The sequence below is a fragment of the Oncorhynchus nerka genome, linkage group LG27 (assembly GCF_034236695.1).
Source record: "Oncorhynchus nerka isolate Pitt River linkage group LG27, Oner_Uvic_2.0, whole genome shotgun sequence".
NCBI classification, from domain to species: Eukaryota; Metazoa; Chordata; class Actinopteri; order Salmoniformes; family Salmonidae; genus Oncorhynchus; species Oncorhynchus nerka.
Genome location: NC_088422.1, coordinates 40,927,196 through 41,071,374, shown reverse-complemented (window position 1 = coordinate 41,071,374; position 144,179 = coordinate 40,927,196). Strand labels below are relative to the sequence as shown.

At 43.3% G+C, this 144,179-nt stretch overlaps 4 protein-coding genes across 10 annotated transcripts; 3 read left to right on the top strand and 1 right to left on the bottom strand.

Moving 5' to 3' along the window:
* The first annotated feature begins 52,100 nt into the window (after positions 1-52,100).
* Positions 52,101-57,337, top strand: LOC115111788 (caspase-3-like). Its single transcript, XM_029638218.2, has 7 exons — positions 52,101-52,209; positions 52,684-52,772; positions 54,370-54,518; positions 54,626-54,754; positions 54,985-55,160; positions 55,313-55,427; positions 55,954-57,337. Exons 2-7 carry the CDS (start codon positions 52,702-52,704, stop codon positions 56,181-56,183), a joined length of 870 nt encoding a protein of 289 aa, XP_029494078.1. The 5' UTR covers positions 52,101-52,209; positions 52,684-52,701; the 3' UTR covers positions 56,184-57,337.
* Positions 57,338-69,935: 12,598 nt separating this feature from the next.
* On the top strand, positions 69,936-94,070 carry LOC115111787 (condensin complex subunit 2-like). 3 transcript variants are annotated; one of them, XM_065011682.1, is made up of 19 exons: positions 69,937-70,086; positions 70,611-70,830; positions 70,943-71,033; positions 71,213-71,305; positions 71,810-71,927; positions 72,125-72,276; positions 72,789-72,978; positions 73,266-73,348; positions 73,624-73,844; positions 75,221-75,366; positions 75,505-75,611; positions 75,933-76,052; positions 76,518-76,625; positions 76,845-76,991; positions 77,207-77,317; positions 77,643-77,722; positions 78,006-78,081; positions 91,452-91,607; positions 91,940-94,070. In XM_065011682.1, exons 2-19 carry the CDS (start codon positions 70,616-70,618, stop codon positions 92,123-92,125), a joined length of 2,400 nt encoding a protein of 799 aa, XP_064867754.1. In that variant the 5' UTR covers positions 69,937-70,086; positions 70,611-70,615; the 3' UTR covers positions 92,126-94,070. The 3 variants fall into 3 exon arrangements, with proteins under 3 accessions (XP_029494076.1, XP_064867754.1, XP_029494077.1); XM_029638216.2 differs by lacking the exons at positions 91,452-91,607; positions 91,940-94,070 and adding an exon at positions 78,560-78,970 and having other exon boundaries at positions 69,936-70,086; XM_029638217.2 differs by lacking the exons at positions 91,452-91,607; positions 91,940-94,070 and adding an exon at positions 78,560-78,970 and having other exon boundaries at positions 77,646-77,722.
* Positions 94,071-95,517: 1,447 nt separating this feature from the next.
* Positions 95,518-105,026, top strand: LOC115111785 (vesicle-associated membrane protein 5-like). Of its 2 annotated transcripts, none has more exons than XM_029638213.2 (3): positions 95,518-95,635; positions 102,573-102,716; positions 103,772-105,026. In XM_029638213.2, the coding sequence occupies exons 1-3, from the start codon at positions 95,573-95,575 to the stop codon at positions 103,970-103,972; spliced, it is 408 nt and encodes a 135-aa protein (XP_029494073.1). In that variant the 5' UTR covers positions 95,518-95,572; the 3' UTR covers positions 103,973-105,026. The 2 variants fall into 2 exon arrangements, with proteins under 2 accessions (XP_029494073.1, XP_029494072.1); XM_029638212.1 differs by lacking the exon at positions 95,518-95,635 and adding an exon at positions 97,205-97,484.
* Positions 105,027-122,734: 17,708 nt separating this feature from the next.
* On the bottom strand, positions 122,735-140,109 carry LOC115111783 (transmembrane protein 150A-like). 4 transcript variants are annotated; one of them, XR_003860840.2, is made up of 9 exons: positions 139,907-140,090; positions 138,228-138,492; positions 138,066-138,113; positions 137,820-137,906; positions 136,867-136,934; positions 133,000-133,127; positions 132,453-132,630; positions 125,861-126,309; positions 122,735-125,778 (listed from the first exon to the last, which is right to left on the bottom strand). XR_003860840.2 is itself a non-coding variant. In XM_029638211.2 (8 exons), the coding sequence occupies exons 2-8, from the start codon at positions 138,407-138,409 to the stop codon at positions 126,011-126,013; spliced, it is 990 nt and encodes a 329-aa protein (XP_029494071.1). In that variant the 5' UTR covers positions 138,410-138,488; positions 139,907-140,109; the 3' UTR covers positions 122,735-126,010. The 4 variants fall into 4 exon arrangements, 2 of the variants coding, with proteins under 2 accessions (XP_029494071.1, XP_029494070.1); XR_003860841.2 differs by having other exon boundaries at positions 122,735-125,775; XM_029638211.2 differs by having other exon boundaries at positions 122,735-126,309; positions 138,228-138,488; positions 139,907-140,109.
* Positions 140,110-144,179: the final 4,070 nt, after the last annotated feature.

Below are 144,179 nucleotides of genomic sequence, written 5' to 3'. Positions count from 1 at the left end.
TGTCCTGTGCCTGCTCCTCACACTCTCCCTCAAGTGCGCTTTCCCAGTCAGGTATGTCCTGTGCCTGCTCCTCACACTCTCCTTGGAGTGCATGTTCCCAGTCAGGTACGTCCTGTGCCTGCTCCTCGCACTCTCCTTGGAGAGCGTGTTCCCAGTCAGGTATGTCCTGTGGCTGCTCCTCACACTCTCCTCAAGTGCGCTTTCCCAGTCAGGTATGTCCTGTGCCTGCTCCTCGCACTCTCCTTGGAGTGCGTGTTCCCAGTCAGGTATGTCCTGTGCCTGCCTCACACTCTCCCTCAAGTGCGCTTTCCCAGTCAGGTATGTCCTGTGCCTGCTCCTCGCACTCTCCTTGGAGTGCGTGTTCCCAGTCAGGTATGTCCTGTGCCTGCTCCTCACACTCTCCCTCAAGTGCACTTTCCCAGTCAGGTATGTCCTGTGCCTGCTCCTCGCACTCTCCTTGGAGTGCGTGTTCCCAGTCAGGTATGTCCTGTGCCTGCTCCTCACACTCTCCCTCAAGTGCGCTTTCCCAGTCAGGTATGTCCTGTGCCTGCTCCTCGCACTCTCCTTGGAGTGCGTGTTCCCAGTCAGGTATGTCCTGTGCCTGCTCCTCGCACTCTCCTCAAGTGCGTTTCCCAGTCAGGTATGTCCTGTGCCTGCTCCTCGCACTCTCCCTCAAGTGCGCTTTCCCAGTCAGGTATGTCCTGTGCCTGCTCCTCGCACTCTCCCTCAAGTGCGCTTTCCCAGTCAGGTATGTCCTGTGCCTGCTCCTCGCACTCTCCCTCAAGTGCGCTTTCCCAGTCAGGTATGTCCTGTGCCTGCTCCTCGCACTCTCCCTCAAGTGCGCTTTCCCAGTCAGGTATGTCCTGTGCCTGCTCCTCTCACTCTCCCTCAAGTTTCCCAGTCAGGTATGTCCTGTGCCTGCTCCTCGCACTCTCCCTCAAGTGCGCTTTCCCAGTCAGGTATGTCCTGTGCCTGCTCCTCGCACTCTCCTTGGAGTGCGTGTTCCCAGTCAGGTATGTCCTGTGCCTGCTCCTCGCACTCTCCCTCAAGTGCGCTTTCCCAGTCAGGTATGTCCTGTGCCTGCTCCTCGCACTCTCCCTCAAGTGCGCTTTCCCAGTCAGGTATGTCCTGTGCCTGCTCCTCGCACTCTCCCTCAAGTGCGCTTTCCCAGTCAGGTATGTCCTGTGCCTGCTCCTCGCACTCTCCCTCAAGTGCGCTTTCCCAGTCAGGTATGTCCTGTGCCTGCTCCTCACACTCTCCCTCAAGTGCGCTTTCCCAGTCAGGTATGTCCTGTGCCTGCTCCTCTCACTCTCCCTCAAGTGCGCTCTCCCAGTCAGGTATGTCCTGTGCCTGCTCCTCGCACTCTCCCTCAAGTGCGCTTTCCCAGTCAGGTATGTCCTGTGCCTGCTCCTCGCACTCTCCCTCAAGTGCGCTTTCCCAGTCAGGTATGTCCTGTGCCTGCTCCTCGCACTCTCCCTCAAGTGCGCTTTCCCAGTCAGGTATGTCCTGTGTCTGCTCCTCACACTCTCCCTCAAGTGCGCTTTCCCAGTCAGGTATGTCCTGTGCCTGCTCCTCACACTCTCCTTGGAGTGCATGTTCCCAGTCAGGTACGTCCTGTGCCTGCTCCTCGCACTCTCCTTGGAGAGCGTGTTCCCAGTCAGGTATGTCCTGTGGCTGCTCCTCACACTCTCCCTCAAGTGCGCTTTCCCAGTCAGGTATGTCCTGTGCCTGCTCCTCGCACTCTCCTTGGAGTGCGTGTTCCCAGTCAGGTGCGTCCTGTGCCTGCTCCTCACTCTCCCTCAAGTGCGCTTTCCCAGTCAGGTATGTCCTGTGCCTGCTCCTCGCACTCTCCTTGGAGTGCGTGTTCCCAGTCAGGTATGTCCTGTGCCTGCTCCTCACACTCTCCCTCAAGTGCACTTTCCCAGTCAGGTATGTCCTGTGCCTGCTCCTCGCACTCTCCTTGGAGTGCGTGTTCCCAGTCAGGTATGTCCTGTGCCTGCTCCTCGCACTCTCCCTCAAGTGCGCTTTCCCAGTCAGGTATGTCCTGTGCCTGCTCCTCGCACTCTCCCTCAAGTGCGCTTTCCCAGTCAGGTATGTCCTGTGCCTGCTCCTCGCACTCTCCCTCAAGTGCGCTTTCCCAGTCAGGTATGTCCTGTGCCTGCTCCTCTCACTCTCCCTCAAGTGCGCTTTCCCAGTCAGGTATGTCCTGTGCCTGCTCCTCACACTCTCCCTCAAGTGCGCTTTCCCAGTCAGGTATGTCCTGTGCCTGCTCCTCACACTCTCCTTGGAGTGTGTGTTCCCAGTCAGGTACGTCCTGTGCCTGCTCCTCGCACTCTCCTTGGAGTGCGTGTTCCCAGTCAGGTATGTCCTGTGGCTGCTCCTCACACTCTCCCTCAAGTGCGTGTTCCCAGTCAGGTACGTCCTGTGCCTGCCCCTTGCACTCTCCTTGGAGTGCGTGTTCCCAGTCAGGTATGTCCTGTGCCTGCTCCTCGCACTCTCCTTGGAGTGCGTGTTCCCAGTCAGGTATGTCCTGTGCCTGCTCCTCACACTCTCCCTCAAGTGCGCTTTCCCAGTCAGGTATGTCCTGTGCCTGCTCCTCGCACTCTCCTTGGAGTGCGTGTTCCCAGTCAGGTATGTCCTGTGCCTGCTCCTCACACTCTCCCTCAAGTGCGCTTTCCCAGTCAGGTATGTCCTGTGCCTGCTCCTCACACTCTCCTTGGAGTGCATGTTCCCAGTCAGGTCGTCCTGTGCCTGCTCCTCGCACTCTCCTTGGAGAGCGTGTTCCCAGTCAGGTATGTCCTGTGGCTGCTCCTCACACTCTCCGTCAAGTGCGCTTTCCCAGTCAGGTATGTCCTGTGCCTGCTCCTCGCACTCTCCTTGGAGTGCGTGTTCCCAGTCAGGTGCGTCCTGTGCCTGCTCCTCACACTCTCCCTCAAGTGCGCTTTCCCAGTCAGGTATGTCCTGTGCCTGCTCCTCGCACTCTCCTTGGAGTGCGTGTTCCCAGTCAGGTATGTCCTGTGCCTGCTCCTCACACTCTCCCTCAAGTGCACTTTCCCAGTCAGGTATGTCCTGTGCCTGCTCCTCGCACTCTCCTTGGAGTGCGTGTTCCCAGTCAGGTATGTCCTGTGCCTGCTCCTCACACTCTCCCTCAAGTGCGCTTTCCCAGTCAGGTATGTCCTGTGCCTGCTCCTCGCACTCTCCCTCAAGTGCGCTTTCCCAGTCAGGTATGTCCTGTGCCTGCTCCTCGCACTCTCCCTCAAGTGCGCTTTCCCAGTCAGGTATGTCCTGTGCCTGCTCCTCGCACTCTCCCTCAAGTGCGCTTTCCCAGTCAGGTATGTCCTGTGCCTGCTCCTCTCACTCTCCCTCAAGTGCGCTTCCCAGTCAGGTATGTCCTGTGCTGCTCCTCACACTCTCCCTCAAGTGCGCTTTCCCAGTCAGGTATGTCCTGTGCCTGCTCCTCGCACTCTCCTTGGAGTGCGTGTTCCCAGTCAGGTATGTCCTGTGCCTGCTCCTCACACTCTCCCCAGTGCGCTTTCCCAGTCAGGTATGTCCTGTGCCTGCTCCTCGCACTCTCCTTGGAGTGCGTGTTACCAGTCAGGTATGTCCTGTGCCTGCTCCTCACACTCTCCCTCAAGTGCGCTTTCCCAGTCAGGTATGTCCTGTGCCTGCTCCTCGCACTCTCCTTGGAGTGCGTGTTCCCAGTCAGGTATGTCCTGTGCCTGCTCCTCACACTCTCCCTCAAGTGCACTTTCCCAGTCAGGTATGTCCTGTGCCTGCTCCTCGCACTCTCCTTGGAGTGCGTGTTCCCAGTCAGGTATGTCCTGTGCCTGCTCCTCACACTCTCCCTCAAGTGCGCTTTCCCAGTCAGGTATGTCCTGTGCCTGCTCCTCACACTCTCCCTCAAGTGCGTGTTCCCAGTCAGGTATGTCCTGTGCCTGCTCCTCACACTCTCCAGTGCGTGTTCCCAGTCAGGTATGTCCTGTGCCTGCTCCTCGCACTCTCCTTGGAGTGCGTGTTCCCAGTCAGGTATGTCCTGTGGCTGCTCCTCACACTCTCCCTCTCTCCCTCAGGAGCGTCCTGTGCATGCTTGCTTTCCCAGTCATGGTCATGTCCTGTGCCTGCTCCTCACACTCTCCCTCAAGTGCGCTTTCCCAGTCAGCTATGTCCTGTGCCTGCTCCTCACACTCTCCCTCAAGTGCGCTTTCCCAGTCAGGTATGTCCTGTGCCTGCCCCTCGCACTCTCCTTGGAGTGCGTGTTCCCAGTCAGGTATGTCCTGTGCCTGCTCCTCACACTCTCCCTCAAGTGCGCTTTCCCAGTCAGGTATGTCCTGTGGCTGCTCCTCACACTCTCCCTCAAGTGCGCTTTCCCAGTCAGGTATGTCCTGTGCCTGCTCCTGCACTCTCCTTGGAGTGCGTGTTCCCAGTCAGGTATGTCCTGTGCCTGCTCCTCACACTCTCCCTCAAGTGCGCTTTCCCAGTCAGGTATGTCCTGTGCCTGCTCCTCGCACTCTCCTTGGAGTGCATGTTCCCAGTCAGGTGCGTCCTGTGCCTGCTCCTGCTCCTGGAGAGCGTGTTCCCAGTCAGGTATGTCCTGTGGCTGCACTCACACTCCCTCAAGTGCGCTTTCCCAGTCAGGTATGTCCTGTGCCTGCTCCTCGCACTCTCCTTGGAGTGCGTGTTCCCCAGTCAGGTATGTCCTGTGCCTGCTCCTCACACTCTCCCTCAAGTGCACTTTCCCAGTCAGGTATGTCCTGTGCCTGCTCCTCGCACTCTCCTTGGAGTGCGTGTTCCCAGTCAGGTATGTCCTGTGCCTGCTCCTCACACTCTCCCTCAAGTGCGCTTTCCCAGTCAGGTATGTCCTGTGCCTGCTCCTCGCACTCTCCCTCAAGTGCGCTTTCCCAGTCAGGTATGTCCTGTGCCTGCTCCTCGCACTCTCCCTCAAGTGCGCTTTCCCAGTCAGGTATGTCCTGTGCCTGCTCCTCGCACTCTCCCTCTGCGCTTTCCCAGTCAGGTATGTCCTGTGCCTGCTCCTCTCACTCTCCCTCAAGTGCGCTCTCCCAGTCAGGTATGTCCTGTGCCTGCTCCTCGCACTCTCCCTCAAGTGCGCTTTCCCAGTCAGGTATGTCCTGTGCCTGCTCCTCGCACTCTCCCTCAAGTGCGCTTTCCCAGTCAGGTATGTCCTGTGCCTGCTCCTCGCACTCTCCCTCAAGTGCGCTTTCCCAGTCAGGTATGTCCTGTGTCTGCTCCTCACACTCTCCCTCAAGTGCGCTTTCCCAGTCAGGTATGTCCTGTGCCTGCTCCTCACACTCTCCTTGGAGTGCATGTTCCCAGTCAGGTACGTCCTGTGCCTGCTCCTCGCACTCTCCTTGGAGAGCGTGTTCCCAGTCAGGTATGTCCTGTGGCTGCTCCTCACACTCTCCGTCAAGTGCGCTTTCCCAGTCAGGTATGTCCTGTGCCTGCTCCTCGCACTCTCCTTGGAGTGCGTGTTCCCAGTCAGGTGCGTCCTGTGCCTGCTCCTCACACTCTCCCTCAAGTGCGCTTTCCCAGTCAGGTATGTCCTGTGCCTGCTCCTCGCACTCTCCTTGGAGTGCGTGTTCCCAGTCAGGTATGTCCTGTGCCTGCTCCTCACACTCTCCCTCAAGTGCACTTTCCCAGTCAGGTATGTCCTGTGCCTGCTCCTCGCACTCTCCTTGGAGTGCGTGTTCCCAGTCAGGTATGTCCTGTGCCTGCTCCTCGCACTCTCCCTCAAGTGCGCTTTCCCAGTCAGGTATGTCCTGTGCCTGCTCCTCGCACTCTCCCTCAAGTGCGCTTTCCCAGTCAGGTATGTCCTGTGCCTGCTCCTCGCACTCTCCCTCAAGTGCGCTTTCCCAGTCAGGTATGTCCTGTGCCTGCTCCTCTCACTCTCCCTCAAGTGCGCTTTCCCAGTCAGGTATGTCCTGTGCCTGCTCCTCACACTCTCCCTCAAGTGCGCTTTCCCAGTCAGGTATGTCCTGTGCCTGCTCCTCACACTCTCCTTGGAGTGTGTGTTCCCAGTCAGGTACGTCCCGTGCCTGCTCCTCGCACTCTCCTTGGAGTGCGTGTTCCCAGTCAGGTATGTCCTGTGGCTGCTCCTCACACTCTCCCTCAAGTGCGTGTTCCCAGTCAGGTACGTCCTGTGCCTGCCCCTTGCACTCTCCTTGGAGTGCGTGTTCCCAGTCAGGTATGTCCTGTGCCTGCTCCTCGCACTCTCCTTGGAGTGCGTGTTCCCAGTCAGGTATGTCCTGTGCCTGCTCCTCACACTCTCCCTCAAGTGCGCTTTCCCAGTCAGGTATGTCCTGTGCCTGCTCCTCGCACTCTCCTTGGAGTGCGTGTTCCCAGTCAGGTATGTCCTGTGCCTGCTCCTCACACTCTCCCTCAAGTGCGCTTTCCCAGTCAGGTATGTCCTGTGCCTGCTCCTCACACTCTCCTTGGAGTGCATGTTCCCAGTCAGGTACGTCCTGTGCCTGCTCCTCGCACTCTCCTTGGAGAGCGTGTTCCCAGTCAGGTATGTCCTGTGGCTGCTCCTCACACTCTCCGTCAAGTGCGCTTTCCCAGTCAGGTATGTCCTGTGCCTGCTCCTCGCACTCTCCTTGGAGTGCGTGTTCCCAGTCAGGTGCGTCCTGTGCCTGCTCCTCACACTCTCCCTCAAGTGCGCTTTCCCAGTCAGGTATGTCCTGTGCCTGCTCCTCGCACTCTCCTTGGAGTGCGTGTTCCCAGTCAGGTATGTCCTGTGCCTGCTCCTCACACTCTCCCTCAAGTGCACTTTCCCAGTCAGGTATGTCCTGTGCCTGCTCCTCGCACTCTCCTTGGAGTGCGTGTTCCCAGTCAGGTATGTCCTGTGCCTGCTCCTCACACTCTCCCTCAAGTGCGCTTTCCCAGTCAGGTATGTCCTGTGCCTGCTCCTCGCACTCTCCCTCAAGTGCGCTTTCCCAGTCAGGTATGTCCTGTGCCTGCTCCTCGCACTCTCCCTCAAGTGCGCTTTCCCAGTCAGGTATGTCCTGTGCCTGCTCCTCGCACTCTCCCTCAAGTGCGCTTTCCCAGTCAGGTATGTCCTGTGCCTGCTCCTCTCACTCTCCCTCAAGTGCGCTCTCCCAGTCAGGTATGTCCTGTGCCTGCTCCTCGCACTCTCCCTCAAGTGCGCTTTCCCAGTCAGGTATGTCCTGTGCCTGCTCCTCGCACTCTCCCTCAAGTGCGCTTTCCCAGTCAGGTATGTCCTGTGCCTGCTCCTCGCACTCTCCCTCAAGTGCGCTTTCCCAGTCAGGTATGTCCTGTGTCTGCTCCTCACACTCTCCCTCAAGTGCGCTTTCCCAGTCAGGTATGTCCTGTGCCTGCTCCTCACACTCTCCTTGGAGTGCATGTTCCCAGTCAGGTCGTCCTGTGCCTGCTCCTCGCACTCTCCTTGGAGAGCGTGTTCCCAGTCAGGTATGTCCTGTGGCTGCTCCTCACACTCTCCGTCAAGTGCGCTTTCCCAGTCAGGTATGTCCTGTGCCTGCTCCTCGCACTCTCCTTGGAGTGCGTGTTCCCAGTCAGGTATGTCCTGTGCCTGCTCCTCACACTCTCCCTCAAGTGCACTTTCCCAGTCAGGTATGTCCTGTGCCTGCTCCTCGCACTCTCCTTGGAGTGCGTGTTCCCAGTCAGGTATGTCCTGTGCCTGCTCCTCACACTCTCCCTCAAGTGCGCTTTCCCAGTCAGGTATGTCCTGTGCCTGCTCCTCGCACTCTCCCTCAAGTGCGCTTTCCCAGTCAGGTATGTCCTGTGCCTGCTCCTCGCACTCTCCCTCAAGTGCGCTTTCCCAGTCAGGTATGTCCTGTGCCTGCTCCTCGCACTCTCCCTCAAGTGCGCTTTCCCAGTCAGGTATGTCCTGTGCCTGCTCCTCTCACTCTCCCTCCGCTCTCCCAGTCAGGTATGTCCTGTGCCTGCTGCGCTTTCCCAGTCAGGTATGTCCTGTGCCTGCTGCACTCTCCCTCAAGTGCGCTTTCCCAGTCAGGTATGTCCTGTGCCTGCTCCTCACTCTCCCTCAAGTGCGCTTTCCCAGTCAGGTATGTCCTGTGCCTGCTCCTCGCACTCTCCCTCAAGTGCGCTTTCCCAGTCAGGTATGTCCTGTGCCTGCTCCTCACACTCTCCTTGGAGTGCATGTTCCCAGTCAGGTACGTCCTGTGCCTGCTCCTCGCACTCTCCTTGGAGAGCGTGTTCCCAGTCAGGTATGTCCTGTGGCTGCTCCTCACACTCTCCGTCAAGTGCGCTTTCCCAGTCAGGTATGTCCTGTGCCTGCTCCTCGCACTCTCCTTGGAGTGCGTGTTCCCAGTCAGGTATGTCCTGTGCCTGCTCCTCACACTCTCCCTCAAGTGCGCTTTCCCAGTCAGGTATGTCCTGTGCCTGCTCCTCGCACTCTCCTTGGAGTGCGTGTTCCCAGTCAGGTATGTCCTGTGCCTGCTCCTCACACTCTCCCTCAAGTGCACTTTCCCAGTCAGGTATGTCCTGTGCCTGCTCCTCGCACTCTCCTTGGAGTGCGTGTTCCCAGTCAGGTATGTCCTGTGCCTGCTCCTCGCACTCTCCCTCAAGTGCGCTTTCCCAGTCAGGTATGTCCTGTGCCTGCTCCTCGCACTCTCCCTCAAGTGCGCTTTCCCAGTCAGGTATGTCCTGTGCCTGCTCCTCGCACTCTCCCTCAAGTGCGCTTTCCCAGTCAGGTATGTCCTGTGCCTGCTCCTCTCACTCTCCCTCAAGTGCGCTTTCCCAGTCAGGTATGTCCTGTGCCTGCTCCTCACACTCTCCCTCAAGTGCGCTTTCCCAGTCAGGTATGTCCTGTGCCTGCTCCTCACACTCTCCTTGGAGTGTGTGTTCCCAGTCAGGTATGTCCTGTGCCTGCTCCTCTCCACTCTCCCTGTCAAGTGCTGTGCCTGCCCTTTCCCAGTCAGGTATGTCCTGTGCCTGCTCCTCGCACTCTCCTTGGAGTGCGTGTTCCCAGTCAGGTATGTCCTGTGCCTTCCCCACTCTCCCTCAAGTGCGCTTTCCCAGTCAGGTATGTCCTGTGCCTGCTCCTCGCACTCTCCTCAAGTGCGCTGTTCCCAGTCAGGTATGTCCTGTGCCTGCTCCTCACACTCTCTCCCTCAAGTGCTGTGCCTGCTTGCATGTTCCCAGTCAGGTATGTCCTGTGCCTGCTCCTCGCACTCTCCTTGGAGTGCGTGTTCCCAGTCAGGTATGTCCTGTGCCTGCTCCTCACACTCTCCCTCAAGTGCGCTTTCCCAGTCAGGTATGTCCTGTGCCTGCTCCTCACACTCTCCTTGGAGTGCGTGTTCCCAGTCAGGTATGTCCTGCCTGCCTGCTCCTCAAGTGCGCTTTCCCAGTGGTATGTCCTGTGCCTGCTCCTGTTCCCGTGTTCCCAGTCAGGTATGTCCTGTGCCTGCTCCTCACACTCTCCCTCAAGTGCGCTTTCCCAGTCAGGTATGTCCTGTGCCTGCTCCTCGCACTCTCCTTGGAGTGCGTGTTCCCAGTCAGGTATGTCCTGTGCCTGCTCCTCACACTCTCCCTCAAGTGCGCTTTCCCAGTCAGGTATGTCCTGTGCCTGCTCCTCGCACTCTCCCTCAAGTGCGCTTTCCCAGTCAGGTATGTCCTGTGCCTGCTCCTCACACTCTCCCTCCTTTCCCAGTCAGGTATGTCCTGTGCCTGTTCCCTCCGCTTTCCCAGTCAGGTATGTCCTGTGCCTGCTCCTCGCACTCTCCCTCAAGTGCGCTTTCCCAGTCAGGTATGTCCTGTGCCTGCTCCTCGCACTCTCCCTCAAGTGCGCTTTCCCAGTCAGGTATGTCCTGTGCCTGCTCCTCGCACTCTCCCTCAAGTGCGCTTTCCCAGTCAGGTATGTCCTGTGCCTGCTCCTCTCACTCTCCCTCAAGTGCGCTTTCCCAGTCAGGTATGTCCTGTGCCTGCTCCTCACACTCTCCCTCAAGTCGCTTTCCCAGTCAGGTATGTCCTGTGCCTGCTCCTCACACTCTCCTTGGAGTGCATGTTCCCAGTCAGGTACGTCCTGTGCCTGCTCCTCGCACTCTCCTTGGAGTGCGTGTTCCCAGTCAGGTATGTCCTGTGGCTGCTCCTCACACTCTCCCTCAAGTGCGCTTTCCCAGTCAGGTATGTCCTGTGCCTGCTCCTCGCACTCTCCTTGGAGTGCGTGTTCCCAGTCAGGTGTCCTGTGCCTGCTCCTCACACTCTCCCTCAAGTGCGCTTTCCCAGTCAGGTATGTCCTGTGCCTGCTCCTCGCACTCTCCTTGGAGTGCGTGTTCCCAGTCAGGTATGTCCTGTGCCTGCTCCTCACACTCTCCCTCAAGTGCACTTTCCCAGTCAGGTATGTCCTGTGCCTGCTCCTCACACTCTCCTTGGAGTGCGTGTTCCCAGTCAGGTATGTCCTGTGCCTGCTCCTCGCACTCTCCCTCAAGTGCGCTTTCCCAGTCAGGTATGTCCTGTGCCTGCTCCTCGCACTCTCCCTCAAGTGCGCTTTCCCAGTCAGGTATGTCCTGTGCCTGCTCCTCGCACTCTCCCTCAAGTGCGCTTTCCCAGTCAGGTATGTCCTGTGCCTGCTCCTCACACTCTCCTGGAGTGCATGTTCCCAGTCAGGTGCGTCCTGTGCCTGCTCCTCGCACTCTCCTTGGAGTGCGTGTTCCCAGTCAGGTATGTCCTGTGGCTGCTCCTCACACTCTCCCTCAAGTGCGCTTTCCCAGTCAGGTATGTCCTGTGCCTGCTCCTCGCACTCTCCTTGGAGTGCGTGTTCCCAGTCAGGTATGTCCTGTGCCTGCTCCTCACACTCTCCCTCAAGTGCGCTTTCCCAGTCAGGTATGTCCTGTGCCTGCTCCTCGCACTCTCCTTGGAGTGCGTGTTCCCAGTCAGGTATGTCCTGTGCCTGCTCCTCACACTCTCCCTCAAGTGCACTTTCCCAGTCAGGTATGTCCTGTGCCTGCTCCTCGCACTCTCCTTGGGTGCGTGTTCCCAGTCAGGTATGTCCTGTGCCTGCTCCTCGCACTCTCCCTCAAGTGCGCTTTCCCAGTCAGGTATGTCCTGTGCCTGCTCCTCGCACTCTCCCTCAAGTGCGCTTTCCCAGTCAGGTATGTCCTGTGCCTGCTCCTCGCACTCTCCCTCAAGTGCGCTTTCCCAGTCAGGTATGTCCTGTGCCTGCTCCTCTCACTCTCCCTCAAGTGCGCTTTCCCAGTCAGGTATGTCCTGTGCCTGCTCCTCACACTCTCCCTCAAGTGCGCTTTCCCAGTCAGGTATGTCCTGTGCCTGCTCCTCACACTCTCCTTGGAGTGTGTGTTCCCAGTCAGGTCGTCCGTGCCTGCTCCTCGCACTCTCCTTGGAGTGCGTGTTCCCAGTCAGGTATGTCCTGTGGCTGCTCCTCACACTCTCCCTCAAGTGCGTGTTCCCAGTCAGGTACGTCCTGTGCCTGCCCCTTGCACTCTCCTTGGAGTGCGTGTTCCCAGTCAGGTATGTCCTGTGCCTGCTCCTCGCACTCTCCTTGGAGTGCGTGTTCCCAGTCAGGTATGTCCTGTGCCTGCTCCTCACACTCTCCCTCAAGTGCGCTTTCCCAGTCAGGTATGTCCTGTGCCTGCTCCTCGCACTCTCCTTGGAGTGCGTGTTCCCAGTCAGGTATGTCCTGTGCCTGCTCCTCACACTCTCCCTCAAGTGCGCTTTCCCAGTCAGGTATGTCCTGTGCCTGCTCCTCACACTCTCCTTGGAGTGCATGTTCCCAGTCAGGTATGTCCTGTGCCTGCTCCTCGCACTCTCCTTGGAGAGCGTGTTCCCAGTCAGGTATGTCCTGTGGCTGCTCCTCACACTCTCCGTCAAGTGCGCTTTCCCTCAGGTATGTCCTGTGCCTGCTTCGCCTCTCCTTGGAGTGCGTGTTCCCAGTCAGGTGTCCTGTGCCTGCTCCTCACACTCTCCCTCAAGTGCGCTTTCCCAGTCAGGTATGTCCTGTGCCTGCTCCTCGCACTCTCCTTGGAGTGCGTGTTCCCAGTCAGGTATGTCCTGTGCCTGCTCCTCACACTCTCCCTCAAGTGCACTTTCCCAGTCAGGTATGTCCTGTGCCTGCTCCTCGCACTCTCCTTGGAGTGCGTGTTCCCAGTCAGGTATGTCCTGTGCCTGCTCCTCACACTCTCCCTCAAGTGCGCTTTCCCAGTCAGGTATGTCCTGTGCCTGCTCCTCGCACTCTCCCTCAAGTGCGCTTTCCCAGTCAGGTATGTCCTGTGCCTGCTCCTCGCACTCTCCCTCAAGTGCGCTTTCCCAGTCAGGTATGTCCTGTGCCTGCTCCTCGCACTCTCCCTCAAGTGCGCTTTCCCAGTCAGGTATGTCCTGTGCCTGCTCCTCTCACTCTCCCTCAAGTGCGCTCTCCCAGTCAGGTATGTCCTGTGCCTGCTCCTCGCACTCTCCCTCAAGTGCGCTTTCCCAGTCAGGTATGTCCTGTGCCTGCTCCTCGCACTCTCCCTCAAGTGCGCTTTCCCAGTCAGGTATGTCCTGTGCCTGCTCCTCGCACTCTCCCTCAAGTGCGCTTTCCCAGTCAGGTATGTCCTGTGTCTGCTCCTCACACTCTCCCTCAAGTGCGCTTTCCCAGTCAGGTATGTCCTGTGCCTGCTCCTCACACTCTCCTTGGGTGCATGTTGCATGTTCCCAGTCAGGTACGTCCTGTGCCTGCTCCTCGCTTTCCCTCTCCTTGGAGAGCGTGTTCCCAGTCAGGTATGTCCTGTGGCTGCTCCTCACACTCTCCGTCAAGTGCGCTTTCCCAGTCAGGTATGTCCTGTGCCTGCTCCTCGCACTCTCCTTGGAGTGCGTGTTCCCAGTCAGGTGCGTCCTGTGCCTGCTCCTCCTCTCCCTCAAGTGCGCTTTCCCAGTCAGGTATGTCCTGTGCCTGCTCCTCGCACTCTCCTTGGAGTGCGTGTTCCCAGTCAGGTATGTCCTGTGCCTGCTCCTCACACTCTCCCTCAAGTGCACTTTCCCAGTCAGGTATGTCCTGTGCCTGCTCCTCGCACTCTCCTTGGAGTGCGTGTTCCCAGTCAGGTATGTCCTGTGCCTGCTCCTCACACTCTCCCTCAAGTGCGCTTTCCCAGTCAGGTATGTCCTGTGCCTGCTCCTCGCACTCTCCCTCAAGTGCGCTTTCCCAGTCAGGTATGTCCTGTGCCTGCTCCTCGCACTCTCCCTCAAGTGCGCTTTCCCAGTCAGGTATGTCCTGTGCCTGCTCCTCGCACTCTCCCCAAGTGCGCTTTCCCAGTCAGGTATGTCCTGTGCCTGCTCCTCTCACTCTCCCTCAAGTGCGCTCTCCCAGTCAGGTATGTCCTGTGCCTGCTCCTCGCACTCTCCCTCAAGTGCGCTTTCCCAGTCAGGTATGTCCTGTGCCTGCTCCTCGCACTCTCCCTCAAGTGCGCTTTCCCAGTCAGGTATGTCCTGTGCCTGCTCCTCGCACTCTCCCTCAAGTGCGCTTTCCCAGTCAGGTATGTCCTGTGTCTGCTCCTCACACTCTCCCTCAAGTGCGCTTTCCCAGTCAGGTATGTCCTGTGCCTGCTCCTCACACTCTCCTTGGAGTGCATGTTCCCAGTCAGGTGCACGTCCTGTGCCTGCTCCTCGCACTCTCCTTGGAGAGCGTGTTCCCAGTCAGGTATGTCCTGTGGCTGCTCCTCACACTCTCCGTCAAGTGCGCTTTCCCAGTCAGGTATGTCCTGTGCCTGCTCCTCGCACTCTCCTTGGAGTGCGTGTTCCCAGTCAGGTGCGTCCTGTGCCTGCTCCTCACACTCTCCCTCAAGTGCGCTTTCCCAGTCAGGTATGTCCTGTGCCTGCTCCTCGCACTCTCCTTGGAGTGCGTGTTCCCAGTCAGGTATGTCCTGTGCCTGCTCCTCACACTCTCCCTCAAGTGCACTTTCCCAGTCAGGTATGTCCTGTGCCTGCTCCTCACACTCTCCTTGGAGTGCGTGTTCCCAGTCAGGTATGTCCTGTGCCTGCTCCTCGCACTCTCCCTCAAGTGCGCTTTCCCAGTCAGGTATGTCCTGTGCCTGCTCCTCGCACTCTCCCTCAAGTGCGCTTTCCCAGTCAGGTATGTCCTGTGCCTGCTCCTCGCACTCTCCCTCAAGTGCGCTTTCCCAGTCAGGTATGTCCTGTGCCTGCTCCTCTCACTCTCCCTCAAGTGCGCTTTCCCAGTCAGGTATGTCCTGTGCCTGCTCCTCACACTCTCCCTCAAGTGCGCTTTCCCAGTCAGGTATGTCCTGTGCCTGCTCCTCACACTCTCCTTGGAGTGCGTGTTCCCAGTCAGGTACGTCCCGTGCCTGCTCCTCGCACTCTCCTTGGAGTGCGTGTTCCCAGTCAGGTATGTCCTGTGGCTGCTCCTCACACTCTCCCTCAAGTGCGTGTTCCCAGTCAGGTACGTCCTGTGCCTGCTCCTCGCACTCTCCCTCAAGTGCGCTTTCCCAGTCAGGTATGTCCTGTGCCTGCTCCTCGCACTCTCCCTCAAGTGCGCTTTCCCAGTCAGGTATGTCCTGTGCCTGCTCCTCTCACTCTCCCTCAAGTGCGCTTTCCCAGTCAGGTATGTCCTGTGCCTGCTCCTCGCACTCTCCCTCAGTGCTCTTTCCCAGTCAGGTATGTCCTGTGCCTGCTCCTCGCACTCTCCCTCAGGTGCGCTTTCCCAGTCAGGTATGTCCTGTGCCTGCTCCTCGCACTCTCCCTCAAGTGCGCTTTCCCAGTCAGGTATGTCCTGTGGCTGCTCCTCACACTCTCCCTCAAGTGCGCTTTCCCAGTCAGGTATGTCCTGTGCCTGCTCCTCGCACTCTCCTTGGAGTGCGTGTTCCCAGTCAGGTATGTCTTGTGCCTGCTCCTCACACTCTCCCTCAAGTGCGTGTTCCCAGTCAGGTATGTCCTGTGCCTGCTCCTCACACTCTCCTTGGAGTGCGTGTTCCCAGTCAGGTACGTCTTGTGCCTGCTCCTCGCACTCTCCTTGGAGTGCGTGTTCCCAGTCAGGTATGTCCTATGCCTGCTCCTCACACTCTCCCTCAAGTGCGCTTTCCCAGTCAGGTATGTCCTGTGCCTGCTCCTCACACTCTCCCTCAAGTGCGCTTTCCCAGTCAGGTGCGTCCTGTGCCTGCTCCTCGCACTCTCCTTGGAGTGCGTGTTCCCATTCAGGTACGTCCTGTGCCTGCTCCTCACACTCTCCCTCAAGTGCGCTTTCCCAGTCAGGTATGTCCTGTGCCTGCTCCTCGCACTCTCCTTGGAGTGCGTGTTCCCAGTCAGGTATGTCCTGTGCCTGCTCCTCACACTCTCCCTCAAGTGCGCTTTCCCAGTCAGGTGCGTCCTGTGCCTGCTCCTCACACTCTCCCTCAAGTGCGCTTTCCCAGTCAGGTATGTCCTGTGGCTGCTCCTCACACTCTCCCTCAAGTGCGCTTTCCCAGTCAGGTATGTCCTGTGCCTGCTCCTCGCACTCTCCTTGGAGTGCGTGTTCCCAGTCAGGTATGTCCTGTGCCTGCTCCTCACACTCTCCCTCAAGTGCGCTTTCCCAGTCAGGTGCGTCCTGTGCCTGCTCCTCGCACTCTCCTTGGAGTGCTTGTTCCCAGTCAGGTATGTCCTGTGCCTGCTCCTTGCACTCTCCTTGGAGTGCATGTTCCCAGTCAGGTGCGTCCTGTGCCTGCTCCTCACACTCTCCTTGGAGTGCGTGTTCCCAGTCAGGTATGTCCTGTGCCTGCTCCTCGCACTCTCCTTGGAGTGCGTGTTCCTAGTCAGGTATGTCCTGTGGCTGCTCCTCACACTCTCCCTCAAGTGCGCTTTCCCAGTCAGGTGCGTCCTGTGCCTGCTCCTCGCACTCTCCTTGGAGTGCGTGTTCCCAGTCAGGTATGTCCTGTGCCTGCTCCTCGCACTCTCCTTGGAGTGCGTGTTCCCAGTCAGGTATGTCCTGTGCCTGCTCCTCGCACTCTCCTTGGAGTGCGTGTTCCCAGTCAGGTATGTCCTGTGCCTGCTCCTCGCACTCTCCTTGGAGTGCGTGTTCCCAGTCAGGTACATCCTGTGCCTGCTCCTCGCACTCTCCCTCAAGTGCGCCTTCCCAGTCAGGTACGTCCTGTGCCTGCTCCTCGCATTCGCCCTGAGGTGCGTGTCACCAGTCCAGAGCTTCCAGTCTAGAGCTTCCAGTCCAGAGCTTCCAATCTAGAGCTTCCAGTCTAGAGCTTCCAGTCCAGAGCTTCCAGTCCAGAGCTTCCAGTCTAGAGCTTCCAGTCAGGTGCACCACCTGTGCCAGCCCCACGCAACAGGTCTCCAGTGGCCTCCCCATTCCAGAGCTTCCGGCGGCAGTTCCCAGTCCAGAGCTTCCGGTGACACTTCCCAGTCCAGAGCTTCCGGCGACAGTTCCCAGTCCAGAGCTTCCGGCGACACTTCCCAGTCCAGAGCTTCCCAGTTCAGAACTTCCCAGTTCCAGTCTGGAACCTCCTGATACAGTCCTCGGTCCAGAACCTCCTGAGACGGACCTCGGTCCGGAACCTCCTGTGACGGTCCCCGGTCCGGGAACCTCCTGTGATTGTCCCTGGTCCGGAACCTCCTGAGATGGTCCACGGTCCGGAATCTCCTGCGATGGTCCACGATCCGGAACCTCCAGCTCCATGGCCGGAACCTTCCCCTGCACCGATGCCCAGTCTAAGCACGGCGTCCAGTCCAGCTCCAAGGCCAGAGTCTTCTCTGGCGTTGGTGCCAAGTACTGTCATGTCCTGGGTACTGTCATGTCTTGATCATAGAAAGCCTGTATTTTCTATGGTAGAGTAGATCAGGGCATGACTGGGGGGTTGTTTTAGTTTATATTTTCTATGTGGGGTTCTAGGTTTGATTTTCTATTTTTGTGATTTGTATGATTCCCAATTAGAGGCAGCTGGTTATCGCTGTCTCTAATTGGGGATCATACTTAAATAGCATTTTTCCACCTGTGGGTGATGGGATATTGTTTATGTTTAGTTGCCTGTTAGCACTGCATTGTCGTCACGGTTCGTTGATTGTGTTAGTTTTTTCTAAGTTTCACTTTCTTTAATAAATAATTATGTGGAACTCAGCGTACGCTGCGCATTGGTCCGACCATTATTACGAACATTGTGACAATTATTTCATTTTCAAATCAAGATAAATAAAATATATTCTCTCAACTTAGTCAGACAGTCAAACACTACCAACCAGCACATGGAAACTTCCTTCTTACCTGCACCTTCCCCCGGGCAGCCGCGCCTCAAACAAAAAAGAGACCGTATTGAAAGAATCAGTCAGCCATTGAAATTACAGGATCAATCATTCAACCCAATGGGTTCTGGTCAAAGGTAGTGCACTATATAGGGAATAGGATGAAATTTGGGACGCAAATTGAATGTCATAGCAGCCCCAGTCATTATCCATTACTGGCCTCCGATTAATTGTCCCCGGCTCTGTGGGTTTCAGAATAATGACAGGCTCAACAGGCTCACAGGGAGAGCACGGTGGTTTAGGTGACCAGCAAGAGGAAGGCATCAACATCAGTCACCCAGCCAATTACACTCTGACGGGGAGTTGGGTTGGAACAACAGGATCGCATCAACCACGGGCTGAGCATATTTGTATTGAGGATGCATCCAAACAAAAACTATGAATTTGTGTATGAGTTAGTGTGATTGTTGTTGGACTAGTGTGAGCACAAAGAGGAGTCACGAGACGGAGAATGTTTCTATGCAGAAGAATGGTTGTGTGTGTTTGTGTCAGAGAGAGGGAAAGAGAGAGCTAAAAAAAATTAAGCGATAGGGAGAGAATGGGGATGTGGGAAAGAGAGAGAAGGGAGAGAGTGTGTGTTGGGTGGAGAGAGAGAGAGCATGTGTTGGGTGGAGAGAGAGAGAGAGAGAGAGAGAGAGAGAGAAAAGGGAGAGAGAGAGAGAGAGCATGTGTTGGGTGGAGAGAGAGAGAGAGAGAAAAGGGAGAGAGAGAGAGAGAGTGAGAGAGCAAGAGAGAGAGAGAGAGAGAGAGAGAGAGAGAAAAGGGAGAGAGCGAGAGAGACAAGGGAGAGAGAGTGTGTGGGTGGAGGGAGAGAGAGGCAGAAAGGGGAGAAAGGTCTTGATTGGCAGTGCAGATGTCAGGGAGCCGCAGGAGGTCTCTCACTCAATTCCTAGTAGGTTGGAAATTTCACACTAACCCTCCCTCCCTCCAACCCATATCTACCTGTGCCACTCACTCACCACCTCATAACACAACACTTATGGCACATAGTCATTTGCACAAGGATACAGATCACTGGTTTCATTCCAAATGGCACCCTATTCCCTACATACAGTCGTTTACTACTTTGACCAGGGCTTATAGTGCAATATAAATGGTGCCATCTACTGTCTTCGTAGTATGTATAGGAGACAGATTGGGAAGAGAAGCAGTTTGTGGGGGCAAAGGGGACAACGGGTTTTGGTAACTGCTGGTCCCTCACCATTTCTATACTCAGTGTACTGCTCTTAGACTGACAGGTGGTAAATTGGTATGTTGCCTGCTCAGTGGTCTAAGCAGCAGGTGTGAACTGGCGGAGCAGCACAGTGGGTGTCCTGGTGTCCTGTGCTGACGGCTGGGGGTGATTTGTACACAGTGTTCTCCTCCTAATTTCCAAATAATACACACCACCCCTGATGAAGTCGTTCTTATTTTAGATTAGATATATAGATTGGGCCGCAAAGAAAAGCTGCTAATCAGAGATGAAAGAGTCAGGTAAGGATTCAAGTGTTTGTAATAAATAAACAAATAATAATAATAATTCGGTGTGTGCTTATATTTATTCTACTTCACACATGTACAAGTGTGATTTATACGCATGTGTGAACCCCCCCTGAGACACCCTCAGAGAGTTGGGTCACAGCCAGGGTCTGCCATTATCAACTGCGACCATGGAGCAATAAGAGTTATGTCCCTTGCCCAAGGGCACATTGACCGATTTGTCACTTTGTCGGCTCGGAGATTCGAACTAGCGACTGTTACTGGCCCAATGCGCTAACCGCTAGGATATCTGCCACCCCTGTGTGTATGTCTCGCTGTCTGTGTGCTCTCTTATAGATATGAGGCGTAACACCCATGACAATGTTTTAGCTCTGACACAATGGTGCAGTGAAAATGGATTAAACAGATGTTGCTCAATTACTCTTCGGTTTAAAAGACTGCATTGTCAAAACCTCAACTGGATTACGTATTTGTATAATGTGTGGGTGTGTGTTTGTGTATGTCTATGTGGAGAGAGAGAGAGAGAGAGAGAGTGAGAGAGAGAGAGAGAGAGAGAGCTAGTGTGTGAGAGAGAGAGAGAGCTAGTGTGAGAGAGAGAGAGAGAGAGCTAGTGAGAGAGAGAGAGAGAGAGAGAGAGCTAGTGTGAGAGAGCGAGAGAGAGAGCTAGTGTGTGAGAGAGAGAGAGAGAGAGAGAGGGAGTGAGAGAGAGAGAGAGAGAGAGAGAGAGAGAGAGAGAGCGGGAGGGAGTGAGAGAGAGAGAGAGAGAGAGAGAGAGAGAGAGAGAGAGAGGGGAGAGAGAGAGAGAGAGAAATAAAAGATGAGTGATGAGGGGATAAAGTCAAAGTAGCTTGGAGCGGTGAATAAGAATGCAAATAGCCTCATAAAATGAATGTTCAAACAATCAAACAGAACTTTCAAATCATAACTTTGTCCTCTGTAGATCTATGCTGATCTATGTCCCAAATGGAACCCAATTCTCTACATAGTGCACTACTTCAGACCATAAGTAGTCAAAAGCTCAGACTTATCTCTTTTAAGCCTGGTCAAAGGACAAGGAGCACACAGGAGAACACAATGAACTATACAAACACATGTTCTGGTGCAGGGTCGACATGCAACATGTCATTAGTTAGTTTGAAAGTTACTGTTCACTGACACGACCAGGGCAACTCAACTGTAAAGAAAAATCCAACTGTCTCATAACAGAGCAACACAACTCCACAGATAAGAAGATACATAGCCTCTAGCCTATACGGAAATGAAGATGCAAGAGCCCAAAAAATGGACCTTTAGAATGGAATAAGTTAAAAGACTTCTATGATTCAGAAAAAGTGTTCTATTGAAAAAGTTTGGTTACTTTTACATTTGGATCATGTGACGCGGTGGGCATCAGTTGCTGGGACCGCTGCTATCTGTCCAGGGATGCTGTCGACCAAGGGTCTGATAAGCTTACAATCTGTAGGTCATTGAGAGAGGACATCAGTTCTGTATGTTAAACCATTATAGCAATGAAAAAGAAATCAAATTATCTTGAGGGACAATCAAGGCGGAACAACATTGCTGTGGACGGAATTGCAGAATCTCCACATGATACCTGGACGGAGTCTGAGGACAAAATTAGGGAAATGATCTCGGAAAAACTAAAGATGGACCACAGGAAGATTGAGGTGGAACGTGTCCACAAGACTGGAAAACAAACCACCAGGGCCAGGCCAATAGTGGTCAAGTTCCTGAGGTTCAAGAACAAGGTAGCTGTTCTGGAAAAAGCAAAGAACTTGAAAGGAACATATATTTTCCTCAACAAGGACTATCCTGAAGATGTGTGCCAGAAGAGAAAATAACTTATCCCGGCAATGAAACTGCCAGAGCGCATGGGGACATTGTTTACATCCACTATGCCAGGCTCATTGTCCACCCTCCCGCCCAAAAGCCTGGAAGGGATGAGCAAGCCAAGCCTATGGGTTCGTAGCTTCAACCCTGCAACACACTCACACACACCAACTGATTAATGGCCTGCTGAATGTTTTGTTTTTGCTTTGTTTGTTCTATTCCATATTACTGTATGTCTATCTCTGAGAAGCTACACAGGAAATGGCTGAAAATAGTTTATAATAATATATGTAGCCTTAGCAATAAGGTTTATGAAATCAATAACTTCCTAACATCAAATAACATGAACATACTGTATTAGCCATTTCTGATACTCACTTGGATATTTCCATTGATGATACAGTAGTGGCAATAAAAGGATATAACACCTATGGAAGAGACAGGACTGCTTATGGGAGATGTGTTGCTATAGATATTCACAGCCATGTCCCTGTAATGCTTAGAGAAGATCTCATGTCAAGTGTTATTGAAGTGCTGTGGTTCCAGGTTCACCTGCCTCATCTAAAGCCTATTATTTTGAGGTGTTGCTATAGGCCACCAAGTGCTAACAGTCATGTGATGTAAACAGAGTTATTCTTTCTTTGGGACCTGAATATTGACTGACTCTCATAAAGCTGTCCTCTCAAGAGGAATCATCTGTCACTACTTCAGCCGAAGCCGGTCCCTCTCCTTGTGCGGGCGACGTTCAGCGGTCGACGTCACCGGTGTCTTCTAGCCATCGCCGATCCACCTTTCATTTTCCATTTATTTTGTCTTGTTTTCCCACACACCTGGTATTCATTCCCTCATTACATGTTGTGTATTTAACCCTCTGTTCCCCCCATGTCTGTGTGTGTAATTGTTTATTGTCAGGTCGGCACTCTTCCGGCTGGTTTGCGTTGGGTTATATTTTACACCCGTGCTTTTTGACAGCCTGTACTTTGTACCTTGTTATTTTTGTACTTAGTGCTGCCTCACTTGTTCTGTGGGCATTTGTTTTTGTGACAAGAATGCGGTTGCGTTCTATTAATATATTGCCTCAGTAAAGTGCCTTGTCCACTCATCTATGCTCTCCTGCGCCTGACTTCCAATGCACCAGCTACACCCACACCTTGACAGCATCTCACTGTAACCAGTGCCTGTAATCTGGTTCAGGCTATTGATCAACCTACCAGGGTGTTTGCAAACATTACAGGAACAAGATCATACACATGTATTGATCACATTTTTACTCAAACTGTAGAACTTTGTTATAAAGCTGTATCCATTGGATGCAGTGATCACAATATAGTGGCTATATCCAGGAAAGCCAAAGTTCCAAAGACTGGGCCTAAAAATAGTGTATAAAAATATTTTGCTGTGACTCTTATGTTGATGATGTTTCAAATATTTGTTGGTCTGGTGTGATTAATAAGGAGCACCTAGATGCTACACTTGATGAATTCATGAAATTGCTTTTTCCAATTATTGATAAATATGCACCTGTTAAGAAACTGTGTTAGAATTGTTAAGGCTCAATAGATTGAGGAGGAATTGAACAACTGTATGGTTGAAAGAGATGTGGCAAAAGGAGTGGCTAATAAGTCTGGCTACACATCTGACTGGCTGACTTACTGCAAATTGAGAAATGATGTGACTAAACTCTACAAAAAGAAGAAGAAACTGTATTATGAAGCCAAGATCAATGATGTAAAGAATGTGGGGGGAAAAACTTTGTTGTACTTTAAATTAAATTATGGGCAGAAACACACATTCAACTCCATCTTTCATCGAATCAGATGGCTTATTCAATACAAAACCATTTGATGTAGCCATTTATTTTAAGGCCAGAAACCACATGCAACATTTTTGATTTTGCTTCCATCTGTCAATTTTTTTAATTTTGGGATATTTTGCAAAAATAACTTCCCTATTTTCATAAAATGTACAAATAAATCGTCAATAATGTATATAAATACTTGATTTGTATGGCTATTTGTAGATGTAGTGCTTCGTGCTGAATGATTAGTAATGTCCTGACATCTGATTGGTTACTGGCATTTAAAGGCCCTTTCCGGCAACCTGATTGGTTAAAATGCACTTCCTTGTTTGAAAATATCTCCTGTGAAGAATCCCCGTAATGAGAGACAAAATGAGAAATCTTGAAGAATATACCTACAGTATGTGAATAAAAATAAGCAAACTCAGTTAGCCAATGTGAGAAAAGCAGTGACTGAACGAAAAAAAAAATGCTTGTTCAACTGATCAAGGCAGCCAGTGGCAGTACAGGTTGAGGAGGAAAATGAGGTAGCTGGCAACAGCGCGTCGAGAAGCAAATTAGTTGAAATGAAGATGAGAGCTACCAGCGATCACCCAGACAGCAGACAGCCAACAGTTGCTTTTATTCCATGTCACAAATAAACCAACTTGTATATGATTTGATTTGCCCTAAGTATCTAAGCACTGGACTGAAAATCACCATAGACCCCACCAACTAGGGATTCTGGCATTCTGTCATGATAGAATGTGCATGCTGTGAAGATGATAGTGATGAATTTAGGAGGAGTGTTTACACTTCTTTCAGGCTCTAGGAGTGCTCCAGTGGAGATGTGCCATTTGATATGAATGTGAGGATGGTTCTTCTAGCCCAAAAACTCAGTTAGTCTCTGTGGATGGTTTGTCCTCTAACAAATCATTTGTATGTTTCGGCGTTCCACAAGGTTCTGTTTGAGGACCACTATTGTTTTCACTATATATACTCTACCTCTTCTTGGTGATGTCATTTGGAAACACAATGTCAACTTTCACTGCTATGCGGACGACACATCGCTGTACATTTAGATGAAACATAGTGAAGACCCAAAATTGCCTACCCTGGAAGCCTCTGTTTCAGACATAAGAATGTGGATGACGACATATTTTTTACTTTTAAACTCGGACAAAACAGAGATTCTAGTTCTAGGTTCCAAGAACCAAAGAGATCTACTGTTGGATCTGACAATTAATCTTGATGGTTGTACAGTCGTCTCAAATAAAACTGTGAAGGACCATCGGCGTTACTCTGGACCCCGATCTCTCTTTTAACAAACATATTAAGAATATTTCAAGGACAGCTTTTTACCATCTTCCTACCATTGCAGAAATCTGAAACTTTTGTATAAATAGGATGCAGAAAAGCTAATCTATGCTTTGTCACTTCTAGATTAGACTACTGCAATGCTCTACTCTCCGGCTACCCGGATGAAGCACTAAATAAACTTCAGTTAGTGCTAAACACGGCTGCTAGAATCCTGACTAGAACCAAAACATTTGATCTTATTCCTCCCGTGCTAGTCTCTTTACATTGACATTGCCTCATTGCCTTTTAGCTGTTCACTCACAAGGGTTTAAAGTATTTTTACCACGGTTGACAGCTTTGAGATTGGCCTATAATAATTTAAAATAATTGGATCTCCCCCTTTTAAAAGTGGTAGGACAAATGCTGATTTCCGGAATCAAACAGCCTACCAGATGATACAAAGTGCTCATTGAAACAATTCAGCATTTGAGTTTTGTCATACACAGCAACAAAGTCCTTCAATACACACAACGGTAATTCATTAACATTACTGTTTCCAGTCATAGACTTAATGGCCTTCCAAAACTTTCTAGGGTCATTCAGGTTATCAGTGGTACCAGACAAAATATTCAGACTCTGCCTTTCTGAGAAGAAAAAAACACTTGTTTCATAACTGCCTAAAAATAAGACAATCAGCGTCAGAACATGATTTCCTTGCTTTAGCCCAGGCTAGATTACGTTTGTTGTTAATACAAGACAGCTCAGAAGAAAACCATGGCTTATCCTGCCCTTTAACTCTGAACCTTCGGAATTGGGCATGTTTGTTTACTATTCGGGAAAAACATCATGAAAGAATTTCCAGGCAGTTTCTACATCCAGGAATAAGCTCAATCTTGCTCCAGTCAAAATAAAACAAATCATGAAAGAAAGCCTGCTCATCGAAACTCTTCAAATGTCTCTTACGAATCATATGTGGGTTTGTCTTAAGAACCTTAGTATTTCTAATAGCAACAACAGCACAATGGTCACTTAAATCATTACAAAAAACACCAACCACAGAATATTTATGTGGAAAATCTGTCAATATCAAATCAATCAGGGTAGATTTCTTTGGACATTTGAGATTTGGGCGAGTGGGTGAGTTAATCAACTGGGTAAGATTCATAGAATTACAAAACATTTTTAAATCATCAGACACCGGCTTTAACCAACACCAGTTGAGATCACCAATCAAGATCATTTCACTGTAAAGAAATGTAGATATATAAGGTGCATCAGAGAAGAAAATGCATCACCGAGAGCAGAGGGGGGTCTAAAGCAGCCAATCACAGTTATAGAACAGTTCCTGTTTGGCCCTGTCCGGGGGTATCATCGGATGGGGCCACAGTGTCTCCTGACCCCTCCTTTCTCAGCCTCCATTATTTATGCTGCAGTAGTTTATGTGTCGGGGGGTTAGGGTCCGTTTGTTATATCTGGAGTACTTCTCCTGTCTTATCCGGTGTCCTGTGTGAATTTAAGTATGCTCTCTCTAATTCTCTCTTTCTCTCTTTCTTTCTCTCGGAGGACCTGAGCCCTAGGCCCATGCCTCAGGACTACCTGGCATGATGACTCCTTGCTGTCCCCAGTCCACCTGGCCATGCTGCTGCTCCAGTTTCAACTTTTCTGCCTGTGATTATTATTATTTGACCATGCTGGTCATTAATGAACATTTGAACATCTTGGCCATGTTCTGTTATAATCTCCACCCGGCACAGCCAGAAGAGGACTGGCCACCCCTCATAGCCTGGTTCCTCTCTAGGTTTCTTCCTAGGTTTTGGCCTTTCTTGGGAGTTTTTCCTAGCCACCGTGCTTCTACACCTGCATTGCTTGCTGTTTTGGGTTTTAGGCTGGGTTTCTGTACAGCACTTTGAGATATCAGCTGATGTACGAAGGGCTATATAAATGAATTTGATTTGATTTGATTTGATAGAGAGACCATTTGAAACCTTAATATTCAAAGCAAGAAATTCCAACTGTTTACAAATAGTTTCAGACTTTGCCACACTTACAAGGAATTTAGTCTTTAAATATATAGCCACACCCCCATTCTTCTTAACACAATCAGTGCAATACATATTGTAACCATTTATACAAATATCCTTATCAAGATCAGACTTGCTGAGCCAGGTTTCAGAAAACACAATTACATCAGCATCAGTTGATTTAACCCAAATCCTAACCCCATCAATTTTTGACAACAGTACATTTAAATGAAAAATACCAAAACCAGATCTAGATTTAAAATCAGAGGGGGTTTGGAGACATTGCATATCGGGGCCACGGTTATGTTGTAAGTTACCAAAAAAGTGCTACTTAAGTAGTTTTTTTGGGTATCTGTACTTCACTATTTATATTTTTGACAACTTTTACTTCACTACATTCTTAAACAATATTATGCACTTTTTACTCCAATGAGGGAGCCACTGCTATATCAAATGTGATGGACAAATTGTGGCTTTGACAGCACTTTGGTGGCACTGGAAGCAATCAGAGAGGAGGATGCGAGGCGTGTTGTGAGACCTGATGCTGCTTCAATGGAGTGTGCCAAGTGTAGGCGCAGGTCCCATGACACAGCCAAAAGAAAGTAAAGCGGCACCAGCAACAACTCAGAGGGCCTTACATATGGGACAGGCATAGCTGATTAATGTTCTGCACATTTCAACAACATACAAAAGCCTTGTATGTGAAACATTTAGCAAAGTGATATGATAATTTGCCCAAAACAGCAGATTTGCCTAACAGACCAGTATATAAAGCATATGCTCTATTGCATGAAAAAATGTATTAAATGTGCTAATGTATTTGTAAAAGGTATATTTGATGTTTCTTTGTCAGTTTAGAAGTGATATGTGAATAAGATATTAATTAATGTGACATAAATGGTCATATTTATGGAAAATACATTTGAATTTCATTAGCCTGTCTTTAAAATGACGTTTCCCGTGCACCAATTAATTTTTCTCAGTCTTCAAAGGACGTACATTCACATTATTCCACACACAGGTTCTTAGGTGTTATAGTCAGACTTTTACAGATACTTTTTTGATATCTTGTGTTGTTTTGATTTTAAGTGTAATTATATCTGTAAATATATGCAAAATATGCATCCGTCATACATGAATGGTGTTTTTAAAATAATTCCATGAAATGACAATATTTTGATAAAGTGTTCTGCAAAAGTCTGACCATTGAGTGTCTTATCACAATAAAACACAAGAAATAATCCTGAAGCTGTCACAGCCTGCCTGCCATCCATTACTGTTGCCCCACCTCTGGTTTACTGACTCCTGCCTGCCTTGACCTGTGTATTGCCTGCCCCTGTTGGATTATTAAACCATTGTTAATTTGACATGTCTCTATCTGGGTCTTACCTTGATTCCCGATAGTACAAACTAGCCATGACTGACCCAGCAGACCCGGGCCAGCTGCGCAACGCCATCTCAACCCATGGAGCCACCATCAGTAGGCACGAGGAATTGCTTCGTGGCCATGTGGAGAGGGTCCAAACGTTTGCTGAATGCCATGACCGGATGTTTGACAGTTTGCTGGAGCAATTCCACGGGATGTCTGGGAGGCCGCCTACCATGGTGATAACCCCACAGCGACTCAGCTGCTAGCAGCGCCATCTCATCGGTCACTTCATCTTCTTGGGAGACCCACTTACCTCCTCCGGTACGCTTCAATGGAGAGCCGAGCACCTGTTGGACGTTCGCTCGAGTTTCAGCCCTCCTCCTTCCCGTCAGATTGCTCCAAGATGACCCTCACCTCATCACGCTGCTGTCCCGGAGGAGTTTCACCTGGGCTACTGCCGTGTGGGAACAACAGCTGACCATATGCTCTAGTCTGGAGGGGTTCGTGGGAGAAGTGAGGAAGATTTTTGATGCCCCATTCTCTGGGAGAGAGGCCGCCCGGAAGCTAATCCAGCTTTGGCAGGACTTCCGCAGTGTAGCTGATTATGCGGTGGATTTCCGCACGTTGGCAGCAGAGAGTGCTTGGAACCAAGATATGTTCCTGCACGACGTCTCGGAGGAAGTCAAGGACGAGCTCGCTGCCTGGGAGTTAGTTAAGGAGCTCGATTCTCTATTAGCTTTGACCATCTGTATCGATGGGCGATTACCGAAACGACAGCGGGAGAGGAAATTGGATTTCGCTCGCATGCCCAGAGATCCCACCTTGCCTCCGAGTCAGCTCCCGACGGTCACCCACAACACCACTCCCATCAACCTGCGTGTATCAGGAAACCACAGCGAGGCTATCCAGTTCCTGCTCATCAAGTCCCCTCAGATTCCCATGGTATTGGGATTCTCCTGGCTCCAGCGACACAATCCCCTCATTCACTGGTCTACTGGTGCCATCATGGGCTGGAGTCTGTTCTGCCATGCCCATTGCCTGAAGTCAGCACAACCTGCCCCAGGACTTCTTCCAGGGGTCTCAGAAGGTGCCCTGGACCGCTCAGCCATTCCTGCGGAGTACCAGGACCTCGGGGAGGTGTTCAGCAAGGCCCAGGGCACTTTGCTCCTGCAGCACTGACCTTATGCCTGCACGATAGACCTTCTCTCTAGCACGACTGTACACTCTGTCGGGACCAGAGACCAAGGCTGATGGATACCTACATTGGGGACTCCCTTCCTGCAGGATTCATCCATTCTTCTTCTTCTCTCACCGGCACAGGGTTGTTCTTTGTGGAGAAGAAGGACAAAACCCTGCACCCATGCATTGACTACTGGGGTTTCAACGGCATAATGGTGAAGAACAGCTATCTGCTACCACTCATCTCCTCGGACTTCAAGCCGCTCCAGGGGGCCACCGTGTTTTCCAAGCTTGATCTACAGGATGCCTACCACCTGGTGCGGATAAGGGAAGGGGACGAGTAGAAGACCGCCTTCATCATCACTACGAGTATCTGGTCATGCCATTTGGCCTTACCAATGCCCTGTTGTGTTCCAGGCTCTGGTCAATGATGTTCTCCGTGACATGTTGAACCGGTTCATCTTTGTCTACCGAGATGACATCCTCATCTTCTCCCATTCCACCCAAGAACATGTGTTCCACGTCCAACGCCAACGCATCCTGGCAGAGAAGCAGAGAAGTGTGAGTTACATTGTTCTACCATTCCTTTTCTGGGTTTCATCATCGCCGCAGGGAGTGAATGGATCCCGGGAAGGTGAGAGTGGTGGTGGATTGGCCCCAGCCTACTTCCAGTGTGCAGCTGTAATGCTTCCTGATGTTCGCCAACTTCTATCGCCACTTAATCCGGGGTTACAGCAAACTGGCTTCCCCCCATGTCCTCACTCACCTCGCCCAAGATTCCGTTGACGTGTTCTCCAGCTGCTGACCGGGCGTTCCGGGACCTCAAACGTCACTTCACCACAGCTCCCATCTTGGTTCATCTGGACCCTTCCCATCAGTTCGTGGTGGAGACCGATGCCTCGAATGTCGGAGTGGGGGCGGTCCTGTCCCAGCGTTCTGCCCTGGACCTCAAGCTACATCCCTGTGCCTTCTTCTCCCGCCTCAACCAGAAAATAACTATGAACATCCATTCATCGTGTGAACCAACCACGATAACCTGCAGTATCTCCCCCCCGCCAAGCGCCTCAACTCCAGGCAAGCCAGATGGGCCCTGCTGTTCACACGGTTCAACTTCCCCCTCTCGTACCGGCTGGGATCCAAGAATGTCAAGCCGGATGCACTGTCCTGACGCTATAGCCCAACGGGTACCACCCCGGAGCCCGAGACCATCCTTCCCAACTCGTGCCTGGTGACGACACTCAACCGGGGTATAGGGAAACAGCTCCAGAAGGCACAGCGGTCCCAGCAGAACCCTGGGGGGCCCTGATAATCGGATGTTTGTGCCTAACACTGTCAGCTCTACCGTCCTGTATTTGGCCCATTCCTCCAGACGTGCCTGCCACCCAGGCTCCCATTGTACCCAGACCTTTTGGTGGCCTACGATGGTTACAGATGTCGCCGCGTTTGTCTCCGCCTGCACGGTCTATGCTCAGAATAAGACTCCTCGGCAAGCTCCGGCTGGTCTTCTGCAACCACTGCCTGTCCGTCACCGTCCCACATATCCCAGGATTTTGTCACAGATCTTCCCCCGTCGGAGGGCAACACTGCCGTCCTGACTGTGGTCGACCGGTTTTCTAAGGCAGCTCACTTCATTCCTCTCCCCAAACTGCCCTCGGCCAAGGAGACGGCCCAGCTCATGGTGCAGCACATCTTCCTGATCCATGGACTGCCCGTGGACATGGTCTCCGACCAGGGACCTCAGTTCTCGTCCCGGTTCTAGAAGTCGTTCTGCGCCCTCATTGGGTCATCGGCCAGCCTGTCCTCTGGGTTCCAATGACCAGTCGAAGCAAGCCAACCAGGATCTTGAAACTACACTGCGCTGCCTGGTCTCTGACAACCCCACCTCCTGGAGCCAGCAGATGGTGTGGGTCGAATACGCCCGTAACACCCTTCCCTGCTCTGCCACGGGCCTATCTCCGTTTGAGTGTTCCCTGAGGCATCAGTCCCCGCTCTTCCCCGATCAGGAGGAAGAACTCGGCGTACCTACTGCCTAGATGTTTGTCTGCCAACATGGCATTTGTGGCATTGTGTTGTGTGACAAAACTGCACATTTTGAGTGGCTTTTTATTGTCCCCAGCACAGCCTGTGTTTTGATCATGCTGTTTAAATCAGCTTATTGATATTCCACACCTGTCAGGTGGGTGGATTATCTTGGCAAAAGACATATGCTCACTAACAGGGATGTTAACCAATTCGTGCACAAAAATTGTGAGAAATAAGCATTTTTGTGCATATGTAACATTTCTGGGATATTTTATTTCAGCTCATGAAACTTGGGACCAACACTTCACATGTTGTGGTCATATTTTCGTTCTGTGTAGATTCAATGGTTGTAAAGATGGGGAGAGTTCTGTCCATAATAAAGAGATGATCCATTTTTTTGACACCACACTCCAAAAAGCATGTCCTGCAGGCTCATGTTTTGTCTGATCTTGATTATTGTCCAGCCAAATCAAATCAAATTTTATTAGTCACATGCCCCGAATAGAACAGGTGTAGACCTTACAGTGAAATGCTTACTTACGAGCCCTTAACCAACAATGCAGTTCCCAAAAAATACGGATGAGAATAAGAGATAAAAGTAACAAGTAAAATAACAATAGCGAGACTATATCGATACAGAGTCAATGTGCGGGGGCACCGTTTAGTTGAGGTAGTATGTACATGTAGGTAGAGTTATTAAAGTGACTATGCATAGATGACAACAGAGAGTAGCAGTGGTGTAAAGAGAGAGAGGTGGGGCAATGCAAATAGTTCAGGAGTCTTATGGCTTGGGGGTAGAAGCTGTTTAGAAGCCTCTTGGATCTAGACTTGGCGCTCCGGTACCACTTGCCATGCGGTAGCAGAGAGAACAGTCTATGAATAGGGTGGCTGGAGTCTTTGACAATTTTTAGGGCCTTCCTCTGACACAGCCTGGAATAGAGGTTCTCGTGACAGTACCCGCTCCTTGTGCACCCTCCTTGCGCACCGACGCCGGCATCGAGGACGACCCGGAGGACAAGGTGCAGGGCGATCCAGATGGAGGCGGTGAAACTCCCTCAGCATCGATGCGTCCTCCACCGGTACCCAGAATCTCTCCTCTGGGCTGTACCCCTCCCAATCCATGAGGTACTGAAGGCCCTTCACCCGACGCCTCGAGTCCAGTACAGACCGAACTGCATATGCCGGGGCCCCCTCGATGTCCAGAGGGGGCAGAGGAAACTCCCGCACCTCAGCTTCTTGAAGCGTACCAGCCACCACCGGCCTGAGGAGAGACACATGGAACGAGGGGTTAATACGGTAATCAGGGGGAAGCTGTAACCTGTAACACACCTCGTTTACTCTCCTCAGGACTTTAAAATGGCCCCATAAACCGCGGACCCAGCTTCCGGCAGGGCAGGCGGAGGGGCAGGTTCCGGGTCGAGAGCCAGACCCGGTCCCCCGGTGCGAACACCGGGACCTCACTGTTGTGACGGTCAGCGCTCGCCTTCTGCCGCCCTTTCGGCCCGTTTAAGGTGCCCGTTGGCGGCCTCTCAGGTCTACTTCGAGCGCCTCACCCATTCGTCCACCACAGGAGCCTCGGTCTGGCTCTGATGCCACGGTACCAGAACCGGCTGATAACCCAACACACACTGGAAGGGTGATAGGTTAGTAGAGGAGTGGGGGAGTGAGTTCTGGGCCATCTCTGCCCATGGGATGAACGTCGCCCACTCCCCTGGCCGGTCCTGGCAATACGACCGCAGAAACCTACCCACATCCTGGTTTACTCTCTCCACCTGCCCATTACTCTCGGGGTGAAAACCTGAGGTAAGGCTGACCAAGACCCCCAGACGCTCCATGAACGCTTTCCAAACCCTGGACGTGAACTGGGGACCCCGATCAGACACTATACCCTCAGGCACCCCGTAGTGCCGGAACACATGTGTAAACAGGGCCTCTGTAGGACCGTAGGGAGACCGGGAAAGGGAGGAGATGACAGGACTTAGAAAACCGATCCACAACGACCAGGATTGTGGTGTTGCCCTGTGACGGAGGAAGATCGGTCAGGAAGTCCACCAACAGGTGTGACCAAGGCCGCTGAGGAACAGGAAGGGGTTGTAATTTCCCTCTGGGCAGGTGCCTAGGAGCCTTGCACTGAGCACACACCGAGCAGGAGGAAACATAAACCCTCACGTCCTTGGCCAAAGTGGACCACCAGTACTTCCCACGAAGACATCGCACTGTCCTACCGCTGCCCGGATGACCAGAGGAGGGTGACGTGTGAGCCCACCAGATCACCCTGTCGCAAACATCGAATAGAACGTACACCTGTCCAGCTGGACACTGTGGTGGAGTAGGCTCTGAACGTGACGCCCGCTCGATGTCCGTGTCCACCTCCCACACCACCAGTGAGTCCGGAAGTATGGAAGTGGGATCGATGGTGACAGTGCATCTGCCTTAGTGTTCTGGGAACCTGGTCTATATGACATGGTAAACCTAAACCGGGTGAAAAACATAGCCCACCTTGCCTGGCGTCGGTTAAGTCTCCTCGCCGCCCAGAAGTACTACAGATTATGGTGGTCAGTCCAGATGAGAAAAGGGTGTTTAGCCCCCTCAAAGCCAATGTCTCCACACCTTTAGAGCCTTGACGACAGCCAACAACTCCCGGTCTCCCACGTCATAGTTTCGCTCCGCCGGGCTGAGCTTCCTCGAAGAGAAAGCACAGAGGAGGAGCTTCGGTGGCGTACCCGAGTGCTGTGAGAGCACGGCTCCAATCCCAGCCTCGGACGCGTCCACCTCCACTGTGAATGCCAAAGAGGGATCCGGATGAGCTAGCACGGGAGCCGAGGTAAACAGAGCCTTCAGGCGACCAAAAGCTCTGTCCGCCTCAGCCGATCACCGCAGACGCACCGGTCCCCCCTTCAGCAGTGAGGTAATGGGAGCAGCCACCTGCCCAAAACCCCAGATAAACCTCCGGTAGTAGTTGGCAAACCCTAAAAACCGCTGCACTTCCTTTACCGTGGTGGGAGTCGGCCAATTACGCATGGCTGCAATGCGGTCCTACTCCATCACCAACCCTGATGTGGAAATGCAATATCCTAGGAAGGAGACTGCCTGTTGGAAGAACAAGCATTTCTCAGCCTTGACGTACAGGTCATGCTCCAACAGTCGCCCAAGCACTCTGCGCACCAGAGACACATGCGCGTGTAGCAGAATATATCAGAATGTCATCGATATAAACCACCACACCCTGCCCATGCAGGTCCCTGAGAATCGCGTCTACAAAGGATTGGAAGACTGCTGGAGCATTCTTCAACCCGTACGGCATGACGAGGTACTCATAATGGCCGGATGTGGTACTAAACGCTGTCTTCCACTCATCTCCCTTCCGGATACGTACCAAGTTATACGCGCTCCTGAGATCCAGTTTTGTGAAGAAGCGTGCCCCGTGAAATGACTCAATCGCCGTGGCGATGAGAGGTAGCGGGTAACTGTACCCCACCGTAATGGAATTTAGACCTCTATAGTCAGTGCATGGACGCAGACCTCCCTCCTTTAAAAAAATAAATAAGAAACTCAGGGAGGCAGGTGACGTGGAGGGCCGAATGTACCCCTGCACCAGAGATTCAGAGACATATGTCTCCATAGCCACCGTCTCCTCCTGTGACATGTACATACTACGCTCTCACGTCCCGAAGGAGCCGGATGAACGGTTGCCAGGTAGAGCTCCAGCTGGAGTATCGAGACTCCCTCGGGAGCGCGAGCCGAATACCACTGGAACCAGGCGACGAATGAGAGTGGGGCTGGTTGTAGTGTGGCTGGTGGAGGTGTAGGAAGGCCACCTCTCTCCCACCTTTCCATCGCTGTCCTCAGACATTGCAGTACTTCCGTGTGTTGTTGAACGTGCTGCTCCACTGATATCGGGAGAGCGTCTGCTCCTGCTGACTCCATAATCAATGGTGCGGGATTCTGTTGTGACTTTGTACTGAGGTAGCTAAGGTAGTCAAGCGCAGGAGAGCAGAGATGTCAAAGTAGCATCTTTAATAGGCAAGTCCAAAATGGGTCAGGTACAATATCAATAAACGCCCAAGACATAGGAACACACAGTCACTCACGGAAGGAAAACCTCAACGAGCAACATGAAAATAATCCCGCACAAACCTAAGCGGGAAACAGGGGTAAATATACACACAGAAATTAAAGCAAATGAAAACCAGGTGTGAATGAACCAAAGACAAAACAAACGGAAAAAGAATGGATCGGTGATGGATAGTAGGCTGGCGACACGCCGACCGCCGAGCACCGCCCGAACAGGGAGAGGAACCACCTTCGGAGGAAGTCGTGACAATTGTTTATCTTCTGCACAGAACAAGTGATGTTTGGTTACGGAGACTCATATCAGACTGAAAAAATGTCATATAATAGAAGTAATAATAATGTTCTTTTTTGGGGGACCATGAAAATGTTTGGGCTGGACCAAAAACATCCGGGACTGAAGCCCCGGAAGCCTAATGACACCACTGGTCGCTTCATGACATGGGCAGGTAGGGTAAAACAAAAATTAGTGAGAAGATGGATGTGCTTTGCCTTTGGGAGATGGGCTATTCACCTCTCATTATGAGCTGGGTCAGTCAAGATGCTGAAGATGACTAGATTAGAATCTTGACGTTGTTATGGACTGGCTGTCTGGGCAGCAGAGATTCACTGGTGGAAGATGAGTGGGAGGGAGAGCAAATTAGTGAGAGCGAGCGAGCGAGCGAGAGAGAGAGGCAGAGAAAGAGAGAGAGAGAGAAGAGAGAGAGAGAAAGAGAGAGAGAGAGAGAGAAAGAGAGAGAGAGAAAGAGGAGGCAGGGAAACAGTGAGTGACATAATGACAGATATTGAGAGAAGAGAGAGAACCAGAGAGAGAGAATCAGAGAGGGAGAGAGAATGAGAACGGTAAATTTCTTTTCAGATAATCTTTTCCATGAGCCTGACATGAGCCTGGCCATCCATCAGACTCTATCAGCCTTGGCCATCCATAACACTTAGCACCTGTCAGTCATGATGCAGGTGAAGAGGCTACTTCTACGGGCTCTCCCCGTTATCTGTATAATACACTCTTCCTGTGAACGTCCAAAATAGCAACCTATTCACTATGTAGCGCATTACCTTTGACCAAGGCTCTGGTCAAAAATAGTGCACTATGTAGGGAATAGAGTGCAATTTGGGATGCACACCTGACACCACTCCGGATTTCATCAGCACCCAGAAGGGGTGGGAGAAATTACACTCAGCATGAGAACGAATGGTAAGATAGTAGGATAGCTCAGAGATAATATCAGGATTAACATGCACATTAGGCTGAAGGGAAAGCAGAGAAACCAGGGATATAGGATTCAGTGGACCACCACGGTGACTATGTGTGGTTGTCAATTCATTGGAGAATTTGAGAGCCAGTGTGTGAATTTGTTTGTTGAAGTTATTGGGAACCAAGCCAATTTCTGATTAGAGTACAACAGTTTGCCTAATCAGAGTGTCTGCAGCTTATGTGTATAAAGAACCATGTCAATAGCTTTCTTTATCACAGCAACAGGCATGGTTCCCCTCAAAGCAGGGTAGCCCTGCAAAGTGAACTCACATTAGCCAATAATCCAAACCCAGTGGGCAACATTTGGCATCACTGCAGGGGAAAAGTGGTGGAATCCTCCTCATCTTTCCTTTTTACAGAACACTCTTCCTTCTGTGTGATCAAGTTGACAGCTCCTGGAAGCGATTATAGCAGGGTGAGGTGTCTCTGTCTTGCCATCTCCAGTCTGAAAGAGCAGCCTTCACAAATGAAAAGTAGGGCCGCTGACAAATAAATGCATCAGCCAAGACAAACCAGCCACAGAGCCCGAGGCGCAAGGAGTAAAAAAAGAGGGTGATGGATAATGAGAGATTGAGCGATTGCATTCACAAGCAGCCAGCACAAATATCGAGAGGATGGGCCGCAATATTCTCACATTAATAACCAGACCCCAATATGAATCCAAGACCTGATAAGTAGGTAGTGGGCAAGAGAGGGATAAGAGAGAGCGAGAGAGAGAGAGAGAAGGATGAGACAGACAAATGCAGCCATCCTTAGGATGCACCTTATGGTAAGAGAGATACACAAAGAGGGGGCAGTGGTGTTATTATGAGCAGATCATATGATTAGCTTTGGTCAATAACCCATACAAGCCCCCAACTCTCTATAATCACATCTCTCATCACGTCTGCTCTCTGGAGCTCAAATCAGGGTATTTTTCAGCTCATTGCCCTCCATTAAGTAGCTCAGATCTATAAAGAAAACCTCTTATGTAGATTTGATGAAGGACTTTGTTCCTTCTCTTGATTTCTGTATGTGCTCCCGCAACCCCAAGGTTCAAGAATTGCATACTAAAGTTTAATCTACTGGTCAGCTCAGCAGTAGGGAGAGCTTGATGGGTGCACGCATGAGGACCTCTCTATACCTAACCTCTGGCCTAAATGCAGTCTGCTCTGCCACTCGATTCGCTCACATTCCGGAGAATTCCACTGGTCTGACCATGGGAGTGATTGAGGTGAGAAGCCTATCCACATACCCACTGTAATCAAAGAACATTGAAAAAGCTCCCCTCCAGCCAGGCACAACTGGAAAGAAAACTACATGAGCAGGTATGGTGTGCATCCCAAATGGCACCCTATTCCCTATGTAGTGCACTACTTTTGACCAGAACCCATAGGGCTGTGGTCAAAACTTGTGCACTATATAAGGAATAGGGTACCACTTGGGACACAGCTGTGGAGACGGATAGACTCCTCAGCATCTTTGAGGAAAGCAATGGTGAATGTTTCAGAAAGTACAGAGCAACAGCAGTCCTCTGACCAACCATCTCTCTTCCCTTACAGAGTCTTATTATTAACAGAGAGGATGATTTACACAAATTAAACCCTGCTGCTAGCAAAAAGAAACGAGAGACACACACTATTTTATTTCCCACAAATTAATTAATCAGTACATGAGCACTCTATGGGCCCTGGTTAAAAGTAGTGTACTATATAGTGCATAGGATGCCATTTGGGACAGTACAGATCTCTCATTGAAAGGTTAAGAAGCTGAGAAAATGTCTGGTGCTCCACACAGAGCAGACTGTCTATTAAGAATTTTTACTGTCATTTCCGAATAGTGTCTAGAGACTGACTGCTCTTCATTCATTGAGACCCTCAACTCTTATAGAGCAAGACCATCAGTGTACTCCTTAATGCCTTCCGATGGAAATGGTCCACCCACACAGACAGTGTGGTGAAGAAGGCGCAACCCTCACAAACTTTTACAACACCGCCTGGTATGGCAACTGCACCGCCCATAACCACAGGGCTCTCCAAAGGTTGGTGCTGTCTGCACAACGCATCACCGGGGGAAAACTACCTGCCCTCAACCACCTGAGCCACTGCCTGTTCTACCATCCAGAAGACGAGGTCAGTACAGGTGCATCAAAGCTAGCAGCACAGGTGCATCAGTACAGGTACAAAGCAGTACAGGTGCATCAAAATACCTTCTATCTCAAGGCCATCAGACTGTTAAACAGCCATCACTAACACAGAGCGGCTGCTGACTGTACATACAGCCTTGAAGTCATTGGCCACTTTAATAAATGGATCACAAGTCACTTTAATAATGCCACTTCAATAATGTTTACATATCTTTCATTACTCATCTCATATGTTTATACTGCATTTGCCTATGCCGCTCGGTCATTGCACATCCATATATTTCTATGGATATATTCTTACTCCAATCCTTTACTTAGATTTGTGTGTATTAGGTAGTTGCTGTGGAATTGTTAGATTACTTGTTAGATATTGCTGCACTGTCGGAACTAGAAGCACAAGCATTTCGCTACACCCGCAATAACATTTGCTATACATGTGTATGTGACCAATAACATTTGATTTGATTTGATTTAACATCCTCACCCTCTCTCAAACTATAAGCAATAGACCTCTCTACAGTATAAAGGATTTCCTCTGGTTCGTCTATCCATTAACCACGGCCTGAGATCTAGAGATGAAGGATGGGATATTCATACTAGGCTTCAAATAAGCAAGCGGACATAGCACATAGGCTACATACAACATGACATACAACATGACACATTCTTTCATGAATACATGGCAGGCAGAACATTAAACCGACGGTCGCCTACCTACACAACAGACCAAAGAGAATCTCCGCTGTAAATAACTCCTTTGTTTGGTTGCGTCGCAAAGTTAATACGAGAGGTTGACTAAATAAATAAAACCTTATGGGTCCTGGTCAAAAGTGGTGCACTAGGGAATAGGGTGCCATTTGGGACGTAACCTAGCTCAATAGAGCTATGATGGCATAGTTAAACATGTCTGTAGCAAAAGCTCCTTTGATTTGTTGAAACTTATTGTTGGAGGTGGGAAGGCACCATTAAAAGATCAAGACCTGAAATCCCACTTTGAATTAATCTGACACCCACTGAATGCTGATGCTGCTGACAGAGGCTGGTGCTTATTTACTCTTATTTACAAGGCAATTTGTGCTGTAATTTATTCTCTTGAGGAAACCATACTTGAGGAAACCATACTTGAGGAACCACACACACACACACACACAGCTTAAATCAACCACTGTCAACAGGAGCGGACTGGGACCAAAAATGGCCCAGGCATTTCTAACACACCAGGCCAATTTTCCCCGAGGCCCACACACTGCCGCATTTTTTCCCCTGAGGCCCCCATTATTAGCTAGATTATGGTCATTTTGCATAAAATACCCAAGTGAGACAGGATCACTGGGCTAAAACTGGACCAGGCCATCTGGCATTTGTCTGAAATGCCAGATGGCCAGTCCATCCCTGACTGTCAATCTCTCTGGGTGTACTACCTAAATGGAAACAAAACTGCCATTGGAGGCTTTGGGTATATGTTCACTGGTAACTGGTTACACAAACCTGTACCATAAACACCATGACAGTGATAAGGACACTGCACCCAGAGGTTTTCCATATCACCACCAACGTCCTTTTAACATCTGCCATTTTGATTTATTCCCTCCTTATGTAGTAACGTGCCTGCTCCGACCACCTGAGGATCTGTCTTTTTCAGCCATCCATTTCCTGTGTTTGAGGGGTGCAAAATCCACTTGTAACTTAAATCTCACCGGATCGATTGCTTTCATTTTACTCCTGAGACTCTCTCATACTCTTGCCTGTTGTTTTTTTCTCGTTAATGTTGAGACCGCAGAAATGTTAGTAATGACCTGTCAAACACACCCTGGTAATAGCAGTGGTGGGAAAAGTACCCAATTGTCATACTTGAGTAAAAGTAAAGATATCTTAACAGAAAAGTACAAATGAATGTCACCCAGTAAAATACTTCTTGAGTAAATGTCTAAAATATACTTTGTATCAAAAGTAAATGTAATTGCTAAAGTATACTTACAGTGCCTTCAGAAAGTCAACACACCCCTTGACTTTTTCCACATTTTGTTGTGTTACAGCCTGAATTTTAAATTCATTACATTTAGATGTTTTGTCACTGGTCTACAAACAAAAATCCATATCGTCAAAGTGGAAATATGTTTACAAATTTGAACAAATTAATTAAAAATGAACATATGAAATGTCTTGAGTCATTAAGTATAAAACCCCCATTCTTATGGGAAGCCTAAAAATTTTCAAGAGTAAAAATGTGCTTTACAAGTCATATAATAGTTTACGTGAGCAGTCGCTCTGGATAAGAGCGTCTGCTAAATGACTTAAATGTAAATGTACGTGGAATTTTAACATGATTTTTGAATGACTAACTCATCTCTGTGCCCCACACATAAAATTATCTTTTGATGGTATATCAATACACAGAGTCACTACAAAGATACAGGAGTCCTTCCTAACTCGGTGGCCGGAGAGGAAGGAAACCGCTCAGGGATTTCACTATGAGGCCAATGGTGACTTTAAAACAGTTACAGAGTTTAATGGCTGTAATAGGAGAAAACTGAGGATGGATCAACAACATTGTAGTTACTCCACAATACTAACCTAATTGACAGAGTGAAAAGAAGGAAGCCTGTACCGAATAGAAATATTCCAAAACATACATCCTGTTTGCAACAAGGCACTAAACTAATAATACAAAAAATGTGGCAAAGAAATTAACTTTATGTCCTGAATACAAAGTGTAACGGGAGATGAATTCACCTTCCACCAGGTCAATAACCTAAAACACAAGGGCAATGTATCAGGGGGTTGAATACTTATCTAAATAAGATGTACAAATTATATATAGATATATATCTAAGTGTTAGAAATGTTCTTTCATTTTGACATTCAAGTATTTGGTGTAGATCTTTGACAAACAAATGACAATTAGATCCATTTTTAATCCCACTTTGTAACACAACAAAATGTGGAAAAAGTCAAGGGGTGTGAATACTTTCTGAAGGCACTGAAAGTATCAGAAGTAAAAGTAAAGAATAAATCATTCAAAATTCCTTATATTAAGCAAACTAGAAAGCACAAATGTATAGCCACTTAAACATATCATTTACAAATGAAGCATGTGTCTTTAGTGACTCCGCCAGATCACAGGCAATAAGAATGACCAGGGTTGTTCTCTTAATAAAGTGTGTGAATATTACAATTTTCCTGTCCTGCTAAGCATTTAAAATGTAATCAAAAACTTTGGGGTGTCAGGGAAAATGTATGGAGTAAAAAGTACATTATTTTCTTTAGTAAAAGTTGTCAAAAATATAAATACTAAAGTACAGATACCCCCCAAAATGATTTATGTACTAATTTGAAGTATTTTTACTTAAGCACATTACACCACTGGGTATCGGCTGAAATAGTGATATTATGTCTGATCTCACAAACAATGCAAAGTATGTATAGATAGGTGTAATCTATAATCTATATGTATAGACAGGTGTAATTGAATTTTAATCCGAGGGTATCCTGCTGTTGACACACTTGTTTAATTATGCAACAGAATGTGACAACAATAGTAATTATTGGGGCAGTCTAGACAGCGCAGGTGAGTGCAGGTAGCCAAGACAGCAAGTTTTTGGTGGTTGCAGCCCGCTCTACGGAAAAAAAACACAGTATAAAAGTTGTAATGGTAGCAAGCCCTTTTGTGATTAAAACTGCTCTCTGGCGAACAAGACAAAGGCATTGTTTTTGTCCAAGGCTGTGGCTCCACACAAGCCAGCTGTTCCATTATGTCTCTCTCTCTCCCTCCCTCCCTTCTTATCTCCTCTCTCTCCTCCCTATCTCCTCTCTCCCTCGCTTGCTCATTCGCTCACTCTCCCTCTCTCTTACTGTCTCTCCTCCTTATCACTCCCTCGCTCTCTCTCTCTCTCTCTCTCCTCCTTATCTCTCGCTCTCTCTCTTTACCTCCTCTTCAGCTGTGAAATACATTCAATCATTGTTAAATTCCAAAACCAACAGGCAGGGGAGTCAGATTCCTAGTGTGCAATTATGGATCTTAGCAAAGCAACATAGAGTAGCAGGACAGCTAGGCTAGATTCTGATGTGAGTATTAAGTAAACCAGCAGTTTATCTTTGATACTATATGATTATGTTGACATGATAACATCGATGATAACCTAAACACGTCAGTGTGGATGGAGTGGTCTGGAGGCAATCAACGCTGGGGACTTTCCGGCTAAAAGAAGATTTAGCCTCAGAGTACAGACACATGCTTTATATCCAATATGGAGTATTGATTTCCATCACGTCTGTCATAAAATCAACAACTCTGACACCCTGAAGGCCCATATCTTCTAGCCTGGAGATAGCCAATAAGGAAGATCTAGTGTGCTTTCCTGGGCTCCCATAGTAAATAAGTGGATGTCAGTCTTTCTAATCACACATATCTTAACTAATCTGTCAATTAAATCAATATTTTAAGTCCCACCTGATCAGTAAAAGCTATCAGTATTCATATATTTGCCACAAAAAGACCCAATATTATCTGTGTGTCAACCTTTACACAGTCAACAAAGGTGATTGGAGTGTTCCACAGGTCATTTGTTACAGATGAAACAATGACAGGAGAGAAGAGGATGGAAATTGATATAATGGAGATAACAAGTATCTGGTAGTCAATTCATGGTTTTCACCAAGCTCCACTGAGACCTTTTTTTGCATATGTATAAGGGGTGGATCAGCTTTAATATTGCAGATAGATTGTAGCTTCCATCAATGTAATTGTCTGCATAATTTCCAATCTCCTATATACTTGGGGTAAATATATATATATATATATATATATATATATATATATCACAGTTGAAGTCAGAAGTTTACATACACCTTAGCCAAATACATTTAAACTCAGTATCACAATTCCTGACATTTAATCCTAGTAAAAATTCCCTGTCTTAGATCTGTTAGGATCACCACTTTATTTTAAGAATGTGAAATGTCAGAATAATTGTAGAGAGAATCATTTATTTCAGCTTTTATTTCTTTCATCACATTCCTAGTGGGTCAGAAGTTTACATACACTCAACTAGTATTTGGTAGCATTGCCTTTAAATTGTTTAACTTGGGTCAAACGTTTCGGGTAGCCTTCCACAAGCTTCCCACAATAAGTTGGGTGAATTTTGGCCCATTCTGCCTGACAGAGCTGGTGTAACTGAATCAGGTTTGTAGGCCTCCTAGCTCGCACACACCTTTTCAAATCAAATCTACGTTTATTTGTCACATGCGCCGAATACAACAGGTGTAGTAGACCTTAAAGTGAAATGCTTACTTACAGGCTCTAACCAAAAGTGCAAAAAAGGTATTAGGTGAACAATAGGTAAGTAAAGAAATAAAACAACAGTAAAAAGACAGGCTATAAAAGTAGCGAGGCTACATACAGACACTGGTTAGTCAGGCTGATTTAGGTAATATGTACATGTAGATATGGTTAAAGTGACTATGCATATATGATGAACAGAGAGTAGCAGTAGCGTAAAAGAGGCGGGTGGTGGATGGCGGGACACAATGCAGATAGCCCGGTTAGCCAATGTGTGGGAGCCAATGTGTGGGAACCCAATTGAGGTAATATGTACATTAATGTATAGTTAAAGTGACTATGCATATATGATAAACAGAGAGTAGCAGCAGCGTAAAATGAAGGATTCGGACACACACAATGCAAATAGTCCAGGTAGCCATTTGATTACCTGTTCAGGAGTCTTATGGCTTGGGGGTAAAAACTGTTGAGAAGCATTTTTGTCCAAGATTTGGCACTCTGGTGCCAAATTCTCAGTTCTGCCCACAAATGTTCTATGGGATTGAGGTCAGGGCTTTGTGATGGCCACTCCAATACCTTGACTTTGTTGTCCTTAAGCCATTTTGCCACAACTTTGGAAGTATGCTTGGGGTCATTGTCCATTTTGATGACCCATTTGCAACCAAGCTTTAACTTCCTAACTGATGTCTTGAGATGTTGCTTCAATATATCCACGGAATTTTCTTTCTCAATAAGCAATCTATTTTGTGAATTGCACCAGTCCTTCCAGCAGCAAAGCACCCCCACAACATGATGCTGCCACTCCCGTGCTTCACAGTTGGGATGGTGTTCTTCGGCTTGCAAGACTCCCCCTTTTTCCTCCAAACATAACGATGGTCATTACGGCCAAACAGTTCTATTTTTGTTTCATCAGACCAGAGGACATTTCTCCAAAAAGTATGATCTTTGTCCACATGTGCAGTTGCAAACTGTAGTCTGGCTTTTTATGGCGGTTTTGGAGCAGTGGCTTCTTCCTTGCTGAGCGGCCTTTCAGGTTATGTCGACTTAGGACTCGTTTTACTGTGGATATAGATACTTTTGTACCTGTTTCCTCCAGCATCTTCACAAGGTCCTTTGCTGTTGTTCTGGGATTTATTTGCACTTTTCGCACCAAAGTACGTTCATCTCTAGGAGACAGAACACGTATCCTTCCTGAGCGGTATGACGGCTGTGTGGTCCCATGGTGTTTATAATAGTGTACTATTGTTTGTACAGATGAACGTGGTACCTTCAGGCATTTGGAAATTGCTACCAAGGATGAACCAGACTTGTGGAGACCTACATTTTTTTCTGAGGTCTTGGCTGATTTCTTTTCATTTTCCCATGATGTCAAGCAAAGAGGCACTGAGTTTGAAGGTAGGCCTTGAAATACATCTACAGGTACACCTCCAATTGACTCAAATAATGTCAATTAGCATATCAGAAGCTTCTAACCGATTTGCCAAAACTATAGTTTGTTAACAAGAAATTTGTGGTGGTTGGAAAACTAGTTTTAATGACTCCAACCTAAGTGTATGTAAACTTCCGACTTCAACTGTATATATAAACATGCATACATATATACATATACACGTATATATACATACAAATATACACACATGTATATATATAAAAATATACACACATATATATACAGTGGGGCAAAAAAGTATTTAGTCAGCCACCAATTGTGCAAGTTCTCCAACTTAAAAAGACGAGAGAGGCCTGTAATTTTCATCATAGGTACACTTCAACTATGACAGACAAAATGAGAAAAAAAATCCAGAAAATCACATTGTAGGATTTTTAATGAATTTATTTGCAAATTATGGTGGAAAATAAGTATTTGGTCACCTACAAACAAGCAATATTTCTGGCTCTCACAGACCTGTAACTTCTTCTTTAAGAGGCTCCTCTGTCCTCCACTCGTTACCTGTATTAATGGCACCTGTTTGAACTTGTTATCAGTATAAAAGACACCTGTCCACAACCTCAAACAGTCACATTCCAAACTCCACTATGGCCAAGACCAAAGAGCTGTCAAAGGACACCAGAAACAAAATTGTAGACCTGCACCAGGCTGGGAAGACTGAATCTGCAATAGGTAAGCAGCTTGGTTTGAAGAAATCAACTGTGGGAGCAATTATTAGGAAATGGAAGACATACAAGACCACTGATAATCTCCCTCGATCTGGGGCTCCATGCAAGATCTCACCCCTTGGGGTCAAAATGATCACAAGAACGGTGAGCAAAAATCCCAGAACCACACGGGGGGACCTAGTGAATGACCTGCAGAGAGCTGGGACCAAAGTAGCAAAGCCTACCATCAGCAAGGGCATTGAAGATGAAACGTGGCTGTGTCTTTCAGCATGACAATGATCCCAAACACACCGCCCGGGCAACGAAGGAGTGGCTTCGTAAGAAGCATTTCAAGGTCCTGGAGTGGCCTAGCCAGTCTCCAGATCTCAACCCCATAGAAAATCTTTGGAGGGACTTGAAAGTCCGTGTTGCCCAGCAACAGCCCCAAAACATCACTGCTCTAGAGATCTGCATGCAGGAATGGGCCAAAATACCAGCAACAGTGTGTGAAAACGTTTGACCTCTGCCATTGCCAACAAAGGGTATATAACAAAGTATTGAGATAAACTTTTGTTATTGACCAAATACTTATTTTCCACCATAATTTTCAAAGAAATTCATAAAAAATCCTACAATGTGATTTTCTGGATTTTTTTTCTCTCATTTTGTCTATCATAGTTTAAGTGTACCAATGATGAAAATTACAGGCCTCTCTTATCTTTTTAAGTGGGAGAACTTGCACAATTGGTGGCTGACTAAATACTTTTTTGCCCCACCGTATATACACACACACACACATATTTTTTAAATAGTAGTTCCTTTATTAATCCCTGCAAACTCTACTACCCCTCCCTTAATTGGAGTAAACTAATAAACAATAACATTTAGGCTTCTACTTCCAACTTATACCTACTTTATACATTTCACGGACACAATCCATTTTAAAATAGTTATATTTTGTTTGTTTTTAGTCCTGGCCTTCCTCTATTTCTGATGTTTATCCAGTTTCATTTCTGAGATGCCAAATGCCACCCTTTTCCCTATATTTTGCATTACTTTTTACCAGGGCCCATAAAATTAGTGCACATTTGGGACGCAACAAACTGTTGCTCCTATGGCCGCCCTCACAACACCCACAACAGCTCCCAGACCTTCAACTTACAATACATACACAGTACAAAGTCATTACCAATTCATACTCCAGGCCAATTTTTAAATTTGATTGGAAGTAATAGAGTAAAGTGCCAGCATCCCCGTTGCTGTTGGTTAACCTGTTTGGGGGGCAGTCAGTGAACGATGTCAAAATGATGAACTACTGTGATGAAAGAGTTGTGCACAGACAGGGATGGTCGACATACCTATCGTTGCATGTAATCACTATACGAACTCCCAACAAAGAACAACAACACCCAATAATAACAATAGGGGTAGACTCAAATGTGGTGGTCCTCCTGTTAGAAAGATAAATGGCTTATTTTCTCTCCCTCAATCCATCCAGGCACTCTTTCTGTTTTCTACTCATGGTGTGTGTGTGTTTATTTTCCGGTTTCCTCTATAGACCATAACCATATATCATTGGTGCATTTCTCTGCAGAAGCATTAGCCAGATGATACATCACATCAATACAGGAGCAAGGACAGGGGGGAAGTAGGCAGGCCAGGGCATTTCGACTGAACATGGGAGTAAACAACAGAATCCTCAACGCAGGTATTTAAGGAATAGGTAAGCTTTAGCAGAGAAAGAAAAACATAAAGAGAGGTCATGGGCACTAGGCCAGGTCAGCATAGATACAATTTCAATTAGAATAGACTACATAATGGTGAGACCCAAAGACAGGAAATAAAGTTTTTTGAAAGAGTACACATGAAATGGTTGTATGTTTATTCATAAGCGGAGAAAAGTTCAAACCAAATATCTGTGCAGACAATTTCACTGTCAAACAACACTTACGGCATCCTAATACACAGTCCTGATCACCATTTAATACGGAACTCTAAAATACACATATTGGAATGGGCCACAAACTTACCCAATGCAATGCATGGATTCTGTTCTCTTATAATACTGCCATCTAGTGTAAGATATGGATAAAATATTTAATATCAGTACTGTATTTGAGAATGTTTGAATTAATTGAGCAATTCTTTCACAGGTTACCACCATATGTTTGTATGATGGAAATAGAGAAATTATTTTAATAGGCTAACCTAAATTCAATTCGCTACAAAGGATAGGTTAGGTCCCTGGGTAGAGGCCATAATCTTGTATTTTAAAAAATAGGCTATTACTCTGAGCCAGCTCATGTTTTCTATGAACATTTACTTCATATATGAATGTGGGTAAAACAAATCACTTCTTCACAACAAAGCATTTAGATAGTTCACAGCAAAAAAAAACTTTGTTGAACCCAATGATACACTAGATGGCTGTCAAGAGGCACTGTTTTAAAGCCATTGCACCTCCATTTTGTACTACTCCTCCATTGTATAAAGATTTTGGAAGCCATAGAAATGCATTTACTAATGTCTACATTTGTTTATGCCACATTTATTCTACTACATACACATTAATGCATACTTATTATATTGTGTGAGGTAAACATAACAATAACATTTTTCATAAAGTAGAATTGTTAGAGCACTTAAGTTACTTTATTTAAATATATGTAATTTTGTCCTTGAAACATTTCATTGAAATATTGTAGAATTCCATTAATTCCCATGGATGACTGCTCCTTCTGCGGAGTGCCACAGAACGTGACATTATGATCCATACATACGGTGTGCTACAGCAGAAACGACAACACAATATACAGAAAATAAGCCACTTACTTTGATAGGAACGCACATATATCCAAAGTCCAATTTGTAAGGCAATGGCGCCAGCCAGAAGATGTGCTGGGGGAAAACCTTTGTGCAAGGCCTGTTCTGACTAGAGATGCGCAATATCTTCAATCTTGATCTCGGGAAAAACTAGGGAAGTGCTTGGGCTCTCGAAGTTTGTCTGGCTCAGTAAAGCCTCAAACATATATGATCCACAACAGTGAAATGGGCTACTTCTTAAGTGAATTAACGAGGAGGCGGAACACACCTCAATTCAAACTGTTAGAAAATACAACTTGTTAGAAAATAATTTGAAATTGACAAGTTGAAACATAGCCTATAGATAATTAGCAGGCAGCGTTTGGTTTGAGTGCAGCCCGGGTAACTGTCCTGTTGCGTAACAATCATATTTTGGAACAGTGAGAGCATTCTGACATCACGCGCATGAAAAAACTCAAGCAGGGGCGACAGCAGAGATATTTGGAACTCACTCGTAAAAAAGTTAGTAAACTTTAGTGTTTGACCAGATACAATGCTATTTCACAGTAAATAAATTAACAGATTTTCAGCACGCTTATAGATAAGGGCATTCGACATGTACGACACTTACACACGACTGATGATTGGCTGAGAGAAATTTATAATAAAAAGATTGTGGGTGCTGTTTTATTAGAATTCAGTGCAGCTTTTGACAGTATGAATCATAATCTGCTGCTGTGTTATGGCTTTACATCCCTTGCTATATCGTGGATCGAGAGTTGCCTGTCTAACAAAACACAGAGAGTGTGCTTTAATGGAAGCCTCTCAAACATAATCGGGTAGAGTCAGAGTCTCGGCTCCTTACTGTTTTCAATATTTACTAATGACCTGCCACTGGCTCTGATTAAACCCTGTGTGTCTATGTATGCTGATGACTCAACCATATCCAGGCCAGCTACCACAGTAACCCCTTTGGTATCCACAGAAATCACTGAAACACTTAACAAAGAGATGCAGTCAGTTTAAGAATGGGTGGCAATAAATAACTTAGTCCTAAATATTTCAAAAACTCAAAACGTTGTCCTACAGGCCCCAGTATTGTTGCACTTGGACTACTGTCCAGTCGTGTGGTCAGGTGTCACAAAGAGGACTTGGGAAAATTACAATTGGCCCAGAACAGGGCAGCATGGATAGCCACTATATGTACACAGAGATAATAAGAACAATATGCATGTCAATCTCTCCTGGCTCCAAGTAGAGGAGAGTCTGACTTCATCAATACTTGTATTTGTGAGAAGTATTGACATGTTGAATGCACAGAGCTGTCCGTTTAAACTGCTAGCACACAGCTCAGACACCCATGCATACCTCACAAGACATGCCACCAGAGGCCTCTTCACAGTCCCCAAGTCCAGAATAGACTATGGGAGGCACATAATACTACATAAAGCCATGACATCATGGAACTCTATTGCACATCAAGTAACTCATGCAAGCAGTAAAATCAGATTTAAAAAACAGATAAAAATACACCTTAAAGAACAGCGGGGACTGTGAAGTGACTCACACACAGTGAAGAGACACTCACAGGCACAGATACACAGAAACATAATAAAATATGCACTATGCACACAGGTACACATGGATTATGTGTTGTAGATATGTGGTAGTAGGGTAGTGGCATGAGGGCACACACTTAATGTGTTGTGAAATGTATAGTAATTTTTAAAAAAAAAGTATTTAACTGCCTTCATTTTGCTGGACCCCAGGATCCATAATACACATACAAAATGAGTAGAATTGCATGAAATGAGTTATAAAATGGCTAAATCTCCTCTCCGAGCCAGAGGCAAAATGTGTAGAATTGCAGCAAACTTGCTTTAAAACCACAACATTTTATCTAAGCCACATGGCAAAATTTGTAGAATTTCAAGAAATGAACTCTAAAATATTATTTTTTCTTCCCGCTTTCAAAGGTGTGGGGGGGAACTAACATTTTAGCTTGAAAGGTGCGGGGCCCCCCAACAAAATGTTGCTTAAAGTCCCCAAAAGGCTATGGACGGCTCTGACTGCATGTGTGGGTATGCAGATCCTCCGGCCACTGCAGCCCCTCATGAGTTCAGATTCTTTTGTGCAACCACCCTCATCAAAGTTGACCATTCCTGGTGTAAATTAATAATTCTGGCAATGAAACTTTGAGAGGGGTAGATATAAATGCTCTTATCAAGTACAGTAGTTTGATACTCTATGTTCTCCAGTTATACTGCATGTTCATAAAAGTTTAAGATACAACCAATAAAGTATCAGATATGAATTATGCTACAGTTGTTAAAAATTGTGATTATTCACCATTTATAAATGGTCCTTTTGAGAATGTATATAAGATTTCTCAAGTAAGGTCGGCCTATGGTTTTTGAAATATATGTTTGAGTAATGAGTACCTTATCCAGTGGTGTAAAGTACTTAAGTAAAAAATACTTTAGTCGTTTTTGGGGTATCTGTACTTTAATTTTTCTTCACCACAATCAAATCAAATGTTATTTGACACATGAGCCAAATACAACAGGTGTAGGTAGACCTTACAGTGAAATGCTTACATACAAGCCCTTAACCAACAACATAGTTTTAAGAAAAAGTAAAAAAAATAGATCATGTTTTTTTAAATTGACTAAATAATTAAACAGCAGCATTAAAATAACAATAGTGAGGCTATATACAGGGGGTACCAGTACAGAGTCAATGTGGAGGCTATATACAGGGGGTACCAGTACAGAGTCAATGTGCGGGGACACTGGTTAGTCGAGGTAATTGATGTAATATGTACATGTAGCAGAAACATAAAAGAGTGGTCTGGGTAGCACTTTGATTAGCTGTTAGGTATATAAATAAATCCATACATAATAGTGAAACTAACTTAATCCACACTAATAAAAATAGTACATTGCCAAAACAAACAAAACTACCACTTCTTCTTACTTTTAGTTCTCCATATCTCCCTTCTCAGGCTGTGGGACCGGAGAGGGTGGTAACGGCTTGTGCCAATATTGCATGCAAGTCCTTCGCTGAGAAATCTTTCAGCTCCAGGAAACGCTCTGTCGCAATCACGATGATTTCTATCTTACTGGACCTTCTCTCCACCTTGGCAGTGCCATTAACTACCATAGCTATAAATGCCACAAAGTCCACCTTCTTAATCTTTAAAATGTCAGGATCCTGCTGGTGAATGTCAACCCCTGTATCCTGCAGTGTAGGCCTATCCACTACCATGGACTCTTCTGGTGTGCCATTCAAACCCTCAACCCTTTTTCACAGCTGCTGCATATGAAATGCTCTGTAAAACCCTGACTTTGGCCACCTGATTCTCTTTCACCCTTATGGGGCATTCAGAAGACATGGCATCAAGTCACATATTCATCACTTTTATAACACATAATATGATCCTTTCCACAACTTGGGACATCTCTGCTTCTCCCTTCTGTAAACATTTGCGACATGACCAACAGCTTTACACTGATCAAACTGCATTGGTCTTGGGATAAATGCTCGGACTCTGGAGTTAATATATGATAACTGCACTTGAGTAGAGAGAGACTCCATATCCAAAAACAAAAAGAACAGAACAGATAGACTCTTCACCATTCACCACACGATTCGCCCGACGTGCTTCAATCACTTCAGGAATATTTTGAATATCTTCAAAAATCGACAGCCCACGAGACGCCAGATATAACCCCCTTGAGGGGTGCCCAGTTCCGAAGAGACACACACGACATTTTAAACGTATCAAAAGACACAAAAGGCACGTTCCTTCTGATCCGCAGAAGTTCAACAAAAATCAAAACAAGCCCGCCTCTCAAGATCCTTACAGCCTTCACTTTACCCAGCACTCTCTCCACCAGTTAGATAAATCAAATGGGTTTTTTCAAGATTGGTACTCTACTCAATTGCTCCTCATTAACAAACCGTACTCCTACTAGATACGAAAGGTCATTCTCATCACTGTACACTACTTTGCTCCGTTTTCCATTCTTTTGGACAACACTCCAATTCTCCTTGATTCTACCGCCATTCTATTCAGAACCCACTCATCCGCTACCGCCATCTTTCGCTTGTCTTTACCTGCCTGCCTCATTCTCAGGAAAGTCACACTACTCTGGAAACTTTATGACCGGCTTTGGTCAAGGTGTGTCCTTTATGCCGCCACACACAGGAAGTAAACTACGGTGTTTGATTGGCTGCTTTGCACAATGACACGTAAGATACGTTTTTTCTTTGACACCACATGAACAAGTATCAGATATCCTCGTTTAGTTGCAGAAAAGTCTTCAGGTTTACTCCTTCACCGGTGTATTTCAACGCCTTAATGCGAAGTAATTATGTTTAACGTTTTTACACCTTTCATTGATACCTTATGTAATGTACCATAATATACACAAGAACAGGAGACGTTTCAGTTTCAAATTAAACTTGGTAACGTTAACATTAATTTACGAGGTTACTGCTACTTCATAACGTTATATATATATTGTACTAGCTACGGTATCCGTCCCGGCTAAATTTGATAAGAGTAGCTAGCTAGCTAACTGAAAGTTAGTTAAACAGACTTTGGTAACTAACGTTAGCTAGCTATTAACGTTAGCATACTAGCTAGTTATTTAGCTGGTGTTACATGTCGTAATATCTAACAGTACTACTGTAAAAAGAAATGGCTAGCTACATTCACTATTGAACCACAGTTGATAGCAGGTTAACTAATTTAGTTGACTTAGATTTATGGCTTGTCTCCTGTGTGGATTCAACTTTGGAACTTGTGTGTGTGATTAACTTATTATTTTCTCTTTCAGTACAACTATAGGTGTTGTATGAGTGATTGTGCTACTGAGACTGATACCATGTCTGATTTGGTGGATGCCAAAGGGATAGCTGCACAAGGGTAAGGCAATGCATTTCTCCTGTCAACCCTATCATCTACCCAAAGAATAGAGGGTGGGCATCAAAATCAAATGTACATTACCTTCAGAAAGTATTAATACACCTTGACTTATTCCAAATTTAGTTGTATTACAGCCCGAATTTAAAATGTTTTTTTTTTTTGTCACCCATCTACACACAATGCCCCAAAAATTACAATGAAAACTTTATTTTTTATGTTTGCAAATTTACTGAAAATGAAATACAGAAATATCTAATTTACATATGTATTCACATCCCTGAGTCAATACTTTGTAGAAGCACCTTTAGCAGTGAATACAGCTGTGAATCTTTCTGGCTACATCTTAAGAACTTTCCAAACCTGGATTGTGCAACATATGCCTATTATTATTTTCAAAATTCTTCAAGGTCTGTCAAATTGATTGATGATAATTGCTAGACAACAATTTGCAGGTCTTACCATAGATTTTCAAGCAGATTTTAGTCAAGTGTAACTCAGCCACTCAGGAACATTCACTGTCTTCTTGGTAAGTAACTCCACTGTAGATTATGTGAATTTTTCTCCCAGTGGCTGGTGGAAAGCAGAATGAACCAGGTTTTCTTCTAGGATTTTGCCTGTGCTTAGCTCCATTCCATTTATTTTTTATCCTGAAAAACTCCCCAGTCCTTAACGTTACAAGCATACCGATAACATGATGCAGCCACCACTATGATTGAAGATATGGAGAGTGGTACTCAGTAATGTGTTGTATTCAACTTCTGCTTTTAATTTTTTTTACCCATCTACCAATAGGTGCCCTTTGCAAGGCATTGAAAAACTCCCTGGTCTTTGTGGTTGAATCTGTGTTTGAAATGTACTGCTCGACTGAGGGACCTTACAGAGAATTGTATGTGTGGGGTACAGAGATGAGGCAGTCATTAAAAAAATAATTTTAACACTATTATTGCACACAGTAAGTCCATGCAACTTATGTGACTTGTTAAGTAATTTTTTTTAATACTTATTGACTCAAGACATTTCAGCTTTTCATATTTTATTTTGACATTATTGGGTATTGTGTGTAGGCCAGTGACAAAACATCTCAATTCAATCTATTTTAAATTCATGCTGTAACACAACAAAATGTGGAAAAGGTCAAGGGGTGCGAATAGTTTCTGAAGGCACTGTATTTTATTCTATTAGTTTGCACTCTGATTTTTTATTTAGATACCCATTTGGGTGGCATGCACTGGGCGAGTGAGCCTCTTTTTACATAGTTCTATCAGCTGTCACATTCTGTGAAAGCATCTTTTAACGTAATTTTATCCCTGAATAGTGTCGGGCAAATTATCCTCTCATCTGCATTAGAATGCAATGTGACATTGCGTGTCTGATCATAAGCCAAAACCTGCTGTCATTGTGCCTTCAAGCATGTCAGCTGGCTTCATTAGCCAAACAACATGCATTTTCAACGTACCTGTGGAGCCAGTTTAACATGGACAGTGAAAAGTGTATGTAAACGTTTTAATCACTCTGCAAGGACTTCTGCAATGTGGTATTGTCTGCCCACTGCCGCAGCCGATTCAGTGTTAAAAGGAACTTTTTCCTTTTGCTCCAGGCTGGGCAGTCCCTCAGTGCAAAGGTTTACGACAAAGAATCCTGAAGTAGACGCTAAGCCTCCGGCTGACATGTACACATATAAGATGAACTACCCCTGCCTTGGACAGTGTGTCATCATCAACAACAAGAACTTTGACAAGCACACAGGTAGGCCTAAGTTTGTACTATGTATTTTTGTCCATTTCACTTGTTCAGGTTATGATGGTATGTCCGATTTTTGTTATATACACTTCATTGGTTATTTCCCTTTAAAGGAATGAGCTTTCGCAATGGAACAGACATGGATGCAGGACATGCGATCAAAGTGTTCTCGAGTTTGGGGTACAAAGTGAAGGTTGCTAATGACCAGACTGTGCAACAGATACAACAGCTGCTTTGCAAAGGTAAGCTCAGCAGTTGTGATGTGAGTGTCCGAGTTAGATTGTCTTTCTTTGTGGAGTAATTTGAGAAGTTTCTCTCTGGTTGTCTACAAATAAGTTGCACTAGTGTTGGTAGTAGTGATGTGACATCTGGCAAAATTTGATCAACTGAAGGAAATCTCTTTTTAATGTTAAGTTCGATTGACTTCAAGAGCCACTGTGTGTGTGCGTGCGTGTGTGTGTGACATTTTCAGTGTCTCAAGACGACCACAGCCAGTCGGCCTCTTTTGTGTGTGTGATGCTGAGCCATGGAGACGAGGGGGTGTTCTATGGCACAGATGGCAACGTAGAACTCAAGAAGCTCACTGGCCTCTTTAGGGGCGACCGCTGCAAAACGCTGGTGGGCAAGCCCAAACTCTTCTTCATCCAGGTACTGTAAGGTTTTAGCTGCCTGTTTAAACTTTCTGTACTGAAGTGATGAACATGTATTTGCATGACTGATATTCAGTGGTACATTGCTAAGAGTAGCCTATCTTCCCCTGGCCCTTAACCCCTGATCCTTTCTGTGGATCTGGTGAGTAGGCATGCCGTGGCAATGACCTGGATGGTGGCATAGAGACAGACTCCGTTGCTGATGACTCTCCAGAGAGGATTCCTGTTGAGGCAGACTTTCTCTACGCTTATTCTACAGCTCCAGGTAATAAACCCCGTTTTATTAATGCCCCACTTTGACATACTTTAAAGGCCCATGGCAGTCAAAAATGTGATTTTTTAAAATATTTATTTCCACACTGAGGTTGTAATAAGTGAAATTGTGGAAATTATAATGCCTTTTTAGTGTAAGAGCTGTTTGAAATGTTTTGGTGGATAGAGTTTTGCCAGCCTAGTGACATCACCATTTTAATTGAAAACAATCGCAGTAAGTTACTTAATTGTAACCAAGAAATGATTTGGTGTTGAGATAAAAACGTCTGCAGTCGTGCATACTACATATGTTACATTTACATGGTACATTGGTATGTTACATAGTACTGATATATGTTATAACTTTTACACACAAACTGCAAATGGGTATGACAGTAGACTATAAGCCTACTACTATAGCCATGTATACTTGTATGGTAATTGCACTGTACCATGTACAAAAACGACCATGTATGTGCTTTAGAGAGATTAGTGATTGGTTGGTCTGATTGGTTTGTGACGTCCATGCCTCTCCATAGGCTACTACTCCTGGAGGAACACCCAGAAGGGCTCCTGGTTCGTGCAGGCCCTCTGTGAGATGTTACAAAGGTACGGCAAACAGCTGGAGATCATGCAGATCATGACACGTGTCAACCACATGGTGGCACTTGACTTCGAGTCTATGTCCAACATGCCTGGCTTTACTGCCAAAAAACAGATCCCTTGCATTGTGTCTATGTTGACCAAAGATCTCTACTTTCCACATTGATTTGATATTGTTGTCTAGACATTACTATGACTTGATTGTGTATCCTGTGGGACCTTTTTAGCTATGTGCACAATGTTTACTGGACTTCTAAGTAGTGCTGCGCAATTACACAACATTTCTAAATGACCTATGTCGGTTCAATATTTTGAATTCCCTTTATGCACATTTTCTCTAGAGATAAACCAGATCATGCCGAACTGCAAAGTAGGAGGGAGTTGTAGTTTTCAACAGGACAAAATTCTACGTGGTTTAGTGCAGAAAACGTGGTAATTAACTACCATGACCAGAATCCTACTTGAGACAGAAAAACACTCGATTGAGAGGGGTAGAGAGCAGTTGCTCTCTATGCCTTATTTACTTTGAAGAACTACTAAAATTATGATTTTGTCAGACAGCATAGGCAGAAGCTCTATAGAGAGGATGACTAATATTTTTTTTAAATTGTCATCAAATAAAAAAACTTAAAAGTAATCAAAATAAAACAAATGTAATATACACAACTCAAATATTTGTTTAAAGTAATGTGAATAAAGTATGGTTAATAAGTGATAAGCAGTTATGGGCAGTCACTACCATCATGGGACTTTTAATGATTGTTTTATTTTGTGTTACCGCATTCAACCCACATAATGCATTTAATGTATTATCGAAATCGAAAACTGGGATTATTGTTTAAGAATTTAAATGAAACCGAACCGACCTCAAAAAGCACTAATCGCTCAGCACTACTTCTAAGTGGATACAAATTTAAATACTTGTATTCTGTTTGGTTTAAGTCTTAAAGAGAAAGCTAAAGGTTTGATTCGATATATCTTGGACTCGGAGGCCTAAAAGGCATGATGTTGGACCAAAGAGAATGCATTTTTAATGACAGGCATTAAGCAACGATTATGCAATATGAATACTTGCTATTGATTTGTTGTTCCTGTATATGTTCTGAATTATCGAGTATAAAGGGAAACACGCTTTCAGATAGCAATAATGTAGTAAATCAATCACTCAGGCTTTAAAAGTATTGAAAAATGTGCCATGTCCTTTTAGAAATGATAACTGTCTTACCTGTGGGATGGTTTGTTTTTTTCATTTGCACATTGTACATTCAAATAGCTTACTACATGAAATATAAACTTGAATAAACTAGCTTTTATCCTTGATTCAATTGTTATCCTATTATTTTCCAAGAAACCAAACATTTCTGTGAATGGGATTTTAATTAATATATACAGTACCAGTCAAAAGTTTGGACACACCTACTCATTCCAGGGTTTTTCTTTATTTGTACTATTTTCAACAATGTAGAATAATAGTGAGGACATCAACCCTATGAAATAACACATATGGAATCATGTATTAATGCAAATCCAGGTGACTATCATGAGATAGTATGGTGGTGTGTGGTTCCCACCGTGAAGCATGGAGGACGTTGGAGGTGTGGGAGTGCTTTGCTGGTGAGACTGATTTATTTAGAATTCAAGGCACACTTAACCAGCATGGCTACCACAGCATTTTGCAGCAATACTCCATTCGCACTGGTTTAGTGCTTAGTGGGACTATCATTTTTTTTTCAACCGGACAATGACCCAAAACTGACCTCCAGGCTGTGTAGGGACTATTTGACCAAGTAGGAGAGTGATGGAGGGCTGCATCAGATGACCTCCACAATCACCCAACCAAATTGAGATGGTTTGGGATGAGTTGGACCGCAGAGTGAAGGAAAAGCAGCCAACAAGTGCTCAGCATAGGTGGGAACTCCTTCAAGACTGTTGGATAAGCATTCCTCATGAAGCTGGTTGAGAGAATGCCAAGAGTGTGCAAAGCTGTCATCAAGGCAAAGGGTGGCTAATTTGAAAAAATCCAAAATATATTTTGATTTGTTCAACACTTTTTTGGTTACTACATGATTCCATGTGTGTTATTTCATAGTTTTGATGTCTTCACTATTATTCTACAATGTAGAAAAGAGTAAAAATATAGAAAAAGCCTTGAATGAGTAGGTGTGTCCAAACTTTTAACAGGTACTGTAAGTTTTTTAAATGTTTTATGTTAGTCTGGTGGTGCAAGATAATGTCTCCCACAACATTGTGAAATAACTAACGAGAAAATTCTTACAAGACTAATGTGATGTTGTTTGGCAGCAGATAGCCTAGCGGTTAGAGTGTTGGGACAGTAACTGAGGGCACATCAACAAGGCTCTGTCGATGTGCCCTTGAACAATGTACTTAACCCTAATTGTGTAATGCTCGTCAGAAGAAGTGGACCAAGGTGCAGCGTGGTAAGTGTTCATGATTCTTTATTACATCCGAACACCAAACAAAAGACCAACGAACGTCACGTTCCGTACACTACGCAGAGCTAACAAAAAAAAAAACATCCCACAACCTAAGGTGGCAAAACATTCTGCCTAAGTATGATTCCCAATCAGAGACAACGATAGACAGCTGTCCCTGATTGAGAACCATACCCGGCCAAAATATAGAAACACAAAACATAGAAATAAAGAACATAGGATGCCCATCCTAGTCACATCCTATGACAAATTGCTCCTGTAAGTCACTCTGGACTGTCTGCTAAATGCCTAAAATGTCAAATGAATAAATGTCATGAATGCCTGATTCAGTATTCTGTATGAAAATCTAACATACTATGGGTTATTCAAAACTATAATGTCATTATCCAATATATGATGGGCAGCATAATGGCCTGCTCGTCTCTGCAGTCTCACATCTTATCTGAGGCCACACACTCCATGCAGTGTGTGGCCTCAGATAAGACGTGTGACTGCAGAGAGGAGCAGACTCATGGCTCTTGGATTTCCAGATTATTTCCTGTGGTAGGGGCCAGGGAAACCTCTCTGCTTTGGCTTTCTGACAAGAAACTACAATAGGTTTTTACTTTCATTCAGTTTAAATAAAGAGAGGTTACAGTGCATTTAATCATGACACGGGAAACAATTATATTCTTTTCTAATAGATATTGTGAATGGGGAGCAGGCAAATAGGATTTAACAGAAGATCAGAGTGGGTCTTCTGCCTCCCAGAAATAAATATTCTGCCCCTCCAAAAAAGGCACCTGTCCCGCAGAAAAAATATTCTGCCACCCAGACAAAGGCACCTGTCAGAAAGGAACTGGAGCAGATGACTCGGTATGACATTTATCCCCACATTCAGTCACATATTGCTAAGAGCAGTGTTACGTCATGTTGCCTGTGCTGAGCCAAAACATGTCCTCCAATTATTGCTTGATAATACGAGGAGGAGGATATTTAGGCGTGTGCTCCGGGCTCCGGCCCTCGGCCTGTTCAAATAAGACATAGAGCATCCCTGTCTTCAGAGGATCTGACTGATGGGGACGTTAGTTAAAGGGGAAGTTTACCGAAATTTACCAAGCGATTCCATTCATTGAAACTATGTAGTTGGAGTTTGCCTTTTGATGCCCCGTGTACACTAGCACGCGGTGAAACACTGCTTCCCATTCATTTTCAATGGAGGAAAGTGGTGAGGAGGGGAGAGTGCGGGTGACGTGGCATGTTCACTAGCAAGCGGTAAATTGCCGCGTGCCACTTAGGCCGCCCATTGTGACTCGCTTGTGGGTGTGCTGGCAGCATATAGCAGCATGTTCGATTGTGCGTCAAGAATTCAGCATAGCAAGTTTGTATGAAGGTCTGGTTATTAAATGGGTAAATAGTTCAATAGTAATATGCTCTAAAACGCTCTGGTGACAAACTTTGCTAGGGCAGGTACTTTTGTGTAGTTCCAGTCCCTAGAAGTGAGGAAGATAATAGTAATATAATATTCAGTGCAGTGTAATTTGAGTATAATGAAGTCTGTTTCTTGTGAGGTTTTCTGTCCTCAGATTAAGAGAGCTATGAAAGCCTGTCTACCGATGAAGAGGTCTCAATGAAGAGCAGTGGTTCTCAGTCCTGGTCCTGGGGACTCAGAGGTGCACATTTTTGTTTTTGCCTTAATACTACACAGCTGATTCAAATGATCAACTCATCATCAAGCTTCAAGTGGTATTTATGTATTCATTTGTGATGCTATCCTTGATATGATCCTGTTATTGTCACATGCTACACATTCACATATGTGTGCCAATGCATCTTTCAATCCAATGTTATCATGATTTGTTATCAGGGATATTATACTTTAGTAATCCACAATGACCTGGTGATGTAAAAGTCTAATAATAACATTATTTTCCATATTCCTAGATACCTTGTAACTGGAGATTCCTTCAAAATGATTGCCTACAGTTACCGTGTAGGGCACTGCAAGGTTGGGTGACCAGGGCCATCTGGGACTGCCTCCTGGAGAAATTCAGGCATGTGAAGGCTACCTGTGTCCTGCATAACTTCATGAGGATGGACACGAGGGCCAGGAGGGGAAATGCAGCTTGCCGGCGTGTGCCAGAGGAGAAGTCTGGTGCTCTGCGGGATGTTTCAAGGTTGGGGTCCAGCAACACAGCATGAGAGGCAATCCGTGTGCGGGGCATCTTCACCTCCTACTTCTTCAAAAAGAGTGCTGTTCCCAGGCAACACCATAGACTACACTATGCACAACCAAAGGCTATTTTAAGAGCCATCCACATTGCAATAAGAATATTCTTCCATTTACTTAGCTATGTCAACTGCAGTTATTCAATTCCAAGTTTCCCTCCCTTTGAGTTCTACTTCTCAGGTGAGGGTGCTGTTTAGATAAGGGTGTGATGTCTGTAGAATAACAAAATAGGCTATTTTAAGTCACCCATATTGAAAAAATGTAGAACAATTAGACACCCTATAACCCACACCTACACACACATGTATCAATCTGATTGCTGGATTGTGTTGTGCAGTAAGCAGGCTCAGGTGTATAACTGTGACTCCTTCCACCTTCAAAGAACAGGCAAGAGGGCCAACCATGGAGAATAGTAAGACACTTCATTATTTCTATAACAACGCTATATTGTTTGTCCTCGTGTGTCCGTTCATGTTTTTCAGCATAAAGTACTCTGCAGCTACTTAGTGTGGACACCATGTGAGGCCACACACACAGATTCCTGTTGAACACTCATTAATTAACCTCTACAGGATCGGTGTCCCCCCGCAGTACTGTTGAGCTAATGTAGGCTAATGTGATTAGCATGAGGTTGTAAGAAACAAGAAAAATTCCCAGGACATAGTGTTAGGGATTTCCTCCTCTTCTTCCGAAGAGGAGAAGCGAGAAGGATCGGCGGACCAATACGCAGCGTGGTGGAAGTTCATGGTTTTTTAATAAGAAAACTATACATGAACAAACTACAAAACAATAAATGTGAAAACCCAAAACCAGTCCCGTGTGGTACAGACACAGGAGACAATCACCCACAGAACCCAACACCAAACAGGCTACCTAAATATGGTTCCCAATCAGAGACAATGACTAACACCTGCCTCTGATTGAGAACCATATCAGGCCAAACACAGAAACAGACAAACTAGACACACAACATAGAATGCCCACTCAGATCACACCCTGACCAAACAAAACATAGAAACATACAAAGCAAACTATGGTCAGGGTGTGACACATAGATATATCTGATATGGGCAGAAATCTTCAATTCTTGTTAATCTAACTGCACTGTCCAATTTACAGTAGCTATTACAGTGAAATAATACCATGCTATTGTTTGAGGAGAGTGCACAGTTATAAACTTAAATGTATGAATAAACCAATTAGGCACATTTGGGCAGTCTTGATACAAAATTTGTGTTATAATGTGTTATATTATCCTACATTAATTTCACATTTCCACAAACTTCAAAGTGTTTCCTTTCAAATGGTATCAAAAATATGCATATCCTTGCTTCAGGTCCTGAGCTACAGGCGGTTAGATTTGGGTATGTAATTTTAAGTACCTTATTAAGTACCTTATTTACTCAATATCAGTCTCTCTCCTTCACATCATCCCTCTCTCCCCTTATCCCTAAATCCTCTAGGTTATTCAGCTGTGTCGGTGAACCCCTCCCGCATCTGAACTGGCTACATAAAGGGCACAGCATGATCTGAGGTGAGAGGTCACTTGGTTAGGTCAACAGGAAGTATTATTAAAGAGATGCTTTACATTGAAATACAGATAGAGATGCAGTAGTCCCAGAGTTAATGATCCAAGGTCAGTGTTGTATTTCACCTCCTGATAATTATGATGACTGACAGTGTTAGATTTTTTTTTTAAACAAGGTTTAAACATGCTATCTCTCTCTCCATCTGTCTCTCATCTGCAGGTATGTTTTGTTGTGAGAGAGGATGCCAACCTCCAGTCCCGTCATCGCCACCTCACCCACTCTTAAGATGACCTTCGGTAGGGATTACGATATAGGAACCAAGTCTAGATTTAACCTTAGCCTGCAGCTTTGGTATGTGCTGAGAGAAGGACAGTGTACCGTCTAGCCATACTCACAAGTTCTTGTATGAGGTGACAACCTCAAGCCCTAAACCCTCAGAGGTAGTAATCACACTGGTGGGGAGAGGGGTGTCCTCCTTACCAAACCACATGACCTTAATTTTGGAGGTGTTCAGAACAGGGCTAAGGGCAGAGAAAGCTTGTTGGACACGAAGAAAGCTTTGTTGTGGAGCGTTTAACACAAAATCCAGGGAGGGGCCAGCTGAGCATAAGACTGTATCATCTGCATATAAATGGACGAGAGAGCTTTCTACTACCTGAGCTATGTTGTTGATGTAAATTGAAAAGAGCGTGAGACCTAGGATCAAGCCTTGGGATACTCCCTTGGTGACAGGGAGTGTCTGACAGATGTTCTGACTTTATACACTGCACTTTTTGAGAGAGGTACCAGGCCAAAGACCACTCAGAGAGATACCAATACTCCTTAGCCGGCCCACAAGAATGGAATGGTCTACCGTATCAAAAGCTTTGGCCAAGTCAATAAAAATATTAGCTCAACATTTCACAATAGAATCAAGAGAAATGGTGACATATTATTTTTTAATTTTTTAAAAATGTTACCTTTATTTAACCAGGCAAGTCAGTTAAGAACACATTCTTATTTTCAATGACGGCCTAGGAACTGCCTGTTCAGGGGCAGAACGACAGATTTGTACCTTGTCAGCTCGGGGGTTTGAACTCGCAACCTTCCGGTTACTAGTCCAACGCTCTAACCACTAGGCTACGCTGCCGCCCCAAGGACCTTTAAGGTTGCAGGGATATAGCCATAAACTGAGCGGAAACCAGATTTCATAGCAGAGAGAATACTATAGACATCAAGAAAGCCAGTCAGTTGATTATTGACAAGTTTTTCCAACACTTTTGATAAACAGGACAAAATAGAAATTGGCCTATAACAGTTAGGATCAGCTTGATCTCCCCCTTTAAATAAAGGACACACCGTGGCTGCCTTCCAAGCAATAGGAACATATCCAGAGAGGAGAGACAGGTTAAAAAGGTCAGAGATAGGCTTGGTGCTGATAGGGGCAGCAACCTTAAAGAAGAAAGGGTCTAAACCATCTGACCCAGATGTTTTTTGGTGGTTAAGTTTCAGGAGCTCCTTTAGCACCTGGGACTCAGTGACCACCTACAGGGAGAAACTTTGTAGCGGGGCAAGGGAAAAAGAGGGAGAAGCATTGGGGCTAGTCGCATTAGAATGGGTGGGAGATGAGGAAATATTGGACAGGCAAGGAGGCATGGCTGAGTCAAATAGGAATCCTGACTTAATGAAGTGGTGATTAAAGAGCTCAGCCATGTGCTCCTTGTCAGTAACAATCACATCCTCTACATTAAGGGACATGGGCAGCTATGAGGAAGAGGGTTTATTCTCCAGGTCTTTAACACTTTTCCAGAACTTCTAGCAGTTAGACCCATAGAGAGAACTGCTCCTTAAAGTAACTAACTTTGGCCTTCCGGATAGATAGTCTGAGTGCATTTATTTCTCATTTGCCTGAACGAGAGCCAGTCAGCCTGAGTATGTGTGTGCCGAGCCTTTCGCCAAATGCAATTCCTGAGGTGGAGTAACTCTGCAAGATCACGGTCGAACCAGTGTGTTTGTTAACAATTTTATTTATTTTTTATTTAACTAGGCAAGTCAGTTAAGAACAAATTCCTATTTACAATGACGGCCTACTGGGGAACAGTGGGTTAACTGCCTTGTTCAGGGGCAGAACGACAGATTTTTACCTTACCTCAAGGATTCGATACCACTGAAAATATAGAAAAAGAAGGTCCAAGGACCTTCGACAAATGGGATCAAGCTGATTCTATACCAATTTACAGAGGCCCGGTCATGAAGGAAGGCTTGCTCATTAAAGTTTTTTAGCAAACGTCTTTGACAAATCAGGACAGGTCATTTCATTGAGCAGCCATTACGAACACAGGCTGTAAAACAGTGATCACTAAGGTCATTACAGAAAGCACCAGACTGATACCTATCAGGATTATTTATGAGCATAACATCGAGGAGAGTAGCCCTTTCTGGGTGTTTGGAGTCATACCTTGTGGGATTGGTAATAATCTGAGAAAGATTTATGGAGTCCCATTGCTTTAGGATTTGGTCAGGTGGTCTAAGCATGTCCCAGTTTAGGTCACCTAGCAGGACAAATTCAGACTTAGTGTAAGGGGCCAGGAGAGAGCTTAAGGCATTTAGGGTACAGGCCAGTGCTGATGGTGGCCGATAACACCCTGCAACAGTCAACAAAGAGCTATTTGAAAGTTTAATGCTTAAAACCATCAAATCGTTTGGGGACCGACTTGGTGGAGACAACCAAGCACTGAAGGGGTTCCTTGGTAAAGATTGCCAATCCACCACCTTTGGAAGATCTGTCTTGCCGAAAAAGTTTATAACCAGAAAGGTTAACATCAGTGTTCAAAACACTCTTTCTTAATAACCTCATCTCAGTAATGACCACCACATCTGGATTGGATTTGTGACCCCACACTTTCAATTGATCAATTTTAGGTGATAAGTTTCTAGAGTTAAGGTGCAGAAACCCAGGCTTTTACGAGAGCAGAAATCAGTGAAGCCGATATCCGAGCACAAGTCAGAATTGGGGCTAGCAACAGTAGATGGGCCAGGGTCTACATGCACATTTCCAGATATCATCAACAGTAATACAATCAGGGCACGGCAGAGGTCAGGTAGAGCTCTGCAGTGTTGATTTATGACATTGGAATGTGCATTAGATGGCAACAAGATCATATTGTACAGCAATTTCATCAGGTAACATGAATACAAAGCCGGCGAGAGGTGGTTAGAATAGGATGAGAGGCCAAGTGTCCGTGAAACCAATAGAGAGTCAGAGTCCCGAGTGTGGGAGCAAACATAGTCTGTCCCACGGTCGGGTAAACAAGCAAGTTCATAGTCAACAAAGCCCGCAGGAGTCATGAGGTAAATAGCATAAAGCACATGAAAAAAATATATTTATATTATGTGTTAAGCACATTTTTGCTCTTGAATTTATTTAGGCTTGCCATAATAAAAGGGTTGAATACTTGTATATATATATATTTTTATATTAATTTGTCAAATAAACGTAACTCCATTTTGACATTATGGGGTATTGTGTATAGGCCAGTGACAAAATCTCAATTTAATCCATTTAAATTCAGGCTGTAACACATTTTTTTTAAAGTCAAGGGGTGTGAATACTTTCTGAAGGCACTGTATCACACATGTACATCACACTTTGAATACATTATGTCTATCATAATATAAAGAACCACCTTTCCTGTTACAACATAAACTAACTGTAATTTGTGAAACATAAAATTTGAGAATAAGAATGTGTGTCTGCCATGTAAAGATGTCTAACTGCACTCTGAATTTATTATTTTTGCAGTCACATTACCTAAACTGACACATCACAGGCTGGAAGCAGCATAAATCTGTAACTTTAACTATTCACAAGTGCTGGGAGTCTTCCACTTCCTGAAAACAAGTGTAGGTGATGGATATTTGGCTCAGATGGCGTTTACCACGCAGGATGGGAAAATAATCCTGACTCCTAGACCCAGTGTCTCACCGCGGAGGACCCACTCCAAAATGATGAGGTATAAGAACTGTCTGGAATGACAATTATACACTGAACATAAAAATAAATGCAACAATTTCAAAGATTTCACCAAGTTACAGTTAATATACAGTGCCTTGCGAAAGTATTCGGCCCCCTTGAACTTTGCGACCTTTTGCCACATTTCAGGCTTCAAACATAAAGATATAAAACTGTATTTTTTTGTGAAGAATCAACAACAAGTGGGACACAATCATGAAGTGGAACGACATTTATTGGATATTTCAAACTTTTTTAACAAATCAAAAACTGAAAAATTGGGCGTGCAAAATTATTCAGCCCCCTTAAGTTAATACTTTGTAGCGCCACCTTTTGCTGCGATTACAGCTGTAAGTCGCTTGGGGTATGTCTCTATCAGTTTTACACATCGAGAGACTGAATTTTTTTCCCATTCCTCCTTGCAAAACAGCTCGAGCTCAGTGAGGTTGGATGGAGAGCATTTGTGAACAGCAGTTTTCAGTTCTTTCCACAGATTCTCGATTGGATTCAGGTCTGGACTTTGACTTGGCCATTCTAACACCTGGATATGTTTATTTTTGAACCATTCCATTGCAGATGTTGCTTTATGTTTTGGATCATTGTCTTGTTGGAAGACAAATCTCCGTCCCAGTCTCAGGTCTTTTGCAGACTCCATCAGGTTTTCTTCCAGAATGGTCCTGTATTTGGCTCCATCCATCTTCCCATCAATTTTAACCATCTTCCCTGTCCCTGCTGAAGAAAAGCAGGCCCAAACCATGATGCTGCCACCACCATGTTTGACAGTGGGGATGGTGTGTTCAGGGTGATGAGCTGTGTTGCTTTTACGCCAAACATAACGTTTTGCATTGTTGCCAAAAAGTTCAATTTTGGTTTCATATGACCAGAGCACCTTCTTCCACATGTTTGGTGTGTCTCCCAGGTGCCTTGTGGCAAACTTTAAACGACACTTTTTATGGATATCTTTAAAAAATGGCTCTCTTCTTGCCACTCTTCCATAAAGGCCAGATTTGTGCAATATACGACTGATTGTTGTCCTATGGACAGAGTCTCCCACCTCAGCTGTAGATCTCTGCAGTTCATCCAGAGTGATCATGGGGCTCTTGGCTGCATCTCTGATCAGTCTTCTCCTTGTATGAGCTGAAAGTTTAGAGGGACGGCCAGGTCTTGGTAGATTTTCATTGGTCTGATACTCCATCCATTTCAATATTATCGCTTGCACAGTGCTCCTTGGGATGTTTAAAGCTTGGGAAATCTTTTTGTATCCAAATCCGGCTTTAAACTTCTTCACAACAGTATCTCGGACCTGCCTGGTGTGTTCCTTGTTCTTCATGATGCTCTCTGCGCTTTTAACGGACCTCTGAGACTATCACAGTGCAGGTGCATTTATACGGAGACTTGATTACACACAGGTGGATTGTATTTATTATCATTAGTCATTTAGGTCAACATTGGATCATTCAGAGATCCTCACTGAACTTCTGGAGAGAGTTTGCTGCACTGAAAGTAAAGGGGCTGAATGATTTTGCACGCCCAATTTATCAGTTTTTGATTTGTTAAAAAAGTTTGAAATATCCAATAAATGTCGTTCCACTTCATGATTGTGTCCCACTTGTTGTTGATTCTTCACAAAAAAATACAGTTTTATATCTTTATGTTTGAAGCCTGAAATGTGGCAAAAGGTCGCAAAGTTCAAGGGGGCCGAATACTTTCGCAAGGCACTGTATAACTGACTAGGTATCTCCCTTTCATTTCCCTTCGTAAGGAAATCAGTCAATTGAAATGAATTAATTTGGCCCTAATCTATGGATTTCACATGACTGGGAACACAGATATGCATCTGTTTGTCACAGATACCTTAAAAGAAAAGGTAGGGGTGTGTATCAGAAAACCAGTCAGTATCTGGTGTGACCGCCATTTGCCATATGCAGCACATAAAGTTGATCAAGCTGTTGATTGTGATCTGTGGAATGTTGTTCCACTCTTCAATGACTGTGCGAAGTTGCTGGAAATTGGCGGGAACTGGAACATGCTATCTTACACATCGATCCAGAGCATCCAAAACATATCTGGTGAGTATGCAGGCCATGGAAGAACTGGAACATTTTCAGCTTCCAGGAATTGTGTACAGATCTTTGCGACATGGGGCCGTGCATTATCATGCTGAAACATAAGGTGATGGCGGATGAAGGCCCGAAAATGGGCCTGAGGATCTCGTCACAGTATCTCTATGCATTCAAATTGCCATAGATAAAATGCATTTGTTTTTCGTTGTCCATAGCTTATGCCTGGCCATACCATAACCCCACCATGGGGCACTCTGTTCACAACGTTGACATCAGCAAACCACTTGCTCACATAACACCATACACGCTGCCATCTGCCCGGTATAGTTTAAACTAGGATTCATCCGTGAAGAGCACACTTCTCTCGCATGCCAGTGGCCATCGAAGGTGAGAATTTGCCCACTGATGTCGGTTACGACACCGTACTGCAGTCAGGTGAAAACCCCGGTGAGGACATTGAGCACGCAGATAAGCTTCCCTGAGACTGTTTCTGACAGTTTGTGCAAAAATTCTTTAGTTGTGCAAACCCACAGTTTCATCAGCTGTCTGGGTGGCTGGTCGCTCTGCTTTGCTTTATCTTGGCCAGGTCGCAGTTGTAAATGAGAACTTGTTCTCAACTGGCCTACCTGGTTAAATAAAGGTGAAATAAAATAACATTTAAAAATAATTAATTTAAGCAATTCTATTTTGCTCTTTACTCGTCAGAGGCTCTTCCTGACACATCTGGACATCCCCTGTCTCAATTCAGATGAACAAACCAACATGGATGCCTCAATAAGTGATGATGAAGCTACTCTGGCAATTCACTTCATGCAGAGCGGTAAAGCCCCTGGGCCTGATGGCTTCCCTATTACATTTTTTTAGCATTCTCCTCTAAATGATCCCCTATCCTCAGCTCAATGTACAATGAAATCCTTTCAAGTCAGAAACTGTCACAGACACTTACCCAGGCGACTAATTCGGTTTTGCTTAAAAAAGACAAGAATCCCCTAGACTGTGGCTCATACCGCCCTATAAGCCTTTTGTGCTGCAATTATAACTTTCTCACTAAGGTCCTCTCATGCCGTTTAGAGTTGGCTTAACCTGGTCCCCATTAATACAATACGTGGAGAGTCTGTCTTTTACTAAGTGCAACTTTCATAGTTTGGTAAGCAGTAATGTCTGTTCTAGTGGCCATTTGTGCAGATAAGCATTTTTATTTAACTTTTTTCCCCATTGTTTTTGTTTCTATTACTGTTTGTTTCTGTTTTTCATTCCTATTTAACTTACGTTTATAGATGCCTTGGTGGGAGGGAGGGGATGGATGGATGGGAGGATGAGGGGTTGGGGTTGTACTGTATTTGTTGTTATATCTGAAAATCTATAAACAAAGTACAAAAAAAAGAAATTGTTGTTGACATGCTTAGCAATCCTAAGGGTGGAGTGTTTCAGCATGATATAGATAACGTTTAATTGCGTTGGGGGAGGGTATGGTAGAAGTTAGGGATTTATTTGGTTTTGAATTTTTTTTCATGGTAGTACAGAATGGTAGTATAGGGGCAGTTCATGATTGATCGTACATGCCAGCACAGTAGGTCGCCGCATGCACAAGAAACCTCTCTGCCCAAAATGTGGGTATGGGCGGAGTTGAGTGTTTACGTTCTTGAATCCACGTGGTGACGCATACTGTCGTTACGTAAACCGTTCGGCGCAAAAATTCAAATGTTCTCAGGAAGAAAAGTGCATCAGTACAAAGTAAAACACGCTTTATGTTAATTTAGGCAGTTTAACCTTTATATAAAGAAAGATACGTTCACTGTTGCAGAAGCGTTGGATATAATCGAGGTAATGTATGAAATCGAGCTACAGCTTTTTTGTTTTCATCCAGCATTCGTAGCTAGCGTAAGCTAAAACATGTTCTGTAGGATAGCAAGTTAGCTAACGTTAGCTAGTTCACTCACTGATGTCAGATACCCATAGCAATTTTGCAAACTAATCCAGCGTGTCATGTCTTTAAGCTACATCGTTGGTTAGTTAACGATGGTATCGCTGCTAACCGTAACAACAATAACAAACCATACCTTGCTCTATCTAGCTAACATTAGCTAGCTAGGCTGGATTTTGCTTGCAGCCCTGCTAACTAGCTACGGTTACTTGCCAACAACAAAATGTTATTACTGCTTTGATGGTCAAATCAAGCCTTCTTTGCATTGGTAGTGTTAGCTAGGTTCCTACATCGAACTGTTGAATTTAACAGATAATGGCAACAGTAGCTAGTTACAGTATAACTTGTCTACATGCCACTTTTGGAAGCCGAGAGGAATAGAGAACTGAAAGTACATCACTGTGTCCGTTTCTCCCCCGGACAGTCACGATGAGCGCATCCTCCACACCCATCTCCCGGGTGCGTCAGTGGGCCTCACCGTCCCTGAAGCACAAGGGCGCCTCTCCTGCCGCCATCAGCACACCGCTCCTCGCATCTTTCCCGGGCAACGATGATGAGCTGGAGCGGCGTCAGAGGCGCAGATCTCGTGTCATTGATCTGCAAGCCGCCACTGACTCTTCATGTAATGAATCTACCTCTCATAGGTAGGGCACCCCAAACCCTCTTTTTGCTAGTAATCAAGTTAACTCGATCTTGACAGGTGTCATATTGATTTGTTAGACCTTTGTATAAGATACAATCCGTGTTTGTATTCAGCACCACCGGGACCCCTGCCGCTGTGCCTAAGCTGTCAAATGCACAGATCTCAGAGCATTACTCCACCTGCATCAAACTTTCCACTGAAAATGTAAGCAGAATGTCCATTCACATATTTACTATCTTTAACAGCCACTTCTAAGAGGGGCAGAATCCATCCCAAGGAAATGTTGTTGCTCTCCCTCATGTCTTATTACATCATATCTCCAACCATGCAAGTTATTAGAAACTGGCATCTCAGATGTACAAAGCCTTCTTCTATTTTTGTAGAAAATTACCACCAAGAATGCCTTTGGTCTCCACCTGATTGACTACATGGCTGACATCCTCAAACAGAAAGATTCTGAGCTCACAAATTTCAAGGTATGGCTTTAGACACTAATTATTCCATTGTTGTAGTTTCTGTTTATTTGTTTCTTTGAATTTCCTCTTTACACAATTCAGATTTGTGCTACTGTTGAGGAGATGAAAGTATAATCTGGTAATGGAGAGAGAAGAAATGCACTTATAGCCCAACCACTTAAGATAGTCATTGTTTTTATAGGCCTACTCCAAAAAAAAATATTTTATTTTTATTTTACCTTTAGGCAAGTCAGTTAAGAACAAATTCTTATTTTCAATGATGGCCTAGGAACAGTGGGTTAACTGCCTGTTCAGGGGCAGAACGACAGATTTGTACCTTGTCAGCTCAGGGATTTGAACTTGCAACCTTTCGGTTACTAGTCCAACACTAACCACTAGGCTACCCTGCCGCCCCTTAAATAATTAAGCTTATGATAGACTATTCATTTAACTTTACTGGCCTAGCGTCTGTTGGCTATATGAGAGAGTAACCATCTCATACTATTCCTCTCTGTCCTTGCCAAGGTGGCAGCGGGTACCTTGGACGCCAGCACTAAGATTTACGCGGTCAGAGTGGATGCTGTCCATGCTGATGCCTACAGAGTGCTGGGAGGACTGGGTGCTGAGACCAAGCCTGGGGAAGGTGATCACCTCTTAACTATAACATCTATAAACTGTCCTGTTTTTTCCAAATGACAAACTATTCCCCCTATAGTGCACTACATTTATCCAGGGTCCATAGGATAGTGCACTATATAGGGAATAGGGTGCAACACTGACTTTCTGTAATTTAATAAAAGATCAACAGCTTCTATTTGAACCTTGTCTGTCTGTGTGTAGAGCATGGAGCAGGGGCAGGAGGAGAGATGGAGGAGGGGGCTGAAGGTGAGCTGGCTGCTAAGCAGGTGGTGAAGAAGAAGAGGCCTCCCAAGAAGACTGTGGAGCAGAACCTGAGCAACATCAACAGCTCTGAGTCTGAGATGAAGTGTGAGGTAAGGGATGGTTTCCTGCTCCAGGACTGGCCTGGGTTAAAGGATCAGGCTATGCCTGTGTGTGTTGTGTTCATTATGTATTCAGTTGGAAATCTTCGAGACTGGTAGCCAAACGGTGCTTGAGTCCCAAATGGCACCCTCTTCCCTATATCACATTTGATTGTTCACATACACATACTGTATATTGCTGGTCTAGCGAAATGCTACACCTGTAATATTGTGAAGGATCTGGTCAACAGTAGTGCACTATTTAAAGAATAGGGTGCCCTTTGGGATGCAACCCAGGCTACGCTTGTGTTCATTGTGGATTCACCTGGAAATCTTTGAGACTGATAGCCAGACACTGAATAGAGGTGGAATTGATTAGGAATGCCTTGATTTAATGTGAGGCCTTATTATCATATTTCCTGAGCGTATGGATCCAGCCTGGGTTGTGTGAGTTTCTACAATGCTCATTCATGGTAAACTCACACATATTATCCCCCTCTTCGTTATCGTCCCTCCAACTCCAGGTGGACCCCATGTTCCAGCGCATGGCGTCGTCCTTCGATGAGAGCAGCACGGCAGGTGTCTTCCTGTCAGTGTTGTTCAGTGAGGACAGTCGCTGTGAGCTCCTCTTTCCCTCCCACATGACCCTGTTGCACTCCAGGCCCGCTTACTCCCAGCCTCCACCGCAGCACGTCCCTGCAACGCCCTTCACAGGTAACACTGATTTAGGATCAGTTTTTCCTTTTAAATAATATGATATGAATAAGGGGAGCCTGATATCATCAGCACTTCTAATCTTATATGCATGATAAATTCAGCCCCTGGGCTGTTTTTGTTGTGTATTACCCCCTAATGGACTCGCATAGTATCTCTTGATTTTAGCAGACACATCTGGTTCTACTGATCATTGAGTGATGCTGTTAGCTAAGGTATTGGCAGTTGTTCTACATGTTCCGATAATAGTATCAAGCATGTAAAGATGTTGATTGTGTGATTGACAGGTGGTCTCCAGCGGATCCAGGAGAAGAGCTCTATCTGCCCTTCCCTGGCAGACTTCTCTTTCACCAGCTGGAACCCTGACCAGGTCAGAGCAACATATACACTGCCAATATACACAGCCTGTGTCTCAAATGGCATCCTTTTCCCTATATGGTGCACCACTTTTGACCAAGGCCTATAGAGCACTGGTCAAAAGTAGTGCACTATATAGGGAATAGGGTGCCATTTGGAACACGGCCGTCTTTATTTTTGTTTGGGAATGATACAGATGGTCAGATTGGATGTATAGTTTGAAACGGTAGCTATACAGCCTCAGAGTATCTTAACCACAGTCTCTATATAAACTCTTGTCCTATACAGACCGTGAACCAGATGCTGGAGAAGATAAAGCAGGGGGATCACGTGTTTGACGTGAACGCGGAGGCAGACGAGGAGGAGTGTCAGGACTTTGGGGATGATTTTGATGGCGACTATGAGGAGGGTCAGGGGGACCATGGTGGCGACGGCTCCAAGGAACACGGTGGCGACGGCTCCAAGGAACACAAGGATCGCTGTGAGGCTGGAGGGCCCGGGAGAGGAAGGTGAGGATATTTATTTTTTTATTTTTTTACAGGGTGTTAACAACCTAGGGGTAATGTACTGAGTACTTTTATTTTTTTGGTGCTCTGCTTGTATCTCCCTGTAGAGGATCCCAGGGATGTTTCATGAGGCACCAAGGGTTATTACATTTCTAAATTGGTCAGGTAGCTTGAAGTGACTTTGATCTGTCTTGAGTTTTTACCATGATCTCCTGAGTGTTAAAACATTTTTTTTATGACAGTAACACTCAGACCCAGTAAAGCGTCTGTCAGCAGTTGAAACGATAACAAAAAGCTGAGGGATGAGGCTGGAGAAATGTAACCACTCTCAAATTCATAGAGAGAGCTATGGATGCAGGGACTGGCCAGAAACATTTGTTTTAACCATGTTTTGAGGCTATTTTGTTTACAGACATTGGAGTAAAACGAGCGTATATTTAATGTTCTGATGGGCTATGACCGTTGAACTTAGCTCATGAGGCATTTATAAGATACGTTCTTCAAGAGTCAATGGGTATACACTGGGTGTACAAAGCATTAGGAACACCTTCCTAATATTGAGTTGCAGCCCCCTCCCTCAGACCAGCCTCAATTCATCGGGGCATGGACTCTACGAGGTGTTGAAAGCGTTCCACAGGGATGCTGGCCCACGTTGACTCCAATACTTCCCACAGCTGTGTTAAGTTGGCTGGATGTCCTTGGGGTGGTGGGACCATTCTTGATACACACTGAAAACTGTTGAGCATGAAAACTGCTTTGAAAACAGCTTTGCCGTTCTTGGCACAAACCAGTGCGCCTGGAACCTACTACTGACCCCGTTCAAAGGCACTGAAATATTTTGTCCTCTGAATGGCACACAATCCATGTCTCAAGGCTGAACTTTTTTTGTTGTTGACCTGTCTCCTCCCCTTCATCTACACTGATTTGAAGTGGATTTAACAAGTGACATCAATAATGGATCATAGCTTTCACCTGGTCAGTCTGTCATGAAAAGGGCAAGTGTTGCTAATGTTTTGTGCACTCAGTGTATATCATTAATTTATAAGAAGGGAAAAAAGTTGCCCCTTTTATATCCAGTTTAGATGTCAGGATGACTCTGGATAGAAACAGATCTACAACTGGCTATGAGCTACTTTAACTTAACTTTGATTTGAACTTCAGTCCAGACATAAAGCTTTAGAATTTAGTTACTTATCAGAGCAGAAGTAATTTGTCTTACAGAACTGATGATGTGTTAGTAAGTTCATTCGTTATTTTACACAAAAATGGGGGCATTCTTATTAAGTCTAGACTGAACAAAAATAACTGATGTTTTGTCTTTTTATAATTAATCTCAAATAAATTTGAACATGGTTCTGTGATGTTATGACTGTTCACAGGGATGTGATTCCCATCGGAGAGGGGGACATAGCCACCATGTGTCTGCAGCTGTCCGATCAGCCCAGAGAGTACTCCTACTTCAGCCCCAGGACCATGGCTACCTGGGCAGGCCCTGGCTACTGGCGCTTCAAACCTCTGCACAAAAGTGAGTGGTGGTTGTACACAGAGAGCCATGTTGTATATGTTGTTTACCTATGTTTGGGATATTCCCTTAACAGCATTGCCCTCTAAATATATCTTAATTCTTCCTTTCTTGCTCTCTTGTCTCGCTCTGTGTGTTTAGAGGACAACGTGCCTGAGAAGGAGGGTCGAAAGAGAAAGCCAAAGAAGGCCTTTGAAATCGACTTTAATGACGATGTCAACTTTGACACCTACTTCCGCACCACTAGAGTAAGCCCTTGGTTGCCCCTCTAGTTCGCTGATGCAATCCCTCTCAATTTATCCTCATTGTTTGATCCGTACCCAAGAATATCACTCACTAAATGCCAGTTTTCTGAGGCATTGCCATTGTGACAATTGTGTACATTTGTTTTGATGCTAATACGTGGGTCAAGTGTCTTAACAATCCCAGGCTATGTGTGAGGCAGTTTCATGTTAGTCACTGCAACAGAGGAAGTGTGATTGTAGTTGCTGATGGAGTTTTCCCACCATTCATATATGGACTCAAACAGTTCTCTCACTTCTGTCTTGTGTTCCTTTCTGTTCTCCCAGGCCGCTACCACTAACACCAAGTCAGCCCTCAGCACAAGAAACAAGAAGAACACTCTGGCTGCAGACTTCCAGTTCCCCCCTGAGACCCTGTCCCAACTCAGCCTTAAGCCCGCCAGCACAGTACGGTCTCCCTTCTACTCTCTTTATCCCAACAACCAGCATGGAAAAAACCGCATAGAAATAAATGTAACCCCACACCAGTTGACCCTGTCCCGCGTGTCTATGGCGATACAGGGGGACAGTGGTGTGCTTAAAACAATATGCAGCCACAATCAGACCCTCATCACTGTAGCTGACTGGAACTGATATGCTGCTACAATGTTGTCCATTGTACTATTAACATTTTTGATTCGCACACCTTCTCTCACTTCTCTCTGCCCTATTTATTACCCCTTTGACCTATCCCCCTCACTCATTTTCTCTTTCTCTCACTGTTCTTACACACACACACACACACAAAAAGGGGAAAATGACACATTTAATGTAGAACCTTGGTGGTGAACATTGACTAATTAGAAGTGAGAATTGTGATGCCATTTACACATGTGATGTGCTCTGTCAGTTAACTTGTGTGTTCTACGTCAGTTATGTAAAGAGGGTCAGAAGAGGTTGTCTGGAGAGCTGGGGGAAGGCATCGGAGACTACGACTACAACAATGCCAATGACACAGCCAACTTCTGCCCCGGACTGCAGGTCTGAAACCATCCGACTGTCAATCTCACACGGTCTTTTTCAACGTTTCATTTCCCTCGGATACCTTTATTTCACCTTTGTAATAAGTAGCCATTATAATAGCATTATTTATCCCTCATCAATGCCACATTTTGGACCCTCAATTGTTTAGTAGCTGCTTCAAATAATGGGGTAATCTCTCTCTACATCTCTATCAATCTATATATATATATATATAAGGGTGGTGAAAGTGATGATGATGGTGAAGGGTTCAGTGGGGGTACAGATGACGCCCAGCCTTCTGTGGATGGTAACCCCGCCTCCTCACAAGACCATGACGACGTGTCCACCTATGGGGAGGATGACCTGGTGCCTGAGCCATACAGGGTAAGACTGGAGGGAAGGGGAAGCCAATGTTTAGCAAGTGTGTTTTTGAAAAGTTTGCATTTGAAGACCGTGGCCAGATAAACAAGACCAAAGCATGTTTTGATGTCTTATCTTGTCCATAGACTGCTTACATGGCATGGGAACCAACATCTCGTTTTCTAAATTGGCTGAATTATCCCTTTAAATGTTAAGCCTAGCTTTACTTTTCATTTCAGGTGAACAAGATTGAGATAAACTACGCCAAGACAGCCAAGAAGATGGACATGAAGAGGCTCAAGAACACCATGTGGAATCTTCTGACTGACAGTCTGGAAAAACCAGCCAAGGTTAATTTGAAGTCTTTCCATGTTTCTTTCCCCCCAGGTCTCATTGATTGTATTATGTGGTCTGCAAATGTTTTTTTGTTGTTTGTTTTTTTCTCAATGCCTCTTCCCTACAGACCTGGGTTCAAATACTATTTAAAATCGTTCAAATACTTTAAGTGTTTGCTTAAGTCTGCCTGGAGTGCCAGGTGGGCAGTGTTTGCATTTTACTATTGGTACCATTGTAACGGGCAAGCGCAATCAAGCTCAAATGAAGTATTTGAAATTATTTTGAAAAGTATTTGAACCCAGGACTGCTTCCTTGTGATTAACAGTGTTGTGTTCTCAGCAGGAGGTTGAAAATGTGGAGACTTCAGAAGTGTCTGGGGAGAAGGTCTTCAGCCAGACCACACAGACCCTGCGTCAAAGGTACCCAGGCTTAATATCAGCACTGGGCCCATTCTCAAATGGCTCTAGTGTTCTTTCTCAGCTGCCATTGGAGAACAATTTGGAAATTGTGGTGGATTTGCTTCTTATTTTTTTCTTAAACTAGTAGCTAGATGGACATGAATAATTTATTTAGACTGCTGCCAACTGAGGGCCTTTGGATGGTCCAAACATTCATTTGCTCAAATGGATGTAGATGGGACATGCGTGCTGATAAATAATGTAATAAACCCCATGTCTTCTCCTTCCTCTCCTGTCACTTAAGCTTGCCCCCCAACATGGCTCAGAACCTGTCCGTGCCCCTGGCGTTCGTCGCCCTGCTGCACTTGGCCAATGAGAAGGTGAGTAGCTACTCCTCTGACTGCCAGCATCATAGCATTCCTAAAATAATTTGGTTCTAGACATGGTTATTATGTTGACATATGACATGTAGTTGTACAAAGCTACATTATTAACAAACAAACAAAATATTTAGAGGTTTTATTAGTTGAGGGTTTGTGGAAGGAATCATGGTGTACTTGAATTGATCTTGGCTGTGCTAAATAGGCTGCGTTTACACAGGCAGCCCAATTCTGATATTCACTAATTGGTCTTCACGTGACCAATCACATGAGATTTTCATATCAGATCTTTTTCAGAGCTGATCTGATTGGTCAAAAAAAATACAATTATTGGGCTGCCTGTGTAAACACAGCCAAATAAACTTGAAATTAGTCTTTAATTTCAGATAGTCATCGGTATCAACTGTTATCACTTTGTTGTTGAGTGTGACGGAAGAGTTCATCACAGCACTCACTCATTCATTGTTTCATTCAACAGAATTTGGAGCTCATCAAGGTGGACGACATGTCGGATATCATCATCAAGCAAGGTCAATGAAAAGGGATAGACAATGGGACAGAGTTATTGCCTTTTCTCTTCAATCTGCTTAATTTCACTTTTTCTATGTATATGAGGAATTATGGGCCATTCATGTCAAGCAAAGGCACCCTCACATTTAGATTTTGAGCCTGTGAAAGATGTTATTTCTCAAATGTATAATAAGTGGCCCTTTTTAAAATGACTCATCTATTTTATTAAGTGTTTTAAACATTTACCTGTACTTTGTTTAATCTGTCCCCCCCCTCTACGTCTATTGTGTGTAGATAATATAAATCCTTCACTCCTGCCTTCCTCACAACGGTGGAATGTACATACATACCAAAACAAATAAAACATTTGTTTTCTAAATGACCTGTTTCCTGTGTACAAACAAAAGCAAACTGCAGGGTAGCCCTTTTTTAGCGAATGGTTATTTATGCTGCACCTTATTCTACAGTAAACAGACGTCATTGGATTGTAGCGAACTCCCTGCAGCCTTGTCACAGAGAGGGTGTGTCCCAAATGGCACCCTTTTCCCTACATAGTGCACTACCTTTTACCAGAGCCTTAAGGCAATAAAGTGCCATTTGTTACGCAGACACATGGTTAAAACCGGTTGGTCAGGGTTAGCAGTGCAGATGGGCTGGGTGATACTGCATCAGCATGACTGGTACAGCAGGTGTGACTGGGCTGGGTCCAATCACGCACACATGGCTGGCTGTAGAGGGAGGTTTGCAAGGTTATAGTCTGAGAATATTTTGTATACATGTTACACTGCCTCAAACTCTATTCAACATGATTCTATATGGAATGATGAATGCAGGGCATCGCACACCCCATTCCATACCTTGACTGACCCACTACATTTGGAATTTAAAAGCAGATAATGACAAAGTTCACTGCAAAAATGTATGCATGCGACTACTATAAATCACTCTAGATAAGAGCCTCTGCTAAATGACAAATGTAAATGCAATAATTGCTTTCCATAGACCCACTCAGCATTAACGGGGTATCACATAACGTGCTGTATGAGGAGATTTAGCTTGACACTTGTCTGTAAGCATCAAAAGCTTACAGCAAACAGCCTACCAGTAGCAGCACAAGACTGTCGACCTAAACGCTTGTCTGAACCGCCGTCAGATATAGTAGCCCATCTCAGCATGTGAGATCCATCCTGTTAGACAACATCCATCTTTATCACTGGGATATTAAGAGGGGAGTCATGCACCCCAGAAAATCAGAGGGGGCACAAATATGTGAGCATAACTGGGGGGTGGTCCAGAGGGCTAGGCCCTCCGTCTGTAAATTGGAGAGTTTAGCTTTTTTCATACACCTGAAACCGTGTTTAACTGCAATCTAAAGCCATAACCATTATGCTTAATTGTATGTAAAAAATATATATATATATATATTTATGTAAATGTACCTGCATGTCTAAGCATACCTCTTGAGCTGTCTGTATCCTGACTGGTGTTTTGTTTTATTTTGACTAAATATGCTTCTCTGCATCTGCTAAAAATCTGGGTAAAAGATTGAAAGGAATGTGAGTCTTATTAAGTACATTTAGTAATTGCTTACTTTTCTGAAATATACCAACCTTGCCATCTAATATAGTTAGACAAGCTAGCTACTCTAACTTGATTGATAACCTGAAATAGCTCCTTGGTAGCTAGTTGGGAGATAGGTTCCCAATCTAGGCTAGCTAAAGCTAATATCATACAATTTCTAGGTGGCTCGTAGTATTACAGAGAAACCAGGGTTTGAAGCCGGTTCAGGGAACAGAACTGAAAATCTGAAAAATAAAGAAATGTTTAATTCAAGGAACAGAAATAGAACCTTGAAAGAAAGTGATCCATACTGTTCCGGAAAATAGCCTTTATTTTAAAAGCATGGGAAACCGTTAATAATTGTATTTTACATTCCAGGCAAACAAACCGCCTTTGCAAAGCCCTCACTCAAAAATGTATTCCAGTCTCTGCCTGCAAGCTGAAAATCTATGCCTGTATGTGTTTAGGCTACCTGCCCCTCCCCCCTCTGAAGCATAGGCCACTGACATTACATTTACGCTTGATTCAGAAGATAGGGAGAGATTTTTTATTAGCTAGAGAAGAATGGAATAACTTTTTCAATGCTAGTTAGGCACTTAAAGGACTCACAGACTATGAGAAACAAGATTCTCTGGTCTGATGAAGCCAAGATTGAACTATTTGGTCTGAATGCTAAGTGGCACGTCTGGAGGAAACCTGGCACCATCCCTACGGTGAAGCATGGTGCTTGCAGCATCATGTTGTGCGGATGTTTTTCAGCGGCAGGGACTGGGAGACTAGTCAGGATCGAGGGAAAAATTTATGGAGTAAAGGAGGAGTGGCTTCAGGACAAGTCTCTGAGTGAGCCAGAGCCCGGACTTGAACCCAATCGAAAATAGCGGTGCAGCGTCGCTCCCCATCCAACCTGACAGAGCTTGAGAGGATCTGCAGAGAAGAATGAGAGAAACTCCCCAAATACAGGTGTGCCAAGCTTGTAATGTCATACCCAAGAAGAATCGAGGCCGTAATAGCTTCCAAAGGTGCTTCAACAAAGTACTGAGTAAAATGTTTGAATACTTATGTAAATGTGATGTTTCAGTTTAGTATTTTTATACATTTGCTAAAAAAATTCAAATCATTTTTTTTCTCTGTCATTATGGGGTATTGTGTGTCGTTTGATTAGGGGGGGGAATTATTTAATCCATAAGGCTGTAACGTAACAAAATCTGGAAAAAGTGAAGGGGTCTGAATACTTATCCGAATGCACTGTAATCAGTGGTGTAAAGTACTTAAGCAAAAATACTTTAAAGTACTACTTAAGTCGTTTTTTGGGGGGGTATTTGTACTTTACCTTACTATTCATATTTTTGCCAACTTTTACTTCACTACATTCCCGAAGAAAATAATGTACTTATTACTCCATACATTTTTCCTGACACCCAAAAGTACTAATTTCATTTTGACAGGAAAATGGTCCAATTTACACATTTATCAAGAGAACATCCCTGGTCGTCCCTACTGCCTCTGATCTGGCAGACTCACTAAACACAAATGCTTTGTTTGTAAATGATGTCTGAATGTTGGAGTGTGCCCCTGGCTATCCGGCAATAAAAAAATGATGTCATCTGATTTGATTAATATAAGGAATTTGAAATGGTTTATACTTTTACTTTTGATACATAAGTACATTTTAGCAATTATATTTACTTTTGATCCTTAAGTATATTTAAAACCAAATACTTTTAGACTTTTACTCAAGTACTATTTTACTGGGTAACTCACTTTTACTTGAGTCATTTTCTAAGGTATCTTTACTTTTACTCAAGTATGGCAATTTAGTACTTTTTCCTCCACTGACTAATTCATTTAATGCATGTCATAACAAGATGCCCAGAGCTTCAAGCTTTCTTCTCAACACTCACTCTCTCCACACCTACAACATTTTTGTTTATGCATGTAAACAACTAGCTTGCCTGCTTTATCCTCACTGACTGGTGAAGTAATTTAATGAACTAAATGTAAAAACTGTTGATTTCACAAGTTACAAAATGAACAGAAAGGAAGGATATATATATAAACCAGTACTTTTGGGGGGTTTGGAAACCAGTTCAGAACTTTATTTTGCTAGTTGAAACAGTGGAACAAAACCCAAAAATATTTTGGTTCCAAACCCTGAGAGAAACAAGCAAAAATGTATATTTTATTTATTTTTTGAAACAGGACAAATCTGATGGGGCACGTACCCCTGTGCCCCCTATGGGCATGACAGCTGATAGGGGTGAGATGTCAATCCACCTGCTGCTGTATGTTCTACAGTGCATGCACACAGATAAATTGCAGGTAAAAAGGAAAATGTTCTTTACTGTAATCTCCAGGCCCCAGCATATGAACACATAACTATTATCAAGAATGCTGATGTGAAAGTGTGTGGGTCAACCAGCATCAACGACATTATCCTGAGTTGGGTCTACTTTTTCTTACTTGCGGCAGGTGTACATTAGAAGGCCGCGTTTTACGCCCTCACGAGGATGCAAGTGGAAGCGAAACATTCGAGCAGGGTCAAAGCGAAGCGATTCACTTTGAGGGAAAAAACATCAACCCAGGAAGTAGGTAACGTAATCGGCTGTTGAACGGGGACCACAAACTCAATACAAAAGTTCGACACATTTGATGCATCAGGATCAAATAAGTTATCGCTCGGGTGGCAAAGGACTCCATTTTCCAACAACATGTCTAATGATATGGTAGGTGCTGGAAAAATCGTTATTTTCTGATGTGCTTGAAATATTTTGCTTTGTATAGAAAACAAAACATTACAGCGTTATAACCCGTCTCAGTCGAGTACGCACAGTCTACCCTTCTCACTTGAGAATCTAAATGTATCAGGTTGATAATTTCGTCTCCTGTTTGGGCTTCATATTATGTAATGAAAAGGTTCTGTTTTGACCTCACTGCAAATTCTTTCTGACCAAGATGTCGTGGCAATGTCGTTTTTGAGGAAATGGACCAAAGTGTTGAAATTTTACATTTCTCTACTGGCGCCTGCGCAACAGTTGTTACTTTTGGGTAGTATAGTTTGATTTGATAAACACACTTCAATGTAGCCAAATCTATTTATTAGACAACAATAAAAATAACAATAAAGCTTGAAACAATATCTTGGACAATATTACAAAAACGAATTAGTTAACACCTCAAAGACAACCTCAGCATGAAGCTTCAACTGTGTAAATTTGAAGGATATGATAGTCAAATATACAAGGCTAACTCAAATACTACACCTTACTCTTTATGGGCTCTACGGGAGAATACTGGAAAACCCCGTATGAACTTACTGTGGAATACTGTACTGTGCTTCCTCCTCAGGAGAGGATGTAATAAAGTCTTGAAGTTTACTGAACAAAAATATAAACACAACATGTAAAGTGTCGGTTTCATGAGATGAAATAAAAGACCTCAGAAATATTCCATGTGCACAAAAGCTTATTTCTCTTATAATGTGCAGACATTTGTTTACATCGTTGTTAGTGAGCATTTCTCCTTTGCCAAGATAATCCATCCACCTGACAGGTGTGGCATATCAAGAAGCTGATTAAACATGATGATCATTACACAGGTGCAGCTTGTGCTGGGAATAACAATAATAACACAATGCCACAGATGTCTCATGTTTTGAGAGAGCGTGCAATTGACATGTTGACTGCAGGAATGTCCACCAGAGCTGTTGCCAGAGAATTGAATGTTCATTTTTCTACCATAAGCCACTTCCAATGTCGTTTTAGAAAATTTGGCAGTACATCCAACTGTTCTCACAACCGCAGACCACATGTAACCATGCCAGCCCAGGACCTGCACATCCGGCTTCTTCACCTGTGGGATCGTCTGAGACTAGCCACCTGGACAGCTAATGAAACTGTGGGTTTGCACAACCAAAGAATTTATGCACAAACTGTCAAACTGTTTCATCGTCCTCACCAGGGTCTTGACTGCAGTTGGGCATCCTAACCGACTTCAGTGGGCAAATTCTCACCTTTGATGGCCACTGGCACACTGGAGAAGTGTACTCTTCACAGATGAATCCTGGTTTCATCTGTACCAGGCAGATGGCAGATGGCAGCATGTATGCCGTTGTGTGGGCGAGCGGTTTGTTGATGTCAACGTTGTGAGCAGAGTGTCCCATGTTGGAAGTGGGGTTATGGTATGGGCAGGCATAAGCTATGGACAACGAACACAATTGCATTTTATCAATGGCAATTTGAATGCGCAGAGACACAGTGACCAGATCCTGAGGCCCATTGTCGTGCCATTCAACTGCCGCCATCACCTCATGTTTCAGCATGTTTCATGCACGGCCCCATGTCACAAGGATCTGTACACAATTCCTGGAAGCTGAAAATGTTCCAGTTTTTCCATGGCCTGCATACTCACCAGATATGTCACCCATTGAGCATGTTTGGGGTGCTCTGGATCAACGTGTACGACAGCGTGTTCCGTTTCCCGTCAATATCCAGCATCTTCGCACAGCCATTGAAGAAGAGTGAGACAACATTCCACAGGCCACAATCAACAACCCGATCAACTCTATGCGAAGGAGATGTGTCGGGCAGCATGAGGCAAATGGTGGTCACACCAGATACTGACTGGCTTTCTGATCCATTACCCTTTTTTTAAGGTATGTGTGACCAACAGATGCATATCTGTATTCCCAGTCATGTGAAATTGACTGATTTTCTTTATATGAGCTGTAACTCAAGTAAAATATTTGAAATTTTTGCATGTTGCATTTATATTTTTGTTCAGTGTACAATTGACTAAAGGGATGATTCCTAAAAGGAACATTTTCTTTTGGTTGTATTTCCATTAAATATAATCCATAGAAGGGTCCTTTGGAGGAAAGATTGTTGACATATTTGACATTTGTATCTTAAAGCATAATTGAAAAAATAATAAATTGAAGAGGTATATTTGTGACATTTTGGCTTTACCCTTTAAGACTACATAATCTTTCGTCTGTAGGTGCTACAAAGCGAAAATGTGTGTCATATGAAGCTTTACCGCTGACTCTGTAATATTAGTAGTATATTGAAAGTATATTCATGGACAAAATATGATTTTGCAAATGTTCTACATATTGTTTAACATAATATACTCTACAGGCATATCAAAGTTCCTGAGTGGTATTTCTGCTACTTTTAGGGTTATGGTCCAATTTGTAAGCATTACCAACATAGTGAATGTATAAATGGATTCAAAATGCTAGCTCTCTGCTGGTTATTTGCAGGGTGTGCAATGGTACAAGTAAAAGAAGTGCTGTGATTGGTTACATTGCTTACTATGCCAATTTCTCTGTATAAAATGGGCCATAACCTTAAAACTAGCAGAGATCCCACTGGATCTTTGATATGCCCATAGATCAATTTATTATGTTCAACAATATTTGCGTGTATATTATTCTGTATTCATAAATTAATGTAAGACAATTGTTATTGAAATGAAATACTACTCCTATTACAGAGCAAGCAATAACGATTCAAATTACAACTTTTGCTTTGTAGCACCTACAGATGAAACATTAGATCTGGAATTCATAGCGTTGAAACTGCCACGTCCGTTTGCGATATGACAACAACAAAGATGCTAGTTCAAACAACAAACACTGTTTTTTTTCCCGTCGGACATCATTGCACCTATAACAGAACATCAGAGTACACATTTCATATTTTACCATGATGCTGAATGCTCATTCCCTCAAAACAATAACAAATGCGCTTGGGGTGGCGCTGTTGCGCCTATCGCGGATCTCAGCTTTAGAGAATGTCTGGGTAAGACCAAAATTTCACAAATGTTCGAACTTCAATGGATTATTCCTCAATTAAGCTTTAAGATACAAATGTCAAATATGCAGTACCAGTCAAAAGTTTGGACACACCTACTCATTCAAGGGTGTTTCTTTATTTGAACTATTTTCAACATTGTAGAATTATATTGAAGACCTCCACTATGAAATAACACATGGAATTATGTAGTAACCAAAAAAGGGTTAAACAAATCCAAATATATTTTAGATTCTTCAAAGTAGCCACTCTTTGCCTTGATGACAGCTTTGCACACTCTTGGCATTCACTCAACCAGTTTCACCTGGAATGCTTTTCCAGAAGTCTTGAAGGAGTTCCCACATATGCTGAGCATTTATTGGATGCTTCTCCTTCACTCCGCGGTCCGACTCATCCCAAACCATCTCAATTGGGTTGAGGTCGGGGGATTGTGGAGGCCAGGTCATCTGATGTAGCACTCCATCACTCTCCTTCTTGGTAAAATAGCCTTACACAGCCTGGAGGTGTGTTGGGTCATTGTCCTGTTGAAAAACAAATGATAGTCCCACTAAGTGCAAACCAGATGGGATGGCGTATCGCTGCAGAATGCTGTGGTAGCCATGCTGGTTAATGTGCCTTGAATTCTAAATAAATCCGTGTCACCAGCAAAGCACAATCACACCTCCAGGCTTCACTGTGGGAACCACACATTTGGAGATAATCTGTTCACCTACTCTGCGTCTCACAAAGACACAGCAGTTGGAACCAAAAATCTCATATTTGGACTCATCAGACCAAAGACAGATTATCACCAGTCTAATGTCCATTGCTCGTGTTTCTTGGCCCAAGCAAGTCTCTTCTTATTATTGGTGTCCTTTAGTAGTGGTTTCTTTGCAGCAATTCAACCATGAAGGCCTGATTCACACAGGGCATCTCCTCTGAACAGTTAATTTTGAGTTGTCTCTTACTTGAACTCTTTGAAGCATTTATTTGGGCTGCAATCTGAGATGTAGTTAAATCTAATGACCTTATCCTCTGCAGCAGCGGTAACTTTGGGTCTTCCTTTCCTGTGACGGTCCTCATGAGAGCCAGTTTCATCATAGCTCTTGATTGTTGTTACATTATAGCCTTATTCTAAAATCTACACACAATACCCCATAATGACAAAGTGAAAAGTTTTTTTGAAATGTTTGCAAATCAATTTAAAATATAAAACAGAAATACCATCAGACCCTTTGCTATGAGACTAGAAATTGAGCTAAGGTGCACCTTCTTTCCATTGATCCTCCTTGAGATGTTTCTACAACTTGATTGGATTCCACCTGTGGTCAATTTAATTGAAAAGACACACACCTGTCTATATAAGTTTCCACAGTTGACAGTGCATGTCAGAGCAAAAACCAAGCCACGAGGTTGAAGGAGATCTCAGAGTCTGGATTGTGTCGAGGCACAGCTCTGGGGAAGGGTACCAAAACATTTCTGCAGCATTGAAGGTCCCCAAGAACACAGTGGCCTCTAGCATTCAGAAATGGAACACGTTTGGAACTACCAAGACTCTTCCGACAGCTGGCCGCCCGGCCAAACTGAGCAATCAGGGAAGAAGGGCCTTGGTCAGGGAGATGGCCAAGAACACGAGGGTCACTCTGACAGTGCTCCAGAGTTCCTCTGTGGAGATGGGAGAACTTCCAGAAAGACCACTATCTCTGCAGCACTCCATCAATCAGGCCTTTATGGTAGAGTGGCCAGACGGAAGCCACTCCTCAGTAAAAGGCAAATGACAGCCCACTTGGAGTTTGCCCAAAAGCACCTAAAGGACTCAGACCATGAGAAATAAGATTCTCTGGTCTGATGAAACCAAGATTGAACTCTTTGGCCTGAATGTCAAGCGGCATGTCTGGAGGAAACATGGCACCATCCCTACTGTGAAGCATACTGGTGGCAGCATCATGCTGTGGGGATGTTTTTCAGTAGCAGGGACTGGGAGATACCCAAGATGACTCAATGCTGTAATCGCTGCCAAAGCTGCTTCAACAAAGTACTGAGTAAAAGGTCTGAATACGTATGTAAATGTGATATTTCAGTTTTTTTATTTTATATATATATTTGCTAAAATGTCTAAACCTGTTTTTGCTTTTGGGGTATTGTGTGTGTAGATTAATTAGGGGGGGGGACTATTTAATCCATTTTAGAATAAGGCTGTAACTTAACAAAATGTGGGAAAAGTCAAACGGTCTAATCTTGGCCGAAGTTTAGGAAGTTGGTAGGTACTTTTACTGTGTTAGTTGCCAGGGCTGTATGGTCGTGAAGGGTACATTGTAGACGGACCACTCGATAGGCTCAACATCAATGTTTTACAGTAGCTCCATAAATCCACAACGTCCCTGAGATGTATTTTAAAACACAATTTTTGGTGATGGTTGGGAAATTAAAACCTGATAGGCTACAATGTTATTGACCAACATGTTAGGGAAATGACTTGGCATTTAGAAGTACATTTTAGCGCAATCTATGATAGAGGTTCAATGGAACAGAACATTCTTCAGCCCTGTTCAAGCCTATACTCTCACACAAAAATTAATTTATTCTTAGTTCACAGTAGTTATCCCAGATTAACAACTGTTCGTTCAGGTTCATGTACACATGAGCTACTCTCTGAAACAGATTTACTATGATTTGATGGCAACCTCTGACCAGACTGGGATTAATTTAGTGAAGGTTATCTGAGAAAGGAAACTGGACCTAGTTTGCTGTCAAACATCATTATTATCTATAGCTTGCCCTGGTCCCAGATCTGTTTGTTGCTGTAATTGTCAAACATGTTTGGCATGATAGCACAGACTGGCACTTATTTACTGACCTAAGATCCATAATTCATCTGAATAATTTCCTCATTTATGTTAGCGAAGGGATTATCTGTTGGATGTACATTCTCTATCAAAGCAGACAGACATACTTTTGAATATATAGTGTATGTGGACACCACTCCAAATCAGTGGATTCGGCTATTTCAGCCACACCGGTTGCTGGCAGGTGTATAAAATCGAGCACACAGCCATGCAATCTCCACATACAAACTGCGAACCAGGCCTAATTGCCCAACATCAGTGTGCGACCTTTATAATGCTCTTGTGGTTGAATGGAAGCAAGTCCCCGCACCAATGCTCCAACATCTAGTGGAAAGCCTTCCCAGAAGAGTGGAGGCTGTTATAGCAGCAAAGGGGTGACCAACTCCATATTAATGCCCATGATTTTATAATGAGATGTTCAACGAGCTTCAAAAGGGCTTGCTTCTCACGTATATTTGAGTAAGATTCTGTGTAATACTGTATGTAGCCTACTAGTGTCTCTATCATCACTGAACTTCCTTTGTTCGTATGTAATGTTTCGCTCCCAATGGGACTTGTCATTTGATAGCAGTCTGCCATTCAGTATGCCTCATGCAGGCAGAGCCCTGTGCCGGGAGAGAGCAGGTTGTGAAGGAGAGAGCGAGGAGACTCACCGAGTGGAAAGAAAGAAAGAAAGAAAGAAAGAAGAGATTCTTGTGTTTGTGAGCCAGAGGGCTCACGGGGTTTGGAAGAAATGTGCAACAACCACCCCCCCCCTTCTCTCACATATAGTGGGGCAAAAAAGTATTTAGTCAGCCATCAATTGTGCAAGTTCTCCCACTTAAAAAGATGAGAGAGGCCTGTAATTTTCATCATAGGTACACAGACAAAATTAGAAGAATAAAATCCAGAAAATCACATTGTAGGATTTTTAATGAATTTATTTGCAAATTATGGTGGAAAATAAGTATCTGGTCACCTACAAACAAGTGAATGACCTGCAGAGAGCTGGGACCAAAGTAACAAAGCCTACCATCAGTAACACACTACGCCACCAGGGACTCAAATCCTGCAGTGCCAGATGTGTCCCCCTGCTTAAGCCAGTACATGTCCAGGCCCGTCTGAAATTTGCTAGAGAGCATTTGGATGATCCAGAAGAAGATTGGGAGAATGTCATATGGTCAGATGAAACCAAAATATAACTTTTTGGTAAACTCAACTCGTCGTGTTTGGAGGACAAAGAATGCTGAGTTGCATCCAAAGAACACCATACCTACTGTGAAGCATGGGGGTGGAAACATCATGCTTTGGGGCTGTTTTTCTGCAAAGGGACCAGGACGACTGATCCGTGTAAAGGAAAGAATGAATGGGGCAATGTATCGTGAGATTTTGAGTGAAAACCTCCTTCCATCAGCAAGGGCATTGGAGATTAAACGTGGCTGGGTCTTTCAGCATGACAATGATCCCAAACACTCTGCCCGGGCAATGAAGGACTGGCTTCGTAAGAAGCATTTCAAAGTCCTGGAGTGGCCTAGCCAGTCTCCAGATCTCAACCCCATAGAAGATCTTTGGAGGGAGTTGAAAGTCCGTGTTGCCCAGCAACAGCCCCAAAACATCACTGCTCTAGAGGAGATCTGCATGGAGGAATGGGCCAAAATTGTCTTCACACCAGCAACAGTGTGTGAAAACCTTGTGAAGACTTACAGAAAACGTTTGACCTCTGTCATTGCCAACAAAGGGTATATAACAAAGTATTGAGAAACTTTTGTTATTGAACAAATAAATTATTTTCCACCATAATTTGCAAATAAATTCATTAAAAATCCTACAATGTGATTTTCTGGATTTTTTTTCCCCCTCATTTTGTCTGTTATAGTTGAAGTGTACCAATGATGAAAATTACAGGCCTCTCATCTTTTTAAGTGGGAGAACTTGCACAATTGCTGGCTGACTAAATACTTTTTTATCCCACTGTACGTGTAGTATTGGCATAACACTTCAACGCCTTACAGCATCTTTTACACTTCAAGGTGTCAAAGTTCACACAGCAAGCTGTCTAAAATATGAACGGAAATTACTACTATGCAAATAAAAAAACATGGGGAGTGATGAACAGTTACAGGGGCCTTTCTTTCATATACGCCTCCTGGCAATGCAGTTACAGGGGCTTTTCTTTCATGTACACCTCCTGGCAATAAAATAGGCCTAGTTGAAAGATGCATATGTTCCTGATTCTGACTTGGATCGTTGGGTGTATTCCAAACGGAAGCAAATGGATTTGAATTTGTCCAATAGAAACTCTCGTTTTCGTTGCAAAACGTTCTCCATTTGGAGTAAACTGTTGCCGTTGCAAAACGTTTTGGACCAATGATTACACCTGTTTTTTTGTGTGCAGGTCTTACGTCATCATTAAAAGGCAGTTATGACCTAAAGTTACAGCACATACAGGTGTAAAACTGCTCCACAGTGTCCCCTGCCTACTGTTGTAAATTGATTTTCGATAAAGCTTTTGTAAGAGAATACAAATGAACTCACGCAGATCTTACCAGTTTCCAAAAACATGTGCAGAAGTGTATTATCCTCATTGACCTCTCTCACTCTCTCTCATGCTCTTTCTCTCTCTTGTGTTCTATTACTTTCTTTCTCTCATGTTCTATCACTGTCTGTCTCTGTTTTTCTCCAGGAGAAGGGTGAGGTGGTGGAGCAGGACAAGGTGAAGACCCTGCAATCTCAGGTGGATGGGGTGAAGGACATAATGACCCAGAACGTGGACCGGATCCTGGCCCGGGGTGAGAGGCTGGACGACCTGATGGGCAAGTCAGAGGACCTGCAGGCTGGGGTCAGTCCTACAACACTGTTCTTCCCCTCTTGTGTGCTCCTCTACTGTTTAAAAATATATATATTTCATAGTTAATCCAAATTAGGTATCCATAATTGGATTTAAAGTAGTCTATGGACTTAGAGTTTGTGACCCACAGTTTGGGTTTGTGTAGTGTACTTCAGTTTAAATCCAATTAAATCAAATCAAACTTTCATTTAAAATTCGCAATACACTTTACAGTAAAACAAAATGCATTATACACACACACACACACAGTTTGCAAAGCATTGGTTACTGCAAAACAATGCAAATGGTATGATTTTTGTTAGCATATCCCATCTCTCCCTCAGGCTCAGAACTTCAAGCACACGTCTCAGAAGGTGGCTCGTTCCTACTGGTGGAAGAACATGAAGCTGTGGGTGGTGATAGTGGTCATCGTCCTCGTCATAATCCTCATCATCGTACTGCTCGCCACTGGAGTCATCCCTACTAGCTCGTCTGCTCCCCCTCTTCCCACACCCACAAAAGCTCAATAACCCCCCATGGCGGAGACACACATTTACAGTACATCACATACACACTCACATACTTGTTAGCTTACTTACCACCTGAGCAATTTATTTCAAGAGAAGCCCAACTTCGAAACCAACTTGGCTCATGATCAATAGCTACTGTTGACTCTACAGTTCAACAATGCGTCATCACTTTGAAATGATGCATGTTGGCTTTTATGAATAACCCTCACTTATTTGCACATTTTCTCCCTTTTTCTTAAATACATCACCGTCTCAACTCTTGTACTGCTTCACACCCTCCATTTAACCAGTCTTTGGCCATTCAAACACCATATGGTTCATTTGATGAAAAAGGAAAAAAAAATACTAACTCCCCTGCTATCTCTGTTAATGCTGGGCCGCAAATATTTTTCAGGGAAGACCAAAGTACTAATTAAGGGGTAGATATTGTCATTGTAGCCTATATAATGTTATTTGTGACACATTTCTAAATTCATGCTGGTATTGATTTGGCATTTATGGTTTCCATTCCTTTGGTGTTTTGAGGGTATGTAATGTGATCCACACACAGTCAGGGGTAAGGAGTTAAGCCTCCAAGAGGTCAAAGGTCAGGACAGATTTGAATGGGTGAACATGGGAGATATGAAAAGATTTGTGCTGTAGAGATGTTTGTCATGGTCATTGTTGCTGATATTTATTTTAAATTGTTTGTATAGTTAGTCTTTTCTCACTTTTTCACTGTGTTTGAATGGGTTTTAGCTGAGCTGGTTACTAGAACGGTTGTCACAGTGTTTTTGTTTTGAAAGATGGGAGAACAGATTTTCTTACTTGCAATGTTACAGTTAAAGAAAGCATCGGAGGCCACAGACGAGACACAGGCTGGTGGGAACTGAGAGAGGGAAAGAGAGAATGGTGGGAGACTCTGGAGAAGTGAAAGGTCTTTACACCTCTATCCATGACCTTCTGATACTCCATCATACATAACCTGCTGGAACTCTTGTACGGACCTATGCTTGTTATCATGTTCCATGCACCCAGGTCTTGGAAACCCTGGCTAACTCCAGTCAAGCTGCTGTGAGAGAGGGATGATTGAACAGCTAACAAGTCCCCTGCTGGTCTAAACTAATGTCTGCAGCTCCTATGACTGCTGTCACGACATGGCTTAGTTACTGCCTTGTTTTAGGAAGACACTATCTTTCAAATGTACTGTAATTCAGTCATAGCTTACCTATTTCTTCCCCTTTATTTCTTTGCCCACTTTAATCTTAATTCCCCCAAAATGTATTAATTCTGGTAATGTAATCTTGACTCCGTTAAAACGATAATTGCAGAGTAGCGTTTGGTACATGTATTCTTTAGCTACTTTTGCCTTTTAACTTATCCCACTGCCCACTCCAATGGTGCAATACCATCTGAGCTTTGGAGAGGTCAAGGGTTTAACTCCCATGTGTGTATATAGTTCATGTTTAGTTTTTTCACCTGTTAGTACATTTGTAAACCATCCAAGTAGTGTAACATTGAGGTTCATTTAAGGCTATATGTCATCTCTTCTGAACATCTTTTGTTTTTCATATTACTGTATTAATGTTATTTTTAATCAACAATACCAATGAAGGAGTATGATATGACATGCTTGGATTAAAAAGTGTCTACATACTTAGAAAATGCCTGACACCTTTTATAATGGGAAATTATTGAAGTACAATTTTGCCTTAATCACTTAATTAAAAGTATGAGCACATTAAAAAAAAAAAGTTTTTATAAGGCTGCCACCATAATGTGCCTTGCTATAGTCCGATCATAAAGGTCAGATATGTGGGGCGCCGGGCCATGATATTTTAGACCAGTAGGATGTATTGGGAATTTGGGCCAGTTACAATTGTTGGAGAATTATTTGTTTTTCATTCATTGATGGAGTCCAATCATGTTGTTTCTGATGAGTTATATAATAAATAGTATTACCTTACGCAGTGATTTAGTTTTGTTCTTTCCTATTGTCTCAAATTATATTTGCTTGATCATAAAGTCACAAGAGGGAGACACATCACACTAACACAAAGAGGTCGGTGTAGTTGCTCAAAGGATCATGGGGAAAACCCAAAGGTTTTCCCCATGGTTGTTTTACTGTGTTCTAACTGCTGGGATCTCTCAATACGCTAATGGGGGGGGTCTTGATTAAGTGTTTACTTTGTGAAGGCATTATCTTGAATCAACAGAAAAGAACAGTTGAGCCATTACCAGAACAGTCAAGGTTCCCAGAGTTTTAATCTAATATTTGATATCTTTGGAAGCATTAACAGTATTTACTTGGACTGTATATTAGGTTTTACAGTGGGCATAAACAGTGTTAACATCTTGCAATTTGAACTCGCCATGCAAAGACCTCAAGGACATCTCAATCTCCATCCATGTGTGATATCTCACAGCACAGATCTCACATACGGGAAGGGGGTCCAGGCTGTGTTAACACAGGCAATCCAATTCTGATATTTTTTCCACTAATTGGAAGGGATACTGGATCGATAGAGGTAGATATATGTGGAGGCTGCTGAGGGCAGGATGGCTCATAATAATGGCTGGAACAGTGCAAATGGAATGTCATCAAATATATGGAAACCGTGTGTTTGATGTATTTGATACTATTCCACTGTTTCTGCTCCAGCCATTACCACCAGCCCGCCCTTCCCAATGAAGGTACCACCAACCTCCTGTGGTATAGGGGATAAGGTATATGTATATGGGTAAGGTGACTAGGAATCAGGATATATGGTAAACAATAAACAGAGTAGAGTAGTTCTGGTTTATCCCAAAGAATGAATGTGATTGTTTTTAACAAAGCATGAAAAATGCTAATCTTATATTACCAAGGTACTTCTCACATAACAATTTACATTTACAATCCTTATGACCAACCATGTGTTCCTGAAACAACAGATTCCAATGTAAGAAACTAAAAGAGCCCATTTATACTGGACAGGAAATGGTATCTAGGCATTCTGTCCGGATTCTGATTGGAAGTCATGTGGATGTGAGTCCTCATTCCTCCATATTACATAATGATAAGGAGGGAGGGCCGAGTGGACTGAATATGTTCTTTGTGTTGGTGTGGAACGGACCCAGACGTGACCCATTGTTAACTAGGCCTGAGAGAGTCTGGTTAGTACCACACGACCTGACACAGCCTCACATGGTGGCTGTCATCTGCCCCCATACAGAAATGGATGGTAAATGCCGGATGGGCCTGTCCATATTTAACCCAGTGGACCATTCTAAATTGGGGGTTTTGTGCAGAATGATCATTATTTGCCAAATGTAGGGGCCTCAAGGGTAAAAAATGGGCAATGTGTGAGCCGATTTGTGGTCCCAGTCCATACCTGCCCCCATACACAATTAAGCGCCCCAACACTGGGCACAGCTCTAGTATGCTCTGATAAAGCCAAGGCAGGCAACCAGGCTTACTTCTTATTCATGTTTATCATTAAGTCAATGTTGACAGATGAAGGCGATAAAGAGAAAATCCTGCCTTCCCAGGTAACCCATTTATGATTTCTTTATTACAGTTAAAGGACAGTTAATGAAAATGTATGAACACATGACGTTAGTGTTGGTTGGTTTAATGTCATATTGGTAAGATGGAGGACAACAGATATTCCTGCATGACCTTAATTACAAATATACTAAGCATACAGGTGCACAGTGCACTCAGACAAAGTGTGGTTTCTGTTCACATGCATGTTTCTGTACTGGTTTCTTGTCACAAAACCTTGATGGAAATAGTTGTAATGATGAAATAATGTAAGAATGTGCATTCAGCTCAGTGATCAAATTACTCAGACTGCATTTTCCTACTGAAAACTTGTGAATTCCCTACCAAATGGAATATACATTTTTAAGTTTATTTAACTGTGAGAAAAGTTTTACTTCCTCTCGCATGTAATTACTTCACTTTCAATTTCCTGATTTTTTTTTTTTGTGGGGTTTGTGCTCTCTCACCCCACTCCTCCCTTCCTTTCCAAGATGTCCTGCATGAAGGTTTCATATTATGACTGTGCTATGTCAGTTGTCATAAGTGGAATGTAGGTTTACATCAACTGTAACTCTTATGGTGAGCGTTATTTATTATGTATTATAACTGAATAAATACAGACTAAGGCTGTGAGTTAAACTATAATTGAAATACAGTATTAACAGAACAGGGTGTACACTAGAAGCACAAGGAATTTGGGATGGAAGTTGGTAGTCCATAACTAAAAATTTTCAGAGCTACGCTACTGACCGTTGCTGACAGTGAACACAGACAAGGACCCATTGTTTAAGTTTTGGAGCCTGTTAATGTGGGCCAATTTGTCATAAAATGCAGTTTTTGTTTTCAATCCCCTCTACTAAAAAGGCAAATCATGGTCATATAGCCCACTCATTAGACTAGCTACTGTCATAGTAGCAGTGGTGGAAAAAGTACTCAAAAGTCATACTTGAGTAAAAGTAAAGATATCTTAATAGAAAATGACTCAAGTAAAAGTGAAAGTCATCCAGTAAAATACTACTTGTGTAAAAGTCTAAAAGTATTTGGTTTTAAGTATAATTATGTATCAAAAGTAAATGGAATTGCTAAAATGTACTTAAGTATCAAAAGTAAAAGTAAAAGTATTAAGAATTTCCAATTCAATATTTTATGCAAACCAGACAGCACAATTTTATTTTTATTTTTTATTTAACGGAGAGCCAGGGGCACACTACAACACTCTGACATTAATTCACAAACAAAGCATTTGTGTTTAGTGATTCCGCCCGATCAGAGGCAGTAGGGATGACCAAAAAATGACTTAAGTAATACTTTAAAGTATTTTTACTTAAGTACTTTACACCACTGCATAGTAAGGCTAGGTGAAAGTGAAAGGCAATGGCTGAATATGAATATATAATGAAGGCTCTATAACACTCGTCAAAAGCCTGTACAATCTGTAGATTTTCAAATGATAGGGAAGGTGTACGGTTTTGCCCTTTCACTTATGTAGTATGATCACGCATCTAATATTACCGATCAACATTTAAATTCAGTGACATTACCGCCGCGACGTCACCGGGTCTGTTCTGCTGACTTCCAGAAAAGGGGTGGATGTCACCCGACCCGACCAGTAGACTTCAGTGAAAGTGGAAGAGAGTAGATCAGGAAAAATAAAGAATATCGACTAAAATAAAGATTGCAACGAACTGTAGCCAACTGCAAATGAGATAAGGTTCAAATAAAAGTTTGTCATATCGGAAAATCATCTTGGATAAAGACAACATTTGTTTGAACACAAAGTTTATGCCAAGACGCCATGCATTGTGTTCAGTGACAGTTTACGACGGGAATAGAGATAGTAACGTGAAAGCAATGGTAAGTTTCTATGATTTTTTTTTACAAATAAAGGATTAAGAAATACTATATTTATATATGTTTATGTATTCATCATTTAGTTTATTAACCTCAATATTGCACAGACCTGTAAGAAGCGTTCCTTTATCACTGTATGTGTATAGCCTATATTAGGCTACAGCCTGGTTTTGAATTGCGTTAGACCGTTTTCCTACATTGAACTTGAATGTTATGTAGCCTACATCGTGTGATACAGTTAATTAGATATTAAATATTCCCTTTTATAGTTTTTATTTGATTTGGATTTGACTTATGAGAGATCAAACATAATTCAAACAAATTCATGCAAATAGATTATCTCATACAGACAGGGTTGGGTAGGTTACTTTCTAAATGTAATCCGTTATAGTTACTAGTTACCTGTCCAAAATTGTAATCAGTAACTTAACTTGTTGAAGTTTACATAGCTGGCCATATATGAATGTTACATTTTACTTTATGGGTTGGTTATTTAGGCTTTTTCTAACACATCGCCTTCTACTTCACACAATAAAACGATTAAGTTACAATTTATATCTTTACATTAATAAAAACCAAAGTCTATCAGAATTCCAGTCATTACAATAAATGTTATACCCCTTGATCTTCAAGAATAGGACTTGGAAATATAGATTAGCCAAATTGTTTCACCTTAGCATAACCCCAAAATCAAGGACTTATTAGCCACCAGCCCTACTCTGTTGTTTATGATTTTGTTGTCATGGCGGACTGATTGGGCTCATTGATTTGAGTTGAAAAATAATGCTGCGCTCATGGAATGGCGTGCTTTGAGCCATATTGAAAAGTGCTGTTTATATGTGAAAAATGTATGCCATATTCTGCATTTGTTATAGGCCTATTGTTTACCTTTTTGTTGGTGATACTTTAATATCTTGATAATATGCAGATGAAACAATAACAAAACTGACACCCCGCCTTTGTTTTGGTAAAAACAGAAGATATCCCTATTTGATAAAAGACCAAGTCCATTTTATGGCAAGAACAGCTCAAATAAGCAAAGCGAAATGGCAGTCCATCATTACTTTAAGACATGAAGGTCAGTCAATACGGAACAAAATTGCAGTCACAAAAACCATCAAGTGCTATGATGAAACTGGCTCTCATGAGGACCGCCACAGGAATGAAAGACCCAGAGTTACCTTCATTCGATAAATTCATTCGAGTTACCAGCCCAAATAATGCTTCACAGAGTTCAAGTAACAGACATCTCAACATCAACTGTTCAGAGGAGACTGTGTATCAGGCCTTCATTGTCAAATTGCTGCAAAGAAACCACTACTAAAGGACACCAATAAGAAGAAGAGACTTGCTTGGGCCAAGAAAACATGAGCAATGGACATTAGACCGGTGGAAATCTGTCCTTTGGTGTGGATTCCAAATTTGAGATTTTTGGTTCCAACCGCTTTGTCTTTGTGAGAAGCAGTCTGGGTGAACGGACGATCTTCGCATGTGTAGTTCCTGCCATGAAGCATGGAGGAGGAGATGTTATGGTGTGGGGGTGCTTTGCTGATGACACTGTCTGTGATTTATTTAGAATTCAAGGCACATTTAACCAGCATGGCTACCACAGAATTATGCAGCGATACGCCATCCCATCTGGTTTGGGCTTAGTGGGACTATCATTTGTTTTTCAACAGGACAATGACCCAACACACCTCCAGGCTGTTTGTTTAAGGGCTATTTTACCAAGATGGAGAGTGACAGAGTGCTGCATCAGATGAGCTGGCCTCCACAATCCCCCGACCTCAACCAAATTGAGATGGTTTGGGATGAGTCGGGCCGCAGAGTGAAGGAAAAGCATCCAACAACTGCTCAGCATATGAGGGAAGTCCTTCAAGACGGTTGGAAAATCATTCCAAGTGAAGCTGGTTGAGAGAATGCCAAGAGTGTGCAAATCTGTCATCAAGGCAAAGGGTGGCTATTTGAAGATTCTCAAATATGAAATATATTTTGATTTGTTTAACACTTTTTTGGTTACTACATGATTCCATATGTGTTATTTCATAACTCTATTGTCTTCACTATTATTCTAAAATGGATGTAGCAATTACAGATTGCCCCTTAAATCTATCAAAAGTGTGCGAGTTTGAGCACGTGTCCATTAGGCCTATGGATATTTTTTCTTCTCAGAATGAATTAGATTGAGCAATCATAGCCCCACTTTCATTCCATAGGCTGGGATCCGCACTATTCAGCTGTTGCAAGAGTGCATTTTCCACTGGCTGTCCACTGGTTTCAAAAACAATGATTGATAGGCAGCTTAAACTTCTTTAATTAAACCATTATTGGGTTCAAATACAAATGTATATTTGTGAACAGCCATCCACAACAACCACCAGCTAAATGAGAGAGCAGCAGTGTGATTCACATCAATGCGCTATGTGGATATCAATAAAAAGTTATATCCGTATCGCCATAGACTACATCACTGCTGTCGTCCTTACCTCCAAGCGTTTATTCAAATTGGATCATCTTTGGATGCCAACAGCAGTTGCACCATTGGAAGACATAGCTTGGACTGTAGCCTACAAAAACGTATGCCTGATTTTCCCGCGATCCATCAAACACATTTAGCGTGTCATCATAGTAGTCTCTGACTTGTGGTCAGACACGCTCAGGCGGAACATATTTAGATTTTCAATTTTGATTTGAATGTCGTTGACATCCTTTCTGAATTTAAAAGTAATCCTCAAAGTAATCTAGTTTTTCAAAAGTATCTGTAATCTGATTACAACATTTTTGCTGGTAACGTAACTGATTACAGTTACCGTTTTTTGTAATCCGTTACTCCCCAAACCTGCATACAAACCTGAAAATGGTTTGTGAACGTCATCAGAGGGCCAGGGTAATAATTTAGTGTAGGATATTAACCTATCAATCAACCACATTTAAATGGTTAGATATTTTTATGTTTGTTTATGACATTACTATATTTACTCTTATTTAATAACAGATATAGACCCAGCTCTGTTAAATATCTCTGAAGTCCATAAGCAGACTATCCCTCAAATCACATTTTATTGGTCTCATACACATGGTTAGCATGTAACATGGTAAATCAGTGCCATGCATATCCTCAAACTTTATGTCTCAATCCAATTTAACTACAACAATCCAGATGTAGTATTATTCACCATATGACAGCTGTAATAGTGAATATAAATGGGAAAGAAATGCAGCTTTTACTAAAGCTTCTATAACTCACGGTGCATTGACCGGTAACTTATAACAGCTAGTCCTAACTTGTCACTGGGGGCACTGAACTAGTGTTCTAACCTCGTCATATCCCACTATGTTTGTGTGTATGAAAGGGTGTCGAAGAAGTAATGACAGTGAAATATGAAATCATCAGATTCGCTGAGATTGCACTTGTTTTGTTCAGTCTCTTGGTTTCCTGCATGAAACAGAGAATCTCACTGCAGAGAAGTACTCACAGTGCGAGGCCATTCCTTCTCTTGCTAGAACAAAAGTGGTACCAAAGACAGTACAGTGTGAAGATAGGCAGTAACTGCTTCTCCAATATAAATAAAAAATATAATATAAATATAAATCCGCAATGCACACAAACCTAAATACTTCCTCAAAGCTAGCTAACCACTCTAGCTAGTATTGACATTATATTTAAATCACAATGGATATGCTAATGTTAGCTAGATAAACATTTGGCTATTGGCTGGCACTGACAATTTGGGATTATGGAGAGGGAATTGAATTGTTTCTTTGTTATCTTGCTAGGTCGTTATCTAGCTATAGCCACCTGGAAAGTTTCAACAATGGCTTTTTACAAAATAACAATATTAGCTAGCTAGCTAACGTTGGAATCTAGACCGTAAACTAAGCAACACACACGGACATGCAAGGCCAAACAATGCTACTGACACCATCTGGTTTGAGTGGCTAACGATGAACACAAAAGAGATTGACTGCCTACATTCTGTTCAGAAGTGCTAAGTACTGTCGGCGGGAAAACGTTTGACAATCCTACCGGTGTGTCTGAGCTTTAGTGTTAGAGCACTCAGCATCCTTGACTCCTGAATCACTCACTTCCCTGTCCGGCTCAGAGGGCAAAAGGTCACGGACAGTCCCATCAGGATATAAATCAAGCTCTGCACAACCTATTATTAAATATCCTGTTTACGTTTTTAGTGACTTGAGATTTGCGTCTTCCGTTGATATCAATACATGATTTAAGTGTGCACATCTCAGTTAGGATTCGGCCCTTACAGTTTATAGTAGATTTTGGTGGCCTCCAAGAGTGTCATTGTCACAGTGGGTTGTTCAACCTTCGTTGCCCCAGGGTAAAGTGCTTCATTTGTTTGAGAGCTGTAGGGTGCCGCCATGTTCCTCCAGACAGACTCAGAGGCTACAGAAAACAGAGTAATCCAGATTTCCAGGAAAACCTGCCCCACTTCAGTTGTTGGGTGTCATATTCCTGTTCTGTCTTGTTTGCTCTATGGAAACGTAATCTCTCAGCCAAAATGACTAATGATCAATGTTACTGTGTTAACAATGCACTACTGTTAAGCATTGCATAGGTTACACAACATAAGAAATACAAAATATTACCTTGAACATGGTGACACAAAGATAGGGACAAATCTATAAAGAAAAATGCGTGAGCTACAGTTTCAATTATCTTAATTTGATCACCCTTTTGCAGGATAACTTTCCTGCAACGCAGGAAATGTAAAACATTTAGTGTATTTGGGGTTTAAAAAGGCTTCTAAAGTTTGTAATTTCCACTTTGAAATTCCTTTTACGAGAAATACATCAATCTCTACAAAAATGTCCATGAATTATAATCCACATAATTATTCACATTTACTGTTGCTGCAGGATTATTTTCTCTGCTGTAGGAAACTAGCTCAAGTTAAGATCCTACATCTGTACACACACTATGGTGCTTATGATTATTGTTCAATCATTGTGTCAATAAATTTGTTCAAACCAACCCCTATTCAAATAAACCATTAATAAAATATACACCAAATCGGTAGTGGTTCCATGATTTATCTTCCATTAACCCCAAACGTTTTTTTGTGTGTTCAGGAGAATGGGAAGAACCGCCTGCAGCAGGCCCAGAAGGAGGTGGAAGAGGTGAAGGTGATCATGCTAGATAATCTCAACAAGGCTGACGAGAGGTCAGGCAAGCTGGGAGAACTGGAGAACAGGGCCGATGAACTTCTGGAGAAGGTGATTGAAGTTTATGGATATGTTCAAAATGGAGCCCTATTCTCAGAGAGCTCTGGTCAAAAATTGTGCACTATATCGGGAATAAGGTGCCATTTGGGGTGTACCCTAGATGTAATAATATATGTCTTTAATGGAACCAAATCATGACTTAAAACAAAGCATTCGTAATATGAAGACACAGACTTTGAAGGTCTTACTTTGATGATTCCAATGCTATCATACACAAATAGCACAATAGGGTTCTCATTTGGATTATCCAGCTTTGGTGTCTCATGAAAGGGGTTTCCAATGTTCCATGGTCCAAAACAAGTCCAGGGAATAGGCAGGAAATGTCATATTGGTGTTTACAAATACACTTTAGGTGGAATTGGAGAGGGGAAATAATGTACAATTTACATCCTGGTTGTGGTTTAAGGTGATATTTTTAGAAAGGTATTTCCTATTGTTGTAAGATGAATTAAACCCACTAGTCTCCCTCGGTATAGAGAGAGGGGTGTCCAGGATGTGCCACAGGGTGCATGTCCGTAATGGTCCATCCTGGGGTCAACCAACCAGGTCACAGCTTTCCCACATTTCTCCCCAACCAGGCTGTTACATCACAACAACCACATAGTTCTCTGAGGACTCGCTAGGTGGCTGACTGGGGTTGCATCCCAAATGGCACCTTATTCCCTATCCCACTACTTTTGACTAGAGCCCACATGGGACACAGCCATAGTTATCTGAGGACTGGCTGGCTGACTCGGTTACTGGGAAAAATAAAACAGAAGCGTCAAGAAAAACAAACCGTCTCGATTCATTGGAAGATCATTGGGAAAGTAGTGTGCACTGTAACTAAAGGCTTCTGTCTAGCAAATTGTCAGAAAATGTCAAGTTTCATGACAGAATAGTTCTTTCTGGATTTTAAAATATGTACAATGCACCATGACCTCAATTGCACGGATAAAGCAGACCCCCCCCCCCTCCTCCATATTCTGACAGATATAGATGCATAGAGTCTTGGTATTAACATCCTACTATCTTAATATTAACATCTTATAATTATGTGTTTTCAGAGTAAGGCTTTCTCAAAGTCTGCTGGAAGAGTTAAACAACAGAAGTGGTGGGAACACATGAAAATGAAAGTGTTGCTGTCCGGTATAGGGGTTGTCGTGGCAGCCATCATCATTGGGATTGTTGTATGGACAGCGTTTGGACCCGACGACCGCAGCTCAAACAACCCCACTGCTGTAGAGCCGCCCACCTCAGGGCCTTAGGACCATAGACTGTCTGTCAGAGCAAAGGACATGGAGGAAATGAAGATGGAAGATGGAGATGGAGACAGGGGCAATCGAGGCCTCCCCGGAAATAAGGAGTCAATCAGACAAGAATAGTGCATGTAGATGAATACATAGGTTTATTAACCTGGTCCCAGATTTGGGACCAAACATTTGGCATGACATTGAGCGACAAGGAGTTGGTATGATGATAGCACAAACATGCTTTCCACCTGAGCTCAATATAAGTTTTGTGGGTTGACTTTTCTTAACTTTTTAATCTGTGATATTGTTTATTTTTAGAAGCATTTTAGGCTCCGTGCTCAGTGTGTAGATCGTTGAATGAAATGGTACCATCACTAGCTCAGCTGCTTCCCAATTCAGTATCGTCTTCAACTGGCCGTAGTTGGTCAGGCTCACTAGTTTAACATTCATACTCAGAAATGCTTCAGCCTTACCATAGGATTTGGTATATGTGAATGTTTGCTCAGTTCAAATAAAACATATTGTGCCTTTGGTTTGTTAAAAAGCAAAAATCACCATTGGATGAATTGTGTATCCTTTTTTTCAGTATTCCATGTAAGCTGTAAAATTATAATTGTCATGACATTTTATGAGTAAGTCATTTCATGTCATTCTTCCTTTTTTTCTGGTCAAAAGAAACATAAGAAAAGGAACTTAATTTTATTTGTATACAAAACACTTATGTTTGAGGAAAGTTTGTTTCTGTGGGCAATGCAGTGTGAGTGCCTATGTTACATGTGTCATTCATTAGCCTACAGGTAAGCAATGTGTACAGTATCAAAAACCGCTGCAGAGAAATTGCATCATATCTTCACTTATCTTCTTAACATATGAGTTTGTCATTTTGATGTCCTCTCTATTTGTAACCTCATCCCCATGCTCAATTGTTAGCCGGCTGGTAGATGAGATTACCCTATTTGTTACTGATTTTCCTTTCCCAATTGTTTTTTACCCTTGAGCTATTACCATCTCAAATACATGTAAAACTGTAGTGCACAATTTGTAAAATAAAAAATAAGTTGATAAGTTATTTCTGTGGAGCATTTTGATTGAGTGTGTACAATGCATTCGGAAAGTATTCAGACCCCTTGACTTTTTCCACATTTTGTTATGTTACAGCCTTATTATATAATGGATTTGATTGTATTTTTCCCTCTTCAATCAGCACACAATACCCCATAATGAAAAAGCAAAAACAGGTTTAGACATTTTTGCAAATGTATTAAAAATAAAAAACTGAAATATTACATTTACATAAGTATTCAGACCCTTTACTCAGTACTTTGTTGAAGCACCTTTGGCAGTGATTACAGCCTCGGGTCTTCTTGGGTATGACGCTACAAGCTTGGCACACCTGTATTTGGGGAGTTTCTCCTATTCTTTTCTGCAGATCCTCTCAAGCTCTCGGGTTGGATGGGGAGCTTCGCTGCACAGCTATTTTCAGTTCTCTCCAGAAATGCTTGAAAGGTTCAAGTCTGGGCTCTCGTTGGGCCACTCAAGGACATTCAGACTTGTCCCGAAGCCAGGCCTGCTTTGTCTTGGCTGTGTGCTTAGGGACGCTGTCCTGTTGGAAGTTGAACCTTCGCCCCAGTCTGAGGTCCTGAGCATTCTGGAGCAGGTTTTCATCAAGGACCTCTCTGTACTTTGGTCCGTTCATCTCCTAGTCCCTGCCGCTGAAAAACATCCTCACAGCATGATGCTGCCACCACCATGCTTCACCGTAGGGATAGTGCCAGGTTTCCTCCAGGCGTGACGCTTGGCATTCAGGCCAAAGAGTTCAATCTTTGTTTCTTCAGACCAGAAAATCTTGTTTCTCATGGTCTGACAGTCCTCTAGTTGCCTTTTGGCAAACTCCAAGCAGGCTGTTATGTGCCTTTTACTGAGGAGTGGCTTCCGTATGGCCACTCTACCATAAAGGCCTGATTGGTGGAGTGCTGCAGAGATGATTGTCCTTCTCCCATCTCCACAGAGGAACTCTGGAGCTCTGTCAGAGTGGCAATCAGGATCTTGGTCAACTCCCTGACCAAGGCCCTTCTCCCCCAATTGCTCAGTTTGGCCGGGCGGACAGCTCTAGGAAGAGTAGGTGGTTCAAAACGTCTTCCATTTAAGAATGATGAAGGCCACTGTGTTCTTGTGGACCTTCAATGCTGCAGAAATGTTTTGGTACCCTTCCCCAGATGTGTGCCTCGACACAATCCTGTCTCTGAACACAATTCCTTCGACCTCATGGATTGGTTTTTGCTCTGACATGCACTGTCAACAGTGGGACCTTATATAGACAGGTGCGTGCCTTTACAAATCATGTCCAATCAATTGAATTTACCACAGGTGGACTCCAATCAAGTTGTAGAAACATCTCAAGGATGATCAATGGAAACAGGATACACCTGAACTCAATTTCAAGTCTCATAGCGAAGGGTCTGAAGACTTATGTAAATAAAGTATTTCTGTTTTTTACTTGTAATACATTTCCAAAAAATTCTAAAAGCCTGTTTTCACTTTGTCATTATAGGGTATTGTGTGTAGATTGATGAGGAAAATGTTTTATTTGATCCATTTTAAAATAAGGCTTTTACAAAACAAATTGAGGAAGTCAAGGTGTCCAATGTACTGTACATAAAAAGCATTTGACAGGGTTACGAAAGTTGTCATGAAGTAGCCCCATATTGAGTGAATTTACATATACATTTAGACATCATAAAGGGACTTTGTATTTGATAGAGAGAGAGCTGCTGACAAGTTAAATAGACAGAGAGTGAGAGACAGAGAGAAAAAGAGCTGACAGGATAACAGTTGCAAACAGGGTCAGTCCTCGATAACCAAGTCCCTATTTCAACTACTATCAATAAAAATACCAAACCAACCCTGTACCAGCTCTTGTTATCCTAAACCCCTCCCATACATCATTTGTGATCAGATGGACAGACTTTACATGATGGTACCCGGTAGAATGACAGTGGTGTAGCACAGATAGAACAAGGAGAAAATATCTACCAAGGTGAAGTTGGTCAGTGTCACACCCTGACCTTAGTTATCTTTGTTTTCTTTATTATTTGGTTAGGTCAGGGTGTGACAAGGGTGGTTTGTTTAGTTTTTATATTGTCTAGGGGTTTTCGTATTGTATTGGAGTTTTTGTATGTCTAGGGGTTTATATGTTTATGGTTGCCTGGATTGGTTCTCAATCAGAGGCAGATAGTTATCGTTGTCTCTGACTGGGAACCATATTTAGGAAGCCATATTCCTTGGTTATTTTGTGGGTTGTTATTCTATGTCTAGTTGCCTGTTCTGCACTAGCCATATTGCTTCACGTTTTGTTGTTTTGTTTAGATTTGTTCAGTGTTCTCTCTTTATTAAAGAGTTATGTTCGCTCACCACGCTGCACCTTGGTCTCCTCCATACAACGACCGTGACAATCAGACATTCAACAGACATTCAACAGACAATCGCCAAAAGCCTCTTAGAATTGTAAAAATAAATAACTAATTAATTGAATGTCACAGAAACATAAAAATAGAGATGGTTTATTCTATAAATGTCTAGCATACTTTTAAAACCTTTGTTTTGAATACAAATTCCAGTTTTGATTTAATAGAAATACATCAAATCTATAAGATGCCATTAAAAGAGGTATAAATCAATAACAAATTCACAGTTTCTCACAGAAACATCAAACTACGTGTGATTTATTCTATACATGTCTAGTATACTTTTACAACCTTTGCTTTGAATAGAAATTCCAGTTTTGATTTGATAGAAATACGTAAAATCTATTAAAAGCCATTTAAAGCTATATAAATCAATTACGTTTGGGTCGGAAAACCGATATGGGTCGGAAAACGTACCTCTATGCAGTGATGGGATATGCCACTGTACCCCAAATTTGACCTTTAACCACACTGCTCCAACGAGAAGATTGAAATACTGCTAGTTTTCCTGGAAAATTGCCCTTTTCGTGCTAGCTAGCAGGATCCACTGCAGCCATTATCGAATGGCACATCACCTAGAACAACTGATTGACTGGCACTGCCATTCCAAAATGGCTTCAGTGGTTTGGCTTGAATGAGGAAGAAAAGGGCAGTTTTCCAGGAAAACTAGCAGTATTTCAATCTTCCTGGTGGAACAGTGTGGATAAAGGTAACATTTAGAGCACAGTGGCACATCCCTGCATTGAGGTAAGTTTTCCGACACATATCTCGTGCCAGCTCCGCAGTGTCTTAATGTAAACATGATTGCATTCCGACCCATAGTGCAGTGTATACATGCCGACCCAAAGTGCAGTGTATACATGTGTAGGGTCTGTGTCTTCTGGCAAAACACAATCCAGTCTGTATTTTGCATCACTGCCACTGAATGCCTGTTGACCTCTGTGTAGGTCTTTGATGCAGGGCCTGGACATTGACTCAGGAGCATTTGACCTATCAGACTGGGACCAGCATCTGTCTTGTTTTGCACACTTTGTACAAAATAATAAAATGCAGTACTACATGATATTTCTTAACGTAGCTCTTTATTAGCTAGCTATAACTGGCATGTTCACGTATCGCCAACCAGGATCAAACTGACCATGACCTAACCATTTGGGTGGTCTTAACCAATGATGGCACAGTATGATATGGCGGTAAAATGCATCCAATTAAAATTCAGTATGTTTACACATATGAATATTACAGCATCTTCCTCCCCCAGCTGCTAAAACAGCAGTCCAAACCTTACCTGTGGTTCTCATATCCTCAGAGCAAGCAGGTGAACCCTGCTGCCTGCATAAACTACCCTCTTTAGCTGTGAAAAACCTTTGGGGATTATAGGCTACTGTCTCTTCAAAAAGGAGACAACAATAATGTGCTGTCTCATGTGTTAATTCATTTCAGTTGGCTACTTCTCAGAAAGTATTAACTGTCAAAGGGAGTAAAACAAGGTTGTCCACTATCGGCATATCTATTTACTATGGCCATCGAAATGTTAGCAATTCAAATCAGATCCAACAATAATATCAAGGGGCTGGAAATCTAGGTCTTAAAAACAAAGGTGTCACGCAGATGATTCATGTTTTATTTTAAATAAACAATTTGGATCCCTCCATAGCCTCATATAGGATCTAGATAATTTTCCTAACCTCTCTGGATTACAAACAAATTATGATAAGTGTACTATATGAGGTATTGGATCACAAACAAATTCAACTTTTACATTACTGTGTACATTACCAATAAAATGGTGGTCATACTCAGTATTTATATTCCGAAAGAAAGAAATTATTTCACAACAATACATTTTATAGAAAGTTAGCAAAAAATAGATAATATCTGGCTACCATGGAATGGAAAATAGTTGTCTATTGTGAAAGAAAATCACCATGATTAACTCTTTATTTATATCCCAGTTTACTTATTTGCCTACACCTAATGACTTGTTTTTTAAATGATAGTCATACAAAAGCTATACTTACATCCAAATTAGTTCTCTAGCAGATTAGTAAGAATGGCTCAACCCGTGTTCAAGAATGGCCTTTTTCCCTTTATTCAGATTACAACCTCTGACTTTCGGTTATTTGAAATGATATCCTCTCCAAAATATTGCTGTTTTTAAAACAAGCCATAGAAAGTCGGTTGCAATTTTGGATCAATCCACCAGAAAAGTGTTGGATGAATTTAGTTCTTATGTGTTCAATTCAATTTAAATCACTCTGTCTGTTTCTAAGAATTTGTAAGATCCTTATTTGCATAAAATAGACGGAGACCAGTCTACCAAAATTAGCCAATAGCATTTATTCCCGAGAGTGCTGGTTAAAATACCATGTACATCAGTTTATATATCACATATGACGTCATAGCGTTTTAAATGTCCCTCCTCCTCTCCGACAAGGACAAAGCAGATTCAAAAGTCCATTCCAACCCACTAACGTACACTATATCTGGATTATCTCCTGAAGTCTCACCACAGTTTAATACCACTTAGCAGACAGTTCCAGTCCCCCCCAGATACGGAAACCCTGGAGGGGCTCTCGCTGTCTTATTTTATCGCCACAGAGTTATAGCTGAGTCGGTTTAAACATAGGTTAAGGATTATTTTTGTTTACTTTAGGCACACACATGCATTCCTCTCTTCCCCCCTCCAACGTAGTTGGAGCTGTGTTTATTCATTTTAATTACTCCTTGTTCATGCTACATAACCTCTAATCCTAATGGTTAAGTTTCTGGGTAGAATTATTTAATAATTTATCTTAAACATTGATAAAATATCTTAACAATCCACCCTTAATGACTAAATAATTCATACTGACATATCAAACACTATATGGAAACATTCATTTTATACAAGAATATACCAAAACAATACATGTATTTATATTCAATTCCTCATCAATGACTGTTCTACGCCCATATCCAATTATAACACTTCCGGTTTAGGATCTTCATCATAATCTTCATGAAATGAACAGCCTTTAATAAAAAATTGAAAACAGTCTAATCCAAAATTGGCTCCTCATAATTAAAAGACACCGAGCCTTCTCTTAGGCCTGGAAGTCTGTATTCTTCATCCCACTAGTCAGAGCTTGGAATCGGTCCGTATCTCACCATCTATTCTGTCATCGATTTCTCCAGAGTCCTAGAAATGAGAACCTTTCTCACAACATCGGCACAAAACTAACACAGTCACACAGGTGAAGGTTGTGCAAAACACAGTGATCATGACATTTTTTCATTTTCCAGACACACTATCAAACCAATTTGTTAGAGCATTATCTACCCAGAGTTCTCTGCCAGGGCCTGATCTGTCTGGAGCTGTGTTATCGGGAATGAAATTACAACATTCTGCTCCGAACCTCATTCACTCCCCACCCTTTTCAGCCAGTAACATATCCAAGGCTATTCTATTCTGCCAAGCCATCAGGCTGAGCGCTTCAGTCTGCTCTGCCAATCCTTTTATTGCATCTCTGGTATAATTGATGAAGCACTGTTGATTATAATAGATATAATTGATCCAGTCCACATTCTTATTGAGAGTGGACCACCAGAAAATACTTGACTCTAATCCTGCTAGGATCTGATTTCTTGCTTTGAACTCGTCTGGCACCCCCTGTGGAACACCAATGCTATTAATGTAAACTCTATTGTCAAAAGATCTTGACTGAGCACTCCTTCTCTCTCTTCTACCTGGCTCTGGGTAAGGGTAAAGAGCATGCCTAGCTGCACTAGTGCACAACTACAGGTTCAAATGGTAGGCAGGTTAGGTCACAGTCTCACACCCCCACAAATCACCAGACATCCACTCCAGGCCTTTTCATCTGCCAGTCAAGTCCCTCATTGTCTTGTCGGTTGTAACATTCTCTGTCCTATTGCATGTTCTTACTTCCCCTACGTCCCATCCGTGTGTGATGTAGCGAGCCATGCAATAATAATGTCCTCATGTAACTGTGAAAGGGGGAAATCTGAATGTGATGGACACATAGGGATAAAGATAATGCAGATCAATGCATCTGTCATTGTCTGGTTTCCCTGCCTTCATGAACAGCTTTACCATACAAGCCATTCCCCTGGGTGAATCATTTCCATCAAATGGAAAGGGAATGGTTATCAACTGAGGTTTTGCTGTGGCACAGGCCTAACATTCTTCTTTCACAACTGATCTGGCTTTATACTGAATCCATTCTACCCATAGGTTAGAATCCCCATAACCCGTTTCCACCTCAATCACTTCCTTCAGATCTTTCATCTGAACTATCCACACCGGCCCTTGGCTCTGGGTCAGTTTCTGCTTTGTCAGGGGCTCTGCTTTATTCTGGCTGACTATAGAGCTATCATCTGCTCTAACTTCTTCTACCCGGAATGGCACTAGGTTATCAACTGAAACCCTTACCTCACTACACTCCATCTTCTTCCATACAGGGTACGTGGATTTATGTAGCCCTCTCTCTCGGTGTAAGCTATAACCTGTTTCCATGAACTACACAGGGACTTGCACAGATATCTTCCATAATGGCTCATAGTCCTAGCTTGCCAAGGAGTCAGAGACCCCATTTGGTCTACATAGAACTCCACTGAGACATCCTTCCCAATCCCACTCTCACTTCTGGTTTATCCAGATCAAGTGATCTCTTATGCTAGGTTAACCTCTTGAAGCTAGGGGGCACTATTTTTATGTTTGGAAAAATAACGTTCCCAAAGTAAACAGCCTATTTCTCAGGACCAGATGCTAGAATATGCATATAATTAACAGATTAGGATAGAAAACACTCTACAGTTCCAAAACTGTCCAAATATTGTCTGTGAGTAAAACAGAACTGATATTGCGAAACCCTGAGGAAAATCCAATCAGGAAGTGCCTCTTATTTTGAAACCCTTCTGTTCCTATGCATGCCTATCCTCAATTTAAAGGGATATCAACCAGATTCCTTTTTCTGTGGCTTCCCTAAGGTGTCAACAGTCTTTAGACATAGTTTCAGGCTTTTATTTTGAAAAATGAGCGTGAAAGATCACATTGCGTAAGTGGATAGGTGAGGGCTCTCAGAGTGAGTTTTTGTGCTACAGAGTAAAGTGGCCATTGTTCCTCCCGCTGTTATTGAAAAACCTACACACTCGGTTGATATATTATCTAATATATATTTTAAAAACTACCTGAGGAATGATTATAAAAAACGTTTGACATGTTTCTGTGGACATTATGGAGACTATTTGGAATTTCCGTCTGCGTTGTTGTGACCACTCTTTCCTATGGATTTCTGAACATAATGCGACAAACAAACAAAGGTATTTTAGGTATAAAAATAATCTTTAACCTGCAGTGACACCCCATCCCGTGAACGGGACCGTTGTCATCATCTGACACTAATTAGCATAACGCAACGGACATAAATCTTCCTAGAAAATATTCCTATTCATGAAAATCACAAGTGAAATATATTGGAACACAGCTTAGCCTTTTGTTAATCACCCTGTCATCTCAGATCTTCAAAATATGCTTTACAGCTAACGCTAGACAAGCATTTGTGTAAGTTTATCATAGCCTAGCATAGCATTAGTAGCAGCAGGCAACCTTGTCACGGATATCAGAAAAGCAATCAAATTAAATCGTTCACCTTTGATGAACTTCAGATGTTTTCACTCACGAGACTCCCAGGTAGACAGCCAAAGTTCATTTTTTCCCAAAAGATTAATTTTGTAGGCGAAATAGCTCCGTTTGTTCTTCACGTTTGGCTGAGAAATCGCCCGGAAATTGCGGTCACCACAACGCCGAAAAATATTCCAAATTAGCTCCATAATATCGACATAAACTTGGCAAACGTTGTTTAGAATCCATCCTCAAGGTGTTTTTCTAATATCTATTCGATAATATATCCGTCGGGACAATTAGTTTTTCATTAGGACCGATTGGAGTAATGGCTACCTCTGTATTTTACGCGAGAATCTCTCTCGGAGCCACCATGTGACCACTTACACAATGTGGCTGCCTACGGCTATTCTTCAACAGAAATGCGTAAAACTACGTCACAATACTGTAGTCACCTTGGGGAATACGTAGAAAGCGTAAGCTCGTTGATGGTACATTCACAGCTGAATAGGGAGTCATTGGAACGCAGTGCTTTCAAAACCTGGGCACTTCCGTATTGGATTTTTCTCAGGCTTTCGCCTGCAACATCAGTTCTGTTATACTCACAGACAATATCTTTACAGTTTTGGAAACGTTAGAGGGTTTTCTATCCAAAGCTGTCAATTATATGCATATTCTAGCATCTTTTCCTGACAAAATATCCAATTTAAAACGGGAACGTTTTTTTTCTCCAAAAATGAAAATACTGCCCCATAACACCAAGAGGTTAAAACAAAATCCTCATTGTCTAACTATGTGTCAAGTTTCCCTCTTTGGCCTTCTCGGATGGGTCTTGGTGTATTTAGGAATATTGCTCCCACAATAAGACAGCTCAGACCAATCAGCACTCCTGTAAAGCCCCACCCTTTCCCGGAGAGCATATCCTCAGCTAGAGGCCAGCCCACACTTTCACTTCTATGAACGCCCACAGGGATGACAAGACTGGATCAGGGAATCTTCATTAGAGAGATGATCCCCGAACCCTGTTGCTTATGGTTCTCCTCTCTAACACTGTGATTGTTCGACAGTGTCAGGGTGTCTTACCCTTTTTCAGTGTGTGATATGAACCCAAGTAGCTCTTTCAGGTATTCTCACCACGAAGGCTGTCACCAGGAGTACTTGGTATGACCCCTCCCAATGGGGCTGCTTCCTGTCTATTCTCCTCAGGGACTGGATTGAGTGAATCACCTCCTGTAATTCACCTGTAGTGCATAAAATCTTGGACATACAGGTTTGGTTAACAAATAGTTTCTCATTTGTTCTATCTGATTATATCTTTAACTTCTATGCCTACTTGTTAGCTAGATTTTTTTTTACATTAGTTTATTATCCAATAGGCCACAAAGTGTCCTATCCTAGGCCCCCCTAGGCCCCGTCCTATCCTAGACCACAACTCACCCCCCCCCCCCCCTTTGATACCTGGCTCTGCCCAGGTAACAACCTTGCCTACTCTAAACAATGACTTAGGTAAGATTAGTAAATTATCCTTATGTTCTGACATTATCGTGTAGGAGCGCCCCTTTCATTTTCCACATGTCCAATTCTCCCTTGGGCGTCCATTCATGTCTATCCTGTATCAATTCATTGCCAAGTGTCTTATCTAGTTTAAGAGGTATCTGTGCTGCTTTGTATGTTCTTAAATATATATATGTTTATCTATTTAAACAGTAACCCTTTTCTCTCCTTTCTTATTTCACAGACACTATTCAATGCTACTATTTCGGTGTCACCCCTATCTTGCTTATTTCCTGGCCCCCTTCTCCTCTCTGCTCTCAAACCTTCAAGGTCTCAGCAGTGCGGGGAGGGCTCCTCTGTCTGCCCTTTCCCCTATCTGTCTGTAACAACTATGTGTTGTTTCCAAATATTAAGTGTCTCACTGTTTGGCCTTATCTGAACTCATGGATTTTAGAAAAGAAACATGTCTATGGTGGCAGTTCTCTAAAGTCCTTACATAACCTTAATCAACCTATCTCGATCCAGCAATAATCCTAAATCCCTGTCAACTTTAATACGATTTAAATGAAAATCTTCTAATGGTCAAATAAAGCCAAAATGAATGCTAACAATATCATATCCTTTCTGTACTAATGAGCTCACTCCTTCAGGAGTCCACTGTATTTTATCTAACAATAACATGGGTTAACCTTAAAATCAGTCTCATCAATAATTTAATATATGTTGCATAGTGTGGGATACCTTATCTACAGTAATTTACCATCCCTAAGAACTGCAACTTATTTCTTTTCATAAATAATTTTAATGCTTATAAAATCTATATTTTTCTATCTCAATGTATTTTCCTGCACTATTGGCTTCAAATATTTCCTGTCTAAACCTCAATGTACCATATCTTCCCCTATTTATTATCGATGATAAATAGGATTTTTGTTCCTGTTGTAATACCAAATCAATAATAGCCAATTCGAAACCTTCACAGTCAGTGTTCACAACAGAATCCCTAAACCTCTTCCTCTTCCTCACTAGAGTTTATTCCCCCGCTCCCCATAATTTGTCCTGCCTCAATTCCACTTTCTCCTCTGTGGTTCAAACTATAATTATGTCCAAGAGCTACAAACTCCATGATAATTAATTTACCTTAAAACCAGTATCCCAAATGACCACAAATTCATTATCCAAATGGCCCTCCCATGAGGCTGATCAGACCACAAGGGAAAGCCATGATAGAGGTCAAAGGTTATACCACCATTTTACAGTCATGTTCCATACTATATTAGACATATTAAAGAACCCTTTATCTAAAGAATCCACGTGTTTAATTAGAACTCAGAAAATAAAACTTCTAATATTTCATATGTTGAGTGTACCCCTTTAAGATATCATGTCTCTGGGAAAATGGAAAGCTACTCCCTCTAATCATTAGTTATAAATGTCCTCAATGTTTCATGTAACTCATTCAGTCTTTCTCCAAATAGTCTCCCAAAAATGCTTGATAGGAATACCCTGCCATTAGACACACACAACTGTGATAAACCTGCACTGTCCCCTTAAAATAAAATAAACTCAGCCTGCAATCCCCTTGTTGGACCTGTATAATTCTATTGTTAGTATACTTTAACTTCCTGTTCAATCAAACCAAAATCAATAACCGGGAACTATTACAAAACTTGTACGATACAACTATTCAGACCTCCCTCTCTTATAGCCAAATATAGCCCAGTGAACGCCACCAATCAGTGATGGCCACCTAGCAATTTTGTTGCTAGTTTTAGCGTCTTTTCAGACTACCCTGACAATATTCAGCTACTTTTAAAAATATATTTGGAACTTTTAGCAACTTTTGAAAAGTGACTCAAAGCTATAATGCACACATTTTCCCTCTAAATGACACAAACACATTTCTATGTCTCCCTCAGTCACAACCTCATTGCCTGGCTGCAAAAGTGCATTGTGAGTGATGTCAGCAACAGGCGCTCAGCCTTGTTGGCTGACTGCAGCAGCAGTAGTAAGGGTTCGATAAGCCAAACCCAATTAATCACAAATGTTGGATCTTGAATAGAACTTACAACATCAATCAATAAATCAAAATTGTACTGCCAGAAGTACAGAAAAGAGTGTACCTGAACAACGGTCAAATCAATTTGAGTAACGTTATTGTGTATTCAACATAATGGCGCAGTTTTACGTTATCACACAACAAATCAACCTGCCTCTAGCAACTTACCCTGAAAATTAGTAGCCAACACAGCAACTAACTCTCTTACTCCTGCCTCTAGGCAAAAATATACCCCTTACTCCAACTGAGTTCTGCTTTAATCCTATCGTAAGAGTAAAACCAAACTTTTCAACCTTCTCTACTCCAAAGTTTAAAAGTACCATGTACTTCGCTAAGTTTAGAACGTATGTTAAAATAACATTTCGATGGGCACAACTCTATAGTAGTTATCTCTTCGTTATTATCTAGAATTCATTAGATTTAGGTAACTGTCTCATCTGTGATTCAGCATTTTGAATACGACTCCATTCCCAATACGTTATTCCAGCGGGATATTTAGGCAAGACAGCGTATTCCAACGACATCGCCCCGCTATTATTTAGAATGGATTGGTCTTTCAATTTAACTTAAACAATCTATTAAGAAAGTTCTGGTTATATCTTATTCCAACACTAACAACCGTATCTTTCCAGACAAAACATACAAATGGTTTAATTACGATGAAAGACTCAGATTCCAGTCAGAGCATTTACCGTGAACCAAACTCAGGTCTCAAGCTTGGAAGGCAGCTATTTAACCACTGAACTACCATCACTATTGGAATGACGGAGCCTCCCCGCCAACAACCCTATTATTATAATTGTCTGTAGTCGCAAATTCCGGCACCGAGACAATTCCCCCAAAATAGCCCTAGGTCAAGGCATCTCTCCGGTGATGATTGTCCTTACTCTCTCTCTCTTGTTTTCTATCTACAGCCCACTGTAAAACCACCGCTGCCCCCTGTCCTGGGGTTCCCCTTTTCCTTTTACAGCCGCCCAATCCTTTTTCTGTCTCATCTTCTTCTATGTGTATGTGCTTTTTACCTTCTATGTGTGTGTTCTTTTCTACCGCTATCCAATTACTATAGTTATATTCTACAGTATATTCTCACAATCTAGGTGTATATATTTCTATTATCTATGTATGTGTTGTTTACCGTTACCTAGTTACAATCTATGTGTATGAATTTATATGTGTTTCTCCTTTCTGGAAACTTTATCTATAGCGTTGACTGTCGATCGGACATTATATCTCACTTGCACAACTATAAGCTATTACCCAGGGGCCATACATCCCTAGTTAACCTCGGGTGGTTTTAGAAAGTACCCCAATATCCTCGTATCTCACTCCGCTACATTAGGTTTCCCTCTCTTCCTTTTTTGGATATTATTTCTTTCAGTATTGAATAGGTGCAGTTATCCTGTTCGCATAGAATGACCTTTCTTTCTCACCAAGCCTAGTTTATATCCTCACCTGTTTTACTACTTAGGTTAGGACTTTATTTAGGTATGTCTTTTGAATTAATGGCTGTTCTATTTGTACAAAACAACCGTCCTATCTAACAACACCTACTATATCCCACCCTTAATAACCCTCATGGCTTGCAAGGCCCGGATCTATTAAGATATTTTATTTATGGTAGCGCACCTTACCTCAGGTCATTTCGGGCCTGCCACACACAAACCCTTGTACATTGGTCATACAGGTAACCCACAAAACCAGTTTGGAATAGCGAAGTTCCTATTATTGATAAATTCTAAACATTTTTAGAACATCAAATCAAAGATAACTTAAATCATTCCCCCCAAATTCGAGAATAGAGGCTAACTGACCTGGTCTTGAAGACTGGGAAAAGCAATGTTTGTGAGATTCCGTCACCGTCTCTGTCGACCTTAGCTATATACCGGCCTGTTCTTTGAACCCCAATTCAGGGGCCAGGTCTTTAATTTACGGGTCAACGACCCGCTCGTGCACGGTTTTCGGCGTGCTACCTTCGGACGACAGGGACAGATTTGGAAATCCGCTCGAAGGACCAAATTGTTGGATGAATTTAGTTCTTATGTGTTCATTAACCAATTCAATTTAAATCAATCTAATAACCTATAATCCTAATGGTTAAGTTTATGGGTAGAATTATTTAATCATTTATCTTAAACCTTGATAAAATATCTTAACAAAAGACACAACATATATTATGGTTTAACTCAAATTGATTTTTTTTTATGTACGGTGTAATCTTGGTAAGTTATATCATATAAAGGACTGGTGGAGTTACAGTATGTCACACATGCAAACTAACAAAATATATGGAAATGTCTGCTCTATCCAAAATTACAACCAACTAATTGCAGCATTACCGCAAAAAATGGAAAAAGCAAGTAGAAGGGGGAGAAAGTAAGAAACTTGTCTGTCGGCCCTGCATTAAATATCAACATTTTAAATATATATATTTAATATAATATATTTATTTAAAACAATATGTGGGATTGGAAATGATTCAGAATATTACATTCATAGAAGAAGCAATCTATTTGCAATGTTGAAGCTGATCCACCCTGTTAAAAAATATTTATGATTATTAAAAAATATTCAGTTTGAATTCATTATAATTGCTTGCACGACAACCAATGTAGTCTGTAAGTGTAGTCTATTGTCTGTGATTGAACTCCCTCTCTCCCATCATCCAGCAAAGGGCTGAAGTGTCCTGTGTGTCTGCTGGATTTTGAGGAGCAGGAGACAGTGCGGGAGATGCCCGGCAAACACCCCTTTCACTCTGGTTGTATCCTGCCCTGGTTAAGGAAGGTGAGAGCCACTAAATCGACACACACACGGATCAATTCTGTCGGTTATGATGTGAATTTACTATTTACCTGAACAATATATAACCCTTGGAGAATCCTAACCTTTGCTGTGTATCTTTACAGGCCAATTCTTGTCTGCTATGCCGACTCTAGCTACCAACCGACAATCCAGAGTATGAGGAGTTTAAGAAGGACAAGGTGTGTGTGGAACTCTGGCATGGGAAATCATAATCAAAGTGCTTGTCTCATTTAGAGTTGAGACTTTGGATGTGTCCCAAATTAAACCCTATTTTTTTATGGGCCCTGGTCACAACTGTACAGGGAATAGGGTGCCATTTGGCTGATTTGGGACACAGAAATGGTCAGCGTCAGCCTGTTACTAAACCGTGTATTTGTGTGTTAAAGGATAAGAGAAAACAGAGGGAACATAGACTGGAGTATCTACATGTTGCCATGTACACATAGCGGCTCAGAGCACACTTATTACTTATTTCACATGTATTGCATTGGGTCGCAATAGAATTGAGAATTGACTAAAGCAGCAAAAAATATTGTTTAGCTATTATGTTTTATCCTGTGTATTGTAAATATGTCCGTTTTTATATACAGTCAATTGTACAAAGACCTGTTTTTTGATACAGATATAAATGATGGATGATCATGATACAATATGAAAGGAATACTGAGGCAGTTCAGTCAGTTTGAACTCTCTCTACATTCCCTGCGTTAACATGTCATACCATGTCTCTTCCTTTTCTTTTCCTCCCAAGATGCAATATAATGACCAAAGCAGATTTTTAAATGGCATATGTTTTGATGGCCTCACATTTTTCAGATTTTAAAAACAATCTGTTTATAGTGTTGATTGCTTTGGCACCAGCAGTAACTCCCTACCCTGGTATAGGATATTGAAGAAAGTTCAATGAACACCACTCAGTGCACAGAAAAAACCCAGTGAACATACAGTGTATTCATATCCCTTGACTTATTCCACATTTTGTTCTGTTACAGCTTGAATTCAAAATAGATTAAATATAAAAATACATTTTCTCACAATACCCCAGAATTTCAAAGTGCAAACATGTTTTTAGAAAATGTAGCAAATGTATTAAAAATGAAATAAAGAAATATCTCATTTACATAAGCAAACACCCCTGAGTCAATTCTTTGTAGAAGCACCTTTGGTTGTGATTACAGCTGTAAGTATTTTAGGGTCTCAAAGAGCCTCAAAAAGTCTCAAAAAGCTTTAAATACTTGGATTGTACAATATTTTCCCATTATTCTTTTAGAAATTCTTCAAGATCTGTCAAGTTGATTTGTTGATCATTGCTAGACAGCCATTTTCAAGTCTTGCCATAGATTTTCAAACTGAATTATGTCCAAACTGTAACCATGCCACTCAAGAACATTGAATGTCATCTTGTTAAGCAACTCCAGTGTAGTTGTGGCCTTGTGTAATATGTTATTTTCCTGCTTTAAAGATGAATTCATCTCCCAGTGTATGTTGGAAAGAAGAATGAAACAGGTTTTCCTCTAGAATTTGGCCTGTGCTTATAGCTGTATTCCGTTTCTTTTTATTTAAAAAAAACTCCCTAGTCCTTCCCAATGACAAGCATACCCATAACATGATGCAGCCACCACGATACTTGAAAATATGAAGAGTGGCACTCAGTGATGTGTTGGATTTGCCCTAAACATAACGCTTTGTATTTAGGACAAAAAGGTTTTAAAAATCCCAATTTTTTTGCAGTATTATTTAAGTGCCTTGTAGCAATCAGGATACATGTTTTGGAATATTTTTATTCTGTACAGGCATCTTTTCACTTTATCCAATAGGGCGGCACACAATTGGCCCAGTGTCGTCCGGGTTAGGGGAGGGTTTGGCCGGGGTAGGTCGTCATTGTAAAATTAAGAATTTGTTCTTAACTGACTTGCCTAGTAAAATGAAAAAATATATATCATTTAGTATTCTGGAGTAACTACAATGTTGTTGATCCATCCTCAGTTTTCTCATATCACAACCATTAAACTCTGTAACTGTTTTAAAATCACCATTGGCCTCATGGTAAAATTCCTGAGCATTTTCCTTCCTCTCCGGCAACTGTGTTAGGAAGGACGCCTGTATCTTTGTAGTGACTCTGTATTGATACACCATCCAAAGACTAATTAATAACGTCATCATGCTCAAAGGGATATTTTTTTACACCTATCAATCGGTGCCCTTCTTTGCAAGGCATTGAAAAACCTCCCTGGCCTTTGTGGTTTAATCTGTGCTTGAAATTCACTAGTTGATTGAGGGGCCTTATGTGTGAGGTACAGAGATGGTGTAATCATAAAAAATGTGTGTTAACCACTATTATTGAACACGAGTCCATGCGAAATATTATGCGATTTGTTTAGCACATTTTACTCCTGAACTTATATAGGCTTGCCATAACAAAGGGGTCCAATACTTATTCACTCAAGACATTTCAGCTTTACATTTTGTATTAATAAAATAAAAAAATTCTACAAACAAATTCCACTTTGACATTATGGGGTATTGTGTGTAGATCAGTGACATAAAATCTTAATTTAAACTATTTTTAATTCAACAAAATTAGGAAAAAGTAAAGAGGTGTTAATAATTTCTAAAGGCATTGTAGATTAAGGACCAATCTCAGAACTGTAGTTTTTCTCAGGTCCACTCAATCGCATTTCCTCAAATACTAAATAGTTTGTTGAATGACCCAGCATTGTTAACACACAGACCAAGTCCAATGGGTGGTTATAAAGCATGTATAGCATTCAGTTGTTGGTTTGTGGTTCATGTCAATGAGTGTATCTCAGTAGGCATATGACGAAATAACCTCCAACTGCTGAGTCCTGTGAGTGAGTCCTTAAAATTAACAGTTGCTGTGAAATGCGGACAGTACTGAACAGACACTATTTCAAGGCAGTGATAATTGTTCTGCCATATTTCTCTCGGTCTACAACAAAGGGCTGTCTTGTATAGAGCACATGATACGTTTAATTATAGTAAAGGCCTCATGAAACCTGAATAATCTTGCAATATCTCACATTGCAGTTAGTGTGGTTTCACAAGGCTAGAGCAGAGGAGCGGAAGAGAGAAGTTGATGTTCTGGGCTCAAAGGTATGCCAAATGTTGATTTATGCAATATTGAGGAAATATCATTTTAGTGGGTAGGCTAATGTCTGCCAAGTCAATGTCTGCCAAGCCAGCCTACTCCCTTCTCTGAGGGGATACAGCTGAGACTCGTCCCAGATCAGTCATGTCGAAACAAACCTTCAGCTTGTGTAATCTAACATGATTTACCCATCTTCTGCCCACAAATAAACAATACGAAGAGCAAATCATTTGCTTATAATTCATCAATTTTATTTCATATTTGAATATAAATCTCTGACAAAATAAAAATAGCTAAATGATAGATACATCACACATTTACAGAAGGGGGTAATCGACTTCCCTCCCATACCACCCGTTTTACATAGTTTTCAAAAATGATAAAATGACTATTACATCTTTGATGTGCATTGCTGTTATTTAGGATTCAAGACATCATTTTCCATACAGGCTGTCTTCTGCTACTGGATTTGTTATTCTCACACGTCTTGAAAGAGTGCATGAATCTATTTATTTATTTTTTAACAAAAACAATCATGTATATAAATTCCATTTTGTCATGTTTTGGCCATGTCCACTGTAAGAGAACGCAAATGTTTACACAGAATAGTTCCAATCCCACGTAGGAACATTTTCATCAAAGCTGCCTGTTGAAGTCTAACCTTGATACTAAATTACAGTGTGCTGAAATACGTCAGAAAATAAGGTCATTTGAAATCAAATATTTGAAAAAACTTTTTGGCTGGTACGGGATAAGGGGGAAAATGCCAAAAGATCGAACATAGTGAACATACACAGGAGCTACAGAATTTTTGCATCAGAAACCACCAGTGTGCTTTCATTTTCTTGTCTTTTCTGTGTGGCCTGTTTTATAGCAACAGAGCCAACCCATCACATTCCAGTGTAGATTCTCATCTTTTCCAGCTATAGGAATAGGAAATACAATCTATGCATCTTCTCTGGAATTAACATCAAGTCCACTCTCAATCACAGAGGTAGCTGACATGAAGAAAACTATAAAACACAGTTGAAAATAGTTTTGTTGGCTGAAAAACCATCCAGTGGCTGTACTGTACAGTTTAATATATACTCTACCAGGAACACAATGACCCAATAGAGAATACCGTGGAAGTGATATCATAGATCACTAATGTTAAAAGTGCCAACCAGGGGCGGACTTAAATTGACATTTTTTCCATGGAAAATGACCGTATATGATTATTATCCCACAATTGAAAATATTTATTTCACAGAATATATAGGCCATATAAAGTTGTTAAATAACAGTCAGTGGGGTTCCCGTGGGCAGCTGGGGCCAGTTTCAATTAATTGAAACCCCTTCAACGTAGCAAAGTCCACCCCTGGGGCCTACTAAAGAAGTGCCAGAGAGAGAGAGGGAGAAAGCATAGCATACAAACTGCTGACTTGCATTTGATTTCTCCATGTGGAGACAATCATTGGCCTCAAGGTGGCGCTGGTTGGTTACAGAAACACATTTGTTTCCTGGTGACTCTCACCTGGGGTATATTTGGTTGGTTGTCAGTCACAACGTTGAGAGGTTTATTCTGTACCATTTCAGTTATAGATGTTTGGCAATGAGAAAGACAATTTAATAAGTCATTCTTAAGTCACGGTCTACATATCATACACATCTATTTCAGTCTAACAATTTTGCACCCCATCGCCCACACAGTACATGCATGCAGCCTCTCAACTCAAAAAATGACAAATGTCCTCATGTATTTCCACATCAGAGGCATGACAGAGAGGATCTCAACAATACTCACAACCTGTTGACACATCAGACACTCGTCATTATCAGGTCAATGGCACAAGGTCAATATAGGCATCCTCCTCTTTATTCCCTAATGTCAACACAACTGGGCCTGTATTTATAAAGCATCTCAGAGTAGGAGTGCTGATCGAAGATCACTTCTATCATAATGAACAAGGTTACATGGGCAGTGGGTGGACTAAAGGGGACTCCGACTCTGAGGCTTTATAAATACGAGCACTGTTCTCAACACAGTATCTGACTCAGAACATTAAGGACAGGCTTTGACGAGACGTTTCTTACAGAGATTGTGTTGCCCACAGTCTCCAAATAAGGCTTCCAAGGAACCAGCCTGGAATCCAACCAATAGATACCCCTGTATTTTTTCTCTCCAGATAAGACAGCTGTTGTTCAATTAGTCATATTTGCACCTTTTAAAATGGATCGTAGCCTAGAGGGTTGACATATTTATAACCATATATTTAATTACATGTACTTTGACATATAACAAAGAGCAATGTGTTCAGAACTCTCCAAAGCAAGGCTTTCAAAACATACTCTGTAGTGTACTTTACTTTGGCAGATGTGAAATGGCTATTAATTCACCAACAAAGATGGAAAACAATAAAGGTGACCTCATAAAAGCAACACAATAAGCCATGTTACCAGTGGCTAACAGGTGAGGGAAATTCAGTGGCAACATGGGAAATATAAAACAAATCAAGCAAGAGTGATTGAGACGCAGAGTTTGCCCCAGTAACAAGAGGGGCAGAACAGACCAGCAGGTATGTGCGAGCATTCGATGCTCAGATCATGTCATCTAGATGTATAGCATGTCATACATCTATAAAATGTTATCTAGGGAATAACTAAACATAGAGATATTTTAAACAATATTTAAAAAATAAAGTTGTTCATATCACTTGCCCTCTTGACAGCTATTTGAGATATCGGGAAGATATTGTGCACAGAATGTGTAAATTGTCTTGTCAAATTATGTTTCTGAGTTCACAAATCGTTTTACAGTTCATTCATACTTGATTTGATAAATAAAAAGATGTGTGCGTACAACCTGTCATGCACAAAACAGTATACTATCCATAGTTCCACTTCTCAAACATTCAATAGTTTTTACTATGATGCTTAAACATTGGCAGAGTATACACAAAAGAAAAACTCAAACCAAGTCTGATCAATCCAACAACGTACTCTACTCTCTCATTCACCAGGTAGAGGAAGTCTGTAAAATGTGCCACAAAAAACATCATTGTGTTGGCATATAAAAGAAACCGTTTGTGTCTGCCATCCCGACACGACAGGGATGAACACTGGCAAAGGCCTCAGTGACCGGTCAAACAACACTGATCTTTAAGAAAGAAAAAAGGTATCGGGTCAGTGTGCTGGGAGGCCCATGTGCCAGCTGTCATCTTGGAAACACTCAGAACATCATCATCCCTCATCATCCCATATATTTGTCCTTCCTGTAAGTCTTCCTTCCTGCTGATGAAGCAAAGAAAATTAGACCGTAGTGGAGAAACGGACAGATTATTACAACACGAAAACCCAATACAGCAATACCGACCCGGTGTGTCAATCATATCTTGTGATTTTCAATGTCTTGTCTTTCCTCCTTCCCCTGGCGGCCAGTACTATCATTGAGCCCTAACTTCCGCTGCCTGTGTGGTGATTCCTCTCTGCAGCAGCATGGTGACCTCCTGTGATCCCCACTAAGCTACAACATGGCTATACTCTCAGGGGTGCAGTTGAGATGGGTGGATGTGCTACTTCCTCCAGGGGACTTGAGGCCCTTGGCTCCCATGCCCAGCGTCATGGCCCCGGCCGCGCCGCCCATCATGACCCCCGAGTGGTGGTGGGTCTGCTGCAGGCCGACCATCATGGTGTCATTGGTGACTGTGCCAAACTCATAGGTGAAGGTGCCATAAAAAACCAGGATGTCCACGGTGAAGACCCACTCACAGATGGCCGCCGCATGCTGGAGGACAAAGCTCTCGTGAATGAAGAAAATACCACCTGGGGAAAGACGGTTAAGGAGAAGCAACAGCCACATCGATGGAGGAGGAAGGGCAACATTAAGAAATCTATGCTTAAGTCCCAAATGACACTCTATTCCCTATATAGTGCACTACTTTAAAATGGAATAGGATGCCATTTGGGACGCACTGTATGCCATGGTCAATAATGAGTGCACGGTTCACAGAGTGCAGTACTGTTGCTGTGGAAATATTTAGGCAGGGATATATCAATATGCTAATGAGAGCTTCAGAGTATGGCTGAGCCTGCCAGGCAGTCTTCACCCATACTTAGTTCCAGCAGGAGGAAGATCAGCCTTGTCCCTGAGAACTTCTCACAATTCTGAGGAGTCATCATGTTTTAAGAACCCTAGTTTGTGGTAATGGCTAGAAGGGATCCAGCTTTCAGATTTTACTTTTTGTAGAAGGTTAGGAGAATTAACATAAAATCAAACATTATTTGCCACATGCACGGAATACAACAGGTGTAGACTTTACCGTGAAATGCTTACTTACAAGCCCTTAATCAACAGTGCAGTTCAAGAAGAAGAAAATATTTATAAGGGCCTCCCGGGTGGCGCAGTGGTCTAGGGCACTGCATCGCAGCGCTAGCTGTGCCACCAGAGACTCTGGGTTCGCACCCAGGCTCTGTCACAGCCGGCCGCGACCGGGAGGTCCGAGAGGGGCGACGAATTGGCCTAGCGTCGTCCGGGTTAGAGAGGGTTTGGCCAGTAGGGATATCCTTGTCTCATCACGCACCAGCGACTCCTGTGGCGGGATAACCAAGGTCGCCAGGTGCACAGTGTTTCCTCCAGCACATTGGTGTGGCTGGCTTCTGGGTTGGATGCGCGCTGTGTTAAGAAGCAGTGCGGCTTGGTTGGGTTGTGTTTCGGAGGACGCATGGCTTTCGACCTTCGTCTCTCCTGAGCCCGTATGGGAGTTGTAGCGATGAGACAAGATAGTAATTACTAACAATTGAGGCTATACGAGGCTATACAAAGGGGACACCGGTACAGAGTCAATGTGCTGGCGTACAGGCTAGTTGAGGTAGTCTGTACAGTTGAAGTCGGAGGTTTACATACACTTATGAGTCATTAAAACTCGTTTTTCAACCACTAAACAAATTTCTTGTTAACAAACTATAGTTTTGGCAAGTCGGTTAGGACTAGAGGTCGGCCGATTAATCGGGGCCGATTTCAAGTTTTCTTAACAATCGGAAATCAGTATTTTTGGGTGCCGATTTTTAAAATAAGAATGTGTTCTTAACTGACTTGCCTGGTTAAATAAAGGTAAAATTAAATTTAAAAAACCAGGTGAAATTGTGTCATTTCTCTTGCGTTCATTGCAGGCAGAGTCAGGGTATATGCAACAGTTTGGGCCGCCTGGCTCTTTACGTAATTATGACAACATTGAAGGTTGTGCAATGTAACAGGAATATTTAGACTCATGGATGCCACCCGTTAGATAAAATACGGAACGGAATAAACGTTTTGTTTGAGGTGATAGTTTCCGGATTAGTCAAAGGTATATATATGGTTTAGAGAGAAATAGTCGACGCGTTATAATTCCTGTAATAACTTGCGGCTGAACTTGAAAGGGGTTCCTTCGTTGTTTTACCGTTCATGTCTTCCATAGAGAATGTCTTGATCTACTTCAAATAAGGTCTGTGTTTCGTGCAGGCTTAAACCGCCTCGGCGTTTTGATACCCCTGTAAATCTCACTAGGATAAGGTAACGTTTGTCAACATATTTTCATAAATCCACTCTACAAATGTTTTTATCTTCGCTTATATTTGGCCAATATTGATCAGACTTACCTTGTCCTATGGATATCTACACAGTTATAAAATTGGCACGGTGGTGTAAGCCTACACGAAACACAGACCTTATTTTAAGAGATTCAAAAAATATCCTATGGAATAAATGAAGGAACCATGGGTGTCATGGGAATTATGACTCGCACTTTGGTTGTCAATCCTTACCATGCCCATTATTAAAATATGATTTCCTGCATATAGAAATTAAAGTTTTTGTTTTCAACATTCATCACAGGTAACTTAAAACTCTATTTTTTATTCAAACAGTTGAGGGTATTTGTCTCCTAAGCAGACTCTTCAGTATCATTGTCACTTCAGAGCTGTGTGTGTGTGTGTTTTTATGTATTATATTAAGTTAAAATAAGTGTTCATTGTTCATTCAGTATTGTTGCAATTGTCATTATTACAAAAATGTGTGTGAGTGTATGATATATATATATATATATATAAAAAACATTTTTTTCTAATAAATCGGCCAATTAATCGGAAGCGGCGCTGTTTCGTCCTCCAATAATCGGTATCGGTGTTGAAAAATCATAATCGGACGACCTCTAGTTAGGACATCTACTTTGTGCAAGTCATTTTTCCAACAATTATTTCCAACAACTGTATCACAAATCCAGTGGGTCAGAAGTTTATATACACTATGTTGACTGTGCCTTTAAACAGTTTGGAAAATTCCAGATAAACGATGTCACAGATTTAGAAGCTTCTGATAGGCTAATTGACATCATTTGAGTCAATTGGAAGTGTACCTGTGGATGTATTTCAAGGCCTACCTTCCAACTCAGTGCTTCTTTGCTTGACATCATGGGAAAATCTAAAGAAATCAGCCAAGACCTCAGAAAAAAAATTGTAGACCTCCACAAGTCTGGTTCATCCTTGGGAGCAATTTCCAAACGCCTGAAGGTACCACGTTCATCTGTACAAACAATAGTATGCAAGTATAAACACCATGGGACCACGCAGCCATCACACCGCTCAGGAAGGAGACACGTTCTGTCTCCTAGAGATGAATGTACTTTGGTGCGAAAAGTGCAAATCAATTCCAGAACAACAGCAAAGGACCATGTGAAGGTGCTGGAGGAAACCGGTACAAAAGTATCTATATCCACAGTAAAACGAGTCCTATATTGACATAACCTGAAAGGTCGCTCAGCAAGGAAGAAGCCACTGCTCCAAAACCACCATTAAAAGCCAGACTACGGTTTGCAACTGCACATGGGGACAAAGATCATACTTTTTGGAAAAATGTCCTCTGGTATGATGAAACAAAAATAGAACTATTTGGCCATAATGACCATTGTATGTTTGGAGGAAAAAGGGAGAGGCAAGCCGAAGAACACCATCCCAACCTTGAAGCACGGGGGTGGCAGCATCATGTTGTGGGGGTGCTTTGCTACAGGAGGGAATGGTGCACTTTGCTAAATAGATGGCATCATGAGGACAGAAAAGGATGTGCATATATTGAAGCAACATCTCAAGACATCAGTCAGGAAGTTAAAGATTGGTTGCAAATGGGTCTTCCAAATGGACAATGACCTCAAGGAGCTATCCAGGAAGAACCACTAAGACGGTGACAATCCCGTGACTTTTTGTTGTAGTTTAAAGATAATCCTATTGTGTTCCTGTTTCATCTGGAGAAGAAGATGTATGTTTTTCCTTGGAAGATTTTCATTGATTATGTTGGAGTGTTTGTGCTGACCAAATGCCCTCAATAGAGAACTGTGTTCAATCAAGAAAACCTACTCCTGACTCGTTTATTCCACCTTCCCGCTTTAGAGTGACGCCCAATTACTTGGTCCGCTCACACCTATAAAACATTTGTGGGCAGAACTTAAAAAGCGTGTCCGAGCAAGGAGGCCGACAAACCTGACTCACTTACACCAGCTCTGTCAGGAGGAATGGGCCAAAATTCACCCAACTTATTGTGGGAAGCTTGTGGAGGGCTACCCAAAATGTTTGACTCAAGTTAAACAATTTAAAGGCAATGCTACCAAATACTAATTGAGTGTATGTAAACTTCTGACCCACTGGGAATGTGATGAAAGCTGAAAGAAATAACTCTACTATTATTCTGACATTTCACATTTTTTAAATAAAGTGGTGATCCTAACTGACCTAAGACAGGGAATTATTACAAGGATTAAATGTCAGTTGTGAAATACTAAGTTTAAGTGTATTTGGCTAAGGTGTATGTAAACTTCCGACTTCAACTGTAGGTTGTTCAGCAGTCTAATGGCTTTGGGGTAGAAGCTGTTGAGGAGCCTTTTGGTCCTAGACTTGGTGCTCCGGTACCGCTTGCCATGCGGTAACAGAGAAAACAGTCTATAACTTGGGTGACTGGAGTCTCTGACAATTTTATGGGCTTTCCTCTGACACCGCCTATTATATAGGTCCTGGATGGCAAGAAGCTTGGCCCCAGTGATGTACTAGGCAGTTCGCACTACCCTCTGTAGCACCTTACGGTCGATGCAACCGGTCAGGATGCTCTCGATGGTGCAGCTGTAGAACCGTTTGAGGATCTGGGGAGCCATGCCAAATCTTTTCAGTCTTCTGAGGGGGAAAAGGTTTTGTCGTGCCCTCTTCACGACTGTCTTGGTATGTTTGGACCATGATAGTTCGTTGGTGATGTAGACACCAAGGAACTTAACTCTTGACCCGCTCCACTACAGCCCTGTCGATGTTAATGGGGGCCTGTTTGGCCCGCCTTTTCCTGTAGTCCACAAACAGCTCCTTTGTCTTGCTCACTTGAGGGAGAGGTTGATGTCCTGGCACTACACTGCCAGTTCTCTGACCTCCTCCCTATAGGCCGTCTCATCGTTGTCAGTGATCCGGCCTACCACTGTTGTGTCATCAGCAAACTTAATGAATGTGTCGTGTTTGGCCACAAAGTCCTGGGCGAACAGGGAATACAGGAGGGGACTATGTACACACCCCTGAGGGGCCCCAGTGTTAAGGATTAGCGTGGCAGATGTATTGTTGCCTACTCTTACCACCCCTTACCAAAAAGACACAGCCCCCTACCCCTCGTCTTACCAGAGGTAGCGTCTCTGTTCTGCCGGTGCATGGAAAATCCCACCAGCTCTATATTGTCCGTTTCTTTGTTCAGCCACGTCTCGGTGAAACATAAGATGTTACAGTTTTTATGTCCCGTTGGTAGGATAATCTTAATAGTAGGTCATCAATTTTATTTTCTAACAATTGCACGTTAGCAAGATGAATGGAAGGCATTGGGAGTTTACTCGCTTGCCTACGGATTCTCAGAAGGATCTCCAATCTGTGTCCCCTTTTTCCAGCGTCTTTTCTTCACGCAAAAGATGTGGATCTGGGCCTGTTACAGTGAAAGTAGGATATCCTTCTCGTCGGACTCGTTAAAGGAAAAAGTTTCTTCCAGTCCGTGTGAGTAATCGCTTTTCTGATGTCCAGAAGTTATTTTCAGTCATAAGAGACGGTGGCAGCAACATGGTGTACACAATAAGTAAAAAAAATAAGTTACACAAAATACAAAATAAATAAATAAAATTGCACAATTGGTTGAGAGAATGTAAAACGTCAGCCATGTTCTTCGGCGCCATCTCTTGCAGGTTAGGAGAATCTAGCCATGACCGTAGCTACCCATAGCCCAATAACTGGTCACACTCACAACCCTCCCCCAACAGCCTACCTGTACAGACACATATGTATTAGCTAGCCAACCACAGAACCCTAGCTACCTATCCAAACAACCGTCCCCCAACATCCTCCCTGGCCTCTACAGACACACACCCACATCCTCTTCAGACCCCCAGCCCCTCCTTTCCTACAGCCACTATAAATCTGCCTATTTATCACAGACCACTGAAAGGAATTAGACTTACTAAATATATATGAAGCACATGGGGCCCACTAGTTGTTTGGTGGTATCACAGACTAGCCATTGCAAGGTTTCATTACAGAAGAGAAATGACAATACTACATTCCACATTAACGCTGGAATCCTTAATGTTAATGTTGTCTGTTTGTGATACAACAACAAAGTTACTGCAAACAACAAACACTGTTAATTCCCCTCAGACAGCGTTGCGCGATGGAAGAGCACATTATATACTGCAATTTTACGCTCCTCAGCTCGTGGCGCAGTTTCCCCCTACTGCGGATTCCATCTTTAACTGTGACTGATTGAAATTAAATAACGCTAAGGATAAATTATCAGTCACCTTTTACTAACTGGTGGAGTCCATCAGGACCAATAACACGACCAGTCTAATGCCCAGCCCCCACCCCTTTCCCTCATCCCAGCCGCTCAACCCTTCCCTTAACCAATCCCAGTGAGTCAAAAAGGATACTGAGGACCAGTGAGACGAGGGCTCCTGCGGCCAGCGCCACACGTACGTGTGCCATCCAGTAGTCAAGGGCAGTGACGGCCACCCGGTAGGTGAGCACACACTGCAGGCACACAAAGAGCAGACCGGCGGGGAACGTCACGCCCGCGCCAACGTAGTGGAGAGACTTGGCATGGTCAACCTGCCCAAGGAGGGAAAAATCTTATTTATCTATTCATGTATTTTTTTTTACTGTGATTGAAAACATACATTTAATGCACAAGTGAACCCACTCCGAATACCCAAATCCCATTGACGTCCCCATGAACCCTCCCACTCCTATGCACATGGCCACCCACATCCGCCCATACCCCTTGTTTTTAACATATGGAGACATGTTAGAAAACACAGGCAATCACCAAGTTGAGATAACAAATGAGGAAAATATAGACTATATAACCCACCACCACTTAGTAATTGTCGCTCGAGCCAAGAGTGAGAGATATGAAACCATCTTGGACACACCAATGGAATCAGCCTTTACGTAGAGTAATGAAGTGAGAAGAATCACCTGGAAGTTGCCCACCATGACCAGTCCTAGAGCATTGGTGCAGCCAGACACCAGAGCGCTGGTGTTAATCCAGCAACGGTGGCTGTGCTCAATCACCTGGGCATAGCGCAGAAGGCACACCATCACCACTGGAGAGACAGAGAGAGCGAAAGAGAGATAGGAGCAGGAAGGAGTAGAGAAATAAGGGATGGTGAGAGAGGGAGAGGGCAGAGAGGTGGGTGAAGAGGAGCACAGGGAAAAGGGGTCAGAGTGAGTGGTGATAAATAAGACAGAAAAGGAAGTAATGGAGGAAGGTGATGGATGATGAGGGGGAGGAGTGGAGGAAAGGCCACATCCATTATTGATCGCAGAGCCTATTTGAAGCCCTTCTGCACGTGCTGCTAACTAATGGCTAACATACACATTAGTATATATATATATATATATGTGTGTGCCGTGCGAAAGTATTCACCCCCCTTGGCATTTTTCCTATATTGTTGCATTACAACCTGAAATTTAAATAGATTTTTATTTGGATTTCATGTAATGGACATACACAAAATAGTCAAAATTGGTGAAGTGAAATGGGAAAGAATTTCTAAACGATAAAAATGGGAAAAGTGGTGCATGCATATGTATTCACCCCCTTTGCTATGAAGCCCCTAAATAAGATCCGGTGCCACCAATTATCTCTAGAAGTTACATAATTAGTTAAATAAAGTGCACCTGTGTGCAATCTAAGTGCCACATGATCCGTCACATGATCTCAGTATATATACACATCTGAAAGGCCCCAGAGTCTGCAACACCACTAAGCAAGGGGCACCACCAAGCAAGCGGCACCATGGAGACCAAGCTCTCCAACCAGGTCAGGGACAAAGTTGTGGAGAAGTACAGATCAGGGTTGGATTATAAAAAATATCAGAAACTTTGAACATCTCACTGAGCACCATTAAATCCATTATTTTAAAAAATGGAAAGAATATGGCACCACAACAAACCTGCCAAGAGAGGGCCACCCACCAAAACTCACAGACCAGGCAAGGAGGGCATTAATCAGAGGCAACAAAGAGACCAAAGATAACCCTGAAGGGGCTGCAAAGCTCCACAGCGGAGATTGGAGTATCTGTCCATAGGACCACTTTAAGCCATAAAATCTACAGAGCTGGCTTTACAGAAGAGTGTCTAGAAAAAAGCCATTGCTTAAAGATCAAAATAAGCAAACACGGTTGGTGTTCGCCAAAAGGCATGTGGGAGACTCCCCAAACATATGGAAGAAGGGAACCTGGTTAGATGTGACTAAAATTGAGCTTTTTGGCCATCAAGGAAAACGCTATGTCTGACACAAACCCAACACCTCTCATCACCCTGAAAACATCATCCACACAGTGAAGCAGGGTGGTAGCAGCATCATGCTGTGGGTATGTTTTTCCATCGGCAGGGACTGGGAAACTAGTCAGAATTGCAGGAATGATGGATGGTGCTAAATACAGGGAAATTCTTGAGGGAAACCTGTTTAAGTTTTCAAGAGATTTGAGACAGGGACGGAGGTTCACCTTCCAGCAGAACAATGACCCTAAGCATAACGCTAAAGCAACACTCGAGTGGTTTAAGGGGAAACATTTAAATGTCTTGGAATGGCTTTGTCAAAGCCCAGACCTCAATCCAATTGAGAATCGGTGGTATGATTAAAAAGATCATCCAACTTGAAGGTGCTGGAGGAGTTTTGCCTTAGAGAATGGGCAAAAATCCCAGTGGCTAGATGTGCCAAGCTTATAGAGACATACCCCAAGAGACTTGCAACTGTAATTGCTGCAAAAGGTGGCTCTACAAAGTATTAACTTTGGGGGGGTGAATAGTTATACACGCTCAAGTTTTCTTGTTTGTTTCACAATAAAAAAATATTTTGCATCTTCAAAGGGGTAGGCATGTTGTGTAAATCAAATGATTGCATACCCCCCAAAAAATCTATTTTAATTCCAGGTTGTAAGGCAACAAAATAGGAAAAATGCCAGGGGGGGTAAATACTAGAGGTCGACCGATTATGATTTTTCAACGCCGATACCGATCATAGGAGTACCCAAAAAAAAAGCCGATACCGATTAATCAGACAATTTTTGTATTATATATATATATATATATTTATAATAATGACAATTACAACAATACTGAATGAACACTTATTTTAACTCAATAAAATCAATTTAGTCTCAAATAAATAATGAAACATGTTCAATTTGGTTTAAATAATGCAAAAAAAAAGTGTTGGAGAAGAAAGTAAAAGTGCAATATGTGCCATGTAAAAAAGCTCAGAACATGAGAACATATGAAAGCTGGTGGTTCCTTTTAACATATTGAGTCTTCAATATTCCCAGGTAAGAAGTTTTAGGTTGTAGTTATTATAGGATTATTTATTATACCTTTAACTATTGTATGTTCTAATAGGTACTTTAGTATTGCCAGCCTAATCTCGAGAGTTGATAGGCTTGAAGTCATAAACAGCGCAATGCTTTAAGCATTGCGAAGAGCTGCTGGCAAACACAGGAAAGTGCTGTTTGAATGAATTCTTACGAGCCTGCTGCTGCCTACCACCGCTCAGTCAGACTGGCCTATCAAATCATAGACTTAATTATAATATAATAACACACAGAAATACGAGCCTTAGGTCATTAATATGGTCAATCCGGAAACTATCATTTCGAAAACAAAATGTTTATTCTTTCAGTGAAATACAGAACGGTTACGTATTTTATCTAACGGGTGGCCATAAGTCCATAAGTCTAAATATTGCTGTTACATTGCACAAAACTTCAATGTTATGTCATAATTATGTAAAATTCTGGCAAATTAGCTCGCAACGAGCCGGGCGGCCCGAACTGCTGCATATATCCTGACTCTGCGTGCAATGAACGCAAGAGAAGTAACACAATTTTCCTAGTTAATATTGCCTGCTAACATGAATTTCTTTTAACTAAATATACAGGTTTAAAAAAAATATACTTCTGTGTATTGATTTTAAGAAAGGCATTGATGTTTATGGTTAGATACAGTCGTCCAATGATTGTGCTTTTTTCGCAAATGCACTTTTGTTAAATCATCCCCCGTTTGGCGAAGTTGGCTGTCTTTGTTAGGACACCATTCGCAACGAGCCAGGCGGCCCAAACTGCTGCATGTACCCTGACTGTTGCACAGAACGCAAGAGAAGTGACACAATTTCCCTAGTTAAAAGAAATTCATGTTATAGCAGGCAATATGAACTAAATATGCAGGTTTAAAAATATATACTTGTGTATTGATTTTAAGAAAGGCGTTGATGTTTATGGTTAAGTACACATTGGAGCAATGACAGTCATTGATTGTGAATGCGCTTGTTAAATCACCCGTTTGGTGAAGTAGGCTGTGATTCAATGATAAATTAACAGCGCCACTGTCCACCAAACGGACGTTGTTATTGTTTTTGTTTATGAAGCGGATGGGAGGAGCATCGGCCAATGTGGTAAGAAAATTCACAATCTGCTGCTCTATCGTGCGTGCAATAATGTCAGATGGAGAGACATATTTTGTTATTGTTTACAGTAACTTCTTTGTTGTTGTAATATCGCAAGTGGACATGGCAGTTCCAACATGAAGGATTTCAGCTTTAAACACTAATGCAAAAAACACTTTTCACAAAATAAAAAAGGTGAGTAAACTGAGTTTGCTCTTCACTACATCAGTGATGAGTGAGACAAAGGACACAGCTTATTGTGAGTGTGAGTGAGTGGGCTGTGGAGTGATGAGAGAAGAGGTCTGCGTTCCAAATGGCACCCTATTGTTCCCTACATAGTGCACTACTTTTAACCAGAGCCCTATGGATGCCATTTGGAATGGAGAAGAGGCCTTACTTACCCATGAAGGCTCCAACATTCCCGATCAGACTGAACAGGCAGCTCTCAGGGGGGAAGGAGCCACATTTACTGTACAGGACAGGAGATGGGGGAGGAAACAACATGTCACCCAAAACTAATTAGAAATCCACTCACTAGACTTAATTCATTGAATGACATTGACTAGGCCTATATATGCCCATGATTCAAATGTTAGGAAAAGGCCTTCCTGTCACTGGTTTATTACAAGGTTGTTACTATTTCCCTTCTGGTCTGGTTACAAGGCTAAGACTTTGTAGATTAATGCATCAGTCATTTTATTGTTGTAAATACCATTGTAAATACAACCCATATGCATGTTTATTTATTTAGCATTTTGTACTTGAACTATTTTCACAAAATATGACATTTGAAATGTCTTTATTCTTTTGGAACTTTTGTGCGTGTAATGTTTACTGTTAATTTTTTTTTTTTTTTTTTTTACTTTTACCCCGTTTTTCTCTCCAATTTCATGGTATCCAATTGTTTTAGTAGCTACTATCTTGTCTCATCGCTACAACTCCCGTACGGGCCCGGGAGAGACGAAGGTTGAAAGTCATGCGTCCTCCGATACACAACCCAACCAAGCCGCACTGCTTCTTAACACAGCGCGCATCCAACCCGGAAGCCAGCCGCACCAATGTGTCAGAGGAAGCACTGTGCACCTGGCAACCTTGGTTAGCGAGCACTGCGCCCGGCCCACCACAGGAGTCGCTGGTGCGCGATGGGACAAGGATATCCCTACCGGCCAACCCCTCCCTAACCCGGACGACGCTAGGCCAATTGTGCATCTCCCCACGGACCTCCCGGTCCGTTTATTACATATTTCACTTTAGCAATGTAAACATATGTTCCCAATGCAAAAATAAACTGTAAATTGAAATGTAATTGAAAGACAGAAGGCGCAAAGAGAGAGAGAATAAATGAATGTAACACCTGATGAGGGGGATGTCCTGTATGGTGCAGCATGTCTTTGGGAAGCCTGGCCTGGCTATCTCCTCTGTACATGTAACATTGTAGGACCTGCAGGTAAGACAGAAAAACAATTAAATGAGCTATTATTATTTTCAAGCAGGTGATATAATGCAGTATATCAAGTTAATGTAGGCTATAAATCCAAAGACAAACCTCGGTCTTCTTTACTACCACTGCTTTTAATGAAACTCTCAGTGAAGCACTCACCAGTTCTCCACCGGACAAACGTGATGGTTCATCACAGCCATGGCGTAGCTGTGGGGAAAAACAAACACAAATCAACAATGATTCAAACCCACAATCATGAATGTCTTATGAATATTTCTCTTTCAATCACTTTGTGATACATGCTTGGGCGCCAGGACTCACACTATCCATATCCCTGTGATGGAGAAGGCAGAGAGGCTGACAGGCAGGACGATCCAGGCAGTCATTGGGCTGGCAGTATGCCGGTTTTGTCCAAAGCATGAGGGAAAGGAGGGCGTTAGGCTGGAGAAGGTAGCGAGACAATGAGGGGACCAGATGGGGACACTAACAGGCAGAGAGGACATACATGGAGGGGGCCATGAGAGTAGGACAGGGGGACGGCACACTGCTTCTGTTGCACCGCTCGGTGCCTGCAACCAGCAGCTGTCTTTACCACAGAGCAGGAAGAAAGAGAGTTGAACAAAAAGGTCAAATGTGAGGTGGAGGGGAGCAGAGAGAGAGGGAGGAAAGAAAGAGACAAAGATTACTATTTAGTTTTATTTTTCAGTAGGGTGACTTGACTTTTCGAGATTCCTTCATTAAAATAAATAAAATCAGGCACCTCAGGAATTCTAAAATCAGATAGCCTAGGCCTACGAACAAACAATAAAATAAGCATTTTTCAAAAAGGTTGGCCTACCTACAGAAGACAAACAATCTGACAACAGGTAATTGGTCAAATGAGTGTGTTGAATGAGGATAATTCAATGGCCAAAAGCAGAGGCCATCATAAAGTGGTGATTTTGCACAGTGTGCAGTTTAGAACTCTGACCTTTGCTCAGACTAGAATGAACTAAAAATGACCTTTTCAGAGGAAATCCCACTGTAATGCTCCAAATAAAACAAGCTCTTGTTTTCCATTACCACACTGAGAAATAACAACAAGTGAAGATGTATGTAATAGGTTTTCCTACAATGTTGGGGGCTGGGCAGTGAACACATCTCAAATGAGAGACAATTGTTTCCTTATACAATTACACAGGGAACAGATACAGGTTGATGATACTAAGCCAGTTTAGGCCTATTTCCTGTCTCTTCTCAAGTATCACAATGATCAGCCCCTCCACTGCAGCATCTGACTTTGTAAGGCTAGGGCGGGGGTCTCTCTCTATCAAGCGAACTAGTGGTAGTTTATTTGAGGTCCACCTGCAGCAAGCAAAAAGGTTTGGGGTACCTACAATTGATGTATGTATGATGCATTGTTGAACAGTTGCTGGCATGGATTATCAACTCACCATCAGCAGATTGTCAGAACACCGGCTGTGTTAGCTAGCTAATTACAGCTATATCCTAAAATTGTTTACATTTTAGTACACCCTGCAAATGTGACAGGTAAACTGGCTAGCTAGCTCATGCATTTTATCCCAGTGCGTCTTTCCTCCTAGCTAACGACATCTCAAACTGATTGTGTATGGACTAACACACGCTAGCTAACCTAACCAACTAGTTGTTAGCTAGCCAACATTCAGTGCTGCTAACAAGACACCGGTACACTTTAGAGCGGTAGTACATGTAAAACGTGTTCAGACAGCCAGATTGTTTCAGATGGCACAACGGTTAGGTGGCCATTTTTCTCAAATTTCCACACAGCAATTAGCTAGTTAGACCGCTAGCTGGCTACCGGCTGACAATCGAACAAAAGAGGGGCTATATTGCCTGGCTGGCTAGTTTTGAGCCACCAAGCTATTTTATGCTAGTTAGCTTTTGAAAAGAACAGTACGTTTTTACACATGCTCGTTAAACGTACACAACATTGTATCTGTAAAAAAAAAAAGATATCATGAAAATCACTATTTACATACCCCAGATCCTGCTACTCCCACCACGAACCTCAACAACCTTGGTTTCCCTTTAAAACTACAATATTTCGGGCCCCACGCCACCGTGCGTTCCACTCAAGCACCGACACTGTAACTGTAGTTTTTTTGCGAGACAATGGATGAAGGACAACGCGTAATGGACTACATTTAACCATCAACATCACTATCAATGGCCGGGCCTTGACCATAGATAGTGATGAGGAGTCACCATTCATTGGATGTATTCAGGGTCACTCAAATATCGTTTTAAACTTTATTTTACTATCGACGGTTACAGCTGACTTCAGGATTGTATGTCGATCTGCTGTCCTTAAACATACGTCATCTGATTTATTTGTTTCAGTCTCTGAATTCTTCAAACTTTTCGCCACCAGCTCCTAATATCAGGGCATTATAACTGTATCGTGAGCTCGTTTTCTCCGGTTTTCTATGGCTAAACCTAACTAGTTGGGTAGTCTTCATTGCCAAATACTACACCCTCAACTTCAAAACTCCTTTGCTAGTTATACAATCATTTAACTGAGAAATTCGCTGGAATTAAGTTTAAAGTATGTATTGTTTTGTTGAATACTCGTGGTTCGACATGTCTGACATAAAACCACCGTGGCGAAGGATATAATTTGCCGCGTTCAAAACAACGGGGAACTCGAAAATCTCCGACTTCCGTGCGTTCAATCCATTTGGGAACTCGAAAAAACGACATCCGACTGGGAAAATTGATTTTAACGGCCATCCAACTCTTGCCACTTATACTGACGTCGTATTTGATCTCGTATTTTCCGAGTTTCCAGTTGTTTTGAACGCGGCATCAGCTCCACCGGCGTCATTGGCGTAGGGGTATATCGCGTTCATATGCTATTCGGAACTAAGAAACTCGGAAGTTGTGGTTATTCACGTGTCGCGTGAAACCAGTTAGCTGTTAGCAAATATCGTAGGTCCGACTAGCACATGAACGCTGCATTTACTGGACGTTTCTGACTGGTTTTGGAACTGTGATAACAGAAAATCTCCCCACGCTTGGTTCGATAGGATATGTAGGGATTTTGGCAGCAGAGGCAGATATCTACATTGTAATCACCGGAGGCTGCGGAGGGGAGAACTGCTCATAATAATTTACATTTACATTTAAGTCATTTAGCAGACGCTCTTATCCAGAGCGATTTACAAATTGGTGCATTCACCTTATGACATCCAGTGGAACAGTAGTGCATCTAAATCTTTTAAGGGTGAGAGGGATTACTTTATCCTATCCTAGGTATTCCTTAAAGAGGTGGGGTTTCAGGTGTCTCCGGAAGGTGGTGATTGACTCCGCTGTCCTGGCGTCATGAGGGAGCACATGGAATAGCATACATTTAACATTTAAGTCATTTAGCAGACGCTCTTATCCAGAGCGACTTACATAGTATGGAATAGCATCAAACACCTGGAAAACATGTATTTGATGTCATTCCACTAATTCCGCTCCAGTGATTAACACAAGCCAGTTCTCACCAATTAAGGTGCAACCAACCTCCTGTGACACTGTTGTACCATTAAAACATTTTCAACTGCCTATCATATTTGTTGATTAAATCAGGGTTTATTCATATAATGAGTAATCCAGGAATATTACGAGTTAATTGACACTATAACTCTATAAAATAACAATCTACAGATCGCAATGGCAACAATGAATGGCTAAATAACTTCAGGTCTGTGAAGCTCCTCCTCGCCACTCACTATTGTCCAGGACGACTGTGCATACACCTGACCAATGACACGCTTATTTCCCTAGAGATCACATGCTAAAAGAGAAAAATGGATATATGATAATACCCCAAATAAAATGTAATACCTTTAACACACACACATACACACACACACAATATCTTACCTCATATACTGAACCCTGCATTGTTGAGGAAGAGCGTGTAAGTATAAATATAAAATATTCACTGTATGGTTTATACCTGTTGTATTATGTCATGTGACAAATAAACTTTCATTTGATTTCGATTTGACTTGACACACCCATGCCTGGCTGCCGTTTGACAAATAAAATTAAACTAGCTTTTTTGTCCGTAATGATCTCATCATAGGCCATCTGCACTGTATCTGCAAGCTGTCACCTAGAGCGCACGTGCCAATAAGAGAGTGGGCGCTCACTATATAATGCACTTTTTTGTGAGAACCATCAGAAGAGTTGAAAATGGGATGGAAACCCATTTGAGTTTTTTTTAAATTTGGTACATGGGAATTTTACCGCAAAATGTCATTTTATGTGGCCTACATCGTCACACACAAACTTTTATCTGCAAATCAAGTCCATTTGGACGACACACATCTCTGGTGGGAAAATGCTCAAATCGTTTGTATGCGGATTTTAGAATATTATCATTTACATTTACATTTTACATTTAAGTCATTTAGCAGACACTCTTATCCAGAGCGACTTACAAATTGGTGCGTTCACCTTAAGACATCCAGTGGAACAGCCACTTTACAATAGTGCATCTAAATATTTTAAGGGGGGTGAGAAGGATTACTTTATCCTATCCTAGGTATTCCTGAAAGAGGTGGGGTTTCAGGTGTCTCCGGAAGGTGGTGATTGACTCATCATCATGATGACAATTGACTCATCATCATGACAATCTGTCGCCAATTGGATCGAAACCTAGCTACAGTCAGGGAAAATATATACATATGCTAAGCATTGTGTTAAAACTGAATACTTTATTTTCAAGTCTATGAATATATTGGGCCAATTAATCAACTCAGATGTTGCATGGAACAAACAGATATAACCCTGTACAACTAGTTCTCAATCCCCTCCTATAGAAGGTATGTTTTAGTGGCAGATTCAAGGGACAAACAATGACACTAGTATGATATGATTTCTATTTTCAGATATCATATGTACAGCTTTAAAGACTGAACACTTAGACATTCTACAAGTATGTGCTTGTGTTTCTCATGGAGATGAAATTGTCTGTCTCCATGATGTTCCCTTGCCCTCAGATATATTGATTATACCCATTATGCCCATTGAGTCCAATTGCATGACATCCCTTTTGTAGGGACTGATGGGCCCCGGTCATTGGATGTAGACAGTTAGATACCATTCTTAACTGGTAACTGTTGTCAGTGTCAAGGATACATGAAGACAAATGGCCAGCTTTTGCAATCATATCAGCTCAATAATATTAATATTGGGGTTAAAAGAATGCAACGCATGCTTTTCAAAGAGGTGAACCTGTCTCCCCTGACTAAGGGATCATTCTTTCCTCATTCAGATTTTCATCAATTGATAAAACCAGTCTGACCGTTATGAAGTATTTGCTATTTGAAATGTGCACTAGTTATGATGTAATCTTGCCGGTTATGTTCTGGAAGACACATTTCTATCCTTTGAGAAACAGACGCCTCACAAGTCCTCAACTGACAGCTTCATTAAATAGTACCCACAAAACATCAGTCTCAACATCAACAGTGAAGAGGTGAATCCAGGATGCTGGCCTTCTTGGCAGAGTTCCTCTGTTCAGTGTCTGTGTTCTTTTGCCCATCTTAATCTTTTCTTTTTATTTACCAATATCCGGGAGTCGCCTCATCACTGTTGACGTTGAGACTGGTGTTTTGCGGGTATTGTTTAATGAAGCTGCCAGTTCTGGACTTGTGAGGCGTCTGTTTCTCAAACTAGACACTCTAATGTACTTGTCCTCTTGCTCAGTTGTGCACCGGGGCCTCCCACTTCTCTTTCTATTCTGGTTAGAGACAGTTTACGCTGTTCTGTGAAGGGAGTAGTATACAGCGTTGTACGAGAGCTTCAGTTTCATCGCAATTTCTCGCATGGAATAACCTTGATTTATCAGAACAAGAATAGACTGACGAGTTTCAGAAGAATGTCTTTGTTTCTGGCCATTTTGAGCCTGTCATCGAACACACAAATGCTGATGCTCCAGATACTCAACTAGTCTAACGAAGGCCAGTTTTATTGCTTCTTTAATCAGAACAACAGTTTTCAGCTGTGCTAACATAATTGCAAAAGGGTTTTCTAATGATCAATATTAGCCTTTTAAAATGATAAACTTGGATTAGTTAACACAACGTGCCATTGGAACACAGGAGTGATGGTTGCTGATACTGGCCCTCTGTACGCCTATGTAGATATTCCATATAAAAATCTGCCGTTTCCAGCTACAATAGTCATTTCCAACATTAGCAAAGTCTACACTGTATTTCTGATCAATTTTATGTTATTTTAATGGACAGAAATGTG

Coding starts and splice junctions, on each gene's coding strand:
- LOC115111787 (XM_065011682.1), top strand. CDS start 70,616: ATGAGCGCATCCTCCACACCCATCTCCCGGGTGCGTCAGTGGGCCTCA. Junction 72,277..72,788: donor AGTCTGAGATGAAGTGTGAG/GTAAGGGATGGT, acceptor CTCCAACTCCAG/GTGGACCCCATGTTCCAGCG. Junction 73,845..75,220: donor GGAGGGCCCGGGAGAGGAAG/GTGAGGATATTT, acceptor GACTGTTCACAG/GGATGTGATTCCCATCGGAG.
- LOC115111785 (XM_029638212.1), top strand. CDS start 97,413: ATGCCAAGACGCCATGCATTGTGTTCAGTGACAGTTTACGACGGGAAT. Junction 97,485..102,572: donor ATAGTAACGTGAAAGCAATG/GTAAGTTTCTAT, acceptor TTGTGTGTTCAG/GAGAATGGGAAGAACCGCCT. Junction 102,717..103,771: donor CCGATGAACTTCTGGAGAAG/GTGATTGAAGTT, acceptor ATGTGTTTTCAG/AGTAAGGCTTTCTCAAAGTC.
- LOC115111788 (XM_029638218.2), top strand. CDS start 52,702: ATGAGTGATTGTGCTACTGAGACTGATACCATGTCTGATTTGGTGGAT. Junction 55,161..55,312: donor CCAAACTCTTCTTCATCCAG/GTACTGTAAGGT, acceptor TCTGGTGAGTAG/GCATGCCGTGGCAATGACCT. Junction 55,428..55,953: donor CGCTTATTCTACAGCTCCAG/GTAATAAACCCC, acceptor GCCTCTCCATAG/GCTACTACTCCTGGAGGAAC.
- LOC115111783 (XM_029638211.2), bottom strand. CDS start 138,409: ATGTCCTCTCTGCCTGTTAGTGTCCCCATCTGGTCCCCTCATTGTCTC. Junction 138,114..138,227: donor ATCACAGGGATATGGATAGT/GTGAGTCCTGGC, acceptor TTTTCCCCACAG/CTACGCCATGGCTGTGATGA. Junction 132,631..132,999: donor TCATGGTGGGCAACTTCCAG/GTGATTCTTCTC, acceptor CTCCTTGGGCAG/GTTGACCATGCCAAGTCTCT.